General features: G+C 41.5%; 5 protein-coding genes and 1 long non-coding RNA gene across 8 annotated transcripts; 4 read left to right on the plus strand and 2 right to left on the minus strand.

Moving 5' to 3' along the window:
* Positions 1-240: 240 nt before the first annotated feature.
* LOC145457159 (uncharacterized) lies at positions 241-8,265 on the minus strand. Its single transcript, XM_080335329.1, has 6 exons — positions 7,702-8,265; positions 6,649-6,969; positions 4,138-4,291; positions 3,142-3,315; positions 2,884-3,074; positions 241-2,269 (listed from the first exon to the last, which is right to left on the minus strand). The coding sequence occupies exons 1-6, from the start codon at positions 7,834-7,836 to the stop codon at positions 2,144-2,146; spliced, it is 1,101 nt and encodes a 366-aa protein (XP_080191455.1). The 5' UTR covers positions 7,837-8,265; the 3' UTR covers positions 241-2,143.
* Positions 8,266-19,265: 11,000 nt separating this feature from the next.
* LOC145457122 (uncharacterized) lies at positions 19,266-43,697 on the plus strand. 2 transcript variants are annotated; one of them, XM_080335287.1, is made up of 22 exons: positions 19,266-19,757; positions 23,384-23,570; positions 25,753-25,823; positions 25,881-26,061; positions 27,966-28,132; positions 28,887-29,110; positions 29,271-29,439; positions 30,326-30,470; positions 31,726-31,888; positions 31,940-32,056; positions 33,997-34,181; positions 34,681-34,849; positions 35,500-35,641; positions 36,273-36,471; positions 37,484-37,583; positions 38,444-38,521; positions 38,581-38,650; positions 38,992-39,095; positions 39,837-39,909; positions 39,964-40,087; positions 43,126-43,256; positions 43,476-43,697. In XM_080335287.1, the coding sequence occupies exons 1-22, from the start codon at positions 19,664-19,666 to the stop codon at positions 43,601-43,603; spliced, it is 3,021 nt and encodes a 1,006-aa protein (XP_080191413.1). In that variant the 5' UTR covers positions 19,266-19,663; the 3' UTR covers positions 43,604-43,697. The 2 variants fall into 2 exon arrangements, with proteins under 2 accessions (XP_080191413.1, XP_080191414.1); XM_080335288.1 differs by having other exon boundaries at positions 19,269-19,757; positions 31,726-31,873.
* Positions 43,698-64,347: 20,650 nt separating this feature from the next.
* LOC145457747 (uncharacterized) lies at positions 64,348-65,142 on the plus strand. The gene is made up of 2 exons (XR_013920960.1): positions 64,348-64,418; positions 64,909-65,142. It is a non-coding gene; the product is annotated as an uncharacterized LOC145457747 (long non-coding RNA).
* Positions 65,143-67,199: 2,057 nt separating this feature from the next.
* On the plus strand, positions 67,200-89,372 carry LOC145457743 (uncharacterized). The gene is made up of 13 exons (XM_080336018.1): positions 67,200-67,872; positions 68,218-68,306; positions 72,290-72,398; positions 76,339-76,408; positions 76,474-76,536; positions 81,557-81,664; positions 81,729-81,837; positions 84,198-84,317; positions 84,387-84,496; positions 84,870-85,066; positions 85,129-85,536; positions 85,601-85,735; positions 86,342-89,372. Exons 1-13 carry the CDS (start codon positions 67,850-67,852, stop codon positions 88,314-88,316), a joined length of 3,516 nt encoding a protein of 1,171 aa, XP_080192144.1. The 5' UTR covers positions 67,200-67,849; the 3' UTR covers positions 88,317-89,372.
* A 4,072-nt stretch (positions 89,373-93,444) lies between these two features.
* LOC145457745 (uncharacterized) lies at positions 93,445-99,790 on the minus strand. Of its 2 annotated transcripts, none has more exons than XM_080336020.1 (3): positions 99,419-99,790; positions 98,169-98,312; positions 93,445-96,682 (listed from the first exon to the last, which is right to left on the minus strand). In XM_080336020.1, the coding sequence occupies exons 1-3, from the start codon at positions 99,618-99,620 to the stop codon at positions 96,555-96,557; spliced, it is 474 nt and encodes a 157-aa protein (XP_080192146.1). In that variant the 5' UTR covers positions 99,621-99,790; the 3' UTR covers positions 93,445-96,554. The 2 variants fall into 2 exon arrangements, with proteins under 2 accessions (XP_080192146.1, XP_080192145.1); XM_080336019.1 differs by having other exon boundaries at positions 93,445-96,718; positions 99,419-99,734.
* Positions 94,289-95,341, plus strand: LOC145457746 (uncharacterized). Its single transcript, XM_080336021.1, has 2 exons — positions 94,289-94,428; positions 94,992-95,341. Exons 1-2 carry the CDS (start codon positions 94,289-94,291, stop codon positions 95,188-95,190), a joined length of 339 nt encoding a protein of 112 aa, XP_080192147.1. The 3' UTR covers positions 95,191-95,341.
* Positions 99,791-112,135: the final 12,345 nt, after the last annotated feature.

The raw sequence follows: 112,135 nt of genomic DNA on the forward strand, positions 1-112,135 counted from the left end.
ATTTGGTTTGATTTTTATGTAGGTGGAGTCGGAACATTTTAACAAATTCTCACCCCAGTCAGTATGTTTCGTAACTCGGACGGGTGTTACACTTCTTCCGCGACTCCGAACAACTGGCGGATGTAAGAAAAGGCTATGTCATACTTCCCAGTGAAACGCGTCCATGTTGAAAGGGGTTCGTGAACATTCTGCACTAACCTGACTGCAGGACTCAAAAATCAATTTAACCCAAAACAGGGATAAATGATGGTTGTAAAGTGTAATACATCCAAATCAAATTACAGTTTGACATTAAAATCATCATCATCAATATTTCGCATTGATTGTAAAATTAACAAGGAAATACAAGATAGCATCATGACAACATCAGTTTTTGATAACCAGAAGCTAGTTTGCGACATGATAATCATAATTACTAGTGATTCAGTTAACTTCCACTCTGATTACATTAGCGATAAGAATCATACATACGACGAACCACAGTATATTAATGTTAACCGTAGTTAATTTGGCAAGAAATTACTTGTTGAATGAACGCTCACCATAACGAGTGCATCTTAGACCCATTTCGCTATGAATCGGGCCAGCGGAGTGCGCGTGCTTTACTTCATTATTCGATCGAGTCGAAGCCTCATCATAACATGGAAAAACCAATTATACTGATATTAACAATGCAGAATCTCATCCGCATGTTGGGATGTATGCATTTAGAGGTAGTTCTCATTAAAACGTCATCTTAGTGTCAGAAATATGTAACAAGAATACTAAGCGCCAGGCGATGATATAACATGCAAAACAAGGGGTTTCCGTATGCGAGGCTACTATCGAGCTTAGCTTAGTGGTAGTCACCGGTTTCCCGGTTGTACCGTCGGTTGTGTCAGACCTAAGACTATCTTCAAAACAGATATCCGCGACATCACTGCAAGGCACTGAACCGCCCGGAATTGTGTAGGGAGGAAAATGCAGGGTTGTAATGACTCGAGACTCGTACGGCCAAGACGGACATTTCATTGTAATTTCAGAGAATTTCAACGCAACCACCCTATAGGTATTTCGTCTATTGGTACTAGTACTTGAAAATGCGAGCAGAAACTGCTAAAAGTGAAGAAAATTAGTATATTATAATGCGAACCATTTGACATCACCAAACAGAGTTATAAAAGTGGGTCTAGCAAGACTTTAACTGGAAACTGAGCAGTCAAAACAATGACTTGGTCTTGACTCGGTGGTGAATTGAAAATGACTCGACTCGAGACAAAACTATTACGAGATTGACTTTTGACTCGGAGCCTTGTGACTTGGTTGCAACCTGACGATGTCTCTATCAACAGGTCCGATCTGTGTCTTGAAAACTTACACGACGCATAATACGGATGCACACCAATTATATATAAATATACATAAACATCACATTCTCCTCCTCGATAACTAGTGCAGTAATTCAAGTGCAGTTCTATGCTAACACATGTCAACAATTACATACAAATTTTACATTGGAACACAGTACAGGAAGTTTACCAGTATTTCATGGACGGTGAGATTCACCTGCCGAAAAGAGGAGGAACAAGATCAAAACCACATATCAGTTTAATGGCATATAACATATGAGCCCGTGAATGTTCTGTTGATCCCAATAACTTGGTATGATAATGACATGACCAAATTCTTTTTGTACTCTGCATATGGTTCACTGAATATACTGACGTTTGCTCGTGGGATTCACAGTAAGTAGACAAATGGAATAACAACTTTTGACTAATACTCGATTTGGATTGTAGAACTCGAATCAGGGTGCTCAGCCCTAGTTACGAACGAACCACTGCTTTGGTGGCTGGTTCGAATTTCAGACAGATCGCTGTCAGTATATTATTTCAAATCGGGATGAAAGTATCAAAAATCGTATTACAACACACTTCCACGGCATCGTCGGACAGTGGCGTCATAGATAGGTGTGTACATATGTGTATACTGTAAACGACTTGCCGTCACCTGCGGATATTTGTTAATAGGTCACGTTATAGCGAGTCTATGTCCAATGTGGTTTCACAAAAGCAAAATCAGTGGTGGTGAATCTGCTGTGAATGAGAGTAGTTAAACTTTCACGAAAGTCATCCCTCATTGTGCAGGACACCCGTTTCCACGTTCACTGTCCCGGCGGGTACGGATTTTTTTCGTCTTCTTTCTTGCCGCTCAGCGTATGATTGACAACTCTGTGATGGGCTTCGTCAGCGCGAATCGCCAGAATCACATCCCGCATCATCGCTTCTTTCTGCAAAAATACACAACGCTAACAAGGAAAACAGCGGCGTCAGAAATTGACCATCTCCTTCCTGGTTGATGCGTTAAATCATGCCATATTACAGTCACAGAACAAAGCATCTATGTACAATTGCACAGATATGGCGATTCCACAACATTAATCGTAAAGTCAAATTAGTGCCACTTAGCAGCGTTTGTAATTGTGCCCAGTGAATGCCTTACAGAAGGGCTACGCAACTGGCAGACCGCCGTCCAAATGCGGACCCTTCCTGTTCTCATCCAACTCAGAATTTAGTTGGTTTATCGACAAAACAAAGTGCAGTGATTTTATTCTTTCTGTTCATCTTCAGAACACATCGTCGCTAGAGCCTTAATGTCTTCTGTTGTCAAGATAAAGAATAGACTTCGCATCTGCACGGCCAGTGGAAACCTTCACCACTGCCTTCGACTCGCTCTCGCCAAGATTCAAACAACTAGCATGAAATAAAAAATGCCGTGTGAGTGTGACAAACAGAACTATGAATACATTTCGCTCATAGCTTTTGCTAATACCGCTTTACCAGATTTTGTATATAACTAAACCCAGCCGAATTACATAAGTAATAATTCCATTAAACTACATACCGGAAGTTTCCAGTACTCCACTGCTATCTCCGGCGCTTTCATCCTACACCACATCTTCAATTCGCCACCATCGATGGCTTCAATACACGAGGTGTACGTCTTTACCGCCTCCTCTTCCAAATAACCAACAAATCGATGACAGAACTTGGGAGACACAAAATAGGCCAGCGAGAAGGACGGGACGAAAATGCCTTCGAAGAAAGAGAATTTACATCGTAAAAAATACAGAGAATTTGTACATGGATTGTGAATATATACCTTGTGCTAAAGCGATGCAAAGTCGCATAATTATCCCCGGGTTTGCGACGCGCATAGCAGTCATCAAGTGCATACGTTCGTTTTCGGCTTCTTCCAGTAGAGTATGTATCCAACCGTGGTCTCTTTTCATTCGCCGCAAAGACACCAAGTGTCGCACCATGGCACCGACCATTCCTTTTAGAAAAGTTGGTCAAGGTTACTCGAAATGGCATGCTACTCTGTGTAAGTTTTTGACTTGTTGAGAGCGAATGTGGCGTACATCCAGGGCTGGGCGAAATCGAGTGCCTGACTGATTTGATTACGAGCAAGCTTCATGTCAAGTATTTCAGTAGCACTCATCACGACATCATACCAAGTACTAAAAAAGACTTGGAACATAGAAAAATAAATTGCCAGTTACACATTTCACAAAAACATTTTAATGTTAGTTGACACCTAACTACATAGCCATTCTAACGTTCTGCGACAACTGGCAGGCTGATTACTACGTCACAAAAATGTTGTTTCCATGAAATGAAGTACAGCGCTGCATGCTGCAAATGATCAATGTTGCAGGGCTCTTGTGATGAGATGGAAAGAAAGTATCAAAACCATAGGGGGCATGTAATTTCATTACCGTACTCGAAATCAACATGAACACCTCGAATCGCCTACTTATGGCATGGAACTGTACTACTGTAGACTTTAATAGCTGTTGCTATATGTCTACAATGAATGATATAATGATAATGCCAACACTATGATTTCATTCTCGCCTGATCTATTGAGCATGAAATGAAACCTTCATTATTTAACTTACAAGGTCACTACCGTATGTGTACAGACCTCTATTTAAGGGTGATTGAACATGCTGATTAATTAGACAAAACCAACAACGGCATCAACCGTTTTCTCATCGCAAAATAGTTACATGCGCAACTAACACGCTTATCAAGATGAATGATTGTACTTTGGCTTCGCAATTCTAATATATAACATTGCATTTGAAAGGCCAACCTGGCACGCCAGCAACTGTCTCCAAAAATATGATTCGCTTCAGCCACTGTCGTTCGTACAAGGTTCCGCGATACTTTCCAATGGTGTAACCGGAGAAAAAATCAAAACTCCTTCGGAGCACTTGCACGGTGAAGTACGCCGCCTTGTCTGTTTTCTGAAACACATAGAAATGTCACAAAACCCAGAGGTACTGAGGTAGAAGTAAAAGTAGTCACGCAAATACAGCACAAAACTACTTTCTACTGTATGAAAATGTAGAAGTAGTTCGGTCAAAAAATTTTGAAGTATGGGTGGAAGTAGTTGAAGAGCACAACCACTTGATAAGTAGTGCAAGTAGCCTAAACCTGCTTGAGTAAAGCAAAAAAGTAGAAGTAAAATGTTTGTATACAACCTATAAGCTAACAGGTTGTGTTGAGTATTCCATCTGGCTGTTGCAAATTCTCAGGAACATTAAAAAAAACTGGCAACTAGCATCGGACAGTAACGATCTCTTATAAATACGCAAGTTCATAAAATATTTTTGCTCTGCAAAACGAAGATAGCGCAATTGAACTTCATAGCTGCAAGCAAATCGTATTTTATTACAGTGAAACCAGATAGATGCCTGTATTTGTGCACTGCTGCTAGGTAGCCTAAATAGTAGTCATTATTAGGGCAAGTTTTTATTGCAGTCAAATCCGTGGAAAGTTGCATTATTTTTTCACAAAAGTTGAGGTAAAAAGTTGCATTTATTTTGCAAAAAAATTGCACTAAACAGTTGCCTTTATGGACAAGTTCCTTGAAATTATTTTAGAGTATGAGATACTCGAATCGATCCGTATCCAAGGCACTGTACCAAAACTCAATGTTGGCGACCTCAACAAAATCAATGGCCTGAAAAAAATTGACCCAGTGAAATATAATTTTTGGCAGTCTAGCCAGAATGTACGACAAATTAGAAAGGACCTCAAATTTAAACGACAGCGAAATAGTCAAGCGATCTATTGACATATAGCAGGGATATATATCCAATGTTCCCTCTAAGCTGCGCACGTGCGCAATTGCGCAGTGCTGACACGGTCTCTGCGCACAACAAATCTGAAGTGATCACATTTTTTTAGTCGTTACGCACTGTTGTCCAAGGGCACGCGCAGTGAGTTGTTGGGTGTGTACTATACAGAATCGTCAAAAATTAGAGGGAACATTGTGTATATCCCTGACATGTAGTGACAAATATTTCCAGTATAAAGTTAGTTGTTTGAAAATTCAAAAAAATTTAAAAAGTTGCATGGTGAAAATGGAGAAAAGTTACAAAAAGTTGCAATATAAGATTCCTCCAAACAGCTTAAAACACCATGCTACATAACTTCCGAGTATTTCGAAAGCTGTAAAAAAAGTTGCAAAAGTTGCAAAAACTTGCCCTAGTCAATATTGATACCGTAGGTCTACTAGCCACTAGGCGAGAGACTAGACTTGAATATGCAACACATCATGTCATTTCATCACCAAACAGATAGGGAGAGGAGGCCAAGATGAGACACGGGGCAAGATGAGACATGCAATTTTTTCATAGAAAAATTTTCTGATGGACAGATTCCTTCAACTATGTTGTTCCCATAATATCATTCTATAGTCCTACCATATTAACAATGGCAAACAGATTTGAGGTTGGGCAGAAAAATGCCAAAAACTATATTGTCATAGTCAATGTCAGTGATGTGAATTCGTGTTTGTAAGGGCATACCTATCATAGTTCTTCATATTATGAAACAACATTACTGGAGCTGGTTGAGTGCAATATTAGCAGTAATAGACAGATATTTTTTTATTCAAGTTAATACAATAATTGAGGTGTGGGGGTAAGATGAGACAAAACCATGGGGGTAAGTTGAGACATAGGTATCAGAGGGCTTTTCTATTGAAGGCCTCGCAAGATTCGAAATTTACTGTTGAAGGCACACCTAATGTATTGTTTATCTAGTAGTTTGCCAGATGTGACATTACAAGACAAAATACTAATGAAACTCTTGTTGTTGCTGGATCTCATGGATAATTGGTTTTCGATCTCATTTAAATTTGTATATGATGTACAAATTCTTTTTAAAACTGAATTATTCCATGATTATTGTATTTTATTCAAGATGTTGCTAGTTGATTCATCATTTGGGATGAATTGGTGGTGTAATGAGCAAGAATTGCTTGGTGTCTCATCTTACCCTCACCTGGGGGTAAGTTGAGACATTTGAGCAAGGATTTTTGAGGGCCAAAAAATTCAAAAGTATGTTGTTCAATATAACTCAAGCCATAGTCATAAATAGTACAGATCACAGGCTTTCCATTGGTACCAAAATTAATCCTCAGAAGACATTACTCTTCGAGTGGCGTTGAATTATCAGAAAAGTGTCTCATCTTGGCCTCCTCTCCCCTATATAATCCAATGGTTAGAAGATGAATAGATGATGCTTGAAAAATAAATAAGAATACAAACACAGTTGAAATGCTACATTCCATAAATAACCAATTTTCACTTACCGTAACAGGTGGCTGATGTGTGATTTTAACGGATTCCAATTCCTCTTTTGTCCACACCGGATGAGGCAATCTATACCCTCCTTCATGCATGCCGAGGGCTTCCTCTATGTCCGGATGCGACACGTCCGTAGAAATAGGAGACATAGCGGCACCTCCTTCGGCGGGTGGGTTTTCTTCCAAATTTTTGTGTGTCTGACGAAAGTGTGGCAGCGAGTTCTCGTGGATCAACGTCTGTTTTCCGCTTGAACCAACTTTGAAATGTTGCTCATGCTCAGAAGTGGATTTCCATCGAACCGCCGTACCATTCGCAACATTGTTTTTCTACAATATAAAGAGCGCTGTGTATTGATAAAATCAGCTGCACATTGCATATTAGGCTTATATATCAAATATTGATTCGGACTGCATGGAGTGAGACATGTAGTGAGGAGCAAGTGATACAAAATCTTTCGGGCAACATTATCAGCTTGATTTTCAATCACAAAAATTGGAGGTTCTACATTTAATTTCAAATCTAATTTTAGTCATTCATTAGGCCCTATAACATGCACCCCTATGAAGATATTTGTTGCAAAATCAAGTTGGATGGCGAATTGATACTTGGCTTGGCTTACACTGATATAGCCTTACTGCTCTAAACACGGCCATGGACAATTGGACATGAATCATATTATCATCAATTTGTCAAGAACTTCACGTAGACAGAAACCATGAGTTTCAAATGGGAATAGTTTGGGGTTATAAAACTGTCACTGGTAACTCCATGAAAATTATAAAAATTATTTCCATTTTGGAAAAAGTCAAGCAAATAACAGATAATGAATAACAACTAGCCTAACATGTCAATATGGGTCAGCAGGACCATGGTATATTGATGAAAATGATCAGTTTATGCTAGATCCAACTGGCTAATCAGCTTATAATTCAGCTCTATCCATTGTGAATTACTGTTTGCTTCTGCTCAAATATGACCGACTAATATCATCTTGTGGTGGAGTATTATTTGCAATTTGTTAACCTGACAAACATAATTCTTCGTACGTAAATACTTACACATATTGTAGAGAGTGAGCGCCTTGGCATGCCATTTGCTGCTATGTAGCTTCTCCATGGCTTGAGGGAAGTAGATTTCAATACATATCCAAGTTGACCACTTTGCTTTAAATATAGACGTACTAAAGATTCCATTGCTACATAAAATCGAAATTATCAATAAATAATAAAAGTTCAACATGTAAACAGATCGTCTGCTTCGGAAACTATACACAATGTAACTACTTAGCAGTTTACACATATGCAATGTGCTTGTGCATGCATGCTATAGCCTATAGTGTTCCGAGAAAAGTGATGAACTGATGAGCGATATGGCGAGTAAAGGAAATAGAAACACTCCCCTCGTGGCAAATCGTGCACTGGTCTTCCCTGCAGAAAACGGAAGCTGACGTGTGATTAGATGCATCCTCATTGCGAGTTGCGACCATGCACCGATGAACTTGTACCCACAAAAGTCAAATGTTCCACCCTCTGACCAGAACAGATCTAATACAGTAGTTAAGCTATCTACAGATACAATTTCTACGGTTCAGCACCTCAGGCTGGCCGGAGCACAGATCATCCACAAGCACTGAAGCACTCAAGCAGCGCAAGGGCAATGTAAATAATGATTTTTGGAGTAGCCTACGTCACGGATGACGCAATTCGATTACGTAACAAAACGTCACTTCTGACATTGCAACACTTTTGCGAAACCGCTAATCGACCTCGGACGTCACAGCTCTTTAGTCTGCAGACACCGTCGAGTCACTCTGAGTGAAGTAAATTTGGTATATCATCATCATCATCATTGGTTTATTAGCAATTTTATCAGTTCAATACAGCACAAAAATGCGATACAATGAAAATACAGGAAGATGTCGAAGCGACAATTAAGGATTAGTCTATGGAATCTGACACCCACCTTGGCCTAGGCGATGTAAAGAGGAGGCATGCACACTGAATGAAAGTAAAGAAGATAGTATAGAAGAAGAATGCGACAAGAAATAGGGCGGCACTAACATATTGTAAGTTGTATGGTGGATCGATGTACTAATCCTTCGGACGCCGCCTATCACCAGGGCGGAAACAGTACTTCGTCAGCCCCCCCCCCCCCAAAAAAAACGTTGGTCTTACCCCCTCCCTATAGGAACATAAATCAAACTGTTCTATACCATTACCGAGAACGGACGTTACCGAGAACGCTATTACCGAGAGGGGACACCACAGAGAATGGACATTACCGAGAACTGACACCACCGAGAATGGACATTACCGAGAATGGACACCACAGAGAATGGACACTACCGGGAATATTGAAATTACTGAGAATGGACGTTACCGAGAATGGTCATTGCCGAGAATGGACATTACCGAGAATGTCCAATGTCGAGAATCTAACTTACGTTGTCGGGAAAATTATACCTGAGAATTGACACCGAATGTGGCGGTTCCATACTATTACCGAGAATGCTATTACCGAGATGGACATTACCGAGAACTGACATTACCGAGAATGGACATTACCGAGAATGGCCAATGCCAAGAATCTAGCATAATGTAACGGACGTTGTCGAGAAATTTATACCTGAGAATCGATACCGAATGTGGCATTGCCGTGATGCACACGCACGATCTGTCCATATGCATAACATGCCTGCATTGCATATATTGCATTCTCGGTAATGTCCATTCTCGGTATTATCCGTTCTCGGTAATGTCCATTATCGGTAATAGCATTCTCGGTATTGACCGGACACCGAATGTGGCAACGCCGTGATGAATACATACACGCGATCTGTACCTACTACCAGTGGCGGCTCGTCCTATAGGGCAACTGGGGCATTGCCCCACCTAAAATTCTGTTCAATAACAATTCTTTACCATTTATAGACGCACAACAATCTATATATACCGAAATCACAGCGAAAATCGTATTCTTCTTGTCCTTTCGCTTGTAAATGCCCATATATAGCGAAGTCTCTGCGAAAATCGAATTCTCTTCTGTGTTTTCGCTTTGCGAATGCCTAGCCGGGGCATGCCCCGGTAGCGCTCATAACAAGCTTTCACTGTCTATTCTCTCAAAGCCGCGCACAATAAAGAAACGGTGATTTACTCTCTCCTATTCATAAAATTACCGAGCAACCGGGGCTCAATAGGTCTGTGCCCCTAAGGTGTGATGTAACAATCGTATCTCTATCTGAACTCGGTTACCGTCATATGCGTTTAGTCGACCTTTGCTGGTATAGGTCGATTTTGATGGTGTTTCACACCATGAAAACTCTTGAAACTTGGTATGTCATGTCGTGATGGTGTTATTCAACATTGCTCCAAGTTTCAGGGTTTCTACTTAAAGTTTAGGGTAGTAATTGCATTTCCGAAGTTGATTGTGTGCTGATCCGTCATGTATCGCAAACAGATTTTACTCGAAAGCCGGTATTGGTATCCATTGATTTTGACGATGTTCAATACTGAGATCGGTTATGACATTTGGCACGGTAAGTCCTAATGTTAGTATCGAACGCTGTACCAAGTTTTAAGTTTGTCACTGAACTATGTTAGTGGTAATTTCGTTTCCTAAGTCGAGTGAGAGCTGACTCGCCATTTATCGCTAACAGATTTTACGCAAAGCCGGTATTGGTCTCTATTGATTTTAACGATGCTCCTTACCTAGATCTGTCATGAGCTTTTGCAAGGTATGTTTTGATTTTAGTATCGAACGCTGTGCCAAGTCTCAAGGTTGACACTCAATGATTAGGGCAGTAATTTCGTTATCAAGGTCGAATATGGTAAAGATGAGCTCTGATCTGACACTTTAGCCTACAACGCATTGCGGATTTCACGCAAAAGCCGATGTATCTGTGGTAACGTTAACTGTGTTCCATACTGATATAGGTGACGAGATGATGATATCATTCTCATTTGCATTCAAATATTTACTTTGATATTATATTCTCCAATGTCAATTTCACCGTGAAATTGTGGCCTTCAAGCCATTTGCTTAAAACCCCCTGTCAAGCGCGATAGCTATTTCGTTTTCGATGTCGGCAAACAGCTGATCACTTGATCAGCCTATTCCTCAGTAAATTTTACGCAAAATTCGGTCTGTTCGCATTAATTTTGACAGTGTACCATACCGAAAAGGGCCATGAGGCTACTTCTCGATGATGTCATGTAACAGTGTACCAAGTTTACGGCTTTCATCCACGTATATATTCGGTAATGTATTTTCCAAAGGCGATTTCGCAGCAGACCTATAGACAGTAATAAAACCATATGTGTCGTGTTACAGTCTCCAGTTTCAAGGCCAAAATCTCCTATGCTGTACCGAGACCGAGTTTCCGAGACTGCTATTCTTAGTTCTTCAGAATGATGTTTTGGATTCGATATGACAGGCCCAATGTATGAGATAACAATTGGGTATGGGTATGGGTCCGAACTCGTTGACCTTTCCAATTAGGCTTACGCAATCTCTCGAGTTATAGTCATTTCCATTTCTGCAGATAATTAGTCAGGTCTAGTGCGAACATGAACCGCGTTGGATCTTTGTTCCGTACGCCGTTTACGCAGTTACCACACTTCAAGTCACAGCTCATGCACCGGCAGACCTCTCGTGGCACATACGTTAAAACCACTGTTACTGTTGTCGGGAAATTCATGTTACCGTAACATCATTAAGTTACTTGTTTACGTTGGAAAACGCCATTGTGACGTCATCTTGATAAAAAGTCGCTTGCAGCCCTTGCCCCACCACCCGATATTGTCACGAGCCACCACTGCCTACTACATATGCATGACATGCCTGCATGAGTGCATGCATAAATTGTACATGTGGACTTATAGTCCTAAAGCATGTGATCATCGATCAATCGCAGAGGTCTCAAACTCAAATGTGCTCGCGGGCCAATTTCCTAGTTTTAATGACGCCGCGGGCCGCAGCATCAATGATTGGGAATGGCCTTATTTGCCGGGACCTTGCAGACAGGCATTCCACAAACACCGTGGAAATGTAATTTACTATTGTACTATTAACGCTTTTTGCCACGGAAAAAAATCACATTATCAAATATTTGAATAAAATTGTTTTTGTGCCGGGCAGAATTTTTTTAATTAACGAGTTATAGACATCATGTGAGAGGATGCATTCATGACATCGTAAATCTGTCGGGTTAAAATATTGCAACTAGTGGACCTATGACGAGCAACAACTTTATGTAGACTATTTTAAAATCTATTGAAAATGGATCTGATATCAGAGCATTTGAGCGCCAGTTTATGCTTCAAAACAGATTGACTGGATGTGTAATATAGTACAATGTGATGTCATAAGCAAATGTTTCTAATCATTTAACTTTTGGTAATGGACTTAATACTGCCTTTTCGAGTAGGGTAGGGTAGAGTTAGCATGTGTTCAGCTTGCGATATCTGTCTGATGATTCTCGAGGAAACCACCGCCTCAGCACGGACATTTTGAATTTGTGCTTCCTGCGGCCAGCTTATGAATAGCGCAGAATACATGCTTGTGCAGCCAGGGGGGTCGAGTTTGCGAACCACCGCATTAGATCAGGGGTGGGCAAACTACGGTCCGCGGGCCGCATGCGGCCCGCAACACCGTTCTGTGCGGCCCGCGAGAGTCTAAAGAAACTTTTTAAAAATATTGATAAAATATATACTAAATATCGAATTAATGTAGGGACTTGATTAAACTTTTTCTTAGTATATTTCACCATTAAAATTTAACGACAATGGTTACCAAACTGGGGTGCACCCCCTCCTTGGGGGTGTGAAGGCATCTAAAGGGGGCGCGAAGCTGAGCTCAATTGAAAAAATTTTCGCGCTCCGCGCGATTGTAATCTGATTCATAATCATTGCTCTGTATTTAGTATGAATTTCATAGTTAAAAGTCTCTCCTCCACAGTCGTAACCTTCCATGCCATCAAACTATCCGTTAGGTTTGCGTTTCACCATCATAAAGGGGGGGGGGGCTTAACAAGTTTGAGAACCACTGTTCCAAGGTAAATACTTCCTATTATAACTTTTATGTTTAATTTCTTGCGCGACAGCTCGATCTCAAGGCCCACACAGTTTGAGAGGTTTCAACTGCTAAACATCACAGAAATCCTAAACGAGATTGACATAACCCGGATCACGAGCGGGATTTCAGATTGGCCACTACAGTTTTAATTATCTCGGTGATATGCTTATAAAAACGATTTGCGCGTGTCTTAGGTAGATTCGCTCTCGGTATGCGTAGAATTGGGGTATCTATATTTTATCTACACATAGTAGAAGTGTGTTTGAAGCTGACATGGTTATGATGCTGTCAGCATTGTGTGTCCTGGAATGCTGCTCACAGACTTAAATTTCAATCCGGTTCTAACCGACTGTCATCTCTATAGTATTGACAAATTGGTTATTGAGGTCAACCAGCCGATGAAATCTCGCCACTATATGTTCTGACGCGAGTACGATATCATCAAAGCAATGTTTGGTTTACTTTAAATAACCACATATATTATCTCCATGTCCTCACTATATTATCAAATACCAATATTGCGTTTTGGTTTATAATCCCAATTTTATATAGTGCGGCCCGCGAATGGATTTAGATGTTGAATGCGGCCCGCGAGCTCAAAAGTTTGCCCACCCCTGCATTAGATGGTGGTCCAGTAACCTCGATCCCTGATTCGTATTTAGCATTTCCTATACGTTGCAGCCTTGCTCAAATGTTCATTCTTATTTCGGCTAGGCCAGGGGTGCTCAACCTGCGGACGTACGGCCTCATTCAGCCGCAATTTTGCGACACATATTTAAATTAGCGTGTGTTGGCGGCCGTCATTGTGCAATCAATTGTTGCTGGTTCGAGTCTCGGCTCTGCCATGTTTCTATGTGTCGAAGGTTTATCTAGGCTCCTCGTCGCCGACCCCCCTGTTAACGTAGCGTCTTGAAAAGCCTAGAATTAGAGTGAGCTGAGCTCCAAAGTCAGCAGCAGAGTCCTGAAAGTGGACGCACGTTAGCGAGAGAGAATGAAGAATGGAAGTGCGCGTTCAAGCGAAAGTCGTTATCATTACCCAAAGCAAAGACACTAAACTTCAGGAACTGCACTGTCGTGGCGCACAAATTCTAAACAGGCGATTATCGCCACTGTCATTGATGTGTAATAAAAATATTATCAATAACAATACAAACAATCCTGGTGGGAGGCCAAGAAATAACAACATGCAACTATGTGATTAATAAGAACCGGGAGATGCTTAATCATTAATATTGTACCCAATATTTTCGAAGACCCCCTCCATCAGCTCTACGGGCTAATCTGATCACGTGAGCTGAGAATGAATAAATTTTTGACAATAATATGTGAAACTACCAACAATTTCGATGAAATCCATTCAAGGGGCAAAGTTTTCGCGCCCCGCGCGACTACACACATAATTATAGTGTCTTTTCTTGACATTTATACTCGCGATTTTGGTACATATATTATATATTGTAAGCCTGCTGGGGTGTTTTGCTTCTACAATAAGAAACTCTGCGCATTGCATATCTCAAGAGATAAGTGAAGGCAGTGGTGGCCCTACGAACGGGGGGGGGGGGGGGGCTGGGCGAGACTTACCGCCCCCCTTTAAGTATCCAACCGTAACTTCTGGACCAGACCCCCCTTTCGCATCTGTTATTGTTATCTATCTTTCACCCCGGCAAGGTTCGGCCTGGTGCTGGATTCGGCCATCTCTATTATTGCATGTGTGTAAGGATAGACTACATCAAAACTAAGTAATTCTACCGCATGCAGAGACGTGATGATTATCGGGATACGGGACTTTTCTAACAAATGCAGAGATTTGATGCTGATTGACACATCTGTACGGAATCATATTCTTGCTTGGTACACGTATTTCCATGTTTATTCGTTATTATCCTTGAAAAAAGCGCATAAATCCAAATAGGGGGCCCCCTTCGACCAGGGGGGCACCGGGCGACCGCCCACCTCGCCCACCCCAAAAGCCACCACTGAGTGAAGGCACAGAACGCCACAAGGGCTCTCCGCGGTGTTAAGTTCCCAGTATCAAATTTGATATAAGCATTTGTCGTCCATGCGCCATGGCGACTCCCTGGAATCTGGACGTATTGTATATGTAATCAAAATGCGACTTTCCGCGTCATCGGTGTATTAAACGGTCAGGGGTGTACGAGTTTTGAGAAAATGTTAAAAGGGTGTACCACGACGAAAAAGGCTGAAGAGCACTGTTATAGATAACTAACCTACGGATATATACGTAACAGACGTCGTCACGCTTGCTTGCCCGGAGGTAATTACTGCTCAGCAATCTGAACGCAGCATAATTGCCAATCCCATAGCTGATGACCTGAGCGCTCAAATTAAATAAAGTTGATCTTATTTGAAAGCTACTGTCGCACTGATTTCGAAAATATACATTAAAATCTGATCAGGGCAGCGGAACCCACTCAAAATACACATCAAAGTCTGAGAATCTGCATTGTTGTAAACATTCGCAACCACACAAGGGCCATTGTTATGGTCATTGTGCTACGTCGCTGCCATTGTTAGCAACAATGCCGATTTTCAGACTTTGAAGGCTATTTTGAGCTGGTTCTATTCCCTTAATGAACTTTTAGTATATATTTTCAGAATCAACGCGACAGTAGCTTTCAAATAAGATCAACTCTATTTAATTTGAGCGCTCAGGTCGTCAGCTATGGGATTATCAATTATGCTGCGTTCAGATTGCTGAGCAGTAATTTCCTCCGGGCAAGAGAGCGTGACGACGGGACTTGCGTATCTATCCGTAGGTTAGTTACCTATAGGTTAACGCGCCATAGTTTCGATATTGACACATCTATTCGGTCGAGTTCGAATCACGATCAATCCATGTTTACTGGATATCTGCATCAGCAATTATCGCTCACCGGTTCTCACCGGTAATTGAATTGTGGCTTCGAATTCTCAACTCAAATTCGACCAGTACAGCAGATAATATTTCCGCGAGAGCGCGGATGACAGGACTCAAAATTCATTTTATTTTCATCGCTTGATTGACGAGATAGCAAAGTAATGTATCGCAGTGCTTCCCAAACTTTTTTTACGTAACGAAATATCGTATTAGGTGTAATATTTACACTGTTTACGAAAATCGGCTACCGCGTCGTTGTTTTGATAGCCTCTTACTAAGAGTCACGGTGATTATCAGATGTCGTTACTTCAGCACAAACGGGTTGTGGATGCAAACCTTTAGTTCAGGGGCGGCCAACTCGTGGCCTGCGAGAAGGTTTTTGAGTGGGCCGTGAGATCATTTTCGAAATAGGTTATAATAACAAAAATGGATTGCTCAGACTGTGAACTTGTAAGGCCAACCAAATATTTGATTAGTCTGACCGCAGATCCATGTGCCAGTCACATTTTGGTAGATCTTCGTACATTACAATCAATTAGAATATTTTGCGGTAGATTAATCTCAAGTAAAAATTTTCCTCACGCTTCGTGCAATATGTTGTTACTCCAACATGCGACCTTGCGTTTGCGCTCGCAGAATAACCGTCGACGATGAAGCCTAGGCACAAAATGAGTGACGCATGTTGCCGAAGCTTTCGATATCGATATATCCAGGCGTCGAATAGTCTTGTCCATGTAAACTTAGCCCATCGATACACAGCAGACTCGCAATATACCCAAGTAAAAACATTATTGACCTACAAATGTTAAAAAATAAATCCGCTTCGCGCGGCTAGTTGCCCGCGCAATTCTTCGACAATTTTATGTGGCCCTCTGGCCGAAAAGGTTGGCCACCCCTGCTATAGTTTGATTAGAATTTAATAATGTCTCAAACGGGCGTGTCTCTATCGAATAAAGTCTGAAATCATGTTGACCAATATAAGAGATTGCTGTCTCTAAATCTACAGACTAAACATCTGTAAAACGCGTATTCTAGTTTGGACATCAACACAAAGTTTCCACAATTGATGTTATCTTAGTGTATCATGACGATGGTCGACGACTGACGATGACGTAGGTTTCTGAGGCCCCACACCGTAATGTGTTGATTGGCGTCATTATATGGAATAACCCACCGCCTGATCTCAGCAATTTACCTTCTTGTGAGTTCATAAAACAATGATTCGACTGTCTGATTTCAAACTCCGCTAGCAAAATTGTATTTGCAATGTACTTATTTTATAAGTTAAAAAACGGGACTGAGACATGACAAACACAACTACTAGTGCTAATCTATCTTATGAACCACGCACCTACGTACAAATTCTTGGCAACATATAAATGGAGTTCAATAAATCGGGGTTGCGCGTACCTTGTCCGGTCGTCGATTTTGGGCTATAATCTTCGCTGCTAATTGTTTACGGCTGCTGATATATGCCATCCCAACGCGATGATTTCGGAAGATTCTCTGTTGATTTACTAAATAAACAACTAATACCACGGATTCGATTATTGGAGTTCTTCTCATCGCTGAAAGCAGCATAGCGTCGGTAGTTTCGATGTTTTCGCCTCAAGCCGTCGTAAAGGATTTAGCGGTCGATAAAACCTGAAATTATGTTCCTGGGGCAAGCTTGGAAGTGGAATTGTAAATCTGAAGCCTCTGCAAGTCGGATAAGTCGTAAATTCGTTCCAGTAGTGTGAATTAGGGTCATGGCGCTTGGAACATATTTTGGTTCAGTTAAGAACAGTGGGGTGCGTTGCTGCGTGAGCATGTGACACTTCTGCATGCGAGATTTGTGCATGTGGGTTGAAGCTATAAGAGCTGGGGTTACATTCCGGGTAGTTTAGAGTCAGCGTATTCGGGCAAGACTTGGGGAAGGGTTAGCTTTGGAGTTATAAAATCACATGTACAAGTGTCGGTTGGTCACTTGTCATTTCATTGTGCCACCCAAAAAGGTATACTTAGTATAGCGGTCGCATACTTTTATTAGTTAAGCGGTGTGACGGTGTGGCTGTGTCGTGCCTGGAGCAGTAGATAGCTGACTGGCGACTGGCTGGCTGTCTTTAGGTTGGCGACTTCTTAACTCACAGTTTCACTCGGTACGGATGTATTGCAGCAGAGATACGTTAGGCGCTGAGGTGAATCAGGGTTGCCAGACATCTTCTGCGAAAAAGGGCCATACAGCGCCGGAAAAGGGGCCAAATTGGCCAATAAAAGGGCCAAATTGTTCAATAACGTCAATAACGCTGCGACATGACCCATAGACACCTGGAATTCCAGTTTTATATTGTTGATACTGTTGTAGGACACCAAATCCACTACCTGCAACTACACTGGATCCAACTACAATAACTTCTTCATTATTTCAAGCCTTTTCCGACTGAATATAAAATCGTAAAATAAAACTTTTTGTGCTATAATATGAGAGTGATTAAATTTTATGAATTTTAATTAAACATCGAGAGAATAGTTTCTTTACATTTGAAACTTATCCAACTTATCTACCGAATTTTTAGGTTTTACACCAAAAAACTCTAAGGTTATGTTGATTTTTTTTCTTTGAAATTTTTATTAATCATTAAGTACTATAAGGGTGCTCTTCTTCAGACTTTTTCTGCTACATAGCTTCCAGCCATGTTCGCTGCTTTTTTGTCCCTGTTCACAAATCTGTATTTACAATTCCAACACAGTCTACATTCTACAAAAACAAATCCAAATCTTCTACAGTGTTTCCACTCGAATCTTTGACATTGGCATAAACATTGTCAGCACATTTTGCGAGACAGATTTATTTTAATAGTTAGTTTGACGGTATGTCTCAACTGTTTCCAAAAAGGGCCAAAAATTGAAAATAAAGGGCCAAGGGGCCAAATTATTATTTTGGGGCCAACTGTCTCTAAAAAGGGCCAAATTTCACGAATTTGGCCCCGAAAGGGCCAATCTGGCAACCCTGAGGTGAATCTCAGATCTCAAGGGCCGTCACAGAGAAACGTGCGTTTATATACCCGAAAATGCGTAACAATGAATGCGATTGTGATGCGTTAGCCAATGAGAACGGGTTGGTAAAGTTCTAGTGACAGGAAAGAGGCAGTACTCTAGCTAGGACTGTTTGGCGTAACAATGCTAACAAAGCTTGCGCAACACTAGCAGAGAAAGTAGAGTTCTACAAGTTGTCATGATATACTAAAATCCTAATACAAGCAAAGTATATTTCCTTCATAACGGATGCCTGACGTTAGCTAGGGACATTGGGTTAAAAGGACCAGCGGTTCGCTACAGCGGAGTGAATTGCTTTCGGAGGGATCGCTTCTTCGCGACTAACGCAAAATGACTAATAATGACACTACTAATAGGTACGAAAGGGTATAATTTTAGAAAATATATACAGTTACCGAGATGCAGCTACTATTTCGTGCAGTTGTTGTAGGAAATAAAATCATAAAAAGTGATGCAAACATAACTCACAACTACTTCCTACTTTACACAATCAAATGTGTTAAGAGAAGGTATTTTAGCCTAAATATTTATCAAGTATAGAATTGGAAGTAGCATAAAAACATAATTATTTTAGTATGGTGCAAGTTGTGGAATTCTGTTTGATCGGTATCAGTACCAGTTTATCACTATTATCATCTTTTCATAACACCACAAAACTGCAATACAATAAAAGGATAGCGTGGTGTCGAAACGAGTTGGAGTATAGTCTTTGAGATCAGACACCAACCTGTGCCTATATGCGACGTGAAGAGGAGGCATGCACACTGAATGAAAGTACAAGAAGATTACTCCGAAAGTTGAAATACCTCGATACTGACCAACTGGTCAGAACGATCCGTCAACCAATCTTTAGTACTTGGTCTGATGAGCTAAAGAAATCGCTATATATGCCAAGTCGTTATCATATAATCTTTAGTGCAGACTAGTATTCCATCAGTGGTATCTTGTTGTATTTTGTCTTGAAAAGTGGAATTCCTTACCGCTCGCCTGTTTCGAGTAGTTCACAAAAAACTTGCACACTGGTTTTTCCTGGAATGAAGCTGATTCTTTTTCAAACATTTTCCAGTCCTAATTTCACTGCCATAGCAGGTGAAGCAATGATGTCACGAATAGTCACTTTGTTTGCTGGTGAGTTATCCTGAATTGTGATTGGAGTTTAATGATATTCATTAGATGCATTTCTCTGAATTGTTATTTCGAGACACCAGGTCATAATAATTTCTTCAGCAGCTGTGGATTAGGTATCGGCGTTTCGTTAATCTAGGTGTCAAGTTTTTCATATCATAATTCAAGTTTTCACATAGACCGGCGTTCACAAACTTGGTGTCTTTCTGCAGGCACATTGACTGCACTGCACAGTGCACACACACACAAAAAATAGGATGATTAACTTTGTTATAATAGGTAACTTCAAAAGTAATAACCAGGGTTGTAATGACTCGAGTCACGATTTTTTTGTGACTCGACTTGACTCGAGTCATTTTCTTGAAATGGGAAAATGACTCGACTCGACTCGAGTTAATATTTGGATTGACTCGACTTGTACTCGAGTCATTACGCATGACTCGACCCGAGTCATTGACTCGGCTTATTTTGTATGACTTGAAGATAAAGAAATTTGCGAATCGTTATGGCTAGATCAACGCATCTGACGAATTCTGTCGACATCGCTATTTGTCACCACTGCTTTCGTTGCACTCGTCTGATATCAGATATGCCGCCGTAAAAACAACAGACAATGGTACATAGTAGCAATGCATTTTGCAAAATAATCCAGTGATGAAGAGGTAATAGATCCTCCGCAATCAAAGTACTCAAGACTTTTCAATTATACAAGCAAACAATCGATACCAAGCTCAATTAGAGCCAATGAAATGACTCAGATGGTCAAGTACTTCGAAGAGACTGATAAGCTCATGTGTAGATCTGAAGGCGATGATTCTTTGCATTGCTGGGCGACTAGAAAGAATGAGTATCCAATGCTCTTCAGTGTGGTTCAAAAATGCTTGTCAATTCCTGCATCTAGTCTAGGGTTGCCATACGTCCGGAATTTCCCGGACATGTCCGGAATTTCACTGAAAAATCTGCGTCCGGGAGGAATTTCTAAAATATGCCTAAATGTCCGGAATTTTGAAGGCTTGAAGCAGGCTCAAAAGTTTTTCGTAAATCAACATAAACAATGTTATTTTCAAGCAGATTTATGCTGTTCAAAATTGTTCTTCGCGCCGCGCGCGAGTTAATGCAACGTATGATATTAGTATATGCTCCAGGCACCACCCTCGCCCAAAATGCAATCAAAATAAATATAAATAACCATCATCTACTGAAATAAGTCTGATTGTAAGCGAAATTATAAGCTAACGGTATATTCCTAGAGTTGGACAGTTGGTAAAGGCCGATTGGATGCTTCAATCACAGATAGTGGTTCCAAATATTGGGGTCGTCCGCCTTTATCTGATGATCGTGATGATGTTGGACGTAATCAGCTTCCTAGGCCGTGAGTAAGTTTGGGAAAGCTGAATTTTTTTAGTAATCAACTTATCAAGTTTTGAGCTTTTCCCCAGAACATTTTCAAGTGGAAAATGAGGTCGCGAGCATAAAAGGTTGGAAATCACCTGATGTGCAACCTGCTGGTGCATTTTATAGTAGCCTAATATATCGAAGAGTCAATATTATTGACAGAATTCATACATAAAATTTAACAGCCAAATGCATATAGTAAGTGGCCAGCAACTTACAGCGACTACCCTATGGTGGGCCCTAGATCAGTGCTTTTTGGGCGGAAGGGGGGGTGTTGTTTCGGACCTGATTAAAACACATAAACAGATAGCCGCACCGACCTAACTGTATAGCAGGGCTGTCAGACACAATCCTGACAGGCCAGACACGGCCCGCCAGATGATTTCATCCGGCCCGTGGAGGAATCTATTGCAAACCCTAGCAATAATCACCAGAGCTCACATTACAGATGGCCCAATTCCTGACCTATGCTCCACTTCATTCCTATATAGGGTATACAGTCGATGGGCAATGCTTTGCTAGTGTGACGTCATATTGGCGGTCAATGTGTTACAACTCGTTTTAAAATCCGCTAGTGGGCGCTAAAGAGTGTCCGGAATTTGCTTCACAAGAATATGGCGACCCTAATCTAGTGCACTAGCGGAACGTGTATTCAGTAGATGTGGATTTACTCTAAGGCCATGCCGCTTTAACATATCTGAGGATCTCCATTCCACTTCTGTATTTTTGAAGTGTGACTCAGTGATTTGATCTGCTGTCTGTGAAAACACACCCTCCGTCCATTTGACGTTTTGTTAGGTTTGTGCATTGTGCACGTGAGTAATAATGAATGACTAATGTTGTGTGATGTTTGTATAATAAGGCTGTTCAAAAATAACTTCTTTTTTATTTTACTGGGTGGCTACTTGATAAAATTGTTATGTTGCATAAAAAGAACACTGAATCTGGCTTAATTTCAAAAAGTAGAATCAATGATATGAGAGGAAAAAATTTTGGATTTGAAAATAGATGGAGTATTTTTAGTGAGAAATTCTTTCATATGATATAATTACATACTACTAGTAAGCCGACTATTTTTTCATATCCAAAATATTCCACTCTAATAACTTCGCTTCTTCTAGTTGGAATTGAGCGAAATTTGCTATGAATCATATTTTTACACAATCTAACAATATCATAAGGTAGCCGGTAAAATTAGAAAATCTCTATTTGTAATTAATCCAAAATTTGCTCTCATAGCATTGCTTTCTACTGGTTGGAATTGAGCCAAATTTGAGTTCTTTTATGCAATGTAACAATTTTAAGAAGTAGGCTCCTTTTTGAGATTTTGTCCTCTTTTTTGAGATTTTTTTTAAATATAGGGAAAATTCGACTAAGATACAGATACAGTAATTCAGCACTGAAGTATCGCTCCGGCGGTTATTTCGGGAGCTGTGGAGAAAACTTGACCTTTTTTAGTCAACCACCTGATAATGTGAAAGAAAAACTGTACCTCTACTTAAACATGCATCTGTCAATTCTCTAGCAGCTGGTATATAGACGTGAATTCGTTGGTTCTCTATCAGATAGTATGTAGACGTGAATTCGTTGGTTCTCTATAAGCTATTTGTGAGCTGTCGTCGATGTGCTCGTAATAAAAACTGAATGCTCGTATTTGTGATGTATCAGACTGACAAGGCAGATATTTTGATTTAAAGTTATAAGATTAGTAAAGTTATCATATTTGGCGGTCTGTCTCTTCTATCTGTAGCATCGGTAAATGAGGCCAGGAACTGTCCGTTAGCCTATCTGCCTAAATCAACATGTGCAATGAGATAAGGGACAAAATAAACGTGTTTGGCAAGCAAGGAATTCGATATAGTCCAAGCTGGATTGAAAACAGAAGTTGAACATGACTTCAATACTGTGACTTGGACTCGGACTCGAGTCATAACACTATGACTCGGACTTGACCCTTTAAACGGTGACTTGGACTCGGACTCGACTCGCTGATAAATTGAAAATGACTCGATTTGACTCGAGTCAAAACCACAAAAATAAGATTGACTCGTGACTCGGAACCATGTGACTTGGTTACAACCCTGGTAATAACTGTATAATGTTATGAATAGATTTGTTGGAATGTCAGAATTGGAGTTCTGTGAAGAAAATCTCAATGGTCGGAGTCGCAGTTGGAGTCTGCGGTAAAGTGAGCCGACTCTAGAGCTCTAGTTTCTACCCTATTTTATTTTCAGTCTTGGGCACGAGTCTATGCAGAGACATGGCTGCGCGTTTTGATGTCGCCGGCTTCAAAGGATCCGTCGTCTTCAGCGGAATGTATTCTGAAGTCACCGTGACTCTAACGTTCGCAAATATCCCCAGCGCCAGTCACGCGTCACAATACGACACCATAGAGCTCTGGTCTCTGCCAGCTGTGTTCGGGTTCGTGTTTTTGGTCGTAACTACGCTGAAACTGCTACTCATCTCAGCCCTGAGATTTCTTGTAACTTTATACGCACAATGCCATTAATGACCTATAATAATGGTCAACCCAATTTTGTTGACTTTGATCAGACAATTGATTTCGACTAACTTTTAGGCGCTGAATTAAAAAATGACTTCCGTTTTTCTCAGTCACGTCAAGTTTTGGGGTAGGCACCCACCCCATTGTCCAATAACCCACATAAAAGTACTACTTTTAATATTTTGTGATTATTGTATAAAACGTTTCAAAAGCCACAATCAGTCAAAAATATATCCATAGACTCCTTATAAACATTTGCACTGCTTTATGTGGTTGATTCAAACCGATATTGCTTCTGCAGGACAAATAAAGTGTGAGTTTCAGGGTCCAAATTTACGTAATAACTCCTAAATCTGTGGGTTGTCTCGTTTGATACTCGAGCAAGAGTCAGCTAACATGTTTAAGCTCCAATCTACTCTATGGTATCTCACCCCATCCTCTTCATATATTGGGGGATGCTTTCTCCTTGCCCATCGCTGACTATGCCAACGTTTTCCGGGAAATTATTAAAATATTTTAGCTTTTTTGAATGTCTGCTTTCCGACATTAACATACGGCTTATTGTCTGACTACTAAGAAACACCACATTTCAAAGCTGACGCATATGATCCAATCCCAATCGTGCTCGTGATATTGCAACGATTCAATGTTTCTGTAATATTCCCAATGTTTTTGTTAATTATCTCCGAAGACTAACTGAATGTGCAATTGTTACTGCACCTAACACGTTGCCATTTAGGAGAATGTCACAGTTTGGGATCCTTTTTGAGCTACCAATACACATTTGCCATTCGCGCGAGTTCTAAATGGGGATTCCTATGTCCTCCAGCAATTCATGATAACAGCATCATGCCAATGTCAGTATCACGGCAATACACGAAACTGCCGAAAGTAGCCCTACGATGAAAACGCGATTTCTCATGATCGAAAGTGAGATATCTTCGCTCTCTTGCCAAGTAATATTCTCTCAATTCACCAGGATGCTAAAAGCTCCGAGTATTTTTCTTCCAAATCCCAAAGCCTATGTCAGATCATTTAACTTGTGTTGAGGGACTACTCTCCGTTCTGAATCATCTTCGATTTCAAAATCTTCATCATTAGGCCTGCCATCCCTAAGATCTTCATCTTGATCCAAATTATCGAGCTTGTAGGAGTTTCAAGTTACACTGGATAAGCTGAATGTGACATTGGACCTATAGCTGATAGTAAATGTAACGTTTATTTTTCTTGCCATATCCTGCAGTTCAAATAAAATATGTGTCTGGAATATTCTCGGATCATTGGATCCTCTAACCAGAAATGGATGAAAGAATCGACCAAGATCGATACTAGTACCTTTTCCCCTAATAATTCAATTGACCCCTTGGCTATATAACTTATTATATGATAAAAGGGTGGATTTCTATATGGTATGGAAAAATAATATGGCTAAATTCATGAAAATTTGCATATTTTAGGCTTATGTCGTAGAGAAAAAATCTTGACGTGATGGAAGAAAACCAGCGGCATTTATGGAATCAGCATACCAAAATTAGCCTAAATCAAGTGCCAAATCAAAGTCAACAAATTTTTCGTTCAAAATTGTTGCCCAGTGTAATCGCTATTATTTTGTGATTCACATTTTTCACAGTCAGCTCATGAAGAGAGGTGTACTTATTTAACGCAGGTGTAATCAGATTAGTTGACATCAAGCTCGCACTGATCATTCATGCCTATCCGATACCCAATACTAGAACCCGACCCATATCGTATTTTTGTGTCGATACCGATTATTCTGTAAACCATCACCTTCACCGATAACTCCGATGCTCAAAAGCGGAAGATTATAGCGCTTTTGTCCCAGATGGATCGTCGGCTATAAACCATTCGTCCAAAATGACCGACGGGTGTTGGCCGAAACCTTCAATATTGATATGGCCAGGCGCCAAATATTTATATCCTTTTGCAATTGCGATGCTAATGTGACCTGACTGAGTTCATTCCAAAACTTTGAAATATTACATATATATTCAAATTATATACTGTTCCTCTGTACTCCGTCTGTTTCCCGTGGATTCCCGTACTCTCTCTTTCTCTGGGCGTGATGTGATTTGCTTTTAGAAGAATGAAGACTGCGTCACAAGTTTGCAGGAGTGGACTCGGGGTGAAGCTACGTGACCTCGTCTTCGGACGTGAGTTTCCGCAGTTTTGCGTGTTTTCGTGATTCTCGACATCCGTTACCTTTGCAGGACACTCGGGAAAGGTTCGGAACATCGTCCCCGCCGATTATTATCATCGTTCTGTTGCGGTGCGAAGTTCCCTCAACGCGACCCTCCCTATTCTGTGCGGGACCGTACTCCCGGAAGCGAGCGATTTGTCGACATACAGGGTAAAATTTACGGGCCCCGTGTTTGGATCTGTCTGGCTCAGGTTAGTTTCCGGATTCAGAGAATACTGCTTGATAACTCGGTGAACTCGGACCTCGGTGAACTCGGCCCTCGGGAGATTTTGTAATTAAGTGTATTAACAAGTATTAATATGAATTATTAAACTAATAATGTTATAATCAACTGATTTGTGAATCTTGTAAGGAGGTCAGGGCATGCGTAGATCACGCAGTCACGGCGTGATCAGATCACGTGCTCACGGATTGCGCAAGCGCCAAGCGCGGGAGGTAACGCGACGTTCATATTTCGACCACAAGTGGTCGGCTCATTGTTGAATTGACTTGGCGAGGGGTTGACGTGCGACGTTCGACATCCTCGTATCTGTTCATGACATCGCATTGTACATTGTGTGTGACTTGTTCAAATGAAAAATATATCCCAACGATTGTTATTGCTCACATATCAACCACGCGTGGTCTGCTCGTTATTGCAACTGTAGGGTTGGGTCGGGTAGGGGGACATTAGGGTTAGGGGAGTGGGAGATTAGGGTTGGGGTAGGATATTAGGGTTGGGGTGGCATTAGGGTTGGGGGAGGGAAATTTCAGGGTTGGGGAAGGGGGCCATTAGGGTTGGGGCAGGATATTAGGGTTGGGGTGGCATTAGGGTTGGCGGAGGGGGATATTGGGGGTGGGGGATATTAGGGTTGGTGCTGGGTTAGGGTACAAGTTGGGGTTAAGGTATCCCAAGATTAGGGTTAGGGGAGGAGGAACATTAGGGTTGGGGGAGGGGGACATTAGGGTTGGAGTAGGATATTAGGGTAGGGGAAGGGGACATCAGTGTTGGGGAAGGGGGATAGGGTTGGAGGAGGGTATAGTCGGGTTGGTGGTGGGTTAGGGTCCAAGTTAGGGTATCCTAAGATTAGGGTGCCCTGACATGAATATCCCCTATTCATATTATCTAGGGTTACCATATTTTGGAAGTCTGAAAAGAGGGCCATATTTTCATTTATAGTGTCGGAATCAGTGCGACAGTAGCTTTTGATCAAGACCAGATTCAGTAAATTCTGCCCTCTGGAAGATAACTTCTGAATTGCCAGAAATCCTACAGTCGCTTCCGCAAAATAATTCCGAATGTAGCCTCAGCGAAGCGGAACGAAGCAGCAAAGTCCGTCGTTGACATTCCACGTGATTCTTCCGTATCTGAGATTGACCAATCACTTGATAATAATAGTAGTGGTTTAATAATTCATATTAATAGTTGTTAATACACTTTATTACAAAATTTCCCGAGGGCCGAATTCACCGAGGGTCGAGTTCACCGAGGCCGAGTTTGTAAGGCCGAGTTCACGGAGGGCCGAGTTCACTGGTAATCGTATGAAGAGGTGGGCATTGAGCAAAGTACACTTTTGGCGAAAATCGAAAATGGTGTATATTCACACCGGTACATTAAGGGTGATAAACGGGTGTGAAATCACACTCTTTTCGCTAAGAGTGTACGCAGCGAATACACGGGTGGGAAATAAGTGTATTTGTCTGATTTCCACCATAGCGTGGGGTTAAATCAGGCATACAGCGCTTTTGGGTACGAAATTATGCCTTAACACCCCTTCCAAAGGCTGTAACAAACCCAAATACACAAATTCTTTTACGAAGATATATCCCAGGGGTGCAACGGGTTTTGTTTTCGTTTAACACCCCTATAGCAAACAGAATCCACTATAACCCAGTCTGATACCTTAATGTGAAATTCACCTGATTTACATCCAAGCTATAAGGTGCAAATCTAATAAATATACCTATTTTTCCATCAATGGATATACAGTGTCGTCATCGTTGTCATTCACGTATAAGTATAAAGGTTATATCGTAAATTTATAGGCAAGTACAGTGACCAGACACGATATGTACGTGTGTCGACTCCCTCGTCTCACGGTAGACAACATGGCAGGTACGATGACACCGACGGCGTGTACGTGTACGGCGATCTCGTCGAAAGCAATCCAGAGTCCGCCAGCGTGGTTAGAAGCCTATTTTCCATAACGAGCGAAACCGCCGGAGCTCAGTTCGAGCTCATCTCGAGAAGCCTCCGAATCCCAAACACGACGACCAAAACCAGTAAGAGGCGATTGATTGCTGAATCTAAACGGAGATGAGCATGGATTTCAATATGGATTTAAAAATGCGGATCTCATAATTTTGGCCGGAATTGGATAGGATATGGCAGGGCCGGGAACCTTTTTCGCCAAAGATCCGTTTTGGCCCCGTAATTTCATTTGTAATGGCTACGGAGCCATAAAACAATTGAAGATTCATGATGTCATGGTGGCACCAAATCGAAGTTCACTAAGATTTGCCGTGTGCACCATGTATTATACGTTAAAAACTAGTATGATGTTATATAATACCCGCACGCCTCGCCACGATCTGACTAGTGACTATATCACTGATCCACTCTCCACTAAATTCTCAACACTTGTAAATTCGATTCTTGGGCCCTCGTAACGTTGATTTGGTGCGTTCGATTCGTGCGTTGACTAATACTGATTTCTCTGAATAAATTCGTAATATTTGTCACTAAGAAGCTATTAGTTGGCTCAATCTTACAAATTATGTCACTAAGAAAGCCTTAAACGGCTACTTCAGCACCTTTCTTGTCCAGCGGCATATGCACAATTGTATATCATACACCGCTGGTATGCATTTGTATGATTGTGTGTATGTATATTATAAGACGATGTATGCGGCAAAAACATCAAGGACAAAAATATAGGCTACAATGTCCTATACTATCCTATTCTGAATTTGGAGTTGGACTAGACTCTGTATTTAAATCTTTGAAAATAATAAATTCGACCATCTCTGTTTCCAGACACATTCGGCTTCATGTCTGAATCGGCTATGACTTCATTATCCGGCAAAATGCTGGCCGTGTTAGATGGAAACGCGATTGTTGCTTGCGCCCTCTTTCACCTGGTCCCACGTAAAAGTGTGACGTCATACATGAACTGGGCGGGGGTGAAAGGCACGTTTAGATTCTCGCAGAACTCCCCTTTTGATGCCACCGAGACAGCGGTCGACCTGGAAGGACTCGGGGTCAGTTTCTGTTCGGTTCGTTAGCACAGGTGGTCAGTAATGAAGTACATCTACATTTTCGGAGTATTCCAGTAGGTTTTGCTTACTTGCTCTGCTCACTCGAGTGATCTACGTTTTGCAAGTTTTTTAATATCTTTCATTTTTTCTTATTCTGACGCAGGGTCGGGCCAAGGGGTACCACGTACACAACTATCCTGTCCCGCAACGACTTGATGTGCGGGAAAACCCGTGCGCGGCGTCCTACGTTGGAGGACATTTCAACCCGTACGCGGTAAATCCCGCCGAGAGTCCTGGGCCCGGAAAGGGATCGAGTGATCAATATGAAATCGGTTCGTTCATTTGTTTATTTTAATTTTAATCGATTCAGAATGCCATAAGATTGCAATACATTATAAAGATATGATGGTGTTGAAATGGCTTGTAGTAGACGCCCACCTTGGCCTAGAACACTTAAAACGACAGAGTAGGGAAAACAAAGTAGTAGGGAAGTAAGTGGCGCAATGTGCTAAGCGACGTCGTCGCGTAGCCAATGGTTGCTGGTTCGAGTCTCGGCTGTGTCATGTTACCATGTGTCGGAGGTTTATCTGGGCTTATCATCGCCGTTCCCGCTGCTAACGCAGCGTCTCGAAAAGTCGAGAGGAAGAGAAGAGTGAGCCGAGTTCCAAAAGTCGGCAGCAGTGACCCGAAGTGGACGCAAGAACGCGAGAGAATAGCCGCAGTGCGCGTGTAGGAAAAAGTATCACCTGATACCCAGAGCAAGGACACCGAGTTAAGAAATGCGCTGTCGTGGCACACAAGGCCTGAACAGGCGATAAGCACCTGCACCACGGCGAAGGAGTGTATTTTCAAAGATTACTCTATCTGTAGTGTCATCAGTCCTTTTACGTTAGTTGTGTCGTAACACCTGTTTCGAAAGTTGCCACCGCCAATTAACCGCTAAAAGTATGGGACCCGAGACCAAGTCAACTTTACGATGCTACTGACTTGAATGATTTCCAGACTTTCATTTTCTAGTCCCACTTGAAGTACTTCTAACATGTCTTGTAATAATCTACTTCCTCTCATAATTGAGTAGAATTTTACTGCGATTCGTCAACTTCTACCTGAATTGTAACCTGACTGGCAATGTTAACTATACTCTGATCACGTCTGAAATCTCAAGCGTTTGTCAGCATTCCCCCATCGGCTTGGTGATGAAACTAAGACGATTCTCAGGTGACTTGAGCGGAAAATACGGAACTTTGGCGGGAAAGGACGGCTTATCGCGAACGTACACGGATTGGAACCTCCCATTATTCGGCCGGAACAGCATCGTCGGGAGGTCGATAGTGATTCACAACGACGACGAAGGAAGCTCAAGGTAAGTATGAAAGCACCCCCACTCCCTTTAGGAGAGGATCAGTAACGACTTAAAGTCGACTCCGCTCAATTCGGACATCGGATAAACAGGACAACCGCTTGATTTGGCTAAAATACTCGGGGCCGCAACAAAAGTAAAAGTTACTCGTAAAAGTCCCGGTAAATCGGAAAATTCTCCACTAAATTCGGAATAGGATAACACAAGATGAGTGATTATGGTGAAACAAAGTCAATCGACATTAACAATCAAAAATGAACTCTAATAAAGCCTTGCAAGCGTTATAATCACTTTTACTCCAGTGCTATTGCTTGCGTCTTGCAGAACGTAACGGTACAGAAAAGTCTTCTGCCCAGCTAAAAACTTTTTGCTTTTTCTCTCCTACTGTTTTGTCGAGTAGGCCACTTGTCCGGCAAAAATAATCTTCCGGCGCTTGAAGAATTACAGTACTATTTGAACCCCATGTGTGTGCGTTACATAGTAATATAGTAAATTGTATAGTAATTCGTGAATCGTTTGATATCGAAATACTGTACTGTGCAATACCAACCCGAAGGTATAGCTCTTCTGCGTCTTATGCGATCGGTGCCAATTTCTGCAGTATAGCGCAACTCCAATTCATTGCATAGGCAACATAACAGTATCTGCAATTCGCTGTCTGCCTTTACGCATGATCATGAAACGAACAATTGAATTCCGCTTAATTCGGACAAACCCGTTCCACCATTTAGTGCGGTCAAAAGTGAGCGTACCCAAAGTGTCTAAATTAAGCCAAGTCGGCTGTGCTGTACTACTTTTTCATTTTACTCAAGTAGGTATTGACAACTTTCACCGCTTACTCAAGTGATTGAGATTTTAGACTACTTCCACTTCCTTTTATCAGCTGTTAAAGAAAAACAACTTACTATTCACAATTTGGATTTTCGGTTTGCGATCAGTTTCCATTAGTTTTATGAGCGAAATTTTCGCAATGTGTAAAATACCCCCGAATCACGATTGCTGAAAATTTTCCGAATACTCTACTTATCTGCAGTGCCATTGATTATTTTGAGTCAGTCGCAAAGATACACCCTGAAATTTAGGAAATATAGTCCTCTCTGATTAAATTATAAAACTATGCGACCACTCGATTAAATATAATTTTCGGAAGGACTTACTCGATTACTTCTCAGACCATTCATTTGCAACTTCTACTTAAAGTAATTTGTCTTGAAAATTGCAGCTTCTGCTTATGACTATAGTTTCGAAAACTCTGCAGGTTGATGTGTTCCACTATCGGTTTCCCCCGTGAAGTCACAACAGCGGTCGCGGTGTTTAAGTCTCCGGCTTACGGCAAGATGTATATCCGGCAAGAATCCGGGGACCCGGAATCTGACACGATGGTGTTTATGGAGCTCGCCAGCACGGTTGGAAAACGAGGAGTTATATATATATTTATAGAGAGATCCATCCAATCAAATCGACAATTACAGAGAAAAGCCGAGTCTTCGTCACACAACTGGCATATCCACGAGTACCCGGCAGATGATGACGCGTACTCGGGAGAGGGAAGGTGTTTGAGCACAGGTGCTCATTTCAACCCCACCCAGGTAAGAGCTCTCCGACTAGGGTTGGGACTTCGGGATCAAATTTGAAATCCCGGGATCGGGATTTCCCGGGATTAGAAAAGTAGTAAAATAGACATACAAGTTACACAAATAACATTTAGTCGTTGTGATATTGAATTGACGCAAAACATAAGAGCATCAAGATTATCATCGTTTAGATCAGGGGTCCCAAACTCCAATTTTATCGCGGGTCAATTTCGTAGTTTTTAATGACGCGGCGGGCAGCAGCATCAAATAGGGGTATAATATGTATTTCCCAGTACGCCTTTTTTGTCGGACCTTGTAGATTGGCATTCCATACACATTGTGAAAATGTAATACACTATTGTAATATTCACGATTGCCACGTAAAAGTCATATTTTTCAATATTTTTTAAAAAGATTGCTGTGCTTGGCATAATTTGGCGACATGAGGAGTTATATAGACAGTTAGAAACCATCGAGACGACAAATGCATCGTGTCATCGTAAAAGCTGTCGCATTATAATCTAGCAGCTAGTGGACGTTTGATGTGTGATAGCGATTCAGGTTTTTGGAGTAGTTTCAGAATGAAATTTTAAGTTCTCATATCCGAAATCTGAAATTTTCGAGTTTAATATTGTCGAATGCTTGAAAAGTCAAAACGCCGACGTGGGCCGCAAAAACAGTTCCGGCGGGCCGCGTGTTTGAGGCCACTGTTCCAGACAATTAGCCGAGTTTGCGACACTATGCTTCATTACCAAAATAAGAGATATGGCGCTACATAAGCCTTGGTAGACGCTGTTCACAAATCCCGGGATTTCATCGGGACCAATCCCGGGATCGGGATTGCTTCAAATCCCGGGATCCCGGGATCGGGATTTCCCGGGGTCTCAACGCTATCTCCGACGTGGTCCGCGGACATACGAGCATGCAACATAATAGCATGGGTTGACACTTGACAGATTTGTACAAACTACTGGACTTTCAAAATGAACTAGAGCTCGAACTAAAGACTTTTACAAATCCGCAACTTTCACTAACTGAAATAAAACTATAACTAATAACTGTTAATACGAAGAACTGAATTGCAAATGAGATTAGAAAGGCCGGATACAGAATGGACACTTCAAAGGAACGGGGTTTCGAGTTCAAAATGGGATGGTTCCGAACGCCAAAATTCCCCCATCGGCTAGGGCATTATTATAGTAGTGATGACTCTGAGCTAGCAGTAACTGCAAGAGCACCGCAAATCAGTACACCACCACCGGTTCACGCCAGACGACGACAGGTGTTTTCTAGTCGTCCTATATTTAAATTGTCTTTGAAATACGCAACTAGAACTAGATCTAGAGCTAGAACTAGAGCTTGAACTAGAATTACATGTATGCTTCAAAAGATATTCACATTTTCCTGTATCGCATGATGCGACAATATGGGGCAGCTAGCGATGAAAGATTGGGGTCAAAAGTATTCCCATCGTATTGGAGGGTGGATTACCATTCCAGCACCATATGTGATGAAAAGTGCCGAATGCTAACTGTCTCATGCTTAGCTTTCGTTTTCCATTGTATCAAATGCCCGGCAACCGCCCGGCGAGCCGAGTACTAGAAATAAGTAAAATTGAATTGATCATATGAAAATCCAACTCCTTTACCAGATCCAAGTCCAGGTCTAAATCCCGTATTCATCTCGTATCACGTCAAATGCGAAGTCAAAATGATCCACGGGTGCCTAAATTCGCAATGAATATTGAAAATTGTTAGAAAGTTGATCTCAACTCAAAGTTCTGACTAATTTTGAAACCGTACTGAGTCGGGAGGCGGCACATTTGGTAAATCCACCACTATCGACCCCAGGAAACCCGGTTGTAGTCTTGAGGTAGCTCGTATCAAATCCCAACGCAAACCACTACTCGTGCATGCTAATTTTCCCTGGCAAGTCAGAATCTCACGCTTTTCTAGGTTAGTCTCGAGGAACCGTACGCCACCGAGTGCAGTGAAGCAAACCCGTTTCGCTGCGAGCTCGGAGATCTCTCTGGTCGACTCGGGAGAATCGATATTGCCACTACTCGTCCGTCCGACGCTGGGAAATTCTTCTTCACGGACGAATACCTCCCCCTCACCGGCCCTAACTCAATTATAGGACGGTGAGTCGCTGTTCAAACCAAGGCCGTGAAATCGGAGTTCCGTAGCTTTTTCTCTGGTCTGTGTAGTACGCACAGAGATATTGTCACCGTTATAGTCGCGGTGGTGATTTGAGAAACACATATTGGCTGGATTCTGAGGTGCAGTTTTTTAAATTGCTCAGACTACCACTACTGTGCTTCAATATGTCACTAAATATTGTCAAATGTGTCACTGCAGTTATGGAGGTCATCAAGGTTTTCACGTAGGCGGACTTTGACAATCGTGATTTAGTTTTGCAAAGATATTATTTTATAAAATTCAAAAAGTAGGTTGCTTCCCTTGTTAGTTTAAATGTATTCAATGCATATTTTTTAGTAGTTTTACATGATGTAGCCTGAGTACGAGTCGGTAATTGGAAATGCCTGTAGTTGCAGTCTGTGGCAAATTGTCTGACTCCGCAGCCTTGGTTCAAATCCTCTCTTGAAAACATAATTCCTTGTTTGACTTCGTCATTAATAGTTCTGTGACCGTGCACGCCGCGAACGGCGCGGCAGCTCGATTCGCCTGCGCCAACATTACGCGCCTTCACCCCATCGTTGTCGCCACTAGCGGCGATTGGGTCGGTAGCAAAGACGGAGCGTCGGCATCGATCACTTTAAAACAAGCATCCGAATTTGACGTCACAGAGGTGAGGTTTTACGACAGTTGTTCTCAACCCTTTTCAGCAATATAGCTGACCTGTAAAGTTCGATACAAATTTTGCAGACCCGTGAAATTTCAAAAGTCAAATTCAACCTAGAATGTAATTACGGCAAAAGTACGCAACTAAAAACAATGTATTGGTACCTAATGAAAAATTTGGTGCTGCCTTTTTATGACCACACTTGTTATGCGTTGTGCTATTGGAGTTTGTGAAAGACAAAATCCTGTTAAAACTACCAAATCGAGTTTGACTGTTGGGTTTCATTCGGAAGAAATGCAAATTCGCCGTTCGCTAGGTGTTATTTTATTGTCAAATGTCGTCGAATAGTACTGACAAATCTCGTAAATTTTTGTATAGAAAAGTCTTCACATACTGCTGGTCTTAAACGAGTTGTAGGCTACTTTTGAACATGGGGATACCATAGTATAATTTACAGGGTAGCTATTCGCTGTAATTTGCTATATGGTGTTACAACACGTGCAGTATTGTGATGCAGGAAAAGTCTAATGTGAACTATGAACTCTACATTACGTATGCAAGCGCTCGGAATTACGTTCTAAATTTCTAAATCGGTATGAAATTGGCGTTCAACTGTATGGCTATAGCAGACATATTCTGACGGTGCCGATTTTTAGGTGTCTGGGAAGTTCCGCGCCCTGGGGTATCTCGCAGGTGGGTATCATATCCACGAGTTCCCCATCCCTGGCGATGGTCCGACCGGCAGCGAGTGCTCGGCCCAGTCCGTTGCAGGACATTGGATCCCGTTCAACTGGGACGGTGAGTCGATTTGTGGCAAGATTAGTGTTAGGTTCGAAACTCTGTTTAAGGTGACAGTGAGAGGCCATTTCGTATAGCCACCATTTCGGTGCTGGCCGTGTCATCCCGGCAATGTTGGTGGCATAACATTATCAATATCGAAGCCTTAGGCCAACCTGTGGTGAAAATTTTGGGACACTATAACTTCTACATAAATAGCTTTTATGCAAAACTACTTATCTTTTACGTTCAGGATATTAGAGAGTAGATTTGAGATACGTCTTGGTCGATTGCATGATCGAAATTTTCAAAAGAACCGCGTGATATAACCCCTGTATCACGGCAACTGAGTCTATTTTCGAAGTTTGTATCAATCTGTAGTGCCATGTCAGTAGTCATTTGCATTTTGCGAATCTTGCAATTTCGTACGTATTCACCGCAGATTAATTGCATTAAGTATATGGAATCATTCGACCAAATATACTTCATGAAATCACTTACTCGAGTACTTGCCAGGCCTTTCATTCTGTACTTCCAATTGAGCTAGTATATTGACATGCCGTGGGAATAACTATACTTGTACTTGTAAGTATGCCAAAATATACGCTTGAGTATCGACGCTGACTACTTCGACCGTATCTCCATGTTTCAGTCTCGCAGAGTCCGCCTGCAGGTACAGGTACTTGTGACTGGTACGAAGTCGGCGATCTGAGCGGGAAATTCGGACTGTTGGACTCGCAGGCTGCGCACGAGATACCGGTCGGAACGCTAGACACTAACCTTCCGTTGCACTCGTCTCTATCGGCACTCGGCCGGTCCGTTGTGATTCATAAAAAGAGAAACAACGAAAGGTGATTTTTTGCGATGCGTTAGCAGAGGTAATCAAATTTGCCAGAATTGTTATAACTCAAGTAGAAGTAAAATCAACAGTAGTTGCCCATTTCCAGTCATGTTAAAACTACTTCAAATGGAAGTAGAAATGGTCGGAAAAGTAATCAAGGAAGTAGTGTGTAAAAGTATATTTGGTTGAGTGTTTTCGCACTTTTAGCAGTTAAGGGAAGTGGCTTCACTTTCCATATATAGCAAGATGATCGGCACTTTTTCGTTATTCCCCACACATCGAGAAGTGATCCCATGAAACCAATAAATGTTTTCCCTAAACATGTGATAATTCATAAACGTCAAAATATATTTTTGTTCGCGTTGGGGTGGGGTAGACGGATATTGGGGATGGGGTATTAGCATATCCTAAGATTAGTGTTGGGGTTTAGCATATCCTAAGATTAGTGTTGGGGAAGGGGGTATTAAGGTGGGTTAGGGTCATCGGTCATGGTTACGGTTAGGATATCCTAAGATTAGGGTTGGGTATATTACGATCGGGAGATATCAGGGTTGGAAAGGGGGTATTAGGGTGGGTTAGGGCATCCTAAGATTAGGTTCGGGGTGGGGGGAGATATTAGGGTTAGGATATCCTTAGATTAGGGTTGGGTATATTACGATCGGGAGATATCAGGGTTGGAAAGGGGGTATTAGGGTGGGTTGGGGCATCCTAAGATTAGGTTCGGGGTGGGGGGGGGGGGGGGATATTAAGGTTAGGATATCCTTAGATTAGGGTTTGGGGAATCGGTCATTGGTGTTGGTTTGACGAAATCGTTCACGAAAATTTCACGAAAGTGATACAAATATATCTTACAGCCTCTTTCTCTACATTTGAAAATCCAAAGTGTTAGAAGCACAGGTTGCTTTATCTCAAAAAGTGTTCAAATTAAAGTGGGAGTGAGTGGTGCAAAAATAGTAATAATTAGTCAACGGCAATCTCGGTTTGTAGTGAGACGAATAGCGAACGACATCCTTTTTTTTTAGGTGGAAATGCGCGAATTTATACGAATCTGTTCCGAGCGGTGGTCACGTAATTTCCGCGACTGTGACGTTTCACAAACTCGTGACAGGGACAGTGAAATTGGTAAGTGTTTTGTGTTATTACCGAGTGTGTAGCAGATGCTGCTGCATGGTGACTATAACAACATCCCTAAACGTACAACGACATTGCTAAGCGGACAAATCGTGTCGACAAATTTCGCGATTTTTTCGGGAGATATCAATAATTTTCTGGTATCACTTGTTCGGTAAATTTGAAATGGATGTAATTGTGGATACTATTTTGTATATTTGTGTTCTAAACCATTATAATAATATCGTTTTATTCGGAGCTAGCGGCGGTCAAGGTATAGCCAGGATTGCTGGTCAAGTAGAAGCAGAAGTAATGCCGTAAAAATACACTCGCTTGCGAGTAGAAGTAGCGATTTTTACGACATGCCAAAATTATGTCAAGTAGAAGTAGAAAATGAAAGGTCTGAAATGTAGTCTAGTATGGATTCGGTCGACGTGTCGCACACAAGCATCATAGCGACAACGCTAAATGACTGATGAAAATATAAATAGAGGAATTTTGGAAAATATATTCAGTTGTCATGATACAGCCGTACATACAAAATACAAAATACAACTAATCCAATGACAACTGTCGACTTCACAAAAGCCCAAGTGTAACATATGAGTAGGTTTTCGTAAAAACCTTAGAAGAGGAAGTATAGTCTAAACACATAACCATCTGAGTACATCTTGCAAGTCGTCAAAACCTACTTGAGTACGCCGAAAAAGTTGAAATACTTCGTTACTGACCCTCTCTGTAGGGGGCATTAAACTTGGAAACAAATCCGACTACATTTGAGAAAATCATATCTTTATACCCCCAAGCTCCGTTTTTATGTTACATCAATGGTTTTCGCAACGCGTCAATATTACGCGGTAATCATTTTCAAGCGCCAGATCGTGTATGAGGACGGTGGTGCTGGGCTTACAAGTCTTGAAGTTGAAGTAGCGCCTAGAAGGTGGCAGAAGGTGAGTGAACTCTTTGAATGTCCTTGGGTTCAGCGCCAAACGAACTTATTCCTTTCCAGACTCTGCAGCACAACTGGCACATTCACTCCCAGCCGATCGATGACCAAAGTGAATGCGCAGAGGCTGCGGGTGAGTAGCCTTCATTCTTGGGGCCTCGCAATTTTAACATGTATTTAGTAGGTTTACCATTTATTGTAAATCGCTACTTCCATTTGTAATTGAGTAGAAATTTACGGCGTTATAATCTATACTTCTATACTCGAGAGCAAAGCCATGACTGAATATGCACAGCAACAAAATATGCCGGACCTGAAATGTGTACCAGTATGTCGCCGGCTATCCGACAAGCGTCGAACAAATCCATTGTCCTTTCATTGTATCGCAGTCTTGTGGTGTTTTGAAATTATGAAATTCTATACTGATACTAAGAAAACCTCGGCCCACTTTTACAAACTCTACCTACATCGCAGGTCACTACGATCCGTACGACGCAATTTCCAACGCCGATTACGCGACAGACTGCCATCCGGAGAACCCCCTGTATTGCGAAGTGGGGGATCTGAGCAACAAACAGGTTTGAATTCTCGGATATCCATCGATAAATTTCTTTACGATTGGTTGCTAGGCTGGTGTAGTAGAATCGAGCCCGGTAAGCGCGGGTACAACGAACAGATCGAAACTATGCCACACCCAACTAGGAGAGAAAAGAATGAATGGCCGCGATGTAAACGATGCCTGGTCCCAAACAGCAGAAAAACCCTCTAGTGGTCGAATGAAACATAATCACCCCATTGAGATTCGGTTTTCTGAACTTCGTGTGTCCCTAAAGATGGTCACTGGAGAACTTCTACTTTTTCGCTGTGTTCTAATAGATCTTGGCTCCATGCACTACTCACTGGATTGGTTATGCCTTCAGAATGTAGATATTTCCACTTCTGTTTTACAGTTTTCATTTTTAGACGAAACAATAGCCCTATAATGTTTATTTCCTACCCTGAAAGTAGCCGCCTACGGTTAATTGCTAGTTGCTACATGTATGCGAGCGCTAGACTACAAATATACTTTTGAAAGTACCTATATACTTAATTACTTTTAGACCTTCGTTTTCTACTTCCCGTTGATGTAGTTTTAACATGTCTCGGACATCACTACTTGAACCTGTAATCGAGTAGAGATTTACGACGGCAATTAACGAATAACTAGGAAATTGCTACTCCTACTAGTAAGTGTAACTGAGTAGAAAGTGACTGCGTTGCTTCTACTTCTACTCGAGTCCCAGCGATGGCTACACTTTAACCGCCTCTGTGTGTTTCAGAGTCGATATGACATCGGAGGCGGTCGGAAATTATTCCGCGACGTAGACACTCCACTCCACACCAACTACACCGGTAGGGACGTTTGGAACCTAGTTTCGATCCGGATTTACAGCTTGTTCCTTGCAGTACTGGGTAGGTCCATCGTGTTCCACAACGAGAGAGGAGCGGCGTCACGCTTCACTTGCGCCAATATCGTTCCGGATGACTTCACATACACATTTGCTTTTCCTGCGACCACTGCGTTCACGAGGTGAGCGCGACTTTATCATATTATTTTCATGCCAACAGTGGTGCTTGCCACCTGGAAAGGTAATGTGCTCTACGTCGGTGTTCCTTTTTAGATCAGCCTTCGAGTATCCTGGATCGCGACAAAACATATCGATCCCGCCTTCTGTCACATGCCTCCTCATTTTGTCTCTTGTCCTTTCTATTAGCTTCTTTTATTTTTCATTCAGTGTGCAATATGCATGCCTCCTCTTTACACCGCCTAGGCCCAGGTGGATGTCTGGTTTCAAAGACTACTCCGTGTCGTTTCGACATATTTCTACCATTCCATTGTATCGCAGTCTTGTGGTGTTTTGAAATGACCAAATTGGTAAACTGATATTTGGACAATGTACTGTACATTAGGGCTCTTCAAAAATTACTTTATTTTCTCAAATCGTACTGGCTATTTGCTAAAATTGTTAGGTTACCTAATTTAAGCCTACACACAAAATTTGGTTCAATTCCAGCCAGTAACCGCTTTGCTACAGGTGAAGTAAGTTTCTATTTATTATATACAAATAAATAATAAAAAATTTGAAAATTTTCTGTTCAACCCATGATAGTCTTAGGCTGTCTATAGAAACTATGCTCACCAAATTTGGTTCTACTATAATAAATAAACAAAGAATCGGTCACCGTAAATACTATTTTATTCAAATCCAAATTGTTCGACGGCAATAACTCCGCTTTCACTGGTTGGAATTGAGCCAAATTTGGTGAGCATCGTTTCTATAGACAGCCTAACACTCTCATGGAGTGAGCAGAAAATTTTCAAATTTTTTATTACTTATTTTTATATAATAACTAGAAACTTTCTTCTCCTGTAGCAAAGCGGTTACTGGCTGGAATTGGACCAAATTTTGTGTGTAGGATTAAATTAGGTAACCTAACAATTTTATGAAGTAGCCAGTACGATTTGACAAAAAAATTCATTTTTGAAGAGCCCTACTGTACATCAGCATATGTGTATGAAGCTAAGGTTACCATATTTTGGAATCTGAAAAGGGGGACACTTTTGAAACATCAATAAAGTTCGTTTATTTCGTTTCTGACTACCTTTTCTTTCAAGTCGGCTGAATTTCTTGTGGATTTTTGAAGGCGCTTAATTTGTGAGGGAGATAGTCATTAGTAGGCTGAATAAACCTCCGATGCGTATCCTGCAGAAACCAATAGAACCAGGATTTTAACCTGCTGCTCATATTCGTGTCACTGGAGGCAGTCAATATGGTATGGTTTGTGTCTATTATTTATGGGCAGAGTTTCATCTGCGATTCAAGGTATCTGGGAAGACGTTCCTAACGATAAGATCAACACAATTTAGGAATTACGAAATTCTAAAGTTGAACATTGGGGCGTAAGCGTTGTTTTTTCGTTTGTTTGTGGTATTCGTGGTGTTTGTCGACTCCAATGGTCATTTACAAGGCCGATTTTCCTTATGTTTGATTCCGTAACTGCCGACTTGTAGCACGGCCCACTTCTAGGCCTTTATAAGACATCGCTTGCGCGGATGATATGGCGAGGAGGATCCTAAATAAACCTCCAACACTACGGAAATCTGGAGTCGACCTCGGTTGGACTCGAACCCACAACCGATTGGTGTTGCAGCTATGGATTATACCACTAAATTGTATCTAAATTGAAACCCATGTGACAAGAGGTCACTGGTCACTAACGAAGTAATAATACTTTTTCGGAATATTCATGTAAATTTTGCTTTCTTGCAGATCTCGCACAAGTGACCATGATTTAAGATTACCTATACTCGCAGTTCACAGTTTTCAGATGCTCAGGAAAAACTAGGCCGGGAGTATTTACTCTTTTTCTTATTTGGAAATCTCTTCTTGTGCGCCGGAGGAGCGCCATTTCTTACAACTCAACTTGCAGACACTTGTATTTTAGTAGCAATTCACGTCGAGGTGGTCAAAGTAGTCAAGAAAGCTACTCAAGTAGTAGTGGAAGTAGCGAAGCTAAAATCTACTCAAGTACCACAAGAAGTATTCCTTTTAAAAGCATCCTAAAACTACTTCAAGTAGGCGTAGAAGTAGTGACGCTAAAATTTACGCAAGTATAAGCAAGTACGTAAGTAGTTGTGCGCAGCAGCAGTCATAAATACGCTCTCATGGGCTGTCAAAAGTCGGAAAATGAGCCCTTCAGACGATACAGAGAGTTGGGTTCGTGTTGCTCAGTACCAAGTTTCCACGCATGAGAAATAGATCGCATCGTTGGAAGCAAATGACAGTTTTGCTTTGGAGAGGCGGCTCTTAACATTTGTTTTCCCCAGAGCCCCATTTCAGATAATGTCATGGAATTGTGCCCTCCCCCGTATTATAAGGTACGTAGGTGAGGCGAAAAGCAATACGGAGTTTTATCAGAAACGGCATTACCGATTGACGCGATGATTGTTACGTGAGACTACAATATTGTAGCTCATAAAATGTCATTTTCTTTTACTTCGTAATTTTAAACTTCTACGTGCATTGCTCCGGACAAGAGAACTCTGATTAATTGAATGACTTCTCAGTAACGATTCCGTGCATAGAGAGAAAAGCAATCACAGTATTTAAAAAGGGGAATATATTTCAAGTATTTTGTCCATACAGTTTCAACGGTGGTTGACGTTCAGCGGTCTAACGCTAGAATTGTTCAAACTTTCCCCAACTTTTGTGATATTTAAATTGTTGTTGGTACTCCACAAAATGTCCTAAATTCCTCCGTCTGATTCTCTCTCTCTCATTGGGAGAATATAATATTTCTACTTCACAAACTGTAAATAACAAAAATATTATCAAGTAGAAGTAGCCAAAAATTAGTTCTACTTGAGCAAGCTCTTGAAGTAGAGGAAATCTACTCAAGTACTGCAAAAAAGTAGAAGTACTTTGTTACTGACTACCTCTGGTCGTAACTTCTACTGCTACTTGAGTACTAACGATGACTATTTTGCCTACCGTTGTCTGTGACCAAGGACATATGATTTTCGGCTTACCATACGCTGACGTTCCAGTCCTACTTTCACTCATTCAGATACAGTTTCATCGATAAAATTGCCGGATCTCTCGGGATCTCCCGGATGCGGGTGGTCATCGTCCATAACTTGAACGTACCATTCGTTATGGACGGGTGTTCGAAAGTGATGGTCACCATCGCGGGTGGGGGTGAGTTTGTAAGAATTCTAAACATGCAGGTTCTATTGATTTTCTTTCTTCAAACATCATGGCTGGTGAGAGAGTCATGCTCCATAAAATCGTGAAACGACCGTGTGGCGTCATAATGCGAACTGGCGAATAGCTGCTGCTATACCTTTTCTGATCGGTTATGATTATAGAAAACTCTACAGTTAGTATGTTAGTAATCCATATCATGATGTCTTTCAGAAAGCCTGAATGAGCTCCAAATCGAGCAACTCTCTTCCGGAAGTTTACCCGGTCTCGGGGAATACGCCTCGACGTCATGGTGCGTCACAATGTCGGGAGCCAACGTGATTGGACAACGCAGTAGATGAGATGTCATGCAACTTACACAGGCGATCGCTATTTGGCTGTGAATGCTGCGTGGATTGTTAATGCCGTTTTTACTATATAAAAATCGTTCAAGTATCGCTGTTTCTCGAAGTCTTAGGACGTGGTGCAGACTAGTAGAAAGCATGGTTGGACCATCGGTGTGCTGTAAGTACAGTCTGCAGCCAGCGGGTTCGCCCATAGACAAAATATGTGTGGCATGCAAAGGTGAGACCATTTTCAATATCATTAGGCACGCGAAATGGGTTTCTACTGGGAACGTGGAATGAAAGTAACATATGCGGTAATCTCAGCAGCTGTGTCTGAGCAACCTTCGTATCAGTCGCTGCGTCCCTGGTTTCATGACTTTTTCATAGATATCTTCTGCTTGCAGTAAGTGGAGAATAAAACGAATGATGTAGGCTACTCCAGCGCCACGTGCATGACAAGAAAACGCGCTAGAGCAAGATCACGAGCCTATATTCACGCGCATTGGCAGAGCCCGAGGAAATCCCGTAGCGGTGAGCGGTGGCGCCATCCAAGCAGGCGACCCGGGCTCGATTCCCGCCGTTATTGTTGGCTTCTCGTCCCCCGTGATGTTGTTCTTACGGCCAGGAAAGATAGAAAAGGAGCAAGAAATAGCTTCTAAAAAGGATCGACGAAGAAAGAATGGCATCGAAGAAGACTCTGACATAGGGTACTAGGCAGGGTTGTAATGACTCGAGTCATGACTCGACTCGAGTCCGACTCGAGTCACGTTTTTCAGATGACTCGACTTGACTCGAGTCATTTTCTCAAAATACGGAAATGACTCGACTCGACTCGAGTCAATTTGTGTATTGACTCGACTTGGACTCGAGTCATTGTGAATGACTCGAACCAAGTCATATGACTCGAGACTCAGACGGCCAAGACCGACGATTCATTGTAATTTCGAGGAATAGTACAGTAATCACACTATTGGGATTTCGTCTATTGGTACTGGTACTTGAAAACACGTCCAGAAACTGCTAAAAATGACGAAGATTAGTATATTATAAATGCGAACCATTCGACATCACCAAACAGAGTTATAAAATGTGGATTTTATAAGCCTTTAACTGTAAACTGGGAAGTCAACATAATGACTTGGACTCGACTCGAGTCATGGTACCATGACTCGGACTCGAACCTCTGCTCGGTGACTTGGACTCGGACTTGACTCGGTGGTGAATTGAAAATGACTCGACTTGACTCGAGTCAAAACTATAAAACTGAGATTGACTTGTGACTCGGAGCCTTGTGACTTGGTTACAACCCTGGTACTAGGTCGAGGTGAATGCCAGTTTAAGAGACCCCGACTGGCTGGTGGTTCGGTATTCCCCTTTCTGCTCATTACATCGCATTGTGTGTCTTGTATATCACATCGTGTGTGTGTCTTGGGCAGATGAAAATATATTCTGTAATTGATGGATTGAGTTACCTTAACGCCCGAAACAACCGTGTGTGATATTTGTGTTCCGTTGTGAAATTGTTCCTGGGCTCCGACGATTTTTGGGCAGCCCTAAAATCCCGGATGGAATGGCAGACTCTTGCAGCCCCAATAAAACGTAACCTCAGCATCATGTAATATAGCCGACGAATCACTCATTTTTGGTGCTTATAACATCGTATGATGAGACGTTCGTTCCAGTGATATCATTAAAACTCAATTACTGAATCAACACTAGTTTGCCCTTTATGCTACCGGACCACGCGACCTGACACATCGATCTCGCCTTCCGACACATGCCACCTTTTATATTACCTGTCCTTTTATATTATCTTCTTTTACTTTTCATTCAATGTACAATGTATATGCCTCCTTTTTATATCGCCTAGACCAGGTGGGTGTCTGATATCGAGTACTACTCCAAGTCGTTTCGACACCTTCCTAATCGTTCATTATGTATCGCAGTCTTGTGGTGCATTGAAATGATGAAATTATTAGCAATAAATTGAATTGAGGCAATATCCGAAATATTACAGACTCCTACGGTCTCATTTCAGTGTAATTACAATGACGACAACTTTGCCTCCTGCTTCCAGCCTCCAGTGTGAATGATTGGCGGCACACAATATGCTCTTACGTAATACAATTCATCCGCTTTACAATGAACCATCAAATTATATTTATAGATGTTTATTGAAAGCGAGATCATAGCTTCTTACCTCTTTAGATTTGCTATCTCATTCACGTTACACCGCTTCTATTTCAATACGTGGGAAATTATCGAGAACAACGGGTGTATGCTGTATATACTAATACTACCCTAAACATGTACAATACGCCGACTAATAAATGATATGAAGTGATGCTAAGGTACTTTACCTATCTATCGTCGGTAAGCCTGGCTTCCATTAGGAAGTACGCAATTGTTTGGATTGATGTCTATAAACGGCACTTCGAGAGTCAAAATGATCTAGTTCATGAAAGATGATACCCTGATATTGTCTTCTATATCTATATCCAATACGATGCAACTTATTATCGCCATAATAGCTGTAAATACCAGGAAAGGCAATTCAAATGTTGGAATACACTTTCGGAAACTGTCACGTTTTCTCCTTGACCTCAAGATGTCAGCAGCCGTCATTATTACACCGCTTTCGTCTCCAATGAATTTCTCATTACATGAAGACGAAGCCGTGAAGTATAGACTCGATCAGAGTGGACAGCCAGTGCTAAATCATCCAAGTACAGTTTTAATTCAACCGATGGCTGAAAGTATCGACTTGTGCTTTGTTAACACATATGTGGCAGCATATAGTAGCGCAGTAGGTTGCGGGGTAAAAGTTTACCAGGGACCGGAACTTTCTCCTAAACGCTACGATGTAGTGGCGGACATGAATAATGAGCAGTGTTGGACAGCTAATGATTCTACCATCAATACTAGTGTTGTCTTTTAAGACTATATGACTGGTACAAGTTCTCTTATGTGAGGAGAAAATATATAAGTGACCAAGCGTGCGATGTGATTTTTTTATAATAATTTAGGCTAAATGTCTACGCAACAATTTCAGAGGCAATGCGGCATATATTTTTTCGTCTCGTCTACAAGCATGAGAGTCCACCAGCCCTTTTCGGATGAGGAATCGAAGATGCGACCATGCTTAACGCTTACCTATACATCCCGCATTCGGCTCTGAGCTAACACATATACAATATACATCGATGTATTGAGGTCGGGATCTCCGGATAAAATATGCACGCGGAAACTTTGTTAAAGCGTGTATATGTACTGTGTACAAGTACATGTACGATTGTACGTACGTACATTGTACAACCGAGGCCTACGGTCGTAAGCCCCGTTACAACAACATCTCTTAAGGTTCACATCATTGTGTTTTATGACTATGCGGCTCAACTGCAAAACGCATCCCAGTGACCGGAATTGAACGTTACCAACGCTGTAGTCTATTTGCTGATGTATAGATGAATTTTTCACACATACACATACGCTCATATAAAGACCTACCAATCACAAAGCAAAAAGCAGTCGCGGTTTTAAAACAATTGGCACAACAGGCCTATATTAAAGTGTGGTGAAATACTACGTCACGGAAAACCTGCGTCTATTCACACTTCAATTACACGTTGAACCGCGAGTTTCCTGAAATAAATTTAAAATGGTTTGCTATTTCAAACCCAGCGATTCGCTTGAGCTACAATATTTATTTTCGCTGTAGAAATGAATGCGTGCGTGAACGGAACCATGATTCCATGTGTATTATTGTCGTTCGGGTTATTTTGCTCCTACATTGGTTAACTACGTGTTACTCATCACTTCGAAAATGCTGCCACCGGATTTACCACACTTTATTACCTACGAGCGTTCTTTTTTTACATAAGGGTCAGAAATCGCAAAATTTGTTTTTCACAGCTCATAGCCATCACTTGTCGGCTATATTTCGTTACGAGCGTGAGGTAATAGTGACTGGTGTGAAAGTAGATCATAAATCATGATGCACACGCCAATTTTGCGAAAACACGCACTTACGCGGTTATTTTCGAAACTCTTCTACGCAATATCGAGACAACAATACACATGCTGTGGAGAATACATATCCATATCCGGGTCTGGGTTTAGGAATGGGTATCATCACAAAATACTAGCAGCAAGTCACAGAGCTGAGTTAGCGCTACCTTCCTTTCATTGTAGTTGTAGACTATCACAATATTGTGGGGGTTTTGCATTGATAAATACGCTAGTGATCTGATGCTAAGCCCGATGATACTGAGACACTGATGAATATTACGCACATTCGCACATCTATTCTCGGTTGTATGCAGCTTGTACTTTTACCATACAAAGGGGAAATTGGGCCACGTATATTGGGCTTGAACTCGGCCCGGATACGACAGGTTTGAGCCATAGACCGATCTGAACCAGTTTACTGATATATTACTAGCCTACGGGTGGATGCGTAAGTCAAGTCGTCACACTTGAATACCCAGAGTCCTATACTGCTGAGCCGGCTAAAACAGTTGTTCTCAACCGGGGTTCCGCGACCCCCCGAAGACGAAGACAAAAAGGTTGAGAACCACTGGGCTAAAAGCAACATATCTGGTAGTCCCGTAACTGGCAACCCGAGAGCTCAAATTTAATATAACTGGTATTAATCGAAAGCTAGTGTCGCACTGATTCCAAAAATACTAATTGAAATCTGACCAGGGCAATAGAACCACTCTGAAAGAGTTTTCAAAGCCGATTGTTCCGAATAATCGGCGTGCCGTAGCACAATGATCAATTCAATGGCCAATTGCGTCGAGAGATTGTTCATAACAATGCCGATTTTACAACTTTGGCGGTTATTTCGGGGTGGCTGCGTTGTTCTGACCAGTTTTTAATTTGTATTTTAGGAATCAGAGCGACACTAGCTTTCGATTAAGATCAGTATTATTAAATTTGAGTACCCGAATCGCCATTGATAGGATTACCAATTATACTGCTTTTAGCATCTCACCAAGACACACCTATTGGTATTCAAACGTAACGAGTGAATTGCGGATCTACCTGTAGGTTTGAAATCTATAGTTAATTGCAGTCTGATTGGAGGCAAAACGCAACTGTACAGATTTCATACCTTTGATTAATAGTAGAGTGGTAAATGGTCATACCACCCGATTTGTGCCGCAGTAATTATCGGAGTCAAGCCATATCCCTGTCGAAAACCTAAAAACATTACCGTACTTCCAGCTCTGTTACCACCTCTATATATAAACAGTCCGGCATACGCCCCGATTCACCGCTTAATTCATATTCCAAACGTATTGAAAAGACATAGCATTTACTTCAACTGAGCTTGAACGGGTTATATTAATTACACGCCCATAGTGTTATCCATCAACCAATAATAATAATCAACATACTAAATTTCATTGTGGGAGTTGCGATTGCATTTCACTCCCATCATAATACGCCCGCGCTTCGAAAATCTAATTTCGATTTGAGGTCGCCTAGTTTCATTTCAATTTCGTTAGTAATTGGTAGTTCATGACGCAGTCTTGCTTTCGATTCCACAACTATTGTAAACTAGGGCGTTGGCGAGGTTCGCACGGTTGAATATTCGCCTGTGTTTGTTGAGACATGGAGCAGTAATTTTGTCAGTAATGCATTGCACGGACGCTTCAATTGTTCGCGTCGCATAATTATAATCAACTTACCACTCGTCAGTATCTCGTTATTGTCTATAACGCATACATACCGACGATGCCGATCTACGCTAGTCGGCGATATTTATTGCGCTGGTAGATAAAAGTGTTTTGCTTCGCTCATATCGAATGAAGTTGGTGCCAAGTGCAAATTCATGCACAGCTGAAATGGGCTTTTACACGCCTTAATCAAATGAATATTGTTCTACAAACTAATCTGTCATATCGTCATATCGCTTTTAAATTTTTATTCATCACGTAGAAAAGGTAATGAAAAAGGTGATGGAATGATGGTAATCTGATTCTTTATTTACAATTTGAAGACTTATTCATCTTTGTCGTACAATTAGAACCTGTGGATGATTATGTGTTAGGGTTAATTTACACAAACGTCAGAAGGTAGGGTTTCGTCTGAAAAGCCCGCTTAAATACTTGGTAGTAAATCTGATTTTATCAACAAAAAAAATGCCGAAGGTATCGTTCATGAGGATATACTGAATACCTTTCATGATTTGCCCCCATTCATGTACACATCGGAAGAATTTCATCGGATACAGTTAATAAAACCGATAAATTTCAATTGGAGTTTGTCAGAGATCTCCGATTATATCACATTCAAACACATCCCTTAGAGGTTTCGAAATCCACAAAAATAAATCGTCTGGCCTATTACAATTCTCCAATTGCGCAAACATCGCTTCATTTAGAATTTTTAGAATTTAAATAAACCATGTTCGTGGTCTCGCCTCTTTATACCGCCATTAGTTATTACAAAAATCAAAAATCCATCTAGAGCCCCGCGGCAAAGCCATGAAATCCTATGAATCCCCATGTTTATTTTTTGCATTGGCTACGCGAAACCCTAAGACCATCTACTCTGGTACCAATGACATCGCGTGAGAAAAATTCCTGGTAAGCAGGTCATGGTGATGCAATTTGATAACCTAACCGTAACGAGTATGAGCATTCGGAGTAACCTCGCCGTCCTCGCGCACATGGTTCGTGTAATAATGTCCCGAGTATAACCCAAATATCGATTTTCCACTTACAATCAGCCATGCGGATTCACGTACGACAATTTTATATCGATTTATTGGAACGGATTCTCAGCTTTGCTCATAGTATGTTATCTTTTCCTGATCACGTCCTTCTGACGCCACTAATACGAGGGTTTATTCCTGTCTGTATTGGTTAAATGTTTTCACAAACCCTGAATTTACTGCATCCCCCGGGTCGGTTTCAATAACATGGCATAATTCAGACCGGGCTTGACACCAGTCGAATTCATCCTCCTACGTTGACTCGAGAAATCACTCCTCAGGCTGATTGCGGGATCACAGTTTAGAATCTCATAGCGTTCAGTACCCACAGGCATATTGGATATCAAGAATTGAACACGCCCAGGATCAGAGCGCGCAATTTCCCTTATACCCAAATCACCTTATTGACAGCTTTGATGGATATATCCTATTAATTATGCATTTATGTCAAATCGAAAATTTTATTTTCAAGGTTTAATCGGTGATGCATCGAACGGAATGAGAATCGTTTGGCATCAATAATGCCTAATAGTGTGTTGCTCTATCTTCTACGTCTTTGATCGGAACATCTTTGGACAAACAAATATGATAACAATTGCTAACGATTCTTGTTCTGGCGATACTGTCAACAACTGTAATTCGGAAGAAACGTATCAATTTGGTAAATAAATTTTCCTATTTGCGCTTGTCAAGTGTGTTTTCAAAGTCATATCCATACACGGCAGATTTCCACCGATATTTTTCGGTTTAATATAGTAATTATAAAACGTCTTTCGATGTACTTTTAAGTCGTAATCACAGCGTCGAAGCGCGAGAGAATACACTCTTTGAAGTTCAAAAGGAAGGCCTAAACGGCAACGACATGAATCAGACCGCACGGAAATTATTGTTAAAAACAGATTATAATTGTTTTATTCGTACCGCAACATCGTCACCGACCGACATGCGTGTTGATTTGATAAGAGCACTGTGATATTACAGCATTCCCATGTTCTGCCAATAGTTATCTCTCTTGCCATATCTTATTCCGTGATATGTTGATTGTTTTCTGCTGATACGCTATCTGAAAACAGTGGGGATATACTCCCAAACACAGATATAGAATTATTTCTAGGGAGCGTTATCGATTATTACCAATAAGCTTCATCACTAAGATCTGGGTGAGTCAAAAACAGCGACAAACGTTTTCGTGATGATTTCAAAACTATATAGGAAAAGAGTAGGACCATAGCCAACTCCCGACTGGAAACCGGCATCGGAGCACGTTATCAATTAGTAATACAGTAGTAAGTGTCTGTGGTTTGAAAAGAGCGACAGACGTTATCGCAGTCATTTTAAAACTACCAAAGTGTTGTGTTGTGATAGCCTTCCGTGAAAAAAAGTGATTGACGAGTTGACGACGCGGCATGTTAGTCCTTTGAGTCAGCAGCAGACATGGGGTGATTACTTCGTGAATGTAATCGATTGCGATTACGATTACTTCTGAATGACGCGATTACGATTACGATTACGATTACAGCAAAATCAGGAAGTAGTCGATTACGATTACGATTACATTGGAAAAGTAATCACGATTACTCACGATTACATTTATTTTGCATCTTAAAAGTTATATTGGAAGACAATATATGGATTGCGCTGAAAGGCCTAATGAGATAACAACTTTCTTTAAAAAAGATGCGACATTTGTTTGTTACGTCGTAAAGTACCCATGCCCATTTTATAGAGGACGATTTATCGCACACAACGATTTGCATTCTTGCTACGTCCACAACCGCCGCACCCAAAATTTCCCAATAGGGCGGAGAGATAGCTCGAAAGGGAATCAAATTAGGTCTATTTCGTAAACCAATACAAATTATAGACTATTTTCGAGAGATTTCATGAACTTGAAAATTTTCTACGAGCATCGCGATTTAAATGTCTCTATATAGCTTGATTTTGAAATACATACGTCTCCTCAAGAAAAAAAGCATGCATAATTTATAGTAACAGGCATTTAGTTGCCAGTCAATACCACGCCACGACGCACCAAAAGACACACGCAGTTTCGGCCAACATGCGAATCCACGAAGTGTGCTACTAATAAAAGACATTGGCCGAAACTTGGGGTATGTGTCCATTGTCAATACCCGCGCTGGGTGGGCGTGACTAATAGTCTGGTCCGTCCAATTTGAGCCCACAAGGCAAATGCCACCCGGGCACCCACAGAGCATTAAAGACATGGCAATTTGTGTGTGCGTCTCACGCAAGTATTTCTTTTAGTCTGCTACGTCTGGGCCACTACAATATCTGTTTGATTATATAACAGACCGGGGGTCACGAATTAACAACGTCCCCTAAAGTAATTATTACAAGATACCAGATGTTATACCTATGAATTACGTGCCCCCAGCTCATCAGGTAAATCTGACCATCGGGGGCTGAGAGAGTATTAAAAATGAATAGTAATATAATGCATTTACCAATATTATATGACGAAATTAAATCTCCAACTTGAAAATTTACTACCCTATGGGGGCCAAAGACCAACGTTTGGAGTGGGGGGATTTGCTGTTTTGGTCCTGATTCTAGCTACAAGCCACGCTAACATTGTATATAAGCCGATGACTATGGCGGCAGGTCCAAATGTTGAGTAAAGCATTGTGAAATAACGATTGGCGCCCGTTTCAAGAAGAATCATATGAGAATAAGAGAAGGTGAACATAAAATTCTGCCTTCAACTTAATACGGATAATGTAATGCAGGCAGCCATTTCGAGAAACGGCTCGGTTATGATATATATCAGTAGCTGTTGATTTTTAATGCTTCGTCGTGGAAACCGTAATGTTTTATTTGACGAGTAGGCCTACAAAATTTCAAACCTTTTTCCGGTGTACGTTCGTGCTACATAAGCCTACTGCTCGTCAAGCAGCAACGGTCAAACTGCGTTTAACTAAGCATAACCAAACATCAATACAAAAGTTACTATTTTAAACTAGGCAGAGTGGTGATTAACTGTTCTGATAGCCTGATATACATCAGGGTGAGTGTTCTTACAATCACACCAATTACATCGAATATCTATTCACTATGTGTGGATAGCTGGATATATCATACTTACGCAATGACGAGCAAAGCTAATAGGCCACTTCTGACGTAATAATGAGTAGTGTCATTTGGAAATCTAACGTTTGTGCTATCACTAATTGGTATAATCCTTGTTCATGTTCACTAGGGTTGTCCATAATTTTGAAAATCTCAAAATGTATGCGTATCCATGTCTCATTCAATAGATTATAGTTAAAAAACGTCAATGAACCTGCAATGAGCTCACAGGAAAGTCGTTAACATTTGTCTAAATGCGTTTGAAAGTAGCTGCCGTAGAGTGGGCGTGTCAGCGTCCATGGAACGGCAAGCAAACTAGTAATCACGAAATCACGGCGTTTGATTGGCTAATCTGCTATGCTTCAATGATCACGACGTTGGCGGCTTGTTGATCAGCTGGCCAAGGAGTCGGCTGACGGCGATGATTCAGTAAATGCATTGTAGGTTGGTCCGCAATTAATGATTTAGGATTAATTCAGAACATGTTGAGTTACGAAATACATGATGAACTAAGAACAGCTGCTTCACAATTTCTTTAAATACATGACTGGATGGCTTATTGTGAAGGTAACCGTTGTAGCCTGTATGCCTTGATTTCTTTGATGAAAAGCACAAAAACACGCAGAAAATAGTCCAAAGGCGCTTATGCAAGTGACATACGAATTTCTAGTTTCAGAGGGGATGTACCATCATTGAATACAAATATAAAGCTTGACATTGACACTACTTTGTCTAATCTTGATAGGCTGTTGTCGTTGTACATAATTGAAGTCTTGAATGCTGTTGAGGGCTGGATGAATCAGTCATTTATGCTTGGCACTTGTCAGATTTTTGCAGCATAATGTATCATACCCGCAAGTGCTGTCAAAGTCCTCAATGATGCCGGGCAAAGAGCTCTAAAGATAAGCACAGACTATGCTGGTAGGACCAGCAAAAAGACAGTTTGCTTTCATTGCTTAGCATGTCCTTAATGAATGTTAGATCGTTACCGGCTGCATAACGACTAATGCTTGAATCAAACCAGACATGGACATAAAAAGGGTGGATTGAAACGGCGTGGTAGTTACACTCTTCTTCAGAAATCCAATGTAAGCTACCTGGTCGGCCCACATTTCTTCTGAGCATACAGGATTGTGTCCAGCATCCATCTCACATGTTATGCTGCACCAGTTTGGTGATATCTAATATGCCTTACCTGCACCCAGAAAAGCAGGATCACTTGGCGTAATCTCAAGCATATCATATAGGCATATTTCTTGGATCTATACTTAGTTCTATAAGTTCACAATCATTCGCTGTTGCACCTCTGTCATGTCTGTAAGAGGCTATTGTTGCTCTAAACCTATCGTTACCTAGTTTCAACACTAAAACATTCAATGACCAGATGTCTCATTTTATTATTAAGTCACCAATGTACAATGCGCTTACAGAATCACTGCCGTTAGCGGTCTCCTTGGACTAATAGAAGCACATAATCAGCAAGCCGTTGTGGTCGTGATCATTCAAGCATAGCTGAACAACCAATCAAGAGACGTGATTTCTTGATTACTAGTCTTCTCGCCGTTCTATGGTCGCTAACACGCCCACTCTACGGCAGCTACTTTCAAACGCATTTAGACAAATGTTAACGACTTTCCAATGAGCTTATTGCAGGTTCATTGACGTTTTTTATCAATAATCTACATAATGAGACATGGATACGCATCTTTTTTAAGATTTTCCAAAGTATGGACAACCCTAATGTTCACGAATGTTCAGTTTATGTCATAGTCCTGTACAAATAAAAAGTAATCGTTCTTTCACAAAGAAATCGATTAAATACGGGAAGTAGTCGATTACGATTACGATTACTTGGGAATTTTTTCGAATGTAATCGATTGCGATTACGATTACTTGAAAATGCTGTAATCGTCGTAATCGATTACGATTACTAATCGCGATTACCCCATGTCTGGTCAGCAGTAACGCGTATCCAATGTTAGCGATGATACATGAGTTGCCTTTGGAATTGGACGAAAATACAAAATTGCTCTGTGACACGAACGATCTCATGTTGAAAGCAAATACTCCTTACACAGGTGCGGCGATAACAAGGCGATGAAATGATCCGATTTTGGCTCCAATTTACCGCTACGTGTATAGACCAATGCTTCTGCCTTCGCCTTGTATCTGTGTTGCCTCACGCCCACACAGCAGCATTCTGGAACTATTATATCGTTTAACCTCCGTTTCAAGACCACCCCACCAAGGCCTCTTTTAGAGCATCGCGAAGATAGTTAATTGTTGGTACAAGATTTAAGTTGCGGTAAATATTCGGTTGGATGTGCCTATCATTACTTGACGAATGCAATCCCGAGGCTCAATGATGGGCTCTATTTCGTAGTTGCAATTTGGTAATAGGCATAAGTAGTCTTTATAGAGAATAATACCTCTTTTAAGTTATAATCACGATTCCACCTATCACATATGCTATCACCATGACCGGCCCGTAATTTATTGATATAATGTACAGACGGGGTTTAATGAAACGATGCATACATTAACGTATGAATAATCATTAATCATACACTGGCGTGATACCTAGTCACAGGCAATGTACAGTACAGGCCTTTGCCAGCCCAGCCCCGAGAGGCCTAAACACCATTCTCGAAAGTTTAGCGCTAATCGTAGGCTTCCGAGATGGATTGATAAGATCCCCCACGATGCCTCCCTGGGTGAGATGTCATATGATGCCTCCTCCCTATCGATGACGTACTAGCATGATTCCGCCATCCTGTTAAAACAGAACCATCAGCCATGTGGAACTCAAAATCACACACATAACCACATGCTCAATTGTATTTCTTTACTAATTTAGCCTATATCCAACGGGGGTCAGATGTGCCGCAACAGGATGTCGTCCTGTTTAAAATAAACTGGGTCTATAAATTTGGAAATCCGGCGATTGACAATTGTTCGAAGTATGTCATTTCCATGGCGAATCGGAAAGCCGTATTTATTTATCCCATTTTTCTATTTGCATTCGGTCCAATTTAAGGTTAGGACAACATGTCCCGAGCGCTGCGCAATGTGCGCATGCATTTTAAGTTGCCGATTATCGCTCGTCAATTAATTACAAAAGACCAAATAACCGTATTACTGTGTGATAAAAGTACGGTGCGCTATTTTGCATGAATTCACCGTTTTACTGCCCATACTACATATAGATAGCGATGAACTGCGTGAATATGTCGGACTTTGGCAACGAACGCAAAACAAATTGCCGAGAAGACACTTGAGAGTTAGTTGTTTGCCAAATACATGGATAAGCTCAAATGGTACGCGAAAACAACTGATCAACAACACATAGACGCATAGACTGCATTTTGTTAGCACAGGAAAAGCGTACAGCACCATTAACTCATTTCTCAATGCTGACACATATTTTTGATGACATCGATGCGTACTGCTTTTGCTTTTAATGAAAAATTGGAAGCTACCAAGCTACATTTCAAGCAAGCAATACAATACAATCATGATTTTGCATAAATTGATGTCTTTCTAGTCTATTATTTCATATTCAGATCATACGTGCGAATATTGTCATCTGATTCATTTTCCATCAGCTGAAAGTCGTGTACCATTCCAATCAACACCATGTGCAGTGCACTGTGTAGTCTACTAGCCTACTCTAAGACACCTGCAATGCCGTATAACTTGGTCAGGTCATTGATCGCGCCAATGAGTGAACCACAACCTTTTGCGTAGACGGCGCAAGCCAGTCATTTCAAAAGTCATGGGTAGTATTAAAAACCTAGTACATTTGAGGGATCACATAATTAGCCTAGTTTCGGAGGTATTCTCATATGCAACGTCACGTTTTCCAAACACCAATTAGCAAACGTCAATTATTATCCCTACTTCGGTGTCAATATAACGGGCTGGGCTTCTGCGCGATTTGGTGTGCCATGCGATGCCAGCTCAAACAAATCGTTTCAGAAAAACAAGAACTGATTGGCAACGCTTTCAGCCAGTGCCACAGACAGAATACTCGAGCAATTTCATCCAAATTATATTATGAGGATCTACTCTATAGGTTTGATTAATTAACGGTTCGGATCTGATTGCTCATTAAGTGGCTAGTGCTAAGCAGCTGCGGTGTTCTGTTCAAGATCGAAAACAATCGGGACTCTGTATTCAAAACGGGCGTAGCGATGAGAAAAATCCAATACCAGAGACAATAACTCTACAGACTGCTTGAATAATACTCTGGCACTGACCGTAAGTAGAGACATCGATATTCATTCAGGTGTACCTGCATATTATGTCACATATTATGTCACAAGTTATCGGAACTCTAAATGGACATCTTAAATTCCTCGGCTATATTTTCTAACCGCGAGGCATGCGCGGTTTCAGGATTTTCGCTTAAACACCGGGCTTAAACTCACGCTATTCAAAGCATATGGCTATTTTAAGGGCGAATTTATGCAATCGGTAAATTAGCCTTTGTGCCGGAGCGATCAAATTCAATGAAAATACCAACGCGTCTTATTAAGGCAAAGTCTTCATTATATCCGGCAAAGTGTGGGATCTCACACCAATAAAGCCGTTACGTTTTCTTCGAAAGATCACGTTTCCCATACCTGTAACTATTCCCACAATTGTCCCTAGAAACCAAGAATTATCCGAAACCGATCGTTAATGCAGCTTATGTCAGTCACAGATGTTGTTTTCCCATTTGGGATCACAGTGTTTAGTGCTAATCATGGTTTATACCCTGCATCGTGCATATAGTATGCAGTGCCAGTACAGCACCCATGGAAATTCACATACAGAATGAAAGCAGGGAAATTATATGCCTTGTGGAGATGTGTAACATTCAAGGAAACCTGTTAATTGTTTAGGTTTACCTCATATCCGTCCTTACATATAAATCTGGTTAATTACTTGTCGGGCGGACATTAGCGACAGGAATCGACCAATATGAATTCGTAAAAAACAGCTATCCGGTAGTTGAGACAATTGCTTTCATTGCTTTCGGTTTGAGTGGACGATATCGTTGCGATACTTTTGTACCCTGTTGCGGAGAAATTGAAAATTTCACACTGAGATATCCGTGCAATATGCACTACGAAACAAAGAAGGCTCGTTTTGAACGCTCAATAGCATGAAAGCATGTTGACTGGCAACATATATTTTTATTTTTCGTCATGGTTACTGACCATCTATTGGACCTTTGCTCATTTGTCTCAAGTCACAGTCTTCGCGAGTGTCGAGAATATCTATTTAGCATACTACGTTCAATTCACTTGATCGTGATTGGCAGTGATATCGGAAGGTAGGGTTTCATACTTATAGTTGACAATTGACTCTTCATTAGTTGTAAATCTGTTTGGTACACGCGGCAAAGAGGAGTCCACACCGCTACGGCTACAATTGTCATGTGCACAATTACGCATGTGTCCAGCTGTACTGTAGTTTACAGTACACACTGTACAGTGTACACTCTTAGCGACAGAAAATAGTGTGTACTCACATCCCAAATTATATAACGTTTATAAATCCTACGTGCCTAACTGCCTATACGTGAATACGTGGTGTAAGTCTGAGGTATAGGTTATAGTTTCGTGTACCACGGGTGCATATTCACACCCGTTTATCGCGGGTGGTTACACGAGTGTGAATACACATCTTTTTGCCAAAACTGCAGATATAGTATTCATAAACAAATCTTTTATGAAACCATTGTGTCAAAAGAGGTATTCATTTCAGAGCAATACGTTTATATTTGGAAGAGAGATTTATGCAATAAAATACTTTTATATTCATTATAGCTCGTTCATTAACATGCCTGAGCTTCCAATCATAAAAGTATTCATAATAGAAAGTCGAGAAGGTATCGAAAACACTTTGAAACTCTACCAATCAGCTGAGGTATCACTTCAAGATTGTTATTCGTCACGCATCGTAAATTCGCCTCATACTAAAATTAGTGCTACTGCACGAGTTCCATATTCTACCGACATGGTCTTCAGCTTCACACACGAGGTATGCCGACTGCCGGCAAATATTTTCGGTAATGATGGCTCTTTCAAGGGATATGGGGATAGGGATTTTTATTGAACCCACAGCGAAGACATACTTACATATAACACAAAGGTATATGCATAAGGTTGATCGCTGTCACAAATAACCGCTGGTTCAGTTGCAATGGAAGAATTTCTCATCGTGTAAAATATTGTGTGTTGTTGCGAATAAAACAGAACTGAACAATATATAATGGGCATCCAATCATTCAGCTCGGTACAAATTTGACCGATTCTCGTGACTCTAAATCTATCGTCCCTATAATTATTCGCACAAATGGGATAACAAATGTTTGCCAGTGGCAGAATTAATGGCCTTTGACTGTTCTGAATCAAGCTTCAGTCAAGGGTGAGTTTTTCTCCGAGCCTGATCAGCGTGTCATCATAAAATCTTCATGATTCCTGAATCGATTGTAGTGTGCGGCTACATAGGCTGTGAATATTGAACGTGCTCTCGTAAAGCAGTTGTCGCCTATATAGGTGTTCAAGTTCATGTTCACGAAGGTCTATGTCAATAAAGTGCCAGAAGTAATCCGTGACTTCTCATGTAGCTTATTACTCTTTCGTGAAATTTCCAGCCATGCTAAACGACGGAATATATTCGCGCGAACTCTACGTTATTCGTATGGCCTGCTTTCCCGGTGAGACGAACGAACGAAGTATTCTCGAATCCAAGTCCAAATCCAAATCCAGCTTCAGAATAATCGCAAACCCGCACCAGATCCGAAATCGGTCAAAATCACCGAATCCTATTTATTTTCGAATCCAAATCCATGCAAAACCTCATCTCTATTTCCCACGTCGGTCCGATGCTATTTCATTTGATTACAATGCCTTCCATTAGGCATTTCCAATTATTAGATCGGCGCTCCCCGATTTGTGCCGGTATTAGTTGCGACATGCTTACCCGTGGGAGCGCGCAAACTAATGCGATTGCTTCCCGGACGGTGCGTCTTTAGCAGTGATTGCCGGTTGAAAACGGTTTAATTTAGCTGTGGAAAGGATTATCGAAAAACTCAACCTTAAGTGGACTCGTCGACCCGTTGTCGAGACTCATGCTCAATTATTGAAAGGCTTTTTTTAATGCCCCTCTGCTTCTATTTCCTTCAAGAAAAATCGACAAGTCTACGCGAGTTGCGATACCTCGTGGGACTGAGTGCGCCAATCTCTAGGTGGGAAAGAAATCGATGCCGAAAAAGTTTTAAAAATACGAACATTCCATCGCAGTATACCAATAATGAATGAGTAATAAGTCCCAGCGGGCCAGAAACAACGCCGTCCATCATGCTCGCTCTGGTTATACTTTCCCTCAGGCATTTCGATTTAGGTTATGCTATAAATACCTAAGACGGATATCTTGGAAAACCGAATGCGACACCGACATATAGTACTGCAATGTCGTTACGGACTTGACATGTTCCATAGAGGCGGCATCAGGATGGAAGCTTCCTCTATAAAGGTTGCTTGCTAACGGAAAGACAATGCTGATGTTACCGCACGACCACTGCCTTCGCAGATGTATGAATGTACGACAAATAAAATAAACAAGCTGTAGCTGTAGCTGTATGTATGTATATGTATGTATGTATGTATGTATGTATGTATGTATGTATGTATGTATGTATGTATGTATGTATGTATGGGGTTTCATGGTGCTTGACTAGAGGGTCTCAGCCACAGGGCCTGAGCGAGCTATATCTAGACCAGAAAAGTCCACTTGATTGAAATAAGCATGTACGTAGCCGACAGAAGCATTCCAAATTAAAGCTTTGTTATGTTCGGCACAAATACCACTATTGGAGTCATTTGTTGGCTCTGTTACCCGCAGAAAGCAGCTGTTAACTATAAACCTCTGACTGTGTGCACTGTGTAGTATGCATCTGCAATATCTGCATACATTCACGCGGAGAATACATAAAATATAGGCCATCCCATAGACCTATATATATGCGGTGGAAGATAAGTACATAGGCGTAGACAATGGTTTTTACGCACTGTGTGGAGAGTAAATGTGGACCAACGGCGTGAAACTGTCACGGTCACGCCCGTTAACTGGGCGCGGTGTCTTGTATCTGGTAGTTTTGAAAATAGATATCTTCGGTAATTTAAACAAATGATATCATCATGCGTCATCTTTTGACTTTTCCACTCCTAATACGGAAATATACGGGTAGGATGAATTTACAGAGATTGTCGGGCCCACTTCTCTACGCTACATAAATGATGTCGTCTTGCCGTGTCAGAGACGGGACTAACTTTAACGCCACGGAACACAACAACAGACTCATAGATGGAAATGTTCAACATACTTGTATTGACAGACCAACCCGCATGTATTTGCCTTTTGTAGTCTGGCTTGAAATGTTTGATAGGGACGAAAAGTAGCGAAAACAATTGAATTTGCAAGGGTAACAGATTTGATCTGAGTGAAACTCCATATCTGCGTCATGCATATCATAGGCTTTGCGTTTCATGTACGTTAGTGCTCTTCAAAAATGACTTTTTTTCTCAAATCGTACTGGCTACTTGATAAAATTGTTAGGTTACCTAATTTAAGCCTACACACAAAATTTGGTTCAATTCCAACCAGTAACCGCTTTGCTACAGGAGAAGAAAGTTTCTATTTATTATATAAAAATAAATAATAAAAAATTTGAAAATTTTCTGTTCACCCCGTGAAATTGTTGGGCTGTCTATAGAAACGATGCTCGCCAAATTTGGTTCAATTCCAACCAGTGGAAGCGGAGTTATTGCCGTCGAATTTGAATAAAATAGTATTTACGGTGACCGATTCTTTGTTTATTTATTATAGTTTTGCTCACCGTAAATACTATTTTATTCAAATCCAAATTTTTCGACGGCAGTAACTCCGCTTCCACCGGTTGGAATTGAACCAAATTTGGTGAGCATCGTTTGTATAGACAGCCTAACACTTTCATGGGGTGAACAGAAAATTTTCAAATTTTTTATTATTTATTTTTATATAATAAATAGAAACTTACTTATCCTGTAGCGAAGCGGTTACTGGCTGGAATTGAACCAAATTTTGTGTGTAGGCTTAAATAAGGTAACCTAACAATTTTATCAAGTAGCCAGTACGATTTGAGAAAAAAAGTCATTTTTGAAGAGTCCTAATGTAAGTATCTCGTACGAAGGGTCATCAGAGGGCACCCATTCGTTCAAGACCTGCATTAATGAAGCAATCGTGCTCGCGTTCGCATTAATGCATATCTAACAAGCTTGAATGATCCGCAAATCGGATGACAGATGGTGTGGAATGAAAAGCAAGCGGCCTATATGCACCAATCTTTATTCGGCAATTAGCCTTTCCTATCATATTATTTGATTAAAAAGTTTAATAAAACTGTTTTAAAGAATTATCGAACATTTAGATGAGTTTGTTGCATTCGTTTTCATGCGCAGCATGTGGCAATTATAGAATAAGAGGTAACAGATCCTGTGTAGGAGTAATAGGCATATAGGCGTGCTGAAGGCTGAATGAGTGAATAGTGAAAATGAACAGTAAGGCGAGGAAAGTGCATGAAGCGTCCGTTGCACAAAAGACTAAGTTTGTATTACATGGAAAACATCGAAGGTGTGCGTAATCAGGTTCTCGGTACATTTCCAAGGTTAGACCGAGAAATGTAGCGCCAACACTCTTCCACGTGCGTGGTTCATTTGGGTGCGGATGCAAAGATTTTTACATTTCAGACAAACCTCCCTACAATCGAATCTTATTTTACTAGCATTACTAATAATGATTAATTGATTGTTCAAAGTACTAGAGTGTGCCGTGTAAACGTGCCATGTTTGCGAGGTTTATCGGCAACCAAATACATTATCACCTTTTAAATAATATGCTTATGAGATTGGCAGTATTTATACTATGCAGTTTAAGAGTTTTGTGCTGACTGTGCACCTGCACACAAAAAAATCTGGTAGATTTACAAAGAAATTTCTGTAAATTTTACAACGAATTACCGGTCGCAGCCAATAGCAGCGTGTAGCTTGTCATTTTACATTTTGATATGTAATATTACATTAATTTAGCTGCTAAGTCAAGTTACCAGAATTTCTTCGCAAGGTTACTGACAGTTACTCGCTACGGCATTTTACCAAGCTATAGGCAAAATTGATTAGCTTCCAAGCCCCAGCAACCTATGGATACGTGGAAGTGCATGTCACTGTGATATCATTCTCGTTGCGATTCGACCTGATTCAACCTCGTTCGCGAGACAGGATTAGGTCACACGGAACTGGTTGACCATAGTACCAATTTCGGTATAGTGCATAGTTGGGTGCAAGAAGCAGCTGACAATGTAGTTACACCATATACATTATATTATAAGGCTATGGCTACATGGTCGGTCTCGGCGGTTAGATTTGTTGTAACAGATAGGGCTAATGAGTTACAAAAATCAGTTTAGGATATATATAATCTTATTCCTGAAATTGAAATATCAGCACAGCAGCAGGCTAAGTTGACCATTTCTTAATGGCGGACACGGCGACCTATAATAGGTTACCTTAGGTTGCGCGTTGCAGGTTTTTCTGAGATTCGCAGTAAACAACCAACAATCAAGTGTGACATCACAAATAGCGTCCGGATAGGTAAGTAAGTAGGGAACCACACGTGGAGCAATAAATATCAATATATACGAAATTAGATGCAAAAGAAAGGGACTATAGGTGTTGATAGATGTTTCTGTATGAAAAACCAACCTGGATTGAACATTATAACGTGGACAGTAAATATTATTGGTGGCATATGTGAGCGGATGAATATCACTTATTTCAAAGTCGTCCGCGTGTCGAGCCGAGTAGCCGACTGGTCGCCATTAATATTGAGCTTTGGGCATGCAAAGGGTGACGGTGCAAAGGGTGATTGAAGAAAGTAGAGACTTTCGTTGAAGATTCTCAGGACTGATGAATGGGATGCGCATCGTAAAAGGTACAGTAGCGGTAGCCTACTGTATAGTATTAGTTACCGTGAATATCTACGACTGTGCACACCACCCGGATGACTTTGGTTTCATGATTTAAATATTTCAGTCGCCCCATTCTCAGTTCTATTTTGGGATATTAGTCGACTTGTATAATGACCTGAGACACCACATACTCTGCCGCGGAGTAGTTGAAACTGTTAGCTTGTTATTGACATTTATCGGGTCATAGCTTAGAAATGTTTCCATCCACTGCTCGATATGTTTGGCTCACATGCCGCATCAAATGAGGCACCTTTTCTTTCAATACATTGATCATTTAAGTCATGAATCTCTGATATATCATGTCAAATGAGGAGTCGTCAACTCACAATGTACCAGTACCGGTACTTCAAAACTTGTTATATTTTTGTTAGCCTATTTGTCTTGGTCTTTATAAGTCATGTCTAGGTTAGCAACTTGGCTTAGTATAGCGACTTACGCATGAATTATTTTTAGTGGAACTGCAAGATACTAGTCACACAGAAGGAATGAAGACTAGAAAAAGAAACAATTGGAAGTTTATCCGGCGTTGGAATTAATTCACCTTTTCTTGGGACCACTCGTGCTATATTTGCATGCCTCCTAAACAAGAATTATAACTCCAGCAGCAATACTTTTTCATCGTGAATCATGAATGAATATACAGTTGTCCTAATGTCGTCTTGAGAGCGTGAAGAAACTTTTGCGGTATTTTGGCATCGCGTTGCTTTGGGATAGGTATGGATGTAGGCTGAGACGTGAATTTACAAGCTGGCATGTAATCTGATTGACAAGGACAGCATGTAGGGTTGTAGGTAGGTAGGTAAGTAAGGCGGTAAAATTACAGTCTCGGTGGTAAATGTACACAGAAGAAAATGTAGATTGAATATACCAGAGGTGACTGTAACATTACAGTCTGGCATGTAAAGTTAGATTACCGGACGGTTGTAAGTTGAATTTACATTGAGTGACGGTAATGTTATATTACTGCCAAGTGGCTGGCCACCCTGCTTCCAGACATTTCGCGGTAAATCGATGTAATTTTTTTTTTCAGTGTGTAGTGGGGAGATTAGTACGTATTAATTGGCTGCTGTCGTATATTCAAAGAGTGGAATGAGCAAGGTCATTGAGGAAGTCTTGATAGACCATGTGTTACGAAATTAGACTGAGCGGTATTAAAATTAATGGTGCCTTTTACGTCTCCGAAATTCCCTTTTATATTATCAGAAACGGATGCATCGCATTTGACTGTTCGTGACTTTTATTATGTCGATTGTGACATTAATACTGTTGAAATTATACACAAAATTGAAAACTATTTTACGGTTCTCAAGGATAGTCACCTTTGACACAGATACACTCGTGCTAAGTACATATGATATGGACAATTGAATGCAGTACTTGAAAAGGCTACCATATCATTTGATTTATCCAATCACGATACCAGATAGTAGTAAAGTTTGCAGTGTGCATGTCAGGATTATAGCTAGTATGATAGGATGCTTTGATGTCAGAAGGTACGTCGTGTCCGTTGTCAGAGGATCAAATCAGATTTTGTGTAGCGAATATTTAATTTGTATCGACTAATCGAAGTACATTAATGACATGTCCAACATGAACTACTAGATTATAAATTGCAATCAACCACTCATGTATTATAATATCCTCCATTCGAATGAGTCCAGATATGAACACGGTTCTCTAATGTCAATTGATTGCAATGAAGAAATGAAAATTGGATAGTTACACAATATGACTATTTCGTAGATCAAATTAACCTGTCCTATATACTTTCAATTCAGTTACTTATTGCCGCATGTACTTTTCACGGTACCAGAGTTTGAATAATCCTGGTAATAAAGTCATAGTGTGAAAGTTGTGTTAACTCGGCAGTTGTGACTGCGCATGCGCAAGCAGGCTACAATAGCGGTAACTATAATTTACAGATTTCCAGTTTATGTGCACTGCGAATCTTATTAATTTATGTTGATTAAAATCATAAGACAGTAAAATTGGTGTATTGTCTGATGTACATGTAACATTGTAATATACACAATAATATACAAGAGTGATTTGGGAATATGATAGTCCATTAAATAACACTCATACGAACCCGTGTGGATGTTGTTTTAGAAGGTGACTGACGGAAAATAGACCAAATAGTGTCCACGCAATGACGAATGTAAAAATATGAGTCAGTTGTCGGGAAAGCAATTTTAGCTCGCGATGATGATAATGGATGTCAAATTTACCGTTGTAGTGACGTCCCGAAACTCATTACTTTGACCAAACTTTTCTTTATTATCTTGAGCGAATTCAATTATATTCATCTATCCCTTATCCAACTTGCAGACTTAGTGTTTGCTCTACCAATCACCGAAGCAGATAATCTGCAAACTCATTTATATTTGCCTCACAGCCGACCTTATCTCACTATCGCGTCTTGCTCTACTTACTATAGCTTGGCTTTGAGAGAACTATTACTATAGCCCAAGAAAAAAAGCCTGCGAGATTTAGTCTTTACTGTATATTTAGGGTTCGACAATTGGCATAGAAATAGGCTATAATATGAAGGCTTCGCGGGGGTTACTAACGATGTATCGTCGAGATGTTATTCTTAAACGAGAGAAAGAGTGTAGAGAAAAACGCCAGTGGAAATGGCGCTCTTTTAGTGTTCACTGAAGGATGTGGCATTGGTTTCTCTCAGTTAACGTTCGCGGATTGGTATTGCCGGTTAGGTTTGCTATTGTACGGGTAATAGCGTAGTAGTGGTAGTGCGCATGAGTCAGATAAATGAAATCAAAAGTGAAAAAATCCTGAGATGTTCGTATATTTCTACTAGCTCCGCACTAGTATTGTGTAGTAAGACAGACTTTGGCAAGAGCGACCCAGTATAGTAGAAATTGTACGAAGTTTTCGTAGTATAATTCTCGATAGTCCCGTAGAGTTGACCCAGTAATAGTTAGGAAGTATAACTGCGTTTCTGGGCTGGGAAATTATTTATCTACATATGATGTCTACGTCACTGTCGCTCGAATTATCACTTGTGGTGATCGAATCCGGGCGTTATTTTACCGCTAACCCCAACGGTATCAAGCTTTACGTTTGACAGGAGTATGCTCTTCGTAGCAGATTTGATTACAGTAAGATAATTTCCTTCAATTTACGATTCCAGAAGCCACTCATTAATATAATTGAAGACCGCAGGTCAGTTACGACTGAGATATTGCAAAGGAACGTTTTCCTGTAGTACATGCTGTTTCACCGCGATTTCAAGAGAAACAACTGTGATTAACAGCGATCTTGAAGAAGCATGATTATCTAATACAACTTCTGCGGAACTCGGAATAGTATACTTCTTACCAGACAAAGTTGCGGGAGTTGCTCTATATTTTCAAGTCGAAGGAAATCTCCAAGAATGATGTATGGCCATTGGATTTGGTAAGTTACTTACGCGGTGATGTACACTCTTTGCCGCGGTGACCTCCACTTAGATTAAATTACAAGGTGGACTTGAGCTCTTTTGCACACGTCACAGCCATCGGCGTTAATTATCTCGGCGTCGACTGGTACCGTTCCGCGGACGCGGGATATAATTATAGCCAAAATATCAATGTCTTATTCACGGTGCCACACTATCCCACGATAGATACCAATTATTTTCTTGAAGATAGCTCTTTGATGATTTTATGAAATTGCGTATGACTCCCCTCGAAAACGATTTATGTATTCATCGACTTTATGCTCATTGCTCACCTGAATTTTCAATTGTAAATTTATTCCCAGGCGGTTTACGGCGACTTTTTTGTTACTCGGAACCGCCGGTGCAAAGTTTCCTGAAAATAGACCCGCTATCTCAGCAACTACCGTTCACGGTAAGACTTTCTATTCATTCGGGAGTACTGAACTCAACGGGAACTTTTGTTATCAGCATATTCAGGAGCGCAGTAAAATCTGTCCCGCGCCCAGCCATTATAGTCACGCCACAATGGCGTGGCGTATTATGTTACCGCAAAGGTAGCGATTGATACGGTGTGATAAGTTCTGATACGACAGTTTTATTACCAAGAATAAGAATCTTAGCGCTCATTTGACCATCGGTTTCAATAATAAATTATTGCCAAATTCAATGCATCCCACAACGAGGCATCTATTGTCTGTGCATCGATCCGTGTCAATGCAGTGAAACTCTGTGGAACTTACTCTAATGTTGTACGCGATAATGTAGTTTAATACGAGACGAAATGTCGTGAAATATTCATTCTTTATTTATCTATCTTACGATATCTACTGACATATATCACAATATTTATGGTAACACGCGGACAACCGCTTCGATGCCGACTGTCATTAATCACAGCCCTAGGCTAGTGCGGTCATGCGGGAATGAATTTCCACATCTAAATTGAATTTCTCTTAATACCAAGTTTTGTGCCAGGACAATATCGTTAATTAGCGGCCCGCCGCTTGAGAAGTTATTGCTTTTCGTTGATTGCGACAGATACATATAATTAACGATGTTATTGGCGTAGCCCTTATTCTGAATGGATCTTTGAATGCGGCCAGATTGATCAGCATCGTCGAAGTGCGAGCGTGATCCGGAGACGCACGGCACGATCCGGCGTGATACACGACATGATAGCGTTAACAATTTGGAAAAAAGATAGCTGCGTAGATTGTCAACTTATTTGCGGCCGGCGGTATTACGTTACGGCAAATTAGACCGTTCGCGTGCGACGGAATATATTACCGGCGCGGTGCGGCAAGAGCCGATCGCTTTGGGCGTTTTACAAACGTTCGGACAAGATGATCCGCCGTTTGTTGGAAGCATATCTTGACCCCTGTCTCCAATAAGTACACCGAAATCGCGTTTTAAAGATATGCCTGTACAATCGAGAACCAATCATATAATTATAGAATAATACGTAACCGCTTATTATAACTCTTATCGGTGCAAACCTTAACAATATTTTCATAAGGTTGTTCGCTGACCACCGTTTGAGAATACACTCAAAGCACTCACTCCTTGCTTCTACCTCTTCAGATCCGTAAATGGCGTGAAGGTGTTGTGCTGACTTCACACTCAGCGCTGCCAATAATAATATGAGTTGTTTTCGCGGGTAATCGGTCGAACTGTATCAACTATGAACCATCGTATCTAGTTTGTGTAATATTATTCGCTGACTGCAGTGAGGTTGATGGTGTGCACTCGAAACGAATGCAGCAGAGCAGCTGTAGTTTGCCTTGTAAATTGCAACTGGTTTGATTTCACTCCATAAGTCACGGTACCGTGACCGGCGTTTACCTTTTTACGGACGGTCGACTTTGCAGACTGGCTAATTTCAGGGTGCGTCCGCGCATTGAATGACCGGCGCACGACGGGAATCGTTTGCGAGTATTTAAATCGGCGCCGCGCGAATCAAGACTCCCGAAAAAGACGAACGCCAGCGATTTTATCTCCTTTATTTCAAGCGTCTTTTGCGCGGAACGGCTAGAAGGTCTCGCCCGGTTTCCTCCTTCTGTAAACACTCGACTCGGGAAACTCTGGATTTCTGTTAGCGCGGTCGAGGGTTTATTTACCTCAACCCAGCCGTGCATTGCCTGATGGAGGCGGAGCGCTGAAACGTCGGCGGCAATCCGCGCTTATGCCATCGATTCGCGTCTAATAAAAGCGCGCTAATGCTTCCTATTTTAAAAACTTTTATTATCCCAACTAAGCTTAAGAACACACAGTTGTGTCCTATGGCAACGGAAATTGATTTCGATTTCCCGCGTCATTTCAATCCGTCACACTATCTACTTTACGCTTTGCGATGGGCGCCGTATAAACAGTTGAGCGAAATGGCCGAAAACAACTACCGCGCGCTTTGGTCAGGGCTGCTGGTTAATTTCGAGTACCAGAACGTTTCTATTCTGAATCGACTATTAGGCGTCGAGCCGAGTCAATCTTCGAATGTCACTCATTTTTTAATTTGATTTTTCATCTCGACCACATATATTCCATCGCAATTTGTGACAATGCTGTGAATTGATCACGACTCACAGAAATATGATTTCCTGTAACGCCTGTAGCTTTATACTACGTGTTTTCGATGCCGTGATAAGACCAATCTAAGTTCCAAAGCTTCCACTTTGCAAAAAAGTATCGAAACTATAGTTCTCGTTGATAATTTAATTCTAAGCGGAAAGAGACGCATACATTTTGCCCATCCCTCGTTACAGTATACCAGTTCGCATAACACTGTACTTTGCGACCGTTCAATTAGCTCGTGCACATGCTAAAGGTACATATTAACTATACCCGGAAAATACACCAGTTCCAAATGATACGTTACACGAAACTTGTGTCTCGAGTGTGGATTTAATATTGCACCCTCGCGGGATTAAAGCTACCGTACATGTTCCGGCCCAGAACGCGACTCGCGACACCTGTTTTTCCAGTCGGAGCACATTCAGTAAATGGGTCACTATGATTCAACGCTTTTAAGAAGAAAAGTAAATAAATAAAATCAAGTCGTTAACCATTGAAATGCGAAACGAAAATGGGTTATCCACAACAAGAGTGAGAGGAAGGCGCGCGCGCCGTTAAATATAATTTAAGATATGAATGTATTTTCACGGTACCGAATTTTTAATCACTGGCACCTGTTCCAGCAATAAGTATGTGTATAGACGACACATTCTTGTGACTCTACGCTGGCGACTGAGTTAAACGAGTTATTGCTTTAACGGCCGAAATTTCGACCCGGTAATTTCGACACTTGAGTTACACTCTGCCCTGTCGATTAGTAGGACACATGGCGGAGATTTGCGATCCGGCGGTCGACACCGGGATTAACCTTCGGGTTAAAATCTACCTCCGCGCAGCGCGGCTTAAGTAGTAAATCGGTGTCTAACCTTTCTTCTTAAAACTCTGACACCGAAGAGGTTATCGTACGCATCGCACGCAATCCGATTCTGTCGGCGGATGGTTGCGAAACTGCTTGACTCATGTAACACGAGCGGCGAGCGCTTACGACTTTGAAACTGTGATTTATAATCCCTGCAGTCGTCAAGTGCAAACGCTCATACACTTGACAGAATTTAAGCGCCATCTTATACGATTCGGAGCGAGGCGCTTGATTTCTCGCGATACATCTTCGTTGGGTTGCGGATTACAAATGGCTTGTATCGTTAATAGCACTGCCGCTGCAAAAATCGATATCATTACATATGAGCGTATTTTGATTGCCGCTGTAGGCGTGACCAATCCGTCTCTCGCAGTGAAATTGAGTTTTTATGTTTCTATCAACTTGATTCATTCTGTTGCGGTATCTTATTACCGGTACGAGGTTACTCCATGTGCTTAATCCGATACGCATAATGCACAGGGTCGTGCGAAATGTTTTGATCCCATTTCTGACAAATGACATCGCTCATTAGAACTTTAAACTCGGTGTCATATTAACGCTGTGTACACATTGATTCTGCAGCAATATGGTGCTGCCTGGTCGGTCTTTTATTAGTACGGAACAGTATGATTATTTCTGTGCAGAATATCATTCATCCCATGCTGCCAATAATGATTATGCATATGCATAATGTTTACCTGATGCTTTCAGCCGACCTGCTCTATTTATCGTTGTGACAGCCAGCTGTCTTGACGCACCTGCCGTGGGAAATATGTTTTTATGTATTTGTGCTGCTAATAGGCAGTTTTGTGGGCTATTATCTCGTCACAAAGCAGCTGATGAAGAGGGCTTTGCGACACTGCCGATATGCTTTACTAGTGACCGCAACGCATTGGTGTTGAGACAGAAACACGTGCCGATATAATCTCAAGTACTTTTTTATTCTGACTTGTTACATCATTTTGCAGACCTTGTCTTCTCGTATTTCATCGGAGGTCACGAAGAGAGCCTGAATTACGTGCAAGATATGAAGATGGTGAAAATAGCTGGAAAAGATTTTTTCGCCATTACCGGCAGGTAATAGATCAATGAAAGTTTACAAAGTAACTATACTTTACCTAGAGATAGTGTGAAAGGGGAAACGAAGGTAATACCCTATTGTTTCCGTATGTACCTTGGTGATGGCGAGAGCTCTCAACCTAGGCTCCGCACCTGCCTCGTTTATTATCACAGGCTTTTGTGTCTGACAATGTATCGGATGTGATATTCCATGATTCGTGATGGGCTTGGAGCCTACTCCAAGCCTATGAAATTACGCACTGTTCGATTGGTGCGTGTTTTCACTGATGCGAAGTGACCCCCCATTGATGAATGGCTATATTAGGATTGCAAGCTCGAAAGTGATACCTTGATGACGACCGTGGTGTTGAATTGCTTTTGAGTGTCATCGCAACTTGCTACTGGTACTTGATAATAAAAATAGTGCGGATAGTTAGGGAATGCGTTGTCACGTGTATGCAACAAACTTTTCCTTCGGTGCTCTTGACCCACTGGTCTCTTTTGAAGTGATTTTGAACCGTAAAGTGTACTTGATCGAACCGCGCGCTGCGACACGCCAGCCGTTAACAGTAAAATGCAGTTGTAAATCTGGCGCCTTGTATCGTATTAGATTTAGGTAACACGAGATCATTTCGAATTCGATCGGGTACCATTGTGTCCATTAATTGTATTCAGCAGACATATTAGTGGATTACACTCCTTGACTTTAATTCAATGACGGTGCGCTGGTGAAATTAGATCCAAAACTGTTTCTTTCCAACGCACGGGATTGCATGGCGGGCGAGGTAGGGTTTTGTCGTTTGAAATTCGTATCTCAGACGGTGCCGCGTGGCGTATCTGCATTTTTGAAGCGTATTTAAATCTTTCATGAGTCTGCATTAATGGAAGTCATTAAATTTGCATGGATCACGGGGGTCGTGCTAGTCAATGCTGTGTTGGAGATAGGGAATTCAAAATCGGATTTATCACCTAGTTGATTACTTATGCACCACATTGTCCAAAGGGGCTTTCTCTAAACTACACGGATTTACACGTATGCAGTACCTTTGATCCGAGTATTTACTGATCAGTCCATCAGCTTAATTTCTGACACCAAATGACACTTTCAAGGCTCGCGCATCGCACGCAAGTCGCCCAGTAGCGTGACAGCGGTAATGTGAAAATCACCAACTTGTTGTTAGACGGGGGCGCTAGTCTTGTTCCGCCCTTTGTGATATCCTGATGTGAATGCAGGAAGTGGAAATTGATACCTAATTTTCGGCGTATAGGAACCGTTAGTATAGTAATGAGTGGTGATAACACTGTGTTTGTGATCATCAAATTTCGTTTGTTAACAAAAGGCAGCGGAACTGATTTGTGCCGGCTTTTGTTCCTGTTCCATCCACGCTCACCTGGTCATATACACGAACGTATTGAATAATGGGGCTTCACGTGTTCCATTAAGCTGCGATTCATTGTGAAATCGTGTCGCATAAATGGATTACAAACGCGCAATTGCTAAACGGGGCCCCGTGCCAAATCAAGCATGAATTCCCGCCTCCCACCCAATAGTTTGGCCGTGACGACTGTGGCGTATAACACTGTGGTTTGGAAGAGCTGTCATCGCTCATTTATATACCGTACATCAGTTTGACCCACTAATGAAGCTTAACACTTGAAATGTTGAATAGTATATTCATTTTGAAATAGCCTGGAATGTTTTTCCGCTGAATATTTTCAATATGAATTTGAATATATTATCCAATGGCATACTGCAGTTCTATACCTCCAAGAACCCCTTCAAATATTTGTAAATTTGCTACTCGTGTGTCGCATTGCTTTTACAGTGTCAACATGGTTGAGTTTATAAATCATCGAGCTTACATTCGATAGTAAAATTCAGTCAGCAAATTCATAACGAATATCTTGAAAATAAGCGAAAATATAGGCATGACTACTAGTAATCCTAATGCTTTGAATGTTGTTTTTAATTAGCCCGAGAATCTGGCCTGACCCTGCACCACAGAGGCAACAGGCTGCAACCAACCGTAAAACCGCAAACAACACACTGATCAGTGCTCGCTGCTCATTTATGATCATGTTTGTCTGCTTACGCGCGCGATCAGGAAAAGCAAGCATTAACTGTCTGAACTCCTGTGTCGGAGTGACCTCAAGCGATACTTTGACTTAATATTTGAAGCAGAGCGTGACATGAACAACACTGAACAGTATTCGTGAGAGCCTAGACTATGTATAGCACTGTGTAAATCTTTGTGTGATGGGCATCCACCTCGTATCTTGTTGGCTGCCAATGGTATGGAAAGGATCGACACCTAAAACATATTAATAGTCTCTATCTTCAGAGGTGCAGTTAATATCTCCTCCACACGCTATGGGGTGTTACCACTCCGTACAGATGTGACCGTGATATTGACAGTTGCGGGAAGACAATGTTTACAACGTTATCATAACGTTATTGTTGCTTACCAGCCCGTTGCTATTACGTCAGCATCATATTCTGTGTCAATAAAAGTAAATCAATACCAGACGCCCTTTACTACCCGATTGCATTCGTCCGTTGCTTACGTGTGTCGGTACTCAGAAATAGAATATTTGGGTGTAATGTCACTGGATGTTATCCGCACGGATATGTGATTGTCATGGCGTATTCTCGTTTGTACAAACACCGCCAAAATCGTTTCTAATAAAATACGGCTTTGCGTCACAGACGGCAATCGAATTTGCGAATGTATCGAGAGGTTTGAAGTCGTGCGTCCAGTAAAAGTCGGGGTAAACACTTGATCAAATGTGAAGGGCCATCGTTTGATCGTTCACGTGTAAGGGGAACGGGACTTTTCGCGAAGCCCGCTCTGTCCGGATTGTCTGAGAAGCTTAAATCGGGAACTACTGACTGTGTATTTGTTCCTATGATTCATTGTGCTGGTCTTACTCCCGAGCTCAAGTTATATTGTAAAAGTTGAAGCTGCCACGTTGAAAAGAGTGGGCGTTTTTGCGTATACAAATAAAAGCCACGGCTGACTGGAAGAACGAACCGCTATGATGAGTCACGCATACAAAAGTCTCGTGAATATCATACGAGATCTATACTCCCGATAGCGGCGTGAAATTTCGCCTTAACAAGACGGCGTTGGATTACCATCTCTTCTCCGTCGGCTGCTAATGGTCTGTGATTCCGCGATTGCCCGACCACTCATCTCCGGAAAATGGGCCCGGTAGCGGTGCTACGATCAATTACTGCCTTACCTTCGTCAGACTCTATGGCTGCTACAATGTGCCACACATGTACTTTGCCAGTGACCGTGACGTTTTACTGAATCTTACCACCGGTATTGTTGATGTAGTGTACACGGGAGATTGGTCTTCTAATTATGGTTACCAGCGTGGTTCCTGGTTTGGAGGTTGAAAGTCGCCCTACAGAATACTTTTCCATGTCCAAACGATTCGGGGGTGTGATTCTACAGATGCGAATCATAACCTCGATGACACTGTTGAAATAATACCGTCTTGTACCGTCGACAATTCGCACTTCTAGCACTTCAGCGACACACACCAGACAATCTCAGTTCGCCTATCAAAGCAGCCGATACAGGCACCCGCCACTTGGCACTTTGCCAGCGGCGCGGCCCCCTTTTATGTTCGTCTTTTAATCTTCGTTAATGTTTCTGTGGGGTTGTTTATGGTCTGCTGTCCGCGCGACCGTATTTCAGGAACGCGATAGTTGAATCGGTGTATTAAATGTAAATAAAGGAACAATCATGCGGTTCGGACAGTGCCCATTTCGACCGTAGAATATTATACCGGCTATTGTGTAGCTGTGTGTTGGTAATCTACCGTGTATGGGACAACACAATCGGTATTCGTATACGAAACCTTACGGAATGTTGCCTACTCCTGGGAAATTCCTGAGAAACAGCCCTATTTCAACGACTTGTCCTCAGTATTTCGTTCTTTCTTTCAGGGAGAAATTGTTCTTGGTAGAACCAGAAAAACTGACGATCGCAGCCGACGATAATATCCCTTACGCAGAGGTAAGTGTCATGCATTACGAGAATAATATTTTCACTATCCCTACGATGATCAATCTGTTTTCTAGGTGTACACGTGGCACACTGACATTGAAGCTAAGAAGTTGTGCATGCTGAAAGGCCAGAGCGAAGTAAGTGCGACGTGACCTGAATTTCAGACGCGACGAGGTATACTTGCAAGCTCGTCACCAATCGTGTGTTGTTTGTGTTGATACTACATCCAATACAAGGATACAAATATCGGTCACAGATTCGGGGCGTGATTTATCTTCCCATTGACTCATTTGCGAATTTTAACATTCACGTTTCACGCCCCGTCAGATTTTGTCTTGTGTTGAGAAATGTGCTATAGCTATCCTCACTCTCCGATGCACCCGCGGTACTGGGGTGGTCATTCGAGCGTTTTGCTTATGTCTGACTGGTGATTTGTCTGTATTCCTGGAATCACAACTGTTGAAGGATGCTATCGCTTGGCGTTACGGGAAAGGAAAACTTTACCACAAAACTCTGAAAAGCTCGCTACTGTAGTTAGAAACGCGGGTTTGGGACATATCTGCCAGTTGCCACGCTATCAATATCACATAGGGTTTGGCTGTTTTCCGTCGCAAGATGCTGTCGAATTTATTAAATTTATCGGTTAATCAGTTGGACATGTACCTATTTCGGTTCTGGTAATATGTTTTTGTTAATCGACTCTATTTACGGATAATGAAGAGTTTCAAAATTGAGGATTTAGCTGGATTAAACTGTGTTATGGTCGGTATCGACATTTCCCTTTCAAGCGATTCAACAAATCCCTCTCACTACGTAGTTGGGGAATCATTAACGCGTTTTCAGAATGAAAAAAATAACCATCGGTAACATCTTTCTCGCGGCACGCAGTCTACAAATTGATTGCTTTAATTGTATGCAATCAAGTTTTTACGCGGTATTGAAGTAGAAATTGCTATGCTTATTTCGGCCCTGTCGGGCTTCTAACTACACTACGCTGTTATTATCTTACCAAGAGTCAGGATGTTGATAAAATTACCGACGCTATTATGGGATATCGCGAACTATACTCTTTCAGTGGTATCCAAGACGTACATTAGTCCGTATTTTTGTGGGCGATTGCGATGACATAATAGGGTGCAGTTTTACCGACCTTGTGAAGTTCTACACGCGACCCTGTGATCTTGTTTTTATGTCTCCCTATCCTGATATGTTTGTCATTGAAACTGTTTGTTGAGTGTTGCGTGTCCTGATATGCTGGCTCGGCTGAGTATCCGAGCAGTTTTCTCTCTGTGGAATCGAAATCCAATACTTTAAGATTATTTCGGGAGGCGTTGCTAATTACGAACCAACTCCATCGTGACTCATCTTATCAACGGTCTACATTCGATATACTCACCGCTGTTGAAATCTCGGGAGGTTAATATCTTGATAACAAATAATATCTCCTTTGAAAGATGATACCCAACGCTGGTACCGAGTGAATAGGATAATGGTAACCAAGCTGCTTTGAGGTCACCGGGCCGAATTTACTATGATTCCTTGCTTTTGTAGCAGGACGGCGCGTTGCTACTTATTGTTTGTGAGATTGCCAGTTGATGTGTATGTAACCCGATGATTGCCCCTTGGAATAGAGGAGGATATCTTGTTTTAATACAACTCAATATGAAATTTTTGTCCGTAAGATATTGTCGATATTTCTATTCTATTCGTTTCCAACCAGCATTATTGTAGTCCCGTCAATATTTGAGTCGTTACTCAACTATTAATGGATATTCAAGACAGCTCTGTGACAGGCTGTATAGTCAGTTGCAGCCGGGTACTTGAAAGCAGCTTGCTTTTTTAGACCTCTCGGCGCCTCGAGTGTGTTCCATCCTTCTGAACTTGGCCATAAGTATAGTTCAAGTCCTTCAGTAATCGAACAGACCATTCACTCCGCTCCCGCAAGGAGTTGTGTTCACTTGTAAATCGCTGTAAGGGGGGTGCCTTTATTTTGTACATGCAAGCTAATGAAAAGCTAATGCAGCTAATTAAGCTAAGGAAAAGCTAATTAAGCTAATGAAAGGCTAATTAAGCTAATGAAAAGCTAAGTAAGCTAATGAAAAGCTAATGAAAAGCTAATTAAGCTAATGAAAAAGTAAGCTAATGAAAAGTAAGCTAATGAAAAGCTAATGAAGCTAATTAAGCTAATGAAAAGCTAAGTAAGCTAATGAAAAGCTAATGAAAAGCTAATGAAAAAGTAAGCTAATGAAAAGTAAGCTAATGAAAAGCTAATGAAGCTAATTAAGCTAATGAAAAGCTAATTACGCTAATGAAAAAGTAAGCTAATGAAAAGTAAGCTAATGAAAAGCTAATTAAGCTAATGAAAAGCTAATGAAACCAGCGAATGTAAAAATGAAGCCAATGAAGCAAGGAAGTAAGTCCAGGTTAGTATTTTGCTCATATGATTCTGGATGTATCAAATCCGAAATTTTAAATCCAAGTTCAGAATCTGGATATTCGATTCTCAATAGGGATTTTTGAATTATGATTGCAATAGTGCCAATTCAGACCTAACTGCACCCTGCAAACCGGAAGATTTGACGGCACCGACAGGTTTGTTTTGAGGTGTTGATGGTGTGTCTTGACTACTATGGTCATGGTCATGGTCATTTACACCAGGCAATTTTCTACATTTCTATTCCGTAGCGGCCGACTTGTACAACGGCCCACATTCTTGGCTTTTATAAGACACCGCTTACACGGATGAGATGCCACCTAGGTAGGAATTCTGGAGTCGACCTCGGTCGGACTCGAACCCACAAGGCACAACCCATTGGTGTTGCAGCTGTGGATTATACCACTGCGTTATGTCGCCACTACATACAGCGGTGATCTCTGACGAAGTTTTTCTGCCTACTCGGTGCTAAAGTGCCAGCACGCCTAACATGATAATGTGGCCGGTTATGTTTGCAAACTGAATTTGATAGCGTGAACGAACATGAACATCAACGATATTTCAAAGGGAGTTCATTTCTTGATGGTAATTAGTTAGGAAGGCAAGGAGGATTTGAAAACAGCATTGTCTCACAAGCTCCAGCATGCCTGCTATCAATCAACGCATCATACAAAACTGGATTAACCCGTTTCGGCACGTGATATGTCTGGTAAACCGAATTCGCGTGGATATTGGTTGCGGGCTTGACAGTAATTTTTATTTTACAAATGAACTTCACATCATGATCGACAGATTATAATTTAGATTATTGATCGTTTTCTTTAGAACTGAATCATTCTGCGCATAATTTCAAAATTGGGAAGACTTCTTTTTCGTTACCTTTGCGAAACCTAAATGACGTACTAGTGAGACATCGGCACCATTGTCATCCTGATAATGAGCAATGAGTAAACTAACGTTGAAAACGTCCGTATATGTACTACTTTGTAATTGCATATATTTGCTGCGCTGAATTAAGATATTCACGTATCATTTCTGCTTTATAATATTTCACAGGGAGGGGCAAGGTATAGCCTATCGACTATGGGTTGTCGGGACAGCTATCGTTTGGTAGAGTAGAGGTTTAACCAGAGCAAACAGTTCGCAGGAGTGAAAAAGTTCTATAACTGGTCTAGTTAAGCAATGTAGGGTCAATATATTTTGTAAAGAGAAAGCTACGTTTTCATTGGCACAATGTTCAACCCAAAATCGGCGATGTGTAGTGGTTCCAAATATAATAATTTTCATAGTCATTGGGAACGATAAAGTAGCAACATTTTCATAGTCGTAAATGAGTATATCACGAGTATTTTCAATAATATCGCGAGATATTACTCGCAGCATAGTTTATTTATAAACGAGGCTGGCATTGATGTCGGTTAATAATTATTATTTCAAAGATACCGATTCAGCGTCAATCAACAAACGCACACATTTCGCAATTGCAATCAGCGAAGTTTTTCGATGCGTGGTGTTCAATTAGCTTCAATGTTACATTAGCTTCATTAGTTTTTCATTGCCTTGTTTCATTAGGTTTTCATTAGCTTTTGATTAGCTTACTTCTCATTACCTTGATTAGCTTTTAATTAGCTTTTCATTAGCTTACTTTTCATTAGCTTACTTTTTCATTAGCTTAATTAGCTTTTCATTAGCTTTTCATTAGCTTACTTAGCTTTTCATTAGCTTTTCATTAGCTTACTTAGCTTTTCATTAGCTTAATTAGCTTCATAAGCTTTTCATTAGTTTACTTTTCATTAGCTTACTTTTTCATTAGCTTAATTAGCTTTTCATTAGCTTTTCATTAGCTTACTTAGCTTTTCATTAGCTTAATTAGCCTTTCATTAGCTTAATTAGCTTTTCCTTAGCTTAATTAGCTGCATTAGCTTTTCATTAGCTTTTGATTAGCTTACTTCTCATTACCTTAATTAGCTTTTAATTAGCTTCATCAGCTTTTCATTAGCTTACTTTTCATTAGCTTACTTTTTCATTAGCTTACTTTTCATTAGCTTACTTTTTCATTAGCTTAATTAGCTTTTCATTAGCTTTTCATTAGCTTTTCATTAGCTTACTTAGCTTTTCATTAGCTTAATTAGCTTCATTAGCTTTTCATTAGTTTACTTTTCATTAGCTTACTTTTTCATTAGCTTAATTAGCTTTTCATTAGCTTACTTAGCTTTTCATTAGCTTAATTAGCCTTTCATTAGCTTAATTAGCTTTTCCTTAGCTTAATTAGCTGCATTAGCTTTTCATTAGCTTGCATGTACAAAATAAAGGCACCCCTGTAAGGGCGTAGTAGCGCGCGAAGCTGCTCGATGTCTGGTTTGGTTGGTAACCTAGGCGTCTTCGTAGATGATTGATTAGGTTTATCAGCTTGGTGAATGATTGTTTTTGCGCGACTGTCACACCTTGAGCACACCCAGGCCTCTTGAACCTATTCGATATTATTTGAGTCACTACGTTCAGCTGGTACATGAAATCAACATGAGTGATAGCATTTAGCACTGTAGTAGCAAACCATAGTGTGTGAAGAACAGTTTATAATGGCTCACAATTGTTCAGATTTGCGTAACACATCAATCAGGATGAAATGTATGTGGCCGTATTCCACGATCAAAAACTACCACTATTGACCGTGACAATGATAATGCCTCTCCATTGATTGATGAATTCCGTTTTCTTCGCAGGAAAACTGTGAAAACTACATCAGAATCGTTGAGCAGATGGACTCAAACGGGGATAAGGTACTTGTATGCGGCACCAACTCCTACGAGCCGAAATGTCGCTACATACTGGTGCGTTAGTTGCTGAATGTTTCAATGAATTTTCTGACTGAATAACATTGGTTTTGTTCTGCAGGCGTCAATGTCGCAGGACCGACTCCAACTAAATGACAGCTCGGAATTATTCTCCGGAAATGACAAATGTCCCTTCGGTCCGGATAAAACCGGAGCCAGTATATATACCGGTAGGTGTCTGCATGATATTAATATCTCTATAGATGTGTTTTTAAGTCGCCAGTTCTTATGTGGCTGTCAGGCACTATCAGTCATCCGACAGTCGGTTCCATCTGACTTAAACCGTGGTTTGCCAAGCGTTCCGTGACTCATGGCAGATGAAATTGTACGATAAACACTCGGTAGAGAAATGGTTAATCAGCTGAAAGCGTTTCTGTGTGACTTCAGCTGAGTTTGGAGAAAATCTGACCCACTTCATAAATAGATGCGAATTTCGGGTTTCCGTACTGCTGCGTGTTTACGGGGATGCGGTAGCGACGGATGACATGCGACCTTGCAGGCTTAAATTCTGTTTATGAAACAAATGAACATTTCGCGAATGCGCGCCGGCTGATAATGCCACGAATCAAAAATTGCGTATCAGTGTTAAAGTCATCGGATCCATGTAACGCTTTGGTGGTTTTATCTGCCATTGCGAGGTACGGAGTACCGACCAGATCTCGGAGATCGAACCGTTCCTCATTGGGTATCAAAAGAATTTCCGTCAAGTTTTCTGGAACCCTAAAATATCACAGTTTTCGCGTGACTTCATAAGGATCGGAAGTAGATGGCAAGATATTTGGGGATAGAACTTACCAGGACCCAAAAGTGCACTCAAATAGCCGTTGTTGTCGTGGCGAAGTCACGAAATTCGCCACCGTGAACACTATTATTTAATAAAATTATTGGAATTTCAATTTGTAATATCCTCTCTTCTACAGGTTGGAATTGAGCCAAATTTGGGTGTGCAGCATTTTTAGGCGAGCTAGCAATATTTTCACCTTGCCAGTGAATTTTGGAACAACGTTTTTCTAGCATCCCTATTGTACAGATACTGTCCGACACTCAGATGCGTTTTCACATCCACACACTGTAATTCGAGAGCTGTTGTGGCTTCGGCCAATTATGTAACAGTAAACTCTATCACCGCTACATTTTATTGGTACACGTGCCGGCATAGGTAATTATCAATACTTGGAAAGACACCGTTTCGGTAGCGTCCGATGTTTAGAACACGCGGTCGCATTAGCGCTGGCGATGTATCATCCGTGATTTTCGACTGTGTTTGACTTTGTCGCGCTAATCTGATCTTTCGAACTCCCTGGCAACTTAATCACTCGAGGGGCTTACGCTGCAAAACAACCGTTATTGGATTTGATGACGTTTCGCTTGACCAGCATGACATGTCAATAGCGTGAGTTGTTTGATCGCCACACTTTGGTGGTTTTAATATCGTCAACCCAGTAAAATAGATATTTGCCGAGCTAACAGCACGGTTTATCCCGTTACGTCGGAGATTTACTCGTAAGATATTACTGTTGTGATGGCGCAGCGCATAAACTGCAATAATATACTGCGTTTGAACAGCTGTGGGGCTGATGTCTTGAGAAAATCTGAAATGAGTATCGTTTATTGATTGAGGGCATTATTGATAAGTCTAATAGTATGATTTTATAGAGTAGCGCTTGTGTTAATTACGCGGGACGTGTATGAATGGGTGTGTCGCATTTATGGTGCTTCACTCCCTAACAGCCTAGCTGATCTTATCCTTCAATGTTCTGAATAAGGCTTGGTGTAGGATGTGACGAGAAAACTGTAATTGCGCAAAAGTTTCAAATTTCCTGCCTACGCAATCGCTGGCTTATCATAAGCGCGAGATTGCTTTACCCGATTTGCCACGGCAACATAACGCTCGCTCCCGGAATTATCCTCTAAATTAGCTGAATCGCAGTCATTGACCAGATCAATCGCGTACAAAATGAAATCACGCCGTTCTTTCGATTGTTAATATCGGCTGACGCACTTTCAAGTCCGGATACATCAATAACCGATGTAGTGCTAATAACGATTGGAAGGAAATAACGACAAACTTGGTTTTATTCGGCGCAATCATGGTTACGAAACGCGGCTAGAAGCGTCAATGTATTTTTACTATCCGCTTTCCTTTACGGTAACTTTATTTATTTTATTATCTACGTCATGAAAAGTGTTTTAGTACGCCTGCTCACAGGTCAAAACAGAGAACCCGTACTGGATTAATAGATTGAGGGAAACGGATCAGTGCGTTGACCGGCAAATCGGATTACGAGCGCCGCAGTTAGTTTTACCGACGCGGTGCACGCTGAGTTGCCATATACGGCTCGGTTTACTTGCGGAGAAAGTTCACTTCTTGAATTTCTCCTTGGCGACGAAGCTGTTTGCTGTAAAATATATGTCGAATTTTACCGCGTGATGTAACGGTAAAACCGTTGTAAACACTGGACGCGTTCTTTCTTGCCCTCGTTTTATATATTTGTTCAAGCCGTAAAGCGTTGCATGTCTGTTCTTGCAGGGAACTCTCTGTACACCGCCACCGCCACGGATTTCAACAGTCGCAGTCCGATCATCACCAGGAGCCTGGGCGAGGGCGCACATCTCCGCACGCCCAAGTACGACAACAAGTTTCTAAACGGTAATAATTCGCTTTTTTCCGAGTGGGAATTAGGTATTGATATTAACGGCTCTTCCTATCGCTTTTTAGACCCGAAATTCGTGAAAATCGTGGACGATGACGACAGAGTGTTGGTGTTTATGAACGAGCAGGTGGAGACTGAAAACGGTGATGTCAGCATGGCCGCTTATGTCGCGCAGGTGAATATAGTAGTAAAATTCGTAATGTATTTGAGGATTTGCTCCAATTTAACTTCTGTTGTTAGTCGATTTTAGCCAATAATTAGTTATTGTTGCAGTGTGTCGTTGTGATCTCAATAAAATCGCGACAGTATACATCAGTCAATATCTAGTTATTCTAAAGTGTGACGTCAATATACCCAATAACAATTATGGCGGAGTTGGAATTCTTCATGAATGTACATGAGTGAATAAATAGGCCTTACAGTCTGCTTACTGCCTTTCGTTCTGGGGTCTCCGTAATCTAAATTTAGACAGAGCAGATACCGCGTCGGCATCGCGCCGTATGCGCGTGTGGTGGCTTGTCTTATCTATCTGAAATTGTTGTTTACAGATTTGTAAAAACGACGCCGGTGGCCAACACATCCTCGTGGAACAGTGGACGAAATTCGTGAAGACGAGACTGAACTGCTCGCGCAACGGTTTCTACTTCGATCAATTGCAAGACGTGTCCGACCCGGTGCCCGTGAAGACAAGCTCTTACTCCGACAGCGTCACAGAGACTATATACGCCACTTTCACCACGCCTGAGTAAGTCTACGCAATCACGCGCGAAATTCGAGTTTATTCTGACGACGCCTTTGTTGTCTTAGAAACTCTGTACCAGGATCGGCGGTATGCTCCTTCACTCTGGACTCGATTCACGACGCGTTACAGGGAAGATTTCGAGAGGAACGCGGGAGTCGCAGCAAGAAATCCAACGCTCCCGCGGGTCCGATGCATCCCGGAAAGTGCCCAGGCGCGAAATACACCAACTCCGAGCTGCAGTTCCTCAAGTCGCACCCGCTGATTGAGGATCAGGCACGCGGAGACCTCCTGTCGACTTACATCGGAGAGAGGTGGACCACCGTATCAGTTGACACCACAGCCGGACCGCACCGAAACTGGACCGTGTATTTCGTGGGTACTGACCGCGGTCAAGTTTTGCGATACCTGTCGCCGACTGGCGACTTGAAGAATGCGGTACTGTTAAAACGACAGGACGTGTACGATTCAACGAGGTAAGAAATATCGACCGTGTTTTCGTTTCGTTGTCATCTAATTACCGTTCTTTTTACGTAACAGATGTCAAAACTCAACCTCGGAAGACGAGACGACCGTGAATCGCATCGCCGTTGCTGATCAGCAACTTTTAGTCGCTTTTGAACACTGCGTCGTATCCACACCGCTGAATGCGTGCGCTGTGCATAAATGCGAAAGGTGAATGTTATTACTCGTTACGACTTAGAAAATGGGAGAAGATCTTAACGCATTGCTACTAAATCTTTTAATAAATATGATAATGAGAATGCGAGAAGATAAAATACCGTAAAATGGATTTTTTATTGTGATTTCTAAGACGTACACAGTGTTGTTATACTCATTATTAAAAATTCGCCACTTACGGGCAATTACTCAGGATTGTGTCAACTCGAAATTCGTTTCCATATAGTTTATGCGTGGAATGGAAGGTCTTGGGAAATAGCTACCACAGGCGTACAAAATAATCATCATTACTACTCAAGTAGAAGTAGTAGGGTACGCCGTAAATTTCTACTCAATTCCAACTAGAAGTAGGGATTTCGATGGAGTTTTGCGTAAAATCTATATGTAGAAATGGAAGTGATATAAAAACACAACCATTTGAATTAATAGTGCAATTAGTAGGAAACAAACTACTTGAGTAAAAGTAGGTTGAAAAAATTGAAATATTACGTTACTGACCACCTCTAAAACCAGCTAGCTTCTAGCACCTTGATTGCATGACGTATTCCTACATGCATTTGCGTCCCGGTGTCTTTTTCTTACAAATATCGCTGGTTTCAGGTCATGCGTGGAGTCAGCTGACCCGTACTGCGGCTGGAACGGTTCGAAGTGCATCAACTATCTCGAACCGTCCGCAAAAGTACAGCAACACGTATTCGTCGAGGCTTCCAACCCATCTCAAAACGTTGATGCTATGTGTCCCGACCTGGGCTTCAAATCGGAAAACGAAGATGTAGGAACTGGCGGGGTCGCGAAAACCGACGATGCCGATGAGGTCGATGGCGCGGAAGACGTTGACGTCATCAAAAATGACAAAAGAAACGACACTGTCCCGTTGGACAACGTGGACGATACGGATACTACGTCAAAATCGCCGATTCAACTTGCCGGCGTTAATCTTCAAATTATAATAGTAGCCTGCGTAGTTGCGGTCGTCATCGGCATCGTCGTGGGCTTCTGCATCAGCAAGGCTTGTTGCAGGAACGGAAAAATGTCTTCCGATATGGAAAAAGGCCAAGAATCAATCACCATGTCCAAAGCGTCCCTCGCTAACAACAAAGACTCGCTGTGTAAGAAGATAATCGCCAGCATCTCCCCGAAACGCAAGCGCAAAGGCTCGATGAAGCCGCCTTCCTTGAGCCAGAGTCAGTCCACGTTAGCCGAAAACCAAGGCGAGCCGCTGGTGTCGAAAGACCACAGCAAACTGGACGAATTCGTGCACTTGCACGATAATACTACCACCGACAGGTACGTGAACGTACCCCCTCACGGCGAAAAACGCAGCAAGTTAAGATTGAACAGTACCGGTAGCGGCAGTCAAGTGACGATGGCAGATTCTGTTGCGAGCTACACTTCCAGGCGTCGCGGATCGGCCCAGCCTGCCTTAGCCGTGCCGAGCGGACACAGAGCCACGCCGAACTTGTACTCAACCGCGCCCAGGCCGAGACACCATTCCGGAAACCGGACGTCCGACCCGTCAGAGTACAACAACCAGCCCACGATGCGACTCGAGAAAACCGGTGGGCGATCTACGTCGCGACATTCAACACCGGTGCCGGTAGTCGGATATCCGAGCACTCCCAACTCATTGAAGGACTATTCCTTCAATTTCCATTACGAACAAGTCGTGGAAAGCACTGAAAACGTCCTTGACGATGTCAAAGAAGTGATAGAACAGCAGCAGCGTCGGTCGCAGGAAATGGAAACTTTGGCGGAAGAAGATGATGTAAGGTTGCGTCACATGTCCAGCGACAGTGGCAAAGGATCTAGCCCGAGAAACTCTGTTCAGACTGAAGAGCAGGACAAGTTATCGTCTTTGAGTCGAAACAGACCTGATAATCTGGTTTTAGGACCGGTTCCAGGTAGAGGCCGGAAACGACTAAATTCGGAGCCGACTTCACCAACGACATCACAGCCTCCGTTGCCGCCGCCTTCCAGTCACAAACCGGTGAGCAGGTCGACGTCTATGAGGTCGCAATACGCAGTTTCGATGCCCAACTACCCGCAGTCGCGGACTAGAAGCGGGTCGTTCACGAATCATCACTCACAGTCAGGTAACGGCACTCCGATGAAAATGCATCAAGTCCCTCAAAGCGCGTTTATGCCGCAAACACAGCCGAACTCGTACGCGACTTTACCGATCAATCAGCAAATCGTGAGCGTGCCACCGCAGGATCACTTCAGCAGGCAGATGTCGTACGACACGTACTCGCCGATGAGGTACCCGGCGTACGTGGGCCACGGCGACCATCCGGCTATGAATATGCCGGACCGCTTTTCCAGCCTGCCATCTCGATCGCAAGCGCACAGGTCTAACAAGAAAGCATACGCGCCACAGCAACAGTACCCAGTCGCGCCTCAGGCGCAAGTGCAAATGCGCAGGAGTAGCGCAACGCCGCGTGTACCGCAGTATATGAAGCAGATGTCGACTCCGGCCAAGTTTGAGCAGCACTCCAGGCCTGGCAGAGGAAAATACGTACCACCGCCCTCTGTACCGGGACTGCCTTCGCCATTACCGGAACAAAACGCGGTTTGAAATGGCATGACGGCGAGAAGGTCGCCGCACTGTGCATGTGCCTCCGGCGCATCAAAAGGAATCAGCGCGCCATGAGGGCGATTTTCTGGAGGAAGAACTGTAGCTGCCGTGTGCCGCAAAGGGAAGAACTAGCTGTGAAAGTGACTTTGCAATGCGCGTCGAATTTCGTGCACTGGTGGCTGTCCCGACGCTGTGCTTTATCCGCAGTGGACTTCCTGTGAGTCTAGTAGAAGGAGCAACGTCCTGTGTTCTGTCGTGTCGTACGGTATTACACACCTATTTTACATTCGTTATTTTGCCTTGTTGATTTTAATCCGTCTGAATCGTCCCTGTGCCCAGCACATTGTCTTGTGATACCTTGCGTTTTACATCAGGCTTATCACTCGCGCGATTCCGCGGTATTTTCTCTACGTTTCTTTTCCTATTTAATACTCTATCTTTGTACATTTTACGCATTTTCATCGTTCAATGCTTTTTATTCGCGGACATCAAATATGAAATCACTCGTATATGTCGTACGCGTCGTAGACCTGCCAAATCATCTGATTTTCTCGTAACACAGCGTTTATGCAATAGTTCTCTGAACACTGAATAGATTCGAAGGGATGGAATCTGAAATGTTGAAATGTAAATTATTATAGGGTTATCTTACCCGATATGTTCTTGTAGATCTGACAACATCCGGCAACCACGTAAGCGCTTGCGGGCTGGCCTGTAGGAGCTCCCGGTTTTAATGACTACTCGGTTTTACTGTTACGTTCATCGACGTTTGTTTTCACGAAATGTGTGTCAAATCTGTTTTCAATTTGGGAAAAGGCACGGGCAAGTAGGCTCGTCGTGTCTTCTTACCAGTGTGTTTGTGTATTTGTACATCATATGCTACTCTACGGAACATATCTGAATTTGATGGTGCTAGCCTTGGACGGTAGCGTAGGTACACCCGCGCTACCGGCTCTTGGCAAAATATTTTCCATTGCTGCAAGCCCCCCCGTATACTTTATTGTCCAATTTATTTGCACTGTGCTCTATTTTTCGTAATAAATATCTGATACGACATTCTCGACGCGTTTCGTTACGAATGGAGTTTCTGTTTACAAGGCCAGCTGGGTCCGTATTCAGCGACAGCGCCGGATCAGCCGGAGATCATAAAGTATGATGAGACAGGACGATGTAATCAGAAAGTCCGATGTCGCCAATAAGCTATTTATCAAATAAATAGAACTGGGGAAAATCGAAAGCCTGAGTGTTTCGAGCTTAGAATCGACTATTAGGCGTCGGGTCGAATATTCAAGTATCATTCATTATAAGGTCATACCAGTATAGATAAGTGGTTACGAACCTTTTTCGAATCATCGCCCCCTTATCGAGATCGACATATATTTATCATCTCCCATATTTTATGATCCGAGAAAAAGGACGAGAAATTTAAAAAATAACTATAGGTGTAATTATGATCAAATACATGTACGTCATCTAGATTGTATCTTGTGCCGTATTGATTCGATAAAATTAATATTTATTATGAACTCCCACGGTGCACAGATTGCTGTAATCAACATAGCCTCAATTTCACTGTGAATTAGGCAATTCTAGCTACATCTGGATAAGGACCCATGCATTTCTTGTTTCTCTCATTCAATGAACTCATCCAGTCACTTCTACAGAAATCACTACCCCATCGCTACACATAGTAGACATATCTTTACTTTCTCTTTTTTGGATTTATTTAAATACGCTGAAACAATGAATACGTAGAATAACCACAATGGCATTCAATTGATTTCAGCAGTGCCTTTTGATATGTCCCATGATGCTGAATTTTCTACATCAGCAACAGACATGGGGTAATCGCGATTAGTAATCGTAATCGATTACGACGATTACAGCATTTCGAAGTAATCGTAATCGCAATCGATTACATTCGAAAAAAATCCGAAGTAATCGTAATCGTAATCGACTACTTCCCATATCTAATCGATTTTTTTGTGAAAGAACGATTACTTTTTGTTTGTACAAGGACTATGACATAAACTGAATATTCGTGAACAAGAATGAGATAATACACCACGTTAGCGATAGCACAAACGTCTGTTTTCAAACGCCACTGACTCATTATTACGTCAGAAGTATCAGCTCCGCTCGTCATTGCGTAAGAAGTATCCACACATAGTAAACAGACATGCGATGGACATTGTAGTGTGCTTGTAAGAACACCCCCCCGTGGTGTATATCAGGTTATCAATACACTACAGAAGCCCCTACCTCGCAGCAGGATATTGATCACCACTCTGCCTAGAGTTTCAAATAGTAACTTTTGTATTGATGTTTGGTTGTGCTTAGTTAAACGCAGTTTACCGTTGCTGCTTGGCGAGTAGGTGGCCTACGTACGCACGTGCACCCGATGAAGATTCGGAATTTTGTACTCGTCGAATAAAACATTGCAGTTTCCACAACGAAGCATTACAAATAAACAGCTGCTGATATATATCGTAACCGAGCCGTGCTTAGCCGTTTCTCGTAATAGCAGCTCGCAGTATATGTATTAAGTTGAAGGCAGAATTTCCATGTTCACTATATCTTATTCTCATATAACTATACTTGAAACGGGCGTCAATCGTTATTTCACAGTTCGTTACTTAGCATTTGGACCTGCCGCCATAACCATCCGCTTATATAGCCTGACATGTTAGCGTGGGTTGTAGCTAGAATCACCAATTCAGCCAAAACAGCAATTCGTCCCCCTGTCCAACCGTTGGTCAATTTTCAAAACTGAATTTAATCAATAATATTGGTAATTGCATTATATTACTATTCGTTTATAACCTCTCTCAGCCCCGAGTGTCAGATTTACCTGTAGAGCTGGGGCACGTAATTCATAATCATAGCATCTCGTATGTTGTTATAATTACTTTATTGTATATTGTTAATTCGCGACCTCCAGTCTGTTGTATAATCAAAAGATATTGTACTCGCCCAAACGTAGCAGACTAAAAGAATATGTTTTGTGAGACGCACACACAAATTTTCATGGCTTTATTCCTTTGTGGATGCGCCGGGTGGCATTTGCATTGTGGGCCCAGATTGGAAGGACAGGAGTTATTAGTCACGCCCACCCAGCGCGGCTATTGACAATGGACGAATACCCTAAGTATCGGCCAAGGTATTTCTTTGGTATCACATCCCGTGGAGTTGCGTGTTGGCCGAAACTGCATATGTCTTTTGGTGTGTTGTGGGATCGTGGCGCGGTAATGACCGGCTCCGAAATGCCTGTTCCCATAAAATAGCCAATGCATGTTTTTTCTTGAGGGGAAGAGGTATGCATTTCAAACCCAGCTATCTACTGGAGCAGGGGTCACCAACCGTTTTGAAACAAAAAGCTACTTCTTTTGTAGTGTGTACTGATTATTGCGACGACCGACGGGTTGCCACTTACTCCCGCCGTTTATCCGTGTTCAGTTGGATTTCTCCACTTAGAGTAAGACAATCAGAGCACTGGGCCGGGTTTCCGCCCCTTACCAAGAACAAAAAAACTCTCACTCGCCGGGACTCACACCAGCTCCTCCGGGTTCAGTTGCGTTGCTGCAGTGCGCGCCGAAGCGCCAATCTCCGCGTCGAGACTCGGGAATATTAACTATAGATTCCCGTTGAGCCGCCGCGTGGGCGAAGACAAGCAATGCCCCTAGCGACTGCGTTCGTATCTTCTCTGGGGTCGGCCGACCCATGTTCAACTGCTGCTCATATGATACCAGCTTCAACTTTCAAATCTCTCATTTGGATATTTGCTACAGCGACCGCGGGCGACTCATTTGGTCCGCGTTGGTGACCCCTGTACTAGAGACATTTGAATCGCAAAGCTCGAAAAACATTTTTAAGAATTAATTAAATTCTCGAAAATACTCTATAATTTATGTTGGTTTACGAAATACTTTTGAGTCTCCTTCGAGCACGCTCCCCACCCTATTAAGGAATTTGGGGTGCGGCAGGTAAAGACCTGGCAATAATGCAAATCGTTGGATGCGATAAATCATCCACTATAAAGTTGGGCAATTGGTATATTATGACGTAATAAGCAAATGACGCATGATGTATGAAGAGAGTTGATATCTCATTAAGCCTTTTCATCGCAATCCTTGTATTGTCTTCCAATGTATCATTTAAGGTTATAGTCCTAAGAAGCAAAACAAATGTAATCGTGAGTAATCGTGATTACTTTTCCAAAGCAATCGTAATCGTAATCGACTACTTCCTGATTTTGCTGTAATCGTAATCGTAATCGTAATCGCGTGATTCCGAAGTAATCGTAATCGCAATCGATTACATTCATAAAGTAATCACCCCATGTCTTCAGCAATATTCACAGCCACCACGTAGCTGGCAGTTACAGCATTCACATCAGCTCCAATGCAGTATATGAAGATTTTGATGAATCCAGGATAGGTAATTCCGAGGCACGCTCCGATAATAACTTCAAGCTCGCAATCGTAGATGCTCTTACTTCCTATAGATACATATATCTGAAAGATAACTGAACTGGCATTATACATCTTTTGACAGCTTGGTTATTTCTGTACACGTAAAATATGCCAGTTTGTTGCTATCCAACATTAGTAATAAAAGCAAACTGCAATGTGTATTTGTATCATTGCATATACGGTGACCTGAAACTGAAGGTAAGGAGTAACAAGACAGCATCAGAAAACTCCCTCAGGATAAACGGTATTATACCCAAGTCAAATTGTTAATACCATGGCAATCGCCTTATCCAAGTAATTGTGATAAAGGCACTAAGGTATAATGACACTTTAACATGGCCTATTCAATAATGCTGTGGCTTATCTGGACATTGATTGACTGTGATGGTCAGGAGATATTAAAAATAGAAACTGATTCTTCAAAGATAGTCTTGCTGCCCTGCATATTCTGCCATTCACTCACCGGTGAAATGTTCTTGGATGCCGACGCTTTACCAAAGACTCTTCATCGCTATTACTTCTCATATATGACTCCGTGGATATCTTTTTCTGCCTTTTACTGCACCCATAGGCGCAACAAACACTACCACCAAAACGCGATGTCTTCGACATGTCGAAATACACAGATAACACAGATATAAACACGAGATATTGGGCTGAAACAAATCCTGAATGTTACGATGATTATTCATTCAAAGCTCCATTCGTATAAAATACTACAAACCCAATACGAATCAAATATATTTTAAAACTGGACGTTTTTCCATAAGCGCCTGTACTAAGTCGTCCAGCCTACTACCCACAATGCATCTGTAAGATGGTGACCACGCAAATTTGCTTAGCCGGAGATGGCAGTAGTTCGGGGCTTGGTCATTACGGAGGTGCCAAATGGGGTCTAAGAACACTGAAAGGAATATCATCATCATGCCAGTACAGCACATGCGATCAGTAGAAATGTACCTGGAAATGAATGAATCGTAACAAGTGAGTGCGCGTACCACGAATCCGAGCTGGTTTAGTTGTTGTTGTTTGTGGTGTTCATGCTGTTTTTCGACTACAATGATCATTAACATTAGGCTAGGGTTGCCATACGTCCGGAATTTCACTGTTCAAACTTGCGTCCGGGAGGAATTTCTAAAATATGCCCAAATTGTCCGGGATTTTGAAGGCTTGACGTAGGCTCTTAACTTTTTTTGTAAATCAACATAACAACATTATTTTTGGGGATAATTATGGTACATGATTTTTTTTCGCGCTGCGCGCGATTGATCATCACATTTATTGATTTTAATACGGGGACTACCGCGTACTACCACTGCATTAAAATTAAAATAGCCTTCAGTTACTGAAATAAGCCTAATTGTAATTGCAATTATCGGAGAACGGTATATTCCTAGACATGGTTAATAGTGTATCTACTTACTGTGATCCTAATCGATCGCGATGGAAACGCCTGCAAGTATTCACGTATTCAAATGAATTTAGTGGGTTTCCTGTCGGATGGATGGTACCGTGCGGCGAATTGCTACGACTATTGTGGTCAGTGGGCCCTACGGTGACTATGATTACGCGACGACTGGATGCCAACAAGAAGGTGCCCGTTTGGCTTCTGCCGGCTTGAGGGATGATGAAATCAGAATGTAAGAAATGTGCTCTCATTGCTATCAGGTGCAGGCTTGGTTACAAAAACCCGGTGTCATATTGAATCCTTGTTAACCGCGTTAAAAGCAGGGCACGGGAGTCTGAGTTCCGTTAAATGCATGCGACACCCTTTGAAGTCAGAGTCGGACTTGGGGAAACAGATATAGCTGGAGTCGGAGTCTGAGTCTGTTGTAAATGGTGTGACTCCGATTTCGACGTATAGGCGGAACTTCACAGACCCAATGTGTTTCTGCGAGCAGAAATAGGTAGCCATGATTAAAGATTCTATTGAGCGTATGACTTTCTGCTGGTCGATAATAGTGACTATATGCATTATACCTGAGACGATATAACAAATCCAACCTTGAAAAATGAACCCGTTACCTCTTGTCAGCGACTCAGCGCTGTCACCACTGAGCTATAAAACAGTGATTAATTAATTTGCTGAAACAGTGATGACAACCACTTCGATGTATGATGCCTTCGTGCCAATTTCGAAGTTGTTCCGCTCCAATACTGCGCTCATAAATTATTTAGAACCAACATATCTTTTCGTTCACAGGGATCTGATGATCAAACTGCACTCATCCACTATCGGACCCGTCCCCGTTTACATCGGTGCGGGACGATCTGGCACTGACTGTCTGTGGAGTGATGGTGATACTTCCGTGCCAACTTTCTTAGACGTGAACCAGCCGTCTACTGATACAACCCGGAACTCCATGCAGATATATACCGGGAACGCATACGCTCATTGTTAGACGGCATAAATAATCGACGTTACATGAGCGAGAGAGAGGCCATTTAACTCATTTCGGCCCGGCCCGGTCAATGTTCCATACCACTGTTGTGATTTGAAGTTGCATTGTACTGATCTCTATAAATGAACATATACATAGCAATATGACCATATCGTCTGTTCCGTTTGTTCGCGTACGCGGTTGTGTTGGAATGCACGTTTGCCGGGCGCGTGACAATTCTCGAAAAAAGGAAGGGACACTTGAGCATGACTAGGAAAACGTATAAGTTCGGGCTCAGTATATAGATTTTAGATAGAAGCATAAAATAAAAGAATGTAAAATCTCTAGTCAATAAAGCAGTTTGGACATTTAGTAAGACTGCGAGTGCTCTACACTTGATCCGGAATATTTATATCGATGCTACGAAGCGACGAGATTTCCAGTCTCTACTCAGTGACCACAACACCGGGACCTACAACCCCCACGCTTTGTATCGCGAATTCAGTAGGGCTTATGGGGTCAGAGTACCAAAAACGTATTTACTACTCATACGGACGTAAAAAGATACAATTTGAAACATATTGAAATGAAGAGGACTTGGACTGAAATTCAAATCACTAGTAAATCACGGAGCGTGAGTAAACCTTCATGAGTATCTATGCAAATATTGACTATACTACTTTAGAGACAGCCTTTGCTTATCCATAGGGTCAACGCTCGATAATACATAAGTAAAGGAACGTAATTTAAAACATATTAAAGTGAAGAGGACTTGGACTGAAATTTAAAATTATCAAGTAAATCACAAAAGCAAGAGAAAACCTGTAGCCTACAGAAGGACTACTTCTTAGCGCCATCTTTGTCGATAGTAAAGAAGAGTTAACCGTACTATGGTATGCTCCATAGTCCATATGCTTCCAAAGCGTGGGATCTGTGTTGATGTAATCGAGGTCGTGCCAAGCCATAACCGGCATTCAGAAATTCTCGCGTAGCGTTCAGCAAGTGAACACTGAACAGTATCTGGGCGATAATCGCCGTTGAGCATACGAATGGCAAGAATCATTCTGTCGCGTTATGTACTCGACACACTGCGATCAAACGATAACTGCCCACCGGAACATATCATTGCAAGATTGCGTCAACAGAGAAAAAGCAAGGATTAGAAACTAATGCTGTGCAACTGAAGTTTATAAATTTAATAAAGTAGAATTGAAATTACTCGATTGGAAATTAGAATTTTAAAGAATTGATCTGTCAGGAGAGACGTGCACACTTGTACAAGCACAATGAAAAATTAGTACATGTGGGAAGTGGTGAGAAGTAGGCATAGCCTACAACTGAGGATTCATGCAAGTATCCAGACTATGGATATCATGATGAAATGTTCATGATTTTTCGCTTTGTCGCGCCAGGAATGCGAACGGGATGGCCAGCAACGAGATGACGCAGGATGCCCACGCTAGACCGAAAGAATATCCGAATTCAGCTTTCAAGGACAGGGGTTTTGATCCCCCTGTGTATACGGAGCAGCCGATCAGAAGCCATAGGACTGAAATATCAGATGCATTTCGTCAAACAATTTATAAATATACCCTCCTAATAGTGTTCAAAGTAGTGACTGTTGATACCCGAGTAGAAGTAGAAGTAACGTCGTAAATTTCTAGTCAATTACAAGTACAATTCGCCATTTTCATGTCATGCCAAATCTACTTCAAGTAACAGAAGAAAATACAAGGTATGAAAATCACTCAAATAATAGCGTCAGAAAGTAGATATAAAAGTTAATCGGAGGTGGCTATGCTTCCGGAATTGCAAAATACGTCTTTGCAGCAAACGCAAAAAGAAATGTCAAATGACATTGGAAATAAGATATATTCAGATAACGTGACACATCGACTATTTCTCCCAGTTGTGATGACCATTTAACTATAAAAGTGACGAAAAAATATCCTAATACTATTTTTTTTACTTGATAAAATCAAAAGTACGAAAATAATTATTTTTGCCTATAAAGCCTGGTAAGCCTATTGAAGCGAAGTAGACTATAACATTTTCTAGTGTGCTAGGTTTATCGCAATTTTGTGATGGTTTTCCTGTCTCGCTGTAACTGCGACGCACAGAGTGATACGAAATTGCAATTCAAGGAATTTCGATCAAAGACGGTAACACACTAACAAAGTCACAGTGTTGAACCTACCAGAGTTCGTTTGCGAACAAGAGACCCTGGAAATGTGAGGTTAGCATCCGAGTAGGAACGTGAATTAAAGGTTCGCGCCATCCCCTCTAAATGTTATGGGAGAATAATTCATTGTAACAGACTTTTATGGACTGTATCTGCAGAGAAATATGCGTGACAGTGAACTAGAAATTTGACCAACGTTACTTCTTAGTAAAATACCACTATTTTTAACATCGACATTTCAGTTCAATGTTGGACATTCGTGCCTTTGGGATTGTATGCATGCACCCAAGTCTCCAAATTCCATGCACGCCATTGGCGCGGATTAGAATTTAACGACCTACTTCCGAAACAGCGCGCAAAGTACATCGTTATTCCAAAACGATCATCCATTATTTTTGCTCGTAAATCCTAGTTATTTGCAATCCCGCATATAGTTCAATATGAATTATGGCATGTGTGACACACGGATACTCATCTGCGCGGAGCCTATTATTATTACTACTATTATTCATATTGAAAACCAAATGGAAAATAAATCCTATAAATAAAGGATTAGTATTGACGATGTGGTCATTTCTAGTGAGGTTGACATGTTCGGAATGCTTTGTAAAGTATAGTACTCGATGACCCGGAAATTGACTTGTCTCTGAGTCACAAGTCATTCCATATTTGTCATACGTCAAATTCGAGTCCAGTCAAGTCACATTAGGACAGTCAATTCGAGTCAAGTCCAGTCATTCAAACAACGTGATTCGACTCATCACAACGCTGTGTCTCATACAACCATAGCCACTTTTGCCCGTCTAGAAATACTTACATGCTAAAGCCGCTAGCACCACAGCAAATATGTTTCCCTTTTTTAATATTTCACGAAGCAGCAATATTGTCGCGATAGCAGTGAATCCGAGGAAGATACAACCCATGATCATGAATGCCCTCGTTGCAATGATGTGTCCCTGAGCTGTTAGATATGGTAGATATATAATTTTATATTCGTGTAGCGTCCCCGATAACTGCTTAACGGGGACGACGTAAAGAGTGTTCGGGTTCCGGAACCTCTCCTGGCGACGGACCGTTGTTTGTTAGCACAACACACGAGCCCAGCGTTGTACCATATAAATCAGTTTAATAATCCAAGGCGAATCTTCAATACAGCCAAATACTCCAATGTGCTGTACAATAGCACACCATACGCAGACCCTCGTATGCAATGCACGACCCCTAACCAAAACCACGTGTCGACAGCAGAACTTCAGCGAACATTCTCTGCGTTTCCACGAAGAAAAACGCGAGTGCGAGAAATCGAGTGTGACGACACAATTCAATCACTGGACTGTTACAAATCGATACCAGGGTTTTCACGTTCGAAACTGCTCGAAGTTTGTGACGTCGAATGTATAGGCTACAATTGTTGACGTTAATCTGTGGTGAATTCAAACTGTTACGTTTCCGAAGTACGGTAAAGTTTGAATGAAAGGTAACATTTTCGCGGCGCCAAGGTCAGATATGTGGCTACGGAGCTAAAAGATATGACCCAGTCTATAATAATGATTAAAATACAAGTTGAATATAACATTAGCAGTAATCTGTATAATTGCTATAATACTAATTGATACAAACAAGTATAGTGACCCTTTTCGCAAAACGTATTTCACATATTTTCAAACTATTTGTGCAGTGTAGGCGTTTTTCTTCCGCAACGGATTCGGCAAATATAAATAATAATTTATGTCCGTTACAATAGGCCACACGACAATAAATATGTGGCACCATGTCATACACACGATAAAATGATGCAAAGCAAAACGACTGGTACACTGCTATGGCTGGAGTTATATCTGCAATCTTTATTCGGACCTTCCAAGTGTATCTCTGTCAAACTATGCAACATGTAGGGCCAATACAAATGAAATAATGACACACTGCTGAAACATAAAGTGGGGTAATGGGTTTGCAATTTCATTCACCCATTATCATCTATTTAGTTCAAGATATCGTTGCAAAAGGTAACCCCACAGCTCTTAAACTCAACTGCATATTATTAAGTAAGCTTCCTGCTAAACTTACGAGAATAAATGCTTTGGCATTGTTTGTCTGCGTCGGCGGAAATCGCAGAGCAAGTTTCAAACAGTCCGGAATTCCTCACCACTACTCGCGGATGGTCGATTGATTTTTGCCAATACGGAGTTGCGATTGCAATGATGCTAAACAAAGTAGCAACGGCGACCAACGCCAAGGAAATCAGATGACATAACATTGGTCGGTCCATGATTTCGAGGATTCTTTTTTGGTAAACTATACGTTACTGGAAAAATGTCATGTAGTTGTTATTTGTCCAAAGTTTCTTGCAAGCGACGCATCATAGTATATCCAAAAAACATAATCGCAGTGAAGTCTTGGCTATTAGCAACAGCAATGTCATAGCACTCACAGGTATATTTAATGGTGATAATTTACCAGGCGCTAGAATTATGATCCGTATTTGAAAATAACTTTACTCAGTGTGTCTACGTCGTAACAATTAACAATTACTCATGAAATAAATTCGTACCACAACACTGTTCAAGTAACAGCAATCATCAGAATCACACCGATATCGGATTTTCGAGTCAATACCGATACAACCGCTAACAAGCACCTTCACCAAAAACCCTTTTATGTATATTCGGATGATGTTTAAAACATAGACCTCTATAGCATTTCCAAAACAGCATTATAGTCATGGCTGTGCTTGGACAGGAAAGAACGTAGAAAGGCTACATCTGGACACCAGGAAGCTATAAGAAATGTACCAATATGCCCAGTTTATCAGTGGCAGTTTATAGTTATCTGTCTCCCTACTGCCATGTCGTGATGTCACGAAATTAACGATGTTGTAACCTCTAATTGCCGACACAGATATTTCTATCGAAGTGTGATATTGACTCGATTCGGCTACCTACGGGCTCTTCTGATCATGCACCATACCAAGCCACTATCATTAATTATGTTTATTTCTTCAAAACTAATGATTCGTCCTTCGCTTGCGTGGAGGATGAGACTCCCCGGAACCCCTCCTCCGCAATTGCTCTTGAACTTGTTCCCACTCTAATTAGGAATTTTATATGTAAAGTGTCTAAATTTTTCTTTAATCTGTCACTTCTCACTTCAAACATAGAATCAATGTTACGTGCGGTATGAAGTGCAAAGAAGCGCGACCACTACCAACAACAACGCACGCGCGTTTCTCAAATTCGCTCGTGCGTACTGATTACTGACTATGACTGTGAGTGGCTACTCGGCTTGAGTGTATGTGCGAGTGCGAGCATTCCTCACGTTCGACGAGGCAGGGAATGTTAACATTAAACAATGTTTAGTCTGGCAAGTGATGTTTCAATAAAGTAACATTTAGAATAATAGACAACATGTAATGACACCTGATTATGCTTTCAGGATGCACCCAGTAACCCACTCTCGCCAATAATCCTAAATTGGTAACTGACTACTCAACAAGACAACTTTATATTCACTCTGTATTGCGAGAGACGTGAAAACTCGGTATTCAACGCTTAGTACTTCAGCAGTTATCACATAACTGTGCACTGACGACATCGCAAGGAACTTGATCCCCTCGCTCGCGCCGTCGATTCGTCGCTGTGTCGTGCTACACATAGAGCGGGGTGGCCAACCTTTTTGCCATTCACAACCGCATTTCGACTACTCATGCAGACTACGGCCGCATTCCAGGTCATAGTCGTACTGAACGATCTGGACGCCAAATACCCCGGTTACAGTGTCTATGTCCACTTCCGTTTAACTCCGAACTATAATCTATTGAATGATATAGGGTTACTTAACACACTGAAATCGCGAGCGGTCACATGGTAATGTGAACCGAATGCTGGTAGTCGCGCGCAGCGCGAAATTTTTTTCAGATTCACTTATGGATTTCGTCATTAATATTAGTAGTTCTACATATTACAATCAAACATTTATCCTTTCTCAGCCCATGTGATCAGAGTCACCGGTGGTGGCAGGGGTGTTTTCGGAAATTTAGGGCAAGTTATAAATGATGATGCTTTTCGGGTGAGCCAATTGTTATTAGTCACCTTGTTGCATGATGTTATTTCTTGACTGTTTGACCATCAGGATTTTCGGTATAATGAGGAGCACACGATTCCGAGTTGGTATTTGTACATAAGGCGCCTCATTTTCCTCTGCTGTTTGCATCTGTACTGTGGGACTCTGATTGCAAAGAGCGCTACTATATTAAAATCGAAAAACGAAGTCACATGGAATCCTTCAAGAAATCGGGAGCCAATTCGTAAATTCAAATTGCATATGTCGACGGCCGCCAACACATAGGCTAATTGAATTACGTGTTCAGTTCACAGCCGCACAAATTTCCATCTGCGGCCGCAGGTTGGTCACCCCTGACATAGAGCAACAAGACAATCCCAAAAACGGCTGTTTTGCTGTTCAGAGATAACTCGTAATTCAACCAGTTGCGAAAACTAAATGATCTATAGAGCTGGAACTAATTGATGGAGTTAGGTTATGAGTATTCGGCGAAGATTTCTGATCGAAATATCAATATCTCCTATTCAGTTCCGAGCATTCTGTCGATATAGTTAGTGCGGTGGTTGTCAATCTGTGGTTAACTAATTGTTTCTAAGGTAAGAAATGCCGAACGCATATAGTTTAATACTTGTTATTCCCCGCCTATGGAGCTTGTAGAGAAAAAAAACTATTGCAACTATCACTGTAAAATATTCATAGGTAATGTTTGTTATCAATAATCAGGGGTGGATTAGCTCGTGGGCGGCCGCATTTCTTTCGAAATTTCTCTACCGATATATACTTGCTAATCCGCCCATGTTGGTAATCCTATAAACATTTGGGAGTTTTTCAATCATTTGTTGGTATCAATTTGTTATTAATTTCATCACAAAACAGCACAAGATGCAATGTAAAGACAGGAAGGTGTCAAAAAGACTTGGATTAGTCTTTGAAATCAGAGACCAACCTTGGCCTAGGCGATGCAAAGAAGAGGCATGCACAATTGCACATTGTACACTGGGTGAAAAGAAATAAGGGATAACATGAAACGAATAGTGATGACTATAAAGGACGCATGTGTCGATAGGAGAGGTTGATATGTCAGATCGAGGTCCGTGAGGGCTGACTATGACTATAGTATTCGCCACCAAATACGCAACAAACTCATGGAACCTCGAGGTTGCACGCGGCAAGAAAAAGGTTGAGAACCAGAGGCGGGCAACATAAGGCCAGCGGGCCGGATCATACTCATGTATGTATAAGTGTACAATGTACATTAGGACTGTTCAAAAATAACTTTTTTCTCGGATTCCAGACATTCACTAATTAACTGGTCCGGTTACACTAAAGAAACGCTGCACACCAAATTTGGTTCAATTCTAACAAGTATAAGACTCCGCAAAGCTAATTAAATTTTTTAATTTATCAAAGAAAATAAATAAAAAAAAATTTTTCTGTCAACCCCATGAAATTGTTGAGCTGTATTCATAGACGATGCAAAACAAATTTGACTCAATTCCAGCTCAACAATTTCATGCGGTTGACAGAAAAATTTGAATTTTTTTTTAATTTTCGTTAATAAATTAAAAATTGTAATTGGATCTGTGGAGTCTTATACTTGTTAGCATTGAACCAAATTTGGTGTGCAGAGTTTTTTTTAGGGTAACCTGACAATTTAATCAGTGAATGGCTGAAATCCGGAAAATTTTTATTTTTGAACAGCTCTAATGTACATGCCTTCTATCACCATTTAAATCACTATGGTATCTGTATATTTTATTCCTAAACTGAGCTCATCGATATTGATGAAGTCGTGATATTTCAAATCGCACGATTTCTGAAACGCCTGACGCGCCATGCACGGTGTCCGGTCAATACCGAGAAAACCATTACCGAGAATGCCATTACCGACAATGGACGCCACAGAGAATGAAAATTACCGAGAATGGACACCACAGAGAATGGACACTACCGAGAATTGACACCACAGAAAATTGACATTACCGAGAATGGACACCACCGAGAATGGACACTACCGAGAATTGACACCACAGAGAATGGACATTACCGAGAATGGACACCACAGAGAATGGACACTACCGAGAATTGACACCACAGAAAATTGACATTACCGAGAATGGACACCACCGAGAATGGACACTACCGAGAATTGACACCACAGAGAATGGACATTACCGAGAATGGACACCACCGAGAATGGTCATTACCGAGAATTGACACCACAGAGAATGGACATTACCGAGAATGGACACCACCGAGAATGGACACTACCGAGAATTGACACCACAGAGAATGGACATTACCGAGAATGGACACCACAGAGAATGGACACTACCGAGAATTGACACCACAGAGAATGGACAGTACCGAGAATGGACACCACCGAGAATTGACATTACCGAGAATATTGACACAACAGAGAATACCATTACCGAGAATGGACACCACATAGAATTGACACTACCGAGAATGGACACCACAGAGAATGGACACTACCGAGAATGGACACTACCGAGAATGGACGTTACCGAGCATGGACATTAGGTACAGAGAATGGACATTACCGATAATATGGACAATACCGAGAATGTATATAACGGAATATGGAAAATGCCGAGAACCTAGCCTACTAAGATGGATATATCTTGTCGTGAAATCTAGACCGGAAAATACCTAATATCACGACGTTGGGATCAATGTTATTTTTAGTGGTTACGCACTGTTGTCCAAGGCACCGCGCAGTGAGTTGGGGAGTGCGTGCAGCCCCGTGAAAAATTAGACAGAACATTAGTGATGCACATACGATTTGTGTTTGTATGTGCAATGTGCATATGCATACCATGCGTGCATTAAAAACATTGTGCATATGACACAGGACAGAAATGTGGTAATCTAACCCGTTTACTGTCAAATGTCTCCTTCTCAACAATTAACAATTATTAATAACAATACGCTGCTGGACAGGGAATGTGCAGAATACCCTTATAAGGCTTTCTAAGTCGAGGAAAGTAGACATTATTGAGAGGACATTACTAGTAGCCTAATACAATAGCCAACGGTTTGCTGAAAATGACTAAGCTGCATCAACCGAAAATGTAGGCCATGATTCGCCTAGATACTTGTTTTTATACCCTTTTCGAGATTTGAAAGAATTGATGCCTTCTTGCTTTGTACCGATCACAGCAGCTCGACGAGTTTCGCTAGTATTACAGATATCCGTTGTTTGAAGAAAACTATTATGTCATAGTTTGGCTTTCGCTTTCAAGCAGATAAAACGAATTGAGATTCGAATCTCAGCAGGTTGTTACAGATTTGTGCGCCAGTGAAGCGAAATTATTCATTGTTATGCAGTAGTTGGTATCATCATCACACGAATGTGGAGTGTTCGAGACAATCAGCTGATATTGTTAAGCTGCTTTAAAACACATGCTTTACCACTAAAGGTCATGACAGGTGTTGGTCAGCTAAGAGAGGCGGACGACGAAATGGCAGAACAATCAGGACCTAATGTATTAGCAAAATACATTCCTTCGACGCGAGGAAATAAATTAATCGCTGTTGGCGAGTTCGTATTTAGGAGAATGAAAGTTTCGAATGGTACTTCGTACTGGATATGCCCGCATTATGACAAAAAATGTCGGTGTTCATTGAAAGTCCTTGAAGGATCAGACCCACCAATCGTTCTGAAGCAATCTCAAGAACACAATCACTGTGCTACGTTTGGCATAGTAGAGGCGAACGAAATGGTTCGAAGGTGTGATGTTATTTCAATATCGTTTTAGGGGAAATTTATTCACGTCTAGCCAGACCAGTCGTTCTCAACCGAAGACTACTCTAACGATGTTCATATTGTTATTATTGTACCTTCACGACCTTGCTCTTTCTTAGCCACCTAAATCTCTATAATTACCATTCGTCAGAGGAAGTACATTCGTCAGGGGAAGTGCATGCACAACATTTTTGTGCAGAATTCAAACCCTGCAAAACCGTGCGATACGGCTGATCTCATCTGTACCTTTACGTACCAAACTATCGCCTTACTACCGTAAGCACCGAATTTTGCAAGTTGACAAACTATATCGCTTCGAAGTATCAAAAGTCATTCACAAATAATTTTCCAATAGTTTGCCTCCTGTGTTTGATGACTTTTTCATACCTGCCAAAAATGTCCACTCCCACTACACGAGATCCTCGTCTAAAGGAAATATCTATTTACCCCCACCCAATAGCAACCTAACTAAGAGATCTATCGACTACTCGGGACCTATCATCTGGAATGCATTACCACCACACATCCGTGAATTGCCTTATAATAGATTCAAAAAAGCCCTACTTGATCACCTCTTGTCGTTACACTAAGACTGTTGCCCTACCTCGCCCAGACATTGCTTCATTGATCATTTGCTACCATCGTTTAATTTTTCTTCTATTTTATTTTTTTAACTACTGTAATTTTTTTTACAGCCAGACTGCTTAGAGTCAAGTGTACCTGTTTGATGCTGGTGTGATCAGACTAGATGACCTTCACGGTCTTATCGATCATTCCTATCTAATACCGAATACTGTGCAAGCATATTTTCTGTACCACCATCACTGCCGTGTGTTATGTATTTTGGTTGGATGAAAATAAAGACTCTCTCTCCGGGGCCTACGATACTTAGTATCGTAGGCCCCGCTCTCTCTCTCTTTCTCTAGATTATGCCTGCGATGCGCTTATATACGAGCAATACGAATCGATTCGCACATTCAGTCAGCGGCGCCGAAATTTGTTTGCGATTCGCTTTCACCGCTTTGTGAGCAAGTCATTTTTCACATATCAGTAATGAATTGAATAAAATAATCTATCCAACTCTATATTTTAATATATAACTTAACTGGCATATGTCTATGCGTGTAGAGACGTAAACACGAACTGGCATTTGTACGTACATAGATTTAACCAGATTAATATACTACATTTTAACACATTGCCTGATTGCAAAAAAGCACTCCTCTCCCCCTTTTGATTCACCTCTGAAGATTAATGACACTTTTGCGAATTGTCCATAACTAACGTCTTGTCATTACCACATTATATCAAACATTGATAGTACGGATTTGCGTCGCGAATATAAGAAGTGTTTCTCTCATTATTGTTTTTGCGTTAGGTATCACGAATGATCAGCAAGGCAGTAATAGGCGGCCACTGTTCCCACCCAGCATCTGAATGTGCGACAACGTACCAACGATGGCATGCACCGAACCAACAATTCTGTTGAAGGATGACATCACGGCTGCCGCGTTCTAGTTGGGGGATGTCACGTAACCATTTGGAAATTGTAAGAGTGTATCAAGTAAATATAAACAATGGAAGATGTATAAGTATATGTGTACTTGGTTTCAACTTGAATATATATTTGAAGGATGGATGTCATGCAAAATCGAGTGCAGCTATTACAAACTTCCACAGGCCAGGCAACGCCTAAAAGAATGAAGAAATACGTCGACTTTAGCGACAAATTGAAGCGGCTTTGTGATGAAACGTGGTCAGCCGACATGACTACAAATTTTCTGTCAAGAGTGGCATACAATCTAAGTGAATAAATAGATAATAGCGATCATCACATATTTAGCGTCCTTTCTGATGAAGAACCGCCAAGTCTGTGTTGGTTAGCACCACTATTATATACCTATTTATCCTCTGGATGTTTCGTGTAAATTAAAAACGTTGAGTGTCCTTTCGTTGTAGCATGCCACAGAGAAGTAATAAAATGCAAATAACCTGGAAAATGATTGCTTATAATGTTGAAACTATAGTTTCTGGGCTTACCGTAAATTCAGAATTTCTTGTTCTCTTATTTCTGCGAGCCGTAGAAGCTTTAAAACAGTAGGAAAGGAGCCACAAGGAAATATAGCATGACTACCGACAAGATAGCGTGATGGTTGGCTGTCAGTTGTCAGGTTACTTAGTAAAACGGCAGCCTACTGACAAAATATTCTGCGATTGTGACAGGTAGAATTATCATCATCGCGAAATGAAATTAGTGTCCAATTAGTACGGTACAGCGACGCAACCTATCATTGAATATAGATATGGTATATTGCACTACAAAGGCAAGTGCACAATTCGTTGATTGTCCGATTGTTGAGCGAAGCCATTACCTAGGAATCAATCGTCACGGTCATAATCGGATATATTTCTGCGTAGGAATATTACGCAGTGTAGTTTGTCTAGGTTTGCTAACTGCGCTTGAGATGAAAAATGTAACTCGATCAATTTTATGCGCAGCGATCAAAGAACTTTCTTTATCCTGGGTTGTTAAATCCTGTTCAACGCAATAATCAACTTTTTAATCAACCCAACTATATTATCTATGCCCTAGATTAAATTGTGTTTGCGCCCATAATCACCGCAAGACCCGTTCCCTTACAATAATTCGTAAGTCAGATTTTCGTGACGGTCAATACTGATTGAATACGCGCTTTCTCCATTATAATCATCTGAAAATGAGTATGCCTTAAATGAAAAATGTAGACCATGATTTGCCAGCATATTTGTTACTCCCTTTGCGAGCTCTTTGCGAGTTGATGCCTTCTCGATTTCAACCATATGATACTCTTTTGAGATATGCATCACAGCTGGATGCTACAGATTTCCGTATCAATGAAGCGGATAGTAGGCTAATTCGTATGTTATGGTTGGTACACGAATCGGAAGCGTTGGAGACAATCAGCTGATATTGTAAATCCGCTTTAAAACCAACCCTATTGATCGATGATCACATGCTTTAGGACTATAAGTTCACATGCACATTTTATGCATGTACTCATGCAGACATGTCATGGATATGCAAGTACAGATCGCGTGTATGTGCATCACGGCGTTGCCACATCTGGCGTCAATTCTCAGGGATAATTTTCCCAACAACGTCTGTCTCAGTAATTGTTAGATTCTCGACATTGGCCATTCTCGGTAATGTCCATTCTCGGTAATGTCCGTTTACGGTAATGTCCATTCTCGGTAATGTCCATTCTCGGTAATGTCCATTCTCGGTAATGACCATTCTCGGTAATGTCAATTCTCGGCGGTGTCAATTCTCGGTAATGTCCATTCTCGGTGGTGTCAATTCTCGGTAATGTCCATTCTCAGTGGTGTCAATTCTCGGTAATGTCCATTCTCGGTGATGACCATTCCCGGTAATGTCAATTCTCGGCGGTGTCAATTCTCGGTAATGTCCATTCTCAGTGGTGTCAATTCTCGGTAATGTCCATTCTCGGTGGTGTCAATTCTCGGTTATGTCATTTCTCGGTGGTGTCAATTCTCGGTAATGTCCATTCTCAGTGGTGTCAATTCTCGGTAATGTCCATTCTCGGTGGTGTCAATTCTCGGTTATGTCATTTCTCGGTGGTGTCAATTCTCGGTAATGTCCATTCTCAGTGGTGTCAATTCTCGGTAATGTCCATTCTCGGTGGTGTCAATTCTCGGTTATGTCATTTCTCGGTGGTGTCAATTCTCGGTAATGTCCATTCTCAGTGGTGTCAATTCTCGGTAATGTCCATTCTCGGTGGTGTCAATTCTCGGTTATGTCATTTCTCGGTGGTGTCAATTCTCGGTAATGTCCATTCTCGGTGATGTCAATTCGCGGTAATGTCCATTCACTGTGGTGTCCATTCTCGGGAATGTCCATTCTCGGTAATAGCGTTCTCGGTAATGTCCGCTCGCGGTAATGGTTTTCTCGGTATTGGTATAGAACCCCATGCACGTGGACGTAGGAATATGAGGCCGTGCACATTTACCCCACAAAAGCCACTCCGTGTATAGCTAAAGTTGCTAAAGTCCAACCTGTCTAGTGTCCAGCCCATGTCTCGCAATTGGATGGACCTAAAAACTACCGGAAATTAATCTTAGCAATGCTTGCAACACTATATTCACGCTGTTAGTAAACTCGATAAGGTTCTGTGTACATGTTACGGCACAATGAAAGGCTCAGCCTTAAAGACAATTTGGTAATCGAAGCGAAATCGATTAAATAATGACGTGACGTCACACATCATTGCGAAGTGGTAAAACTCATGTTTGTGTTATTTTCAACAACTACAGAACTTCGATCGTTTTCCTGTGGCATCAGTGTTGCATAATATTCTAAAATTATGCTTTTGCGTCGAGATTTTATGACATCACAAATGAACGGAACTCCCGTGGCGTAAACACCAGATGATTTGACTTCCAAGTGGTGAGATAGCTGGGGGAAGTGGGTGCCAGTTTCAGCTGTAGCCTACCAAGGTATCGCAGCAGCATATACAGCAGCATGGGCGCCGACTTGCGAGGTGACGTGCGCCGCCTCGTCACTATATTTACGAGGTGGCGGCCTCGTACAAAATGCTAAAACGCCATAGTAATTAGTAATTAGGCGAATCTACGTGACCTCGTCAGAGACGTCGTCAATATAATGAGAAAACAGTTGTCGCGAGGAGAGCTACTCAATACGATGCCGCATTTATAACCCATTTGCGCCATACGCAAGAGACGAGGTACAGATCAGATCAGACCAGGGCAAAGTGCGGCCCGCGACGCTGTTCTGAGCGGCTCACGAAAAGTTGCTTCGACATCAAAACATATCACCTACTTTTGAATGTTGATGCGTGGATTAAAATCACAGGCTGTAAAAAATAAACCGCAAATTCGATCACTTTGAAGCATGATCAATAGGCAGGCCGTGTTATTTTTGGCATTTCAGGAGCCAGATGCCAAAACTGCCAAAAATTAAAATTTGAAAATGCCAAAAATAAGCAATTTTTGGCATATGCCAAAAATAACACGGCCTGCCAAATAGTGTATTTCGTTCATGGTGTTGTGTTAGCAGGACCTCGTTACAAGCGAGAAGAGCGTTTGTGAAAGGCAGGTTTCTTAATCTGGGTCCAGCCCACCCATTAGGGATGAAAGCATGGTGTCCTAAATGGTGTGGGCACAGCGAGATTGAACGGCTGACTGCATTTGGTTTACGTCATTTTTCCATTTGTCCAAAGGCAATTTTACAACCATTTTTGACCGGCTTGTTGAGCACTAAATTTGATAAAACGGGTATCAATGAGAAGCTGCCGCAGTACTGATTATTAAAATCTAAATTATATTCTGCTCATGGAACTGGAACCCCCAAAATCTACCACAATTTTTGCATTGTGATCGAGTTGAACATTGTGACGCAACAAACTGTCTGGCTATTTCTGAGCTGCATAGTCTCGTTTTGCCAGACAGTCTTGTTCCGTCAATGTTCTTAAACAAGCTAACCTTCCCAGGACTCTTCCATGCGAGTGGGTAATATTAAAGAGAGAGAGAGAGAGAGAGAGAATCTTTATTCGTATACATTACATATCAACATAACACTACAAAAATGTCACAGTGAAATGCGACATGCAAGGTAGACGGGAGGCTCGATATGACAAAGTCTTCAGAGCCGAGCCACCCGGGACAGGAGCAATTTTCACAGTCGATAACTAATGAAAAAAAAAAATTAAAATAAACTAACGAACGAAAGGGAAAATAAGACACAGTATCATGGACCAATTTGAAATACAACGCAAATACAATTTAGCGGTAGTTAGAGATAAGAGATTGAAAACATTGTTTTTTAAAAGCACAAGAGTCTAAATTGCGGAGATTAGGTGGCAGCTTATTCCAAACATTGACACCAATAAAACTGATTGAATTTTGCACTAGACTGGTAGAGTGGTGTTGCACAGACAGAGACAAGTTAGAAGAAAATCTGGTATGATGTTGGTGGGTATCTGAAGGTATCTTGAACAGATTATCAAAATATAGTGGCAGTTCACCCTGATGATAGCTATGCATGAATTTCATTACCTCAAATTTGAAAATGTCTTCCACTTTCAATATTCTAACGCTACGATACATGCTATTACAATTCTCATATCTAGATTTCCGACAGAGAATTCGTATGGCTCGATTTTGCAAGACTTGCAATTTCTGCAGATGTTTTTTCGCAGCAGGTCCCCAAACTAGGATCCCATAAATGATATAGCAGTGAATTAAGGCATAGTAGACTGATCTGAGAGTTTGATGAGGAATTAAATTTTTAAGGCGATAGAGAGCCCCGACACCACGCGAGATTTTAGTTTTTATATTGTTGATATGATCAGACCATCCGAGTTTATCATCAATGATAATGCCAAGATATTTAACAGTTTTATGTGTATCAAGATGTGCGTTATTTACTATAATTCTACTGCGATTCACTTGTGTATGAAATACGAGAGTTTTGGTTTTGGAAGCATCGAGCTGAAGTTGGTTAGATGCCATCCATTTTGACACTGTCGATAGCTTAGTGTTAATGTTGTCAAATGCATCAGATAAATTTTTACCGGGTATAACTAGGCTGGTGTCGTCAGCAAACAGTGTGATGTCATTGTCAAATAAATGACCAATATCATTGATGTAAATTATGAACAGCAGGGGCCCGAGAACGGATCCCTGAGGTACACCAGTCTGTATGGGTAGTAATTGTGAACGCGTTGTTCCAATATGAACAAATTGTTTCCTATTTTTTGAGTAAGATTCGAAATACATTTTTGCAAGTCCACGTATACCATAGAATTCAAGTTTGTCAACTAGTTTGGAATGATTGACACAGTCGAATGCCTTTTTCAGATCTAAAAACACGCCAGTGGCAACATTTTTAGAGTCAATGAGCTCATATATCCTCGAGGTAACCTGTAATATAGCTTGAG

Source organism: Botryllus schlosseri, chromosome 15, assembly GCF_051294905.1.
Source record: "Botryllus schlosseri isolate E-star chromosome 15, Bs_hap1, whole genome shotgun sequence".
NCBI classification, from domain to species: domain Eukaryota; kingdom Metazoa; phylum Chordata; class Ascidiacea; order Stolidobranchia; family Styelidae; genus Botryllus; species Botryllus schlosseri.

Excerpts from the sequence above, each read along its gene's own strand:
- LOC145457746 (XM_080336021.1), top strand. The coding sequence starts at position 94,289 with ATGGATGGTACCGTGCGGCGAATTGCTACGACTATTGTGGTCAGTGGG. Across the intron at positions 94,429-94,991 it reads AGGGATGATGAAATCAGAAT|GGATCTGATGATCAAACTGC; the intron begins GTAAGAAATGTG and ends TTTCGTTCACAG.
- LOC145457159 (XM_080335329.1), bottom strand. The coding sequence starts at position 7,836 with ATGGAATCTTTAGTACGTCTATATTTAAAGCAAAGTGGTCAACTTGGA. Across the intron at positions 6,970-7,701 it reads GCTCACTCTCTACAATATGT|AAAAACAATGTTGCGAATGG; the intron begins GTAAGTATTTAC and ends TTTATATTGTAG. Across the intron at positions 3,316-4,137 it reads GACAGTTGCTGGCGTGCCAG|GAATGGTCGGTGCCATGGTG; the intron begins GTTGGCCTTTCA and ends CTTTTCTAAAAG.
- LOC145457745 (XM_080336019.1), bottom strand. The coding sequence starts at position 99,620 with ATGGACCGACCAATGTTATGTCATCTGATTTCCTTGGCGTTGGTCGCC. Across the intron at positions 98,313-99,418 it reads ATGCCAAAGCATTTATTCTC|CTCAGGGACACATCATTGCA; the intron begins GTAAGTTTAGCA and ends CATATCTAACAG. Across the intron at positions 96,719-98,168 it reads GGTGCTAGCGGCTTTAGCAT|TCCTATGGCTTCTGATCGGC; the intron begins GTAAGTATTTCT and ends CTGATATTTCAG.
- LOC145457743 (XM_080336018.1), top strand. The coding sequence starts at position 67,850 with ATGATGTATGGCCATTGGATTTG. Across the intron at positions 72,399-76,338 it reads TTTTTCGCCATTACCGGCAG|GGAGAAATTGTTCTTGGTAG; the intron begins GTAATAGATCAA and ends TCTTTCTTTCAG. Across the intron at positions 85,537-85,600 it reads GACGTGTACGATTCAACGAG|ATGTCAAAACTCAACCTCGG; the intron begins GTAAGAAATATC and ends TTTACGTAACAG.
- LOC145457122 (XM_080335287.1), top strand. The coding sequence starts at position 19,664 with ATGAAGCTGATTCTTTTTCAAACATTTTCCAGTCCTAATTTCACTGCC. Across the intron at positions 32,057-33,996 it reads CTCATTTCAACCCCACCCAG|GTTAGTCTCGAGGAACCGTA; the intron begins GTAAGAGCTCTC and ends ACGCTTTTCTAG. Across the intron at positions 39,096-39,836 it reads GGGATCTGAGCAACAAACAG|AGTCGATATGACATCGGAGG; the intron begins GTTTGAATTCTC and ends TGTGTGTTTCAG.